Source organism: Carcharodon carcharias, chromosome 13 (genome assembly GCF_017639515.1).
Source record: "Carcharodon carcharias isolate sCarCar2 chromosome 13, sCarCar2.pri, whole genome shotgun sequence".
Lineage (NCBI taxonomy): Eukaryota > Metazoa > Chordata > Chondrichthyes > Lamniformes > Lamnidae > Carcharodon > Carcharodon carcharias.
The window spans coordinates 72278173-72422351 of NC_054479.1; the positions used below are offsets into that span (position 1 = coordinate 72278173).

Here is a 144179-nt window from a genome sequence, read left to right on the forward strand (position 1 = left end):
ATCCATAATGCCTCTATAATATCACCACTATCCTAAAGCAAATGTTAACCCTGGTGACTCCTCCCAGGCCTGGCCAGACAGCCCAACCCCCAACCCCACTCCCAGGCTCCCAGGCCTGGCCACACAGCCCAACCCCCAACCCCACTCCCAGGCCTGGCCACACAGCCCAACCCCCAACCCCACTCCCAGGCCTGGCCACACAGCCCAAACACAACTCCACTCCCAGGCCTGGCCACACAGCCCATCCCTCAACCCCACTCCCAGGCCTGGCCACACAGCTCACCCCCCAACCCCACTCCCAGGCTTGGCCACACAGCCCACCCCCCAACCCCACTCCCAGGCCTGGCCACATAGCCCACCTTCGAACCCCACTCCCAGGCCTGGCCACATAGCTCAACCTCTGAACCCCACTCCCAGGCCTGGCCAAACTGCCCAAACCCAACCCCACTGTCTGGCCTGGCCACAGAGCACCCCCCCCCCAACCTCCACTCCCAGGCCTGGCCACGGAGCCTACCCCTCAACCCCACTCCTAGGCCTGGCCACACAGCTCACCCCCTCCAAATCCACTCCCAGGCCTGGCCACACAGCACCACCCCCCCCCCACCCCCAACCCCCCCCAAGACCTAGTCACGGAGCCCACCACCACCCCCCCATCCCCCAGGCCTGGTCACGAAGCCCACTTCCCCACCCCCGACCTAGTCACATTGCCCACCCCCCACCCAGTCCATCCCCCTTCCCAGGCCTGGCCACATAGAAGAGGAAATCCCATTTTTGAATCTCAGCTAGTGCTGTGCTGTTCTCATCCAGGTCAACAATATTTGGCCTCAGTGCCCGAGAATTTCAGCCTGAACTTCTGATTTGTATAGCTCTTTCTTCACAAGCTATCATTGGAGCCAAACCCGCAGGATCTGGGAGCTTGCGTCCTGCACTGGGCTCCAGCAGAATTAGAACAAGGGAGGGGGAACTCTCAGAGATCTTCTCCTGAAATGGAGCAGGAGGTGTCTCGCATTGGCTCCCCGGGACTTGCTGCTCACCATCAGTGCTGAGTACTAATTAATTCCAAAAGGGGATGATTACTGAAATCAGAGTGATGGTGGTAATCAACCAATCCCACACCTTGAACCTGCTTCTGCCTTTGTTACTGAGAACTGTGCACATGAAGTTGATGCTGAGCCTCAAAGCTCATGGCTGACATACAATTTCCGTCCAGAATGGTTGACTTTTTCCCAATGAGAGTATTATTGGCCACGTAGGGAGGTGACCATCCCTCACAGATGGGCCTGAAAGAAGCTGACATGAACCGAGGGAGCAGGTACATCCCTGTGTACAGTCTGTGTTTCAACCTAGACCATGGACTATCCACATACACTGGGCCTGTGTAAACACCACACACAACTCTACACATAACAGCTCACAGACAGGAATATACAGCACAACAAGAATACACAGCGGGACTTCCACCAGGATTAGGGTAGTCTAACTCCGGTTCTCCAACCAACATGGGCAGATGAGAGGTAGCATTGCACAGGAAGGCAAACACTGGACATAGTAATTCAGGCAATGTAAGCTTTACACTGAGCTGCTGGCAAACCTTTCAGCCACTTGGAGTCAATCTGACCTCCACTGTTGTTCCTTTCATTCCATGGGCGTGCCATGCCCTTGTCTCTCTCCTCTCTGTCTTTCTCTTGCTGAAGTTGTATCATGCAACCCTTCACCTTGTCGTTATGCCAACAAGTTACAGCCTCACTGGGTTGCAGATCAGGAGACTTTGGCGCCAGTCAGGCAGGGAGTCTGTTGTGTAAAGGTAGTATTGAGGTGCGCGTCACAGCAGCTGCTGAGCTCTCTGCTTCCATCAAGGAGCCTTTCACTTGAATGGCCTCCTGGGATGCTGCCATTCGACTGGAGATCCAGAATGTGTCCATTCTGGTGAAAATCTTTATCTGCCATGTCAACTGTCATATTAGGACAAGTGTTTGCAAGATCTACAACATACCCATTCATATGTACATTAATACTCCCTCCATGAACGGAGTTCCTTGTATTCTGGTTTCTGAATGCCTGGTCTGTTTTCCTCAGGATGTGCCTTCTAAGAATCTTACGGAATGTTTGGCGGAACTCTCGAATCCTGTACGCATAAATTAAAGGGTTAACAACAGAGTTGGCATGTGACAGAATGATTGCAAAGTACATAATCCAGGCTGGTGGTCGACAGTTGTCGCAGAAAAGATTGACACAGTTTATAATATGCAATGGCAGCCAGCAAACTGCAAAGAGACCAACAATGATGGCCAGCGACTTGGCTGCTTGGACTTCCTTCTGCAGGGTGGACCTGCTCTTCTCTGTGTGGGTGACTTTAAACTCCATTTGCTTGAGCTGATGGCGGGCGGCCATGAAAATCCTCAAGTAAATCCCAAACATTATAAGCAAGGGCATCAAGACACAAGCAAAGAAATTATAATAGACCATATAGTCCATGGTAACCACCTCTTCAAACAGACAGGAGACCATACCGTCTCTGCATGGATCAGACTTGTTCAGTTTCATCTTGAGGTCACAGTTGGATTTATTCCAGCCGAGCATTGGGGTCAAGCCAATCATAAAGGACAGAATCCAGCAGATGCAGATAATTCCTCTTGCACGTTGACCAGTCACCAGGCTGTTGTATCTGCAACAACAGGAGGGCTTTATGTCAATTCTTGGCATAGTGAACATTGAAACTGTACATCTTAACAATAAAATCAACCAAAGTTTCAAAAATTCTGACATTTTTTATTTACTGTTAGTCAAAAGCTCCCTTTCACAATAGATTACAATCTCTCAGAAAGGTGCTGCCCCCTGTTGGGTGGAGTTTCACAGGAGCTAACACCCAGCAAGACCTACCTAACTCGCCATTCCTTGGGCTGGATTTTTCCTACCCTCTCAGTACAGCCTGGGAGGCAGGGGTCCAGGGAATGGTGAGGCAGGGTGGTGGGGCGGGGGGTGGGACTTGCCTGTCGTCTTGCTGCTGACACACTGCCTAGAGGGTATCCCACCTACCCAGAGGCCAATTATGCCACTTAAGTGATTGATTCATGGCCTCTTCCTGCCGGTGTGGTATTCTACCAGCGGTGGGTGCCCTCCACCATGTGAGGAGATCACCAGGTGAATCCTGGTGACCTCCCTGAGGTTTTGGCTGGAGAGGAGTGAACATCCTAATCAGGCACTCTATGACCACTCCACTCCAGCCCCCACTCCCTACAATCTCCACAGTGGCAGTAGCTGCCCTTGTGGCAATCCCCTACAAACTTCACCAACACCCACCCTTACCCGGACCTGCCTGACTGACCTCAGCGGCCCCAGACTTCACTAACCTGGCTGAGAGAGAAAGCAGGCATCCTCTCTGCTAGACGCAGTCATGGCAGTGGCCACTGCAATCTATGGTGCTGCTGAGCTGCCTGCCCTCTGATTGGTTGGCAGCACCTGGAGGCAGGCTCTCATCCTTTAACTGCATATCTTCTTTTGTTATGTCTTCAGAACATTGACACCCTCAATCCATGGTAGAACATACTTCCATCTGTTACCACTGCACCTCAATCCATGGTAGAACATACTTCCATCTGTTACCACTGCACTGCACCCATTGCTAAACAATGTTCAAACTTCTGGAGGGCAATCCATTACGTAGGACTGACTCTGCCCAGTCTGGCCTACATGACTCCAGGTTCACAGCAACATGGTTAACTCAACTGCCCTCTGAAATTGTCCAGCCAGCCATTCATTTCAAGGGCAATTACAGGTGGGCTTTGCCAGCAATGCCAACATCACTCAACACAACCCTCCATCTCCTCCACCATCCCCATCCTGAGTACAAAAATGTGATGGGAGCCCTGATAGCAACTAATTAGTCACCTTTCCATGGTAACACATGATGCAGTTAACCTTGGTGACAGAACCATGAAAAGATCCTTCTGGAAACTTCTGGAACTTGGATATTGGAATACAGAGCAACATTTCAAAATTTGCTGATGATACCAAACTTGGAGGAGTGGCAGACAGGATGGGCAGATGGGATGGGCAGACGGAATTTAATGGCTACAGGTGTGCTTGTAAGTGAGGTGAAGTGATGGAGGAGTGGACCAGGGAGGATGGCCCAAAAGGGATCCTCCAAAAGGACCATTTGTTATGTGTTCCATGTTGTTCTTTCACAGAGTGCTGCCCCTTGTTCTGCTGTCAATACATTCTGCTTTCTTACCTTTATGCCACTATCAGCACCTCCTTTAGCTCTTACCACTACCATTAACACCCCTTTGTCCTTGTGTGCGTGACATCTTTGTCAATTTTCCCTTTCCCCCACCTATCACTGGTCTTCTATCCAGCTCCACCTGCTCCACTGCCTTAAACAGTACAAAATACATCAATTTCTACTTCTCTTCAGTCCTGAAGAGTCATACAGGCTCGAAACATTAGCTCTGTTCCTCTCTCCACAGATTCTGTCAGACCTGCTGAGTTTTCCAGCATTTTCTGTTTTTTTATTTTAGATTTCCAGCATCCACAGTATTTTGCTTTTCTCTCAGGACACACTGAGAGAATGGTTAGCAAAGCATCTTGGGCTTCATAAATAGGGTGCCTGAGTGCAAAAGCAGGGAGGTTATGCTAAAACTTTATAAATTACCAAAATGGATCCAGGGATGAGGGATTTTAGTTACAAGGTTAGATTGGAGAAGCTGGGATTGTTCTCCTTGGAGTGAAGGAGACTGAGGAGAGATTTGATTGCGGTGTACAGGATTATGACAGGGTTAGATAAGGTAGACAGAGAAAAGCTGTTCCCAGTAGCTGATGGTACAAGGACTGGGGGACACAGATTTAAGGCTTTGAGCAAGAGATGCAGGTGGAATATGAGTGAGTGGTAATGACCTGGAACTCATTGCCCACAAGGGGGGTGGAAGCAGAAACAATCAATAATCTCCAAAGGAAATTGGATGGGCACTTGAGGGAAATAAAATTTCAGGATGACGGGAATCAAGCGAGGGAGTGGCATTGACTGGATTGCTCTGCAGTGAGCCAGCATAAACTTGATGGGCTGAATGGTCTCCTTCTGTGTTGTAAATGACTCTCTGACTAAGCCATACTGATATATAATGACACCAGTATTCAGATAGTGCACGAATTTAAAGTCACTGAAATTACAGGAGCCATTTTCTGTACAGCGAGAAGACATGAACAACATTGAGACCATATATTTAATTGTTTTAGTGGGATTTGCTGAGAAAGGTCTAGGAAAATCAGTAAATCATGACATGTCCATCTCCTCGATTGAGGCCTGAAGCTGCAAACCAGTCAGTCAGAGATGAGAGTTTGGGATATAAGGAAACTCTGAAAGGGACTCTGGAAGTGTCTCCCCACTGGATCCAGCAGGATCCCCCATCCCCCCAGATCCACCATTCCTAGATCCACCAGGGTCCCCCAACCCTCTTCTGTCCTGGATCTACCAGGATTCCGCCACCCCCTCCCCCCCCCCCCCCCCCCCCCCCCCCCCCCAACCCCACCCCTGTGGATCCAGCAGGGTCTCTCACACACACACACACACACACAGTATATTTATAGGCACACACTGTCCCATGGGTGTGGGAGCTCAGCGGCTGATTTCTTCTTCCATCTCTGGGACAGGGTGGGGGGTTGGGGTAAGGGAAGAATACAGTAATCAGTGTTAGATCCTCATGTGCTGCCTACAAGAGATTGTTCAGAGGTTGTGTCTAATCAGCAGTGACAGGCTGTTGTTCGCAGTCGATATTATCTTGTCCTAACAATTGTTAGATTGATGGGTTTGACCCCTAGCCTTCAGTTGTCCAGCACACACGCACCGATTGCTAATTCAGTCATATCAGAAATGTCTGGAGTTATCTGAAGCAGTCTAGAGAATGCTGAGGATAATCCTTCCTATAAGGCCTACAGGCTTCTACATATCCCCTCCTCACAACACCAAACAGTCATCATTGTTTAAAACAACCCACATTTTCATCAGGCAAACAGAGCAAGCTAATTCCTGTAACTTTTAACTATCCATTACTACACAGTTAATGCCACTGTTCACAAACTGTGAAGTTCAGTGGCTGTTCCCAGCAGAAACTGAAGCTTGTTAAGGTCGGATTAATCTTAAATCAGCCCAAAGATCAGTCAGCTAATACTCAAGAAGTGGTGAACAGAGTGAACAACAAGTGATAATAAAGGAGTTCACAATAGAGCTGAAAGACATTTTCACTTTTGGTACAACTCTATATCGAGAATTTATTTCTTGGTGGAAATCTGAGATGAAATCTTCAGTAATTCCCCTCACAAATAAAATTCATTCATATAAAACAGTCCAACATGTATACTGGGCGAATCATGTTGGCATCAATCCGCCCACAAAAGCGACATCTTCAAATGCTTCACAATAAGAATGAGGTATTTCCAAAACTCAGTGACGATTATGCCGACAATATTGGCAACCATGTTGTCCTGTCAGAAGAAGCGATTATTGCAGATTTTAGTGATGTTAGTTGAGGGGTGACACTGAGAATTTCCAGCTCTTTGTCAAAGAATGCCACGGGATTGTTAAGTGGACAGTTGGATGGTTGAATGTTCTCCAAGTGACAGAGCACCATTAACCGCACACACCATCATCCTAGTGGTGACTGCACTATCACAAGTCAACATACACTGATCCCATGACAGGATTCCAATTCCCACACAGTCAAACCTCGGAATGATCTCTGAGAAGAAAATGATGGAGAAACTGCTTGGTACCCAGGTGTCACACAGTGCCCAACTAAGACAGCTCTGGGCAATACCAGTAACCCAGCAGAGGGTACACAATGAGTGAACATGGGCAAGCCCTGGCTCAGCAAACACTTGTGGGGTTAAAGTCTCACTTTAGTTGGGCTGGGAGGGGTTGGGGGGACGGGGGGGTAGTGTTTAGATCCTGTCCCTGAGAAGGTGGGAAAACTTAAAACAACCCTCTGTACAACTCTGGCCTGGATTTGAATGAGGAGCAGCAGCTATAAGCACGAACCCCAATACCTCAATGCAGGATGCTCTTATCAAGCACTTCGCATGCTCTCCAATGGGGTTCAGTCGGAGCATAATCCACCTGCTGCAACCTGCTCAACATTCACTCAGAAATGAATATCTTTGTTTGTGGTTTTGTAAAGAAACTAGACAATCTACATTCTCCTTTGGGCAAAATCAAAGAAAGTTTGCCCTTAATAAATCTCACATGTTGTAGGATAGGTTAACAAATAATAAAACGTAACAAAAGAATTAATAAAACATAAAGGATCCTGGGCTTTATAAATAGAGGCACTGAGTACAAATCAAAGTTATGCTTAATGAATATAAAACGTTAGTTCAACCTCAGATAGGTTATTAGGTTCAATTCTGGGCACCACGCTTTGGGAAAGACTTGAGAGGGCGATTAAAATGGTTCTGCAATGAAGGATTTCAATGATGTGGGGAGACTGGAGAAATTGGGAGTGTTCTCCTCAGAGCAGAGGGTTAAGAGGATTTTTGATAGAGGTGTCCAAAATCAGAGGCGACATGAGGAATAACTTGTTTTTGTACATTGAGTTTGACAGGATGTGGATGGAAATTCAATAGCAGCTTTCAAAAGGGAACTGGAAAATTACTTGAAGGAGAAAAAGTTGCTGGGTGTAGGGGAAGAGCCGAGATGTGGGAGTAACCAGAGCCCTCATCAAAGAAATGATGCAGACCCAATGGATCGAATGGCCTCCTACTGTACGTATAATTCTAAGACAGACTGTGGTAAAAGATGCACTTTTTTTATGCTTAAGCAAGTGTGGTGCTTGTATCGAACACGGGATACCTTGGATCACCACCCTTCAGTCTTCACAACCTCCCACCTATCCTTGGACCCTACATCTACATGCTACTCCTCAGTGACATCATCCAAAAGCAGTTTGTTTTCCATGTACGCTGACAACACCCAGCTCTACCTCACCACCACCTCTTGCAAATCCTCCGTTGTTGTTGAATTATCAGGCTGCTTATACAACATTCTGTACAGGGTGATCAGAAATTTTCTCCAATTAAATATTGGGAAGACTGAGGCCATGGTTTTCAGCCCCCGTGACAAACTGGGGTCCCTAACCAACTCCATCTCTCCCCCTGGCAACAGCCTGGGATTAAAGCAGACTGTTTGCAATCTTGCTGTGACATTAAACTCAAAATTCCAATCTCATAATCACACCATCACTAAGACTGCCTATTTCAACCTCTGTAATGTTGCTGTCATGAAGCTATTAATGTATATAATATTACTGGAAAATATTTTTCTTTTAAAATAGAGGTTTAGTCTGTGGGTGTGTCTTAATTGGATTAGAGCCAGCTAGTCTGGATGCTGATGTGCACTAGTTTTGATATGGAAGATAGAGTGTATTTGCATTTTTTGAATAGAGCATTCAAGAAGTAGGGTGAAATGGACACCTATCTAGCAGCTACCAAGCTATATGTTTATATTACTAATAAAATTGGTACTATGAAAGGGGTTTTATTGTTAGAAGAAGTTGGTGAGACAATGAGAATTTACATTCAATGATCGGTGCTAGGGATAACTCTAGCAGTTTTTCGGTGTGCAGAGCAGAGGCAATGTGAGATCAAAAGGCAGCTGTAAGCCTCTGTCTCCACAGGAACCAAAGTGAAAAGAACTTCATTTTGAATTTGTATGGTGAAAATGCCTGGTGTCTGGTTAAGTCTATGGGAAGAATTTTCTCCCCATCAGGTGGGGCTGAGCAGGAGTGGGAGTGGGAGCGGGAGCGGAGCTGATTACCACCCGCGACCAGCTGCGCGCCACCATTTTACATGGGCAGGCTAATTAAGGTCCGCCTAGCATGATGCGCGCCCGGAAGCACTGAGCGCTCCTTGTGCAGGTGGAGGGAGGCACAGAGCTGCTTCAGGGAGATTACTTTGATAATGAAAAATTTAAATGAAGGGGGAAAAAAGTTTCAGACATCCTCTCATATGACAGTGTCACATGAGTTAGGACATGTCAGTGACTTTTAAGAAAAAAATTTATTTGATTTATAAATCCTTCATGAAACCTCATCCACGGGCGGGATGAGGTTTCATGATAAATGCGAAGGCCTCTAGGGTGCTTCACCTGCCCACCAATCTTAAGGTTGGACGGGCAGCTCCGTTAATTGTTTTAATTACTTCTTTAATGGCCTTAACAGGCCTTTAACAGTTTGGCGGGTGCGCAGCCAACTCCAGTACACACCCGCTGAACTCAAGATTGGAATGACATGCAGTGATGTCGGGACAAACGCCTGATGTCACCGCGTGTCACTTTATGCATCGGTGAGCAGGGCCCACCCCACACGCCGAACAAAAGATTCAGAGGCTTATGGTTTGCTGTTGCCTTAATGGAGATTAGTTTGGGAATTTGTTAAAAGTTATGAAAGTAGTAATTTGAAGCCACGTGTGCAAATTTATAAAATTTCATTTAGTTTAATGTAAAACCTCGAGAACAAGTGGTCTGATTCCTGAACTAACAGTCGCATCTCAAACATAAAAATTAAAATAATAGATTATGACAGCTGTTTAAAGTTTACGTCAGGAATCTTTAAATAACTATGCGTTACCAACTGCATCGGTCATAACAATAGCCCCGACTTCGACCCCTTCTCAGCTCATCTGCTTTTGAAACCCCCACCCAGGCCTTTGCTACCCCTAGACCCAACTATTCTATTGTTGTTGACATCTTTTGATGATCTGCTTCTATCACTGCTTGTTTGTCCCTACGACCACACCCCCCCTCCACTTCTCTTTCTCTCTCTCTCTCTCTCCGCCCCCCCCACACACACACCTTAAACCAGCTTATATTTCAACTCTTTCTTGGACTCGAACTCAAGTTCTGTCGAAGGGTCATGAGGACTCGAAACGTCAACTCTTTTCTTCTCCGCCGATGCTGCCAGACCTGCTGAGTTTTTCCAGGTAATTCTGTTTTTGTTTTTGTATTCTATTACACTCCTGGCTGCTCTCCCACATTCTACCCTCTGTAAACCTGAGACGATCCAAAACTCTGCAGCCCATGTCCTAACTCGCACCTAGTCCCTTTCCCCTATCACCCCTCTGTTCAGTGACCTACACCGGCTCTCATTCAAGCTACATCCTGATTTGAAAATTCTCACCCTTGTTTTCAAATCCCTCCATGGCCTCATCCCTCCCTATCTCTATAATCTCCTCCAGCCCCACAACCCTCAGAGATTCTGCATTTGTCTAATTCTGGCCTCTTCAACATCCCCAATTTTAATCGCTCCACCACTAGGCCTCAAGCTCTGGAATTCCTTCCCTAAACCTCTCATCTATCTACATCTCAATCTCCTCCTTTAAGAGACTCCATAAAACCTACCTCTTTGACCAAGCCTGCTATAATATCTCCATATGTGAGTCATAGTCAAAGTTTGTTTCATAGTGTTCCTGTGATGTTTACGACATTAAAGGTGCTGTATAAATGCAAGTTGTTGTTATAATGGCTGAATGGCCTGTTTTTGTGCTGTAGGATCTATGGAACTGTTTTAAAATCCATAATAGGATCACAAGCCTTTTTAAATAGTAATACAGTCACGAAGACAGGGAGCAGATATTCCTACAGTGCTTTTTCTATTCTGGTGATATCCCAAAGTACCTTACAACCAATTAGGTACTTTTGTAGTCACTGTTATGATGTAGGAAATGCAGTAGTCAATTTCTACATAGCAAGATCTCACAAAAGGCAGTGAGTTTAAGAACAGATAATCTGCTGCTGGTGTGTTAGTGGAGGGATAAATACTGGCCAGAATACCTGGATAACTCTCCTGCTCTTCTTTGAATAGTGCTATGGAATCTTTCACATCACAAGAACATGAGGGCATAAGAAATAAGAGTGGACCATAGGGCCTGCCCCAAGCCTGCACCACCATTCAATATGATTCTGGCTGATCTTGGATTTCGAATCCACTTTCCTTGCCCACACTTTATATTTCTTGATTCCCTGAGACAACAAAAATATATCCCAGTCTTAAATATATTCAATGATGGAGCATCCACAACCCTCTGAGATAGGGAATTCCAAAGATTCACAACCCACCAAGTGAAGAAATTTCTCCTCATCTCAGACCTAAATGATCACCCCTTATCCTGAGACTGTGCCCCTATGTTCTCGATTCCCTGACCCAGGGAAACCACGTCACAGTGTCCACCTGTCAAGCCCCTTCATAATCTTGTATATGTCAGTGAAATCACCTCTCACTCTCCTAAACTCCAAAGAATATAAGCTCAATTTACTCAACCTCTCATCACAGGACAGCCCTCTTATCCCAGGGACTAATCTAGTGAACCTCTGCTGTACTGCCTCCAATGCAAGTATATCCTTCTTTAAATATGGAGCCCAAAGCTGCACACAGTATTCCAGGTGTGGTCTCATCAAAGCCCTGTACAATTGTAGCAAGACTTCTTTATTTTGTACTCCAATCCCGTTGCAATAAAGGCCAACATGCCATTTACCTTTCTAAAATTCTGTAATACTTACTGCACCTGCATGCTAACTTTGTGTTCCTTGCACGAGCACACCCAAGTCTATGACCTAAGTGAATAACCTCACATTTCTCCACATTATACTGCATCTGCCACCCTGTTGTCCTCTCAACCTGCCTATATCCCTTTGCAGCCTCTGTGTCCTCCTCATAGCTTACATTCCCATAAGTTTGTGTCATCAGCAAACCTAGATACATTATTCACAGTCTCTTCATCCAAGTCGTTAATATAAATTGTGAATAACTGAGGAACCACCGCTGATCCTTGTGACACTCCACCGGTAACAGCCTGTTAACATGTAAATGCCCCATTTATCGCTACTCTCTGCTTCCTGTCTGTTCACCAATCCTCTGTCCATGCTAATATATCACCCCCAATTTCATGAATCCCTATCTTGTATATTAGCTTATTGTTTTTTAATTTTTAACAACTTCTATCTGGCCGTCCCATACTCAGGAGCTCTGCGAACACGGTCCCGTGCCCAGGAGCTTTGCGAACATGATCCCATGCCCAGGAGCTTTGCGAATGCAGTCCTGTACCCAGGAGCTCTGCGAACCCGGCCCAGTGCCCAGGAGTTCCGCGAACGCCATCCCGTGCCCAGGAGCTCCGCGAGCTCAATCCCGTACCCAGGAGCTCCCCGAGCACGGTCCCATACCCATGAGCTCCGCGAATGCGGTCCCGTACCCAGGAACTCTGCGATCGCCATCCGTACCCAGGAGCTCCCCGAGCACGGTCCCGTACCCACGAGCTCCGCGAATGCGGTCCCGTACCCAGGAACTCTGCGATCGCCATCCGTACCCAGGAGCTCCCCGAGCACGGTCCCGTACCCACGAGCTCCGCGAATGCGGTCCCGTACCCAGGAACTCCGCGAGCGCAGTCCCATGCCCACGAGCTCCGTGAACGCGGTCCCGTACCCAGGAACATCCCCAAACGAGGTCCCGTACCCAGGAGCTCCGCGAATGCGGTCCCGTACCCAGGAACTCTGCGATCGCCATCCATACCCAGGAGCTCCCCGAGCACGGTCCCGTACCCACGAGCTCCGTGAACGCGGTCCCGTACCCAGGAACATCCCCAAACGAGGTCCCATACCCAGGAGCTCCGCGAGCACGATCCCCTACCCAGGAACTCCGTGATCGCAGTCCCATGCCCACGAGATCCATGAACACGGTCCCGTACCCAGGAACATCCCCGAATGCGGTCCCGTATCCAGGAACATCCCCGAACGTGGTCCCGTGCCCAGGGGTTCCGCGAACACGGTCCCGTGCCCAAGAGCTCCGTGAACGCGGTCCCGTACCCAGGAGCTCCGTGAACCCTTTCCCGTACCCAAGATCTCCACGAGCACATTCTTGTGCCCAGGAGCTCCGCAAAAGCAGTCTCGTAACCAGGAGCTCCGCGAACCCTTTCCTGTACCCAGGATCTCCGCGAGCTCATTCTCATGCCCAGGAGCTCCACAAAAGCAGTCTCATAACCAGGAGTTCTGTGAATGCAGTCCCGTACCCAGGAACATCCCCGAACGCGGTCCTGTACCCAGGAGCTCCGCGAACACTTTCCCGTAACCAGGAGCTCCGCGAACACTTTCCCGTACCCAGGAGCTCCACGAGCACAGTCCCATACCCAGGAGCTCCGCGAACACTTTCCCGTACCCAGGAGCTCCATGAGCGCAGTCCCGTACCCAGGAGCTCCACAAGCGCAGTCTCGTAACCAGGAGCTCCACGAACACGGTCCCGTACCCAGGAGCTCCGCGAACCCTTTCCCGTACCCAGGATCTCCGCGAGTGCGTTCTCGTGCCCAGGATCTCCGCGAACGCAGTCCCATACCCAGGAGCTAACGTGAGCGCGGTCCTGTACCCAGGAGCTCTGCAAACACAGTCCCGTACCCAGGTACATCCCCGAACACGGTCCCGTACCCAGAAGCTCTGCGAACGCCATCCTGTACCCAGGAGCTCCGCAAACGTGGTCCCATGCCCAGGAGCTCCGTGAGTGCAGTCCCGTACCCAGGGACATCCCCGAATGCGGTCCTGTACCCAGGAGCTCTGCGAACGACGTCCCGTTGCCAGGAGCTCCATGAGCACGGTTCTGTACCCAGAAGTTCTGCGAACACGGTCCCGTGCCTAGGAGCTCTGCGAACGCAGTCCCATACCCAGGAGCTCCGCGAACGCGGTCCCATACCAGGAGCTCCGCGAATGCGGTCCCGTACCAGGAGCTCCGCAAATGCGGTCCCGTACCCTGGAACATCCCCGAACGCGGTCCTGTACCCAGGAGCTCTGCGAATGCCGTCCCGTTGCCAGGAGCTCCGTGAGCACGGTCCCATACCCAGGAGCTCCGCAAACGCAGTCCCTTGCCCAGGAGCTTAGTGATCACAATGTTACCATTACAAATCCATTTCCTTCCTATACTCTGCTTGAAATGTTTCCCCTGTTGCTATTTCCTCAGACTGTTGTTTGGACTGGGTTGTGCAGCTGCTAAAAAGTCCACAAAATGATTTAAAAAACAAAGAAATGAGCCATTGTGTAATCCTGTGCATGACATGCTCAGCCCATGTAAACTTTTGTCCAACATGCTTTACCCAATGTTTTCCTCTGTAACACACTCCAGCCCATGTTATCCTCTGTGTAACATGCTCCAGCCTGTGTTATCCTGTTTGTAATGTGCTCCAGTTCATGTTATCATGTGTGTAACATACTCCAACCTGTAATCATGTGTGTGACACACACCAGCCCGCGTTATCCTGTGTGTAATGCGCTTCAATCCGTATTATCCTGTCTGTAACATTTTCCAGTCCGTGCTATCCTGTGTGTTACAGATTCCAGCCTGTTTTCCTGTGCATAATGCGCTCCAACCCATGTTGTGTGACATGCTCCAGTACATGTAATCCTATGTGTAACATGCTCCAGCCCATGTTAACCTGCATGTAACATGCTCCAGCCCATGTTATCCTGTGTATAACATGCTCCAGCCCATGTCATCCTGTGTGTAACATGCTCCAGCCCATGTTATCCTGTGTGTAACATGTTCAAGCCCACATTATCCTGTGTATAACATGCTCCAGCCCATATTACCCTGTGTGTAACATTCTCTAGCCAGCAGCTTTTCTGTACCTGAGCTCAGCTAGTCCCTTTGTTTCAGGAGATATGAATTCAGACATTTCAGTGTGACCTCAATAGAGTGCTGGGAGTTTGGTGAGTTGAGGGAGTTTGGTGAGGAGGGGAGTTAGATACTCCTTTGCTTTTTCTAACTTCTTTGCCCTGTAGGAACTAGTTCCTGCTCTACTACAGGAGAAGAAGCTAGCTGTTTGGGGAGTATCTGTTAAGGATCTGGTGAGTGGTTAAGGTCTATTCTATTCCTAAGTTTTAAAATACCAAGGAATTTGTGGTAAGATTAATAGAATACATAAAATAAAATAAATAATTGAATAAAATAATTAAGTAATTACTTAAAACACATTAATGACAGCAAGATAGGTGATGTGACAGGAGCTCCAGGATAACATTGTGATCCAGGGAAAACAAGTCTGCAGTAAGTGTTTGTGGCTCAAGGAATTTCGGCTCAGAGTCATTGAGCTGGAGGCTGAGCTGCAGACACTGAGACACATCAGGAAGGGGGAAAATTACTTGGATGCTTTGTACCAGGAGGCGGTGACACCATTAGGACAGGGTCTTCTGATTTGGAAAGTGGTCAGGGACAGGAGGATGTGACTACAGCTGAGGTGGGTAAGGGGACCCAGAGGCAGGAGTGCAGGAGTGTCAGCCTATGCAACTGTCCACAGGTCTGAAGGTCCTTCAGCTTGTTTGGATAAGAGTGGGGGCTGCAGAAAGGATGAGCTGACTGACCATGGCACCGTGTACAGGAAGCCATTCAAGTAGGGGGAGCAAAAAGGAATGTGGTGGTGGTACGGAACAGTATAGCAATGAGGATTGACACTGTTCTCTATAACAGAGAGCAAGAGTCCAGGCGGCTATGTTGCCTGTCTGATGCCAGGGTTCAGGACACTGCTCAGGGCTGGAGAGGAACTTGCAGTGGGAGTAAGAGGATCCAGTGGTCATGGTCCATGTAGATACCAAAGACAGAGGCAGGATGAAGAAGGAGGTTCTACATAGTCAGTATGAGGAGCTAGGCACCAAATTAAGAAGCAGAATCTCAAAGGTAGTAACTTCTGGATTATTACCTGAGCCACGTGCAAATTGGCATAGGACAGATAAGATTAGAGAAATTAATGCATGGCTCAGAGACTGGTGTGGGAGAAGTGGGTTCCGGTTTGTGGGGCACTGGCATCAGTGGTGGGGAAAGTGGGGGCTGTACCATTGGGATTGTCTACACCTGAACCATGCTGTGACCAGTGTTCTAGCAAGCCACATACCAAGTGAAGTAGAGGGGGCTCTAAACTAAACAAGGGAGTTGAGGGATCAAGCTTGGGTAGATGTGGCAATTCAAGACAGGAGAGCAAAATAGTAATATGAGAAATGAGGGTCATAGAATAACAGGAAGAGGCAGGGAGATAAAACCTAAGAATACACCAACAGTCAGGACTAGATATTACAAAGATAACAAAAAGACAAAGCTAAAGGCATTCATAACAAAGTAAATGTATTGATAGTACACATTGAAGTAAATAAATATAAACTGATAGCCATTATGGACCCAAAAGGGAAAAGCAGTTCAGACCAGTACTCTTATTTCCCAGCTTTACTGGTGTTCCATTTTAAGGTATACAAGACCAATTCAGACCAGTATTCTTATTTCCCAGTTTTTACTGTTTTTGTTCCTTCTGGGGAGATGTGGTTGCAGGAGGACAAGGATTGGGTCCTGAATATTGAGGGGTACATGACATTCAAGACGAATAGGAAGCCAGGTAAAGGTGGAGGGGTAGCACTGTTAATCAGGACATTGTGTAATAGTTAGAGATGACCTTGGTTCAGGAGATCAGGTTGTAGAATCGGCTTAGGTGAAGATGAGGAATAGTAGGGGAAAGAAGTCACTGGTGTGTGTGGTCTACAGGCTCCCTAACAGTAGCCACAATGTAAGACAAAGTACATAGAAAGAAATATTGTGTGCTTGAGATAAAGGGACGGCGATAATCATGGCTGACTTTAATCTACATATAAACAGGAAAAATCAAATTGGTAGTAACAGCCTGGATGAGGAGCTCATAGAATGATTTGAGATAGTTTCTTACAGCAGCATGTTCTGGAACCAACCAGAGAGCAGGTTATATTAGATTTGGTATTATGTAACGTGACAGGATTAATTAATGACCTCAGAGTAAAGGCACCCCTAGGTAGCAGCAACCACAATATGATTCAAATTTGATGTAAAATTCAAAGAGAGAAGAGTGGGTCTATGACTAATGTTTTAAACATAATTAAAGGCAACTATGTGGGCATGAAAGCTGAGCTAGCTGAAGTGAACTGGGATACTAGGCTAGAGGATAAATCAATAGAGAAGCAGACATTTAAGGGCATATTTCAGATTACTGAGAATAAGTATATTCCTAGTATTAAAAAAACTAAAGAGAGGACCCACCATCCATAGTTAACTAAAGAAGTAGGGAAAGCATCAAACTTAAGGAAAAAGCATATAACTGTGCAAAGATGAGTGGCAGGTCAGATGATTGGTCAGAATATGAAGAACAGCAGAGGATGACTAAAAGGTTAATCAGGAGAAAGAAATTAGAGCATGAGAAGAAACTAGCTAGAAATAAGGGGAGGCGGATCCCATGAACAAATAAAAAAATGGATAGCAAGCGTTTCTACAGGCATTAAAAAGGAAAAGTAAAGTGAATGTTAATCCTCTAGAGAGTGACAATGGGGAGTTAATAATGAAATGAACAAATATTTTGCTTCTGTATTCAACAAAAACCATTCCAGTAATAGCTATAAATCAGGGGGTGGAAGGGAGAGGGAACTTGATGAAATTACAATCACTGAGCAAACTGATGGAGGGTCTGAAAAGAGGTGGCTAATGAGGCACTGTTTGAAAATTAGGGGTCACCCTTTTAGGACAGAGATAAGGAGAAATTCTTTCTCTCAGAGGATTGTGTGATTTTCGAATTCTCTGCCTCAGCAGGTGGTGGAGCTGGGGGATCATTATATATTTTTAAGGCAGAGGTAGATAGATTCTTATATATATAAAAACAAAAAACTGCAGATGCTGGAAATCCAAAACAAAAACAGAATTACCTGGAAAAACTCAGCAGGTCTGGCAGCATCAGCGGAGAAGAAAAGAGTTGATGTTTCGAGTCCTCATGACCCTTCAACAGAACTGGGTGAATCCAAGGAGAGGGGTGAAATATAAGCTGGTTTAAGGGGGAGGGGAATGGGGGTTGGGTGGGAGCAGAGAAGTGGAGGGGGTGGTGTGGTTGTAGGGACAAGCAAGCAGTCATAGGAGCAGATAATCAAAAGATGTCACAGACAAAAGAACACAGAGGTGTTGAAGTTGGTGATATTATCTAATCGAATGTGCTAATTAAGAATGGATGGTAGGGCACTCAAGGTATAGCTCTAGTGGGGGTGGTGGGGGGCATAAAAGATTTAAAAATAATGGAAATAGGTGGGAAAAGAAAAATCTATATAAATTATTGGAAAAAACAAAAGGAAGAAACAGAAAGGGGTGGGGATAGAGGAGGGAGTTCAAGATCTAAAGTTGTTGAATTCAATATTCAGTCCGGAAGGCTGTAAAGTGCCTAGCTGGAAGATGAGGTGCTGTCCTTCCAGTTTGCGTTGGGCTTCACTGGAACAATGCAGCAAGCCAAGGACAGACATGTGGGCAAGAGAGCAGGGAGGAGTGTTAAAATGGCAAGTGACAGGGAGGTTTGGGTCATTCTTGCAGACAGACCGCAGGTGTTCTGCAAAGCGGTCGCCCAGTTTACGTTTGGTCTCTCCAATGTAGAGGAGACCGCATTGGGAGCAACAAATGCAGTAGACTAAGTTGGGGGAAATGCAAATGAAATGCTGCTTCACTTGAAAGGAGTGTTTGGGCCCTTGGACAGTGAGGAGAGAGGAAGTGAAGGGGCAGGTGTTGCATCTTTTGCATGGGCATGGGGAGGTGCCATAGGTGGGGGTTGAGGAGTAGGGGGTGATGGAGGAGTGGACCAGGGTGTCCCGGAGTGAACGATCCCTATGGAATGCCGCTGGAGGGGTGAAGGGAAGATGTGTTTGTGATGGCATCATGCTGGAGTTGGCGGAAATGGCGGAGGATGATCCTTTGAATGCAGAGGCTGGTGGGGTGATAAGTGAGGACAAGGGGGACACTATCATGTTTCTGGGAGGGAGGAGAAGGCATGAGGGTGGATGCGCGGGAGATGGGCCGGACACGGTTGAGAGCCCTGTCAACGACCGTGGGTGGAAAACCTCGGTTAAGGAAGGAGGACATGTCAGAGGAACTGTTTTTGAAGGTAGCATCATCGGAACAGATGCAACGGAGGCGAAGGAACTGAGAGAATGGGATGGAGTCCTTACAGGAAGCGTGGTATGAGGAGCTGTAGTCGAGGTAGCTGTGGGAGTCGGTAGGCTTGTAATGGATATTGGTGGACAGTCTATCACCAGAGATTGAGACAGAGAGGTCAAGGAAGGGAAGGGAAGTGTCACAGATGGACCACGTGAAAATGATGGAGGGGTGGAAATTGGAAGCAAAATTAATAAATTTTTCCAAGTCCTGACAAGAGCATGAAGCAGCACCAAGCTAATGATCGATGTACTGGAGGAAGAGTTGTGGAAGGGGGCCGGAGTAGGACTGGAACAATGTTCCACATACCCGATAAAGAGATGGGCATAGCTGGGGCCCATGCAGGTATGGGTACGGGTATGGCTATGGGTACCCGCATGGGCCCCAGCTATGCCTGTCTCTTTATGGGGTATGTGGAACATTCCTTGCTCCAGTCCTACTCCGGCCCCCTTCCACAACTCTTTCTCCTGTACATTGATCATTAGCTCGGTGCTGCTTCATGCTCTCGTCGGGACTTGGAAAAATTTATTAAATTTGCTTCCAATTTCCACCCCTCCATCATTTTCACGTGGTCCATCTGTGACACTTCCCTTCCCTTCCTTGACCTCTCTGTCTCAATCTCTGGTGATAGACTGTCCACCAATATCCATTACAAGCCTACCGACTCCCACAGCTACCTCGACTACAGCTCCTCACACCCCGCTTCCTGTAAGGGCTCCATCCCATTCTCTCAGTTCCTTCGCCTCTGTGGCATCTGTTCTGATGATGCTACCTTCAAAAACAGTTCCTCTGACATGTCCTCCTTCTTCCTTAACCAAGGTTTTCCACCCACAGTCGTTGACAGGGCCCTCAACCGTGTCCGGCTCATCTCCCGTGCATCCGCCCTCACGCCTTCTCCTTCCTCCCAGAAACATGATAGGGTCCCCCTTGTCCTCACTTACCACCCCACCAGCCTCTGCATTCAAAGGATCATCCTCCGCCATGTCCGCCAACTCCAGCATGATGCCACCACCAAACACATCTTCCCTTCAACCCCCAGCGGCATTCCATAGGGATCGTTCCCTCCGGGACACCCTGGTCCACTCCTCCATCACCCCCTACTCCTCAACCCCCTCCTATGGCACCTTCCCATGCCCACGCAAAAGATGCAACACCTGCCCCTTCACTTCCTCTCTCCTCACCGTCCAAGGGCCCAAACACTCCTTTCAAGTGAAACAGCATTTCATTTGCATTTCCCCCAACTTAGTCTACTGCATTCGTTGGTTCCAATGCGGTCTCCTCTACATTGGAGAGACCAAACGTAAACTAGGCGACTGCTTTGCAGAAGACCTGCAGTCTGTCTGCAAGAATGACCCAAACCTCCCTGTCGCTTGCCACTTTAACACTCCACCCTGCTCTCTTGCCCACATGTCTGTCCTTGGCTTGCTGCATTGTTCCAGTGAAGCCCAACGCAAACTGGAAGGACAGCACCTCATCTTCCAACTAGGCACTTTACAGCCTTCCGGACTGAATATTGAATTTAACAACTTTAGATCTTGAACTCCCTCCTCCATCCCCATCTCCTTTCTGTTTCTTCCCCCTTCCTTTTGTTTTTTCCAATAATTTATATAGATTTTTCTTTTCCCACCTATTTCCATTATTTTTAAATCTTTTATGCCCCCCACCACCCCCACTAGAGCTATACCTTGAGTGCCCTACCATCCATTATTAATTAGCACATTCGTTTAGATAATATCACCAACTCCAACACCTCTGTGTTCTTTTGTCTGTGATATCTTTTGATTATCTGCTCCTATCACTGCTTGCTTGTCCCTACAACCACACCATCCCCTCCACTTCTCTCCCCCCACCCAAACCCCATCCCCCCCACCCTTAAACCAGCTTATATTTCACCCCTCACCCCTCTCCATGGATTCACCCAGTTCTGTTAAAGGGTCATGAGGACTCGAAACATCAACTCTTTTCTTCTCCGCCGATGCTGCCAGACCTACTGAGTTTTTCCAGATAATTCTGGTTTTGTTGTAGATAGATTCTTGTTAGGCAGGGGAATCAAAGGTTATCGGGGTTAGATGAGAATGTGGAAATCGAAACACAAGAAGATGAGCCATGATCTTAGTGAATGACGGAACAGGTTCGAGGGACCGAATGGTCTACTCCTGTTCCTATTTCTTATGTTCTTATGTTCTAGATGCATTGGTGTAAATTTTCCAAAATTCACTGGAAAGGTTCCATCAGATTGAAAAGTAGCAAATATTACCCCTCTATTCAAGAAGGGAGGGAGGCAGAAAACAGGAATCTATAGGGCAGTTAGCTTGATGTCTGTCGTGGGGAAGGTGTTAGAATCGATCATTAAGGGAGTTATAGGTGGGCACTTAGAAAAATTCAAAGTATTCGGGAAGAGTCAGCATGGTTTTATGAAAGAGAAATCTTGATTGCTTAATCAATTTGTTGGAGTTCTTGAAGTGGATGAAGGGGAGCCTGTGGACATGCTGTACTTGGATTTCCAGAAGGCATTTGAAGCCACATCAAAGGTTATTGTGGAAAATAAAAGCTCTTGGTGGAAGGGGTAACATATTAGCCTGGATAGAAGATTGGCTGGCTGGCAGGAAGCAGACAGTATGCACAAATGGGTCTTTTTCTGATTGACAGGGTGTGATGAGTGGAGTCCCACAGGGGCCTGTACTGGGGCCTCAACTTTTTACAATTTATATCAATGACTTAGATGAGGGGAGCGAAGACATGGAAGCTACATTTTCAGATGACACAAAGGTAGATAGGATAGTATGTTGTGAAGAAGTTGCAGATGGATATAGATAGGTTGAGTAAGTGGGTAAAAATCTGGCAGATGGAGTATAATGTGGGAAAATGTGAAGTTGTTCGCCCTGGCAGGAAGAATAAAAAAGCAGAGTATTACTTAAACTGAGAACAGCTGCAGAATTCCAGGCTGCAGAGGGGTCTGGGGCAAGATTTTCACCTGGGTAGGTGGGCACATGCCCAACCCATAAACGATGTCGAGCATGCATCCTGACATCAACATACAGTCACACGATAGTTCAGCCGGTGGGTGCATGCTGGATTCGGCAGCGCACCAACCAACAATTAAAAGGCCTATTAAGGCCATTAAAGTATTAATTAACGTCAAGTTTTCGCTGCCCGCCCAACCTTACGATTGTCGGGCAGACGAAAAGGCCAAGTGTTCTTTGCACATTTTAGAAAACCTCATCCACGGGCAGGATGAGGTTTCTAAAAGCAAATAAAAATAAAATAAAATATTTTACATCTCATTCATAACATGTCCCTGCTCATGTAACAGAGCCACATGAAGGGACATGTTTTTTAACATTTAAAAGTTCTTTGTTTTTGCTTTTCAGAACTCTTAATCTCCTTGAGGCAGCTCTGTGCATAAGGGAGCTTTTCCAGTGTGCATGCGTGCGGATGCGCAAAGTTCCCCACTCACCCTCCTCCCTTCCCCCAAACAGGCAGCAATTAGTGCTGCAACATGCATTTCACATTGGGTGGGCCGTTATCGGCCTGCCAGTGTGAAATCGCAGCCCGACCCAGATTGCGGGCAGCGGTCAGCTTTCAACCATTGCCGAGCCCGCCCGGCAAGGTCAAAATTCTGCCCCAGGTGTTCCAGTGGATGAGTCACAAAAAGTTAGTATGCAGGTTATGCAGGTACAGCCAGTAATTAAGAAGGCTAATGGAATGCTAGCCTTTAATAAGAGAAGGATTGAACATAAAAGTAAGGATGTTATGCTTCAGTTATACAGGGCATTGGTGAGACCACATCTCGAATATTGTGTGTGGTTTTGGTCTCCTTATTTAAGGAAGGATGTAAATGCATTGGAGGCGGTTCAAGGAGGTTCACTAGGTTGATATCTGGAATTAGTGAGTTGTCTTATGAGGAAGGGTTGAACTGGGCTTGTTTCCACTGGAGTTTGGAAGAGTGTGAGGTGATTTGATTGAAGTAAACAGGATCCTGAACGGCCTTGACAAGGTGGACATGGAAAGGATGTTTCCTCTTCTGGGTGAGTCTAGAACTAGGGAGAACTGTTTTAAAATTAGGGGAAGCCCATTTAGGACAGAGATGAGGAGAAATTCTTTCTCTCAGAGGGTTGTGCGACTTTGGAATTCTCTGCCTCAGAAGGTGGTGGAGGCAGGGTCATTGAATATTTTTAAGGCAGAGATAGATAGATTCTTGTTAGGCAAGGGAATCAAAGGTTATTGGGGTTAGATGGGAATGTGGAAATCGAAACACAAGAAGATCAGCCATGATCTTATTGAATGGCGGAGCAAGCTGGCCAACTCCTGTTCCTATTTTGTATGTTCATATATTTGTATGTTAACCTGCCTATAGCACACTCCAGCCTGTATTATCCCGTGTGTAACACGCTCCAGCCCATGTTATCCCGCATGTAATATGCTCCAGCCCGTGTTATCCCATGCGTAACACGCTCCAGCCCGTGTTATCATGTGTGTAACATGCACCAGCCCGTGTTATCCCATGTGTAACACACTCCAGCCCGTTATCTTGTCGACGTGGTGGGAAATAGAAATTTTCAGGATTGAGACGGACAGGTTTTTGTTGGTGTCACGGTATAGAAACATAGAAACTAGGAGCAGGAGCAGGCCATTCGGCCCTTCGAGCCTGCTCCTCCATTCATTATGATCATGGCTGATCATCCAACTTAATAGCCTGCTCCCGCTTTCTCCCCATACCCTTTGATCCCTTTTGCCCTAACAGCTATATCTAACTCCTTCTTGAAAACGTGCAATGTTTTGGCCTCAACTACTTTCCGTGGTAACGAATTCCACAGGCTCACCACTCTCTGGGAGAAGAAATTTCTCCTCATCTCAGTCCTAAATGGTCTACCCCATATCCTCAGACTGTGACCCCTGGTTCTGGACTCCCCGACCATTGGGAACATCCTTCCTGCATCTACCCTGTCTAGCCCTGTTAGAATTTTATAAGTTTCTATGAGATCCACCCTCATTCTTCCGAACTCCAGCAATATAATCCTAACTGACTCAATCCCTCCTCAAATGTCAGTCCCGCCATCCCAGGAATCAGTCTGGTAAACCTTCACTGCACTCCCTCTATAGCAAGAACATCCTTCCTAAGATAAGGAGAACAAAACTGCACACAATATTCTAGGTGTGGTCTCACCAAGGCCCTGTACAATTTCAGCAAGACATCCTCGCTCCTGCACTTGAACCCCTCGCTATGAAGGCCAACATACCATTTGTCTTCTTTACCACCTACTGGACCTGCATACTTACCTTCAGCGACTGGTGTACGAGGACACCCAGGTCTCATTGAACATTCCCCTCTCTCAATTTATAGCCATTCAGATAATATCTTCCTGTTTTTGCTACCAAAGTGGATAACCTCACATTTATCCACATTATACTGCATCTGCCGTGCATTTGCCCACTCACTCAACTTGTCCAAATCACCCTGAAGCATCTCTGCATCCTCCTCACAGCTCACCCTCCCACCGAGCTTTGTGTCATCTGCAAATTTGGAGATATTACATTTAGTTCCCTCATCTAAATCATTAATATATATTGTGAATTGCTGGGGTCCCAGCACCGATCCCTGCGGTACCCCACTAGTCACTGCCTGCCATTCAGAAAAAGACCCATTTATTCCTACTCTTTGTTTCCTGTCTGCCAACCAGTTTTCTATCCATCTCAATATACTACCCCCAATCCCATGCCTTTAATTTTACATGCTAATCTCTTATGTGGGACTTCTGAAAGTCTTCTGAAAGTCCAAATAAACCACATCCACTGGCTCCCCCTCATCAACTCTACTAGTTACATTCTCGAAAAATTCCAGTAGATTTGTCAAGCATGATTTCCCTTTCATAAATCCATGCTGACTCTGTCTGATTCTGTCACTGTTTTCCACGTGCTCAGCTATTAAATCTTTTATAATGGACCCTAGAGTTTCCCCCATTACCAACGTCAGACTGACTGGTCTATAATTCCATTTTCTTTCTACCTCCCTTTTTAACTGGTGGGATTACATTAGCTACCCTCCAATCTGTAGGAACAGTTCCAGAGTCTATAGAATCTCAAAAGATGACCACCAATGCAGCCATTATTTCTAGGGCCACTTCCTTAAGTACTCTGGGAAGTAGATTATCAGGCCCTGGGGATTTGTCGGCCTTCAATCCCATCAATTCCTCCAGCACCAGTTCCCTATTAGCACTAATTTCTTTCAGTTCCTCCCTCTCAATCAAGAAGGAGTTAGATATAGCTCTTAGGGCAAAAGGGATCAAAGGGTATGGGGAGAAAGCGGGAGCAGGCTATTGAGTTGGATGATCAGCCATGATCATAATGTTTCCCAACATTTCTGGTCTGTTATTTGTGTCCTCCTTTGTGAAGACAGAACCAAAGTATGCATTTAGTTGGTCAGCCATTTCTTTATTCCCCATTATAAATTCCCCTGTTTCTGACGGTAAGGGACCTACATTTGTCTTCACTAATCTTTTTCTCTTCACATACCTATAGAAACTTTTACAGTCAGTTTTTATGTTCCCTGCAAGCTTACTCTCATACTGTATTTTCCCCTTCTTAATCAATCCCTTGGTCCTCCTTTGCTGAATTCTAAACTGCTCCCAATCCTCAGGTCTGTTGTTTTTTTCTGGCCAATTTGTATGCCTCTTCCTTGGATCTAATACTATCTCTAATTTCCCTTGTAAGCCATGGTTTCGCCACCTTTCCTGTTTTAATTTTGCGCCAGACAGGAATAAACAATTGTTGCAGTTCACCCATGCACTCTTTGAATGTTTGCCATTGCCTATCCACTGTCATCCCTTTAAGTAACATTCCCAATCCATTGTAGCCAACTTGCGCCTCATACCATCGTAGTTTCCTTTAAGATTCAGGACCCTAGTCTCAGAATCAACTACATCACTCTTCATCTTGATGAAGAATTCTATCATATTATGGTCGCTCATCCCCAAGGGGTCTCGCACAACTAGATTGCCAATTATTCCTTTCTCATTACACAATACCCAGTCGAAGATGGCCTGTTCTCTCATTGGTTCCTCAATGTATTGGTCCAGAAAAATATCCCGTACACACTCCAGGAATTCCTCCACTATGGTATTGTAACTAATTTGATTTGCCCAATCTATATGCAGATTAAAGTCACCCATTATTACAGATGTTCCTTTATTACATGCGTCTCTAATTTCCTGTTTAATGCCATTCCCAACATCACCACTACAGTTTGGGGGTGTATATACAACTCCCACCAATGTTTTTTACCCCTTAGTGTTTCTCAGCTCTACCCATACAGATTCCACATCGTCGGAGCTAATATCATTCCTCACTATTGCGTTAATTTCCCCTTTAACTAGCAATGCAACTCCACTGCCTTTTCCTTTTTGTCTGTCCTTCCTAAATACTGAATACCCCTGGATGTTCAGTTCCCATCCCTGGTCACCCTGCAGTCATGTCTCCGTAATCCCGACTATATCATACCTGTTTACATCTTTTTGCGCTAATGGTGGGTAAAATGGATTTGATTGAGGTACCCATCATGCATGATCTAACTGGTGGAGCAGGCTCAAGGGGCTGAATCCTAGATTCCTATGAACTTCCATTGTCTTCGACCCTGGATGGGTTTGGGTCTGAGGCTCATTGTTGGGGCAGAGAGGAATTTGCTAATCTTAGACCTCAGACAGCTGAGTTTTGTTTTAAGTGGGAAACAGTTTCATATACAGCAGAGGCTGTGACTGTTCAGCCCCCACTCAATAGCTCCTGCCGAAGGAACCAACTTTAAATTCTTTGACATTGAGGGTAAACTCAGCACAGAAATAGAACCTCCCAACAAACAAACTGCAAATTTCCAACTGTCATTTGGGAGGGGAAAAGATTTGTTTAAACAGGCACCGCATCCATCCAAGGTGATCAACGCCTTTGTGTTTATTTACAAACATGAGCCATTCACATAAATCAGGTCACAAGCACCTCATCACGTTATTGATCCTGACATCACTGTGTCAAAACCAATCTCAATGTGGCCTTTCTCAGTTTAAGAGAAAGCAAAGAGCTGCAAGACATTAGCCCCAATATCCGTGCCTGTCTGAGAGGTTCATTCTGCCGCTTTTCTTCCTGGGGTGGGCCGGTGGGGGGGTTCAATATCGACCATTTTATGTTGCTATGGAAAAACATTACAAACTATAACACCGAAATATAAACAACACTGAATCAATCGGGCAGATTTTAGGAGGGTCTTCAAAAAGAGGAGGAGAAGATGGATAGGCAGAAGGGTTAGTGGGAAAATTCCACAGGCTCACCAATGGCTTTGAAGAAGGGAGAGCAGAGCTGGAGAAACGCAGAGTTCTCAGAAGGTTGTGTGGCTGGGCGAGGTTGCAGAGATAGGGGGAGGTCATGAAGAGATATAAACAGGCGGGAATCTAAAATAGGATGTATCATGGGCCCCAGAGTCACGTGGATCAGCAAGGACAGGGTTGACAGGAAAACCGGACCTGGTGTGAGTTAGGATATGGGCTGCAGTTCATGGAGGGAGGGAGGTCGGAGATGGAGGGAGGTCAGGGAGGGAGAGAGGTCAGGGAGGGAGAGAAGTCAGGGAGGGAGAGAGGTCAGGGAGGGAGAGAGGTCAGGGAGGGAGAGAGGTCAGGGAGGGAGAGAGGTCAGAGATGGAGAGAGGTCAGGGAGGGAGAGAGGTCAGAGACGGAGAGAGGTCAGGGAAGAAGGGAGGTCAGGGAGGGAGGGAGGTCAGAGACAGAGAGAGGTCAAGGAGGGAGGGAGGTCAGAGAGGGAGGGAGATCAGAGACAGAGAAGCAGGAAGGTGGGGGGAGGCCTCCAAACAGTTAGGGGGTGATAGAGGAGCAGATAAGTAGGTAAAACTCAGAGAAGTGTAAAAATTATAAGGTAATAATAGTAGGGGGTTTCAGATTCCTCAATAATAACTGGAATAGTCTTAGTGTGAAAGGCTTAGAGGAGGCGGAGTTCTTAAAGTGCATCCAGGAGGGCTTTTTGAGCCAACATGTAGGAAGTCCTACAAGAGAAGGGGCGGTACTGGACCTAATCTTAGGGAATGAAACTGGGCAAATGGTAGAAATGTCAGTGGGGGAGCATTTCGGGGATAGTGATCATAATAAGATTTAAGGTAGTTATTGATAAGGACAAAGATGGACTGGAAATAAAGGTCCTGAATTGGGGGAAGGCCGACTTCAATATGATAAGACAGGATCTGGCCAAAGTGGACTGGGAGCAGCTACTTGTAGGAAAGTCTACATCAGACCAGTGGGAGTCATTCAAAAAGGAAATAGCGAGAGTTCAGGGCCAACGTGTTCCCATAAAGGTGAACGGTGGGACCCTGGATGTCAAGGGATATAAAGAATTGAATAAGGAAAAAAGGAGACTTATGGAAGATACAGAGGGCTTAAAACAGCAGAAGCCCCAGAGTAGTGTAGAAAGTGTAGGGGGGGGGGGTGGTAGTATTTAAAAAAGTAATTAGGAGAACGAAGAAGGGGCATGAGAAAACACTGGCGGGCAAGATAAAGGAAAATCTGTAGGCAGTTTTTAAATATATTAAGGGCAATAGGATAACCAGGGAAAGGGTAGGGCACATTAGGGACCAAATTGGCAATCTGTGCATCGTGCCAGAGGATGTAGGTGAGGTTTTGATGATTACTTTTCATCTGTGTTCACTATAGAGAAGGATAATGTAGGTGTAGAACTCAGGGAGGGGGATTGCAATATACTTGAACAAATTAGCATTGAAAGGGAGGAAGTATTAGCGGTTTTAGCAGGTTTAAAAGTGGTAAACCCCCAGGCACAGATGAGATGTATCCCAGGCTGCTATGTGAGGCAAGGGAGGAGATCGCAGGGGCTCTGACACTAATTTTCAAATCCTCTCTGGCCACAGGAGAGGTGCCAGAGGACTGAAGGACAGCGAATGTGGTACCATTATTCAAGAAGGGTAGTAGGGATAAACCAGGTAATTACATGCCAGTGAGCCTAACATCAGAGGTAGGGAAATGATTGGAAAAAATTCTGACGGACAAGATTAACCTCCACTTGTAGAGGCAGGGATTAATTAGGGATAGTCAGCATGGCTTTGTCAGGGGGAGGTCATGTCTAACAAATTTGATTGAATTTTTCAAGGAGGTGACTAGTTGTGTAGATGAGGGTAGTGTAGTTGATGTAGTCTACATGGACTTCAGTAAGGCTTTTTACAAGGTCCCGCATGGGAGAATGGTCAAGAAGCTAAGAACCCATGGGATCCAGGGCAATTTGACAAATTGGATCCAAAATTGGCTCCGTGGCAGGAGGCAGAAGGTGATGGTTGTTTTTGTAGTTGGAAGCCTGTGACGAGTGCTCTACCGCAGGGATCAGTGTTGGGATCCTTGCTGTTTGTACTGTACATTAATGATTTAGATGTGAATATTGATCAGTAAGTTCGCAGATGACACAAAAATTGGTGGTGTTGAAAATAGTGAGGAGGAAGCCTTAGATGACAGGACATTATAGATGGGCTGGTAAGATGGGCAGAGCAGTGGCAAATGGGATTTAATCGTGAGAAGTGTGAGGTGATGCATTTTGGGAGGACTAACATGGCAAGGGAATACACAACAAATGGTCGGACCCTAAGAAGTACAGAGGATCAGAGGGACATTGGTGTACATGTCCATAGATCCCTGAAGGCAGCAGCACGGTTAGATAAGGTGATTAAGAAGGCATATGGGATACTTGCCTTTATTAGCCGAGACATAGAATATAAGAGCAGGCAGGTTATGTTGGAGCTGTATAAATGGCTAGTTAGGCCACAGCTGGAGCACTGTGTGCAGTTCTGGTAGCCACACTATCGGAAGGATGTGATTGCACTGGAAAGAGTGCAGAGGAGATTCACCAGGATGTTGCCTGGGCTGGAGTGTTTAAGTTATGAAGAGAGACTGGATAGGCTGGGGTTGTTTTCCTTAAAGCAGAGAAGGCTGAGGGGGTACCTGACAGAGGAATACAAAATTATGAGGAGCATAGATAGGGTAGATAGGAAGAAACTTTTCTCCTCATTGGAAGTGTCAATGACCCGGGGGCATAGATTTAAGGTAAGGGGCAGGAGGTTTAGAGGGGATGTGAGAAAACATTTTTTCACCAGAGGGTGGGTGGAATCTGGAACAAACTGCCTGATGGAGTGGTAGAGGCAGAACCCCTCACAACACTTAAGAAGTACATAGATGAGCACTTGAAATGCCATAGCATACAGGGTACGGGCCAAGTGCTGGAAAATGGGATTAGAATAGATAGGTGCTTGATGGCCAGCATGGACACGATGGGCTCCCTTCATAGCTGAAATTCTCCAGCCCTTGATGTCATTAGTCTCTAGAAATCTATCAATTTCTGTCTTGAACATGCTCGATGATTGAGCTTCCATAGTACTCTGGGGTGAGAATTCCAAAGATTCACCACCCTCTCAGTGAAGAAATTTCTCCTTATTTCAAACTTAAATGGCCTACCCCTTATCCTGGGATTTGGTCCCCTTGTTTTATTCTCACCAACCAAGGGCGGATGTTATCTACATCCACCCTGTCACGCACTGTAAGAATTTTCTAAGTTTCAATGAGGTTACCCCTCATTCTTTGAAATTCTTATGAATACAGACACAGTTTCCTCAATCTTTCCCCACAAGACAATACTGCTGTCCCAGGGATTAATCTGGTGAACCTCCGTTGCACTCCTTTTGTCTTGTCAAAACTGAAGTGCAGAGACCAATAGTCTTTCGCTTTCATAAAGAACCACATTCATCTGAAACCACTGAACTTCCAATCAAAGGGCTAAATGGACTCAAATGGTCCAAAATGGTTGACCCCTTAATCTGAGACTATGGCCAGAAATTTTCCGTCGGTGAGTTGGGGGCGGGGCCCATTCGCCGATGCGAAAATGACGCAGGATGACTTCAGGCGGAACCCTCAACGTCATCCCGCCACATTTAAATATTCAGGAATGCGGGTGGACAGCGAAATCAGCTGTCTGCCTGTTGACCTGTCAATGGCCAATTGAAGCCATTGACAGGGTCACATAAACAATTAAAGGCCCTGCCCATTCAACTTTAAGGCTGGCAGGCAGGTCAGGAGCCCCAGCGGGCTCCTGATAATACATGAAACCTCATCCACTGGCGGGATGAGGTTTCATGTCTGTTTTTAAAAGTTTAATAAAGTTTTAGTCATATTTATTAATATGTCACATGAGGGGGACATGTTAATAATTTTTTTATTTTTCTATTTTTGATGTTTATAAAGCTTTCATTGATTTCCCTGAGACAGGACTTTGTGTCAGGGAGCAATGCACTCTTTTGTGCACATGCGCAAAAGAGCGCACTTTGACAGTTGGGGATTCTCTCCTCCCCCGCACAGGAAATGCATAGCACTTCCCGTTGGGCAGGCCGCTGGGTGGGCCTTAATTGGCCTGCCCACTTAAAATGGCGATGGGGCCCGTTTCAGTGGCGGGGGTCGGCTGCCCGACCACCACTGAACCGGTGGGGCCCGCCCGCCATCTGAGGGCAAAATTCTGCCCTATGTTCCAACATCCTATCTTCCCCAGTCAGGGGAATCGGTTTCTCAGCATCTACCGTGTCAAGCCCCTTAAGAATTTTATATGTTTCAACGAGATCACCATTCATTCACCTAAACTCCAGGAAATATAGGCCTAGTCTATTCAATCTCTCTACACAGGACAATCCCTTCACCCCAGGAAGCAGTCCGGTGAACCTTCTTTGCACTCTGTCTACTGTTACTATGTGCTAAAGAAACTGAAACTGTACATGGTATACCTCAGATGTGACCTCACCAATGTCCGGTATATTGTACCAAGACACCTTTACTCTTATACTCTAATCCCTTTGTAACAAAAACTAACAAACCAATTGCCTTCCTAACTGCTTGCTGCACCTGCGTGTTAACTTTCTGTGATTCATGTACAAATACCCAGGTCCCCCTGAATGTGGACATTTTCCAATCTCTCACCATTTAAATAATGCTCAGCTTCTTTATTCTTCCTACCAGAGGGGATAACTTCCCATTCTCAATGTAACAGTCCACCTGCTTGTTCTTCCCCCCGCTTTTAACCTGTTTATATTCCTCTGCAGTCTCTTCGTGTCCTCCTCACCATTATTTTCCCAGTAACTTTGTATTGACAGCAAACCTGGTTATGTTATATTCAGTGCCCCAGCTAGATCCTTAATATAGATTGTAAATAGCTGAGGCTCAATCCTTGCGGTGTTCCATGAGTTACTGCCTGCCAACCCAAAAATGTCCCATTTCTTCCTACTCTGTTTTCTATCCATTAACCAGTTCTCAACAGATGCTAATATATTATCCCCAACGCCCACCAGTCCTAATGCAATAGCCTACCATGTGGCGGTGTATTGAATGCTTTCTGAAAATCCAAAAACACATCCACTGAACCCTTTATCTACCCTGCTAGTTAGAACTACAGCATGTTCTAACATTTTTAAGTATTGTTGAATAAACAGACATGCTGTCTAAGATTTTCACCTTGTACACATCAGGACAAATGCAAAAATACAAAATTTCAAAGAGAGCAACAATTTATACTGCATGAGAAAAGTGTGCTGATTGGCTGACAAGTCAACTTTGATTGGACAAGGCATTGGCATGGAGAATGCACCAGGGAACTATTGTCTCTCACACTTTTGTTTAATTCAAAACAGTACAATGCCTGGACATGTTCCTTTTGCCTACAGAGGGCAGGTCCCTGTAGTTGAATATATGTAGCTTCTAGCAAGTGAGCTCAACTGGTAATCTTAAATTGGTTGTTAGTGTAATTCTTAGCACACTCAGGATTGTTTGGCAAGTGCTGTCCAAACACAAAATCACACCTAACGTTAGATGTTATGTTCTGAGATTTGTAAGCATGCGTTGGTTGAGTTCAGTCAGTACACTGCAAATTGTAAATAGCTGAAGGGGCATGCTGTTTGATACAATCTGCCAGTTGTTGGGATTCTGCGATTGGAAGTTTATTGTAGTTTTTAGTTATTTCATGGGATGTGGGCATCGCTAGCAAGGCCAACATTTGTTGCCCATCCCTTGTTGCCCTTGAACTGAGTGGCTTGCTAGGCCATTTCAGAGGGAAATTAAGAGTCAACAACACTGCTGTGGGTCTGGAGTCACATGAAGGATACAGCAGATTTCCTTCCCTAAAGGGAAACCAGATGGGTTTTTCTGACAATCGATGATAGTTTCATGGTCACCATTACTGAGACTAGCTTTATATTCCAGATTTATTCATTGAATTTAAATTCCACCAGCTGCCATGGTGGGATTTGAACCCATATCCCCAGAGCATTAGCCTAGGGTCTAGATTACTAGTGGAATGACATTACCACTATGCCGCTGCCTTCCCCATTAGACTCTCTCTGGAGTAATTTTCCATGAAAAGTTAGATTATTAGTCAGCAAAAGCAAAACAGTGCAGATGCTGGAAACCTAAAAGGGAGTAAAGAGGTTACAAATGGATCTGGATGGGTTAAGTGGGTGAGTCAGAAAGTGCCAGATGGAGTATAAGGTGGGGCAGTGTGAGATCATTCATATTACAGGAAGAATAGAGAAATAGAATGACCAGGATTTTTAGGATACCAGGGTTTCCCTTCCCACCATCCGAAGAGTCCATGGAGAACCCGTTCCTGAAGATACTGCCCGGCCCACGCCATTTAACGCTCCAACAAGCATTCATTGGCTGGCGGTGGGACATCCCCCCCTCACTGAGGAGGACGTCCGGCCTCAGGTTGCTGCCGGCTAATCTCGCTAGTCCCTGCAGCACCAGAAGCTGCAGTGGGCAGAGTTGGTGCTGTATGCAATCACTGGAACCGAAGCCCTGGGAGTCTAGGACCAGATAAGTGTGGGGGTCTCAGAGCAGGGAGGGAAGTGAGGCCCAGGGAAGAGGAGGTGGGGTGGGGGTGGAGGTGTTGGCAGTGAGGCCAGGGGCCCCCACAGGAGTTAGACTTTTTGAGGGGGTGCCTGATGTTAAAATGGAGCTGTTGATGGAGGTGCCCTCCACCCTTTCCACTGGAGGCCTGAAGATGGCTGATTTCTGAGCTACCCCTGCCCCTTAACTCCTCCTGCCAGCCTGAAAATTGAGCTGGGCAGGGAACGGTTCTCAGTGGTAAATAATTGGACATTGAAGGGCATCAACTGATGCAAGGCTGGGTGGGTTGGCCTAGGCCTCGTCTGTCCCAGTGCAAAATTGGGAGAGGTCAGGGTGGACAAGAATCCAGCAGAAAGGCCATCCGAGAAATTTCACACTCACCACCCCACCCCCACCGATGGCAGGGGGAACATAAAATCCTGCCAATATTTTCTAAACGGATATGGATAGATTGAGTGAGTAAGCTAGAAAGTGGCAGATGGAGTATAAAATGGGGAAATGTTTTTACAGGAAGAATAAAAAATCAGAATTTTTTAGATGTTGAGAAACTATTAAATTTTGGTGTTCTGAGAATTTTGGGTGTCCTTGTTAACAAAATACAGGAAGTTAGCATGCAGGTACAGCAAGCAATCAGCAAGTTAAATGGTATGTTGGCATTTATTGCTAAGGATTGGAGTATAACAGCATGGAAATCGTGCTGCAATTGCACCAGGGCTTTGCTCATGCCACACCTGGAGTATGGTGTACAGTTTTGGAGTCTGTATCTAAGGAAGATACAGGTATGTAAAGGTTCTCCAGATTGACTCCTGGGATAAGAGGGCTATACTATGAGGAGAGATTGAGTAGCATGTACTCTTACTCTCTTCAGTTTAGAAGAATGAGAGGTAAACTGTCAGCATGTTAAAAGTGGAGGGGCTGAGGTGTTTGGTGGCGTTACAACCGGAGGTGGTGGAAATGGTGGAGGATGATGCACCGAGTGTGAAGGCTGGTAAAATGGAAGTTGAGGGCAAGGGGGTCCTAATGTGCTGGGACCACATGAACCATGACTCCATCACTGAACATCAAGACTATCAGTGATAAAAGCAAAATACTGCGGATGCTGGAAATCTGAAACAAAAACAGAAAATGCTGGAAAAACTCAGCAGGTCTAACAGCGTCTGTGGAGAGAGAAACAGAATTAATGTTTCGTGTCCATATGACCCTTCTTCAGAGGCTTATATGGACTCAAGAATATCAGTGACCTCATCTCCTTTGGAGATCTTCCCTCCATATTCACGAACAGGAAAGCCCTAGTAGATCCCTACTTTCAGCTCCTTCCTGACCCTCTGAAAGGGCTTCTTCCAATTTCCACTCTATTCTTCTTCCTACATGTGTGACTTTCCTTTGCCCTTTGCCACTTTAAGATTGAAGTTTCCAGCCACCACTATTTGCATCTCCACTCCCCTTTCAACTTTCCCAAGGGACTGTCCCCTCCCTCACACCCTGGTCTGTCCCAACCCCTGATTCACCCTTCCCATCCCACAGTACCATTCTATACAAGTGTAGGAGATGAACATCTGCCCTTTTACCTCCTCACTCCTCACCGTCCAAGACCCCAAACACTCCTTGCAGGTGAAACATCAATTTGCATGTACCTCTCTCAGTTTAGTATTCGCTGTATTCACTGCTCACAATGCAGTCTCCTTGACACGAGGGAAACCAAACACAGACTAAGCTACTGCTTTCTGAAACAGCTTTGTTCAGTCCACAAGAATGGCCCCGAGCAACAGTCACCTGATATCTTAATTCTCTGCTCCATACTCACTGAGTTCAGCTTGCTACATTGTTCCAATGAAGCTCAAAGCAAGTTTGAGGAACAGCACCTCATCTTTTGATTAGATAGTCACAGCTTTTGAAACTGCATGCTGAGTTCAAATTTAGATCATGACTTCTGCCCCTATTTTTTCAGACAGCAGCTGTTGGTGATGAGTCTGCTACTTCCACTTACAGCTCTCCCCCTAACTTTCCCCCTCCTGTAAGTTGTTTAAACTTCTTACATCACTAAGCTTTCCAGTCCAGATGAATGGTCATTGACCTGAAACGTTAACTCTGTTTCTCGCTCCACAGATGCTCCCTGACTCACTCAGTATTTCCAGAGTTTTCTCTTAACAGCGGGCAGACACGTGTCCCTTGCCTGTAGCAGACCCTTACACAATAGCCAGTCACAGCCTTTCCAATTCCCCTCTAGTTTCAAACATTGTGCCTCACAAAATTCATAGCTAGGTAGGGGGCGTGATGTGGTACCTAACCCAAGTTGCTATTCTTCATGTGTGAGCCTTGAGGCTGAGTGTCAGCCAACTATTCAACTTCAGCCTATGAGAGTCCAGCTTCCCACCATCCTGCACACTGAGCAGGAATTGCAGGAATGAGATTCCAAGCTGATTTCTTCCCCTCCCCCCGCCCTGCATCCCCCCGCCCTCCCCCCCCACATCTCTTGTCCTGGCATGCTCAGACCAAAGGTAATGCCTCCTACTGGGGCTAATGCTGAAATAGCTAACTTATTGTCAGTTGAAGTGAAGCCATCCTGGTCAAGGGCCAGTCTATTGGGCCACTCTGTTAGGCTGGTTAAACAAATCAAATTCCCTCCCAATTAACTAACCAAGGTCCTCCTGAGAGTGGCACAGCCCTGCACCCGCCTCAGTGTTCTAGAGTTAGTGGTGACTGTGCAGTCGGTACATACAAAAATCAATAAGGAACAGAACCAGCCCCAAGCAACAAAAAAATAGACCTTGACTTTGGAGGATGTCACTGCCAAGCTTCTGTAGAATCAATCGCTAACCACAGGCCAACCTGTGTTCACAGCTCAGCACACAAACCAACTGAAATGAAAACACAAAGCACAGTCCATTTTCTATCTGATCAATAACCAGTTGATCTAGTCCCAGTCAGTACCAAACCCTCTGGATGGAATCATCCCAGATTTGGAATAAGTGTGGTATCGGGCAGGTCAAACTACATTTTAGCCTCTGGCCGCAATGGCAGCTTCTCATGTTGTATCATCCCAATCCCGCCGTATTATTTATGCATTCCTAGGAAACACGCCGTTTCCATAGCGGGTGGGCTCTCAGTTTCTTGCTGTTCATCTCGCCACTTCACCACACCAGGCACCATATAAAGTGCAGCCGCGTGTACATCCCTCAGTGCTTCCAGACCATGACTGCTGCACAGAAGACGTGGCCCCGAAAGGCAAAAGGTCTGCAGTCCCCAGGTTCAATGATGTGTCCCACAAGTGTCTTTTGGACGCAGTGGAGGCTTACCATGATGTTCTCTACCCCTGCACTGGCCTCTGGCTACAGCACTAATCTGGTTTGGGAGTTGGTGGCAGCGGTGGTCAGTGCCAAAGCCCTTCAGAAGAGGACAGCCACCCAGTGCTGCAAGAGGATGGATGATCTGCTCCGTTCTGCCAGGGTAAGTCACTCTTCTCATCACTCTCAAATCACACACTCACAAACCCCCATTACATATCCACAGGACCCTCCCTCACTGTCAGTTCAAGGGACATCACCATTCACTCTCTCACACACACCTTCATTGTCCTCATCCCATCCATGGGACCACTCACCACCTACACATGCTAGGAATACTTATCATTTGGCCTGGCACGCATCCTGCTTACACTTTCTCCATCTCTATTCATGCAGGACAAGCTGGCACACAACAAAAGGGAGAGGTCGCAGACCGATGGTCAACTAGTGCCTGAAATCAAGGTCCTCACGGACTTTGAAAACAGAGTCATCCAGCTGGTCGGTGATGACCAGGACTGGTCCTGTGCTGACGGTGAGGTTGGCTCTGCTCAATCAAGTGAGGGTCCAGCAGTGCAAAATCCATCAGACAACCATGCTGTGAGTGGTGTCTTGTTTCACAGGCCACTGCCATGCACTAATTATCTCTCTGAAGAAGAGTCATACGGGCTTGAAACATTAACTCTGTCTTTCTCTCCACAGGTGCTGTCAGACCTGCTGAGATTTTCCAGCATTTTTTGTTTTTGTTCCAGGTTTCCAGCATCTGCAGTATTTTGCCTTTATATTAATTATCTCCCCTTGCTTTCACCGGCACATCTGTAAAGTAGCCAACCAAGCAACCCCCGGAGAAAACTCTGAAGAGGAATCTGGAGGCACCTTTCCTGAAGTCCCATATCAGCGCTCACCCACACCCTCCACCAGTGCAGAGACACACACCTCGGTGGGACCTAGCTTTAGAGTAACTCCAGGATCACAATCTGGTGAGCACGTTGCACTGTCTGATCCACAGCAGGCGGCGGCAGGGACTACCCAGGTCCCCGGCACTCGGAGGGCTGCTGGAGGCCAGAACGTTGCTGAGTCTGAGTCAGATGACAAGTCTCTGGACTCAGTCATGTCACAGTTGCTAGAGATGCAAAGACAAGCTCGGGAACATCAGGAAGGGATGTCTGCTGCACTCCTCAGATTGCAAGGCATGATGGAGTCTGTCCGTCTTCACTCTGAGGTGATAGCGCTGGCATTACAACACACTGAGGTCAACACTGGTAGGATGGTGGCCGCCATAGAGACCTTGGTCCAGGACGTTGCTCCTGCACTGCTGCGTGGGCTGAACTCTATCACTGACCCTATAGTTGGCCTCCAACACTGTGTATGCGAGAGGGGTGCCAGGCAGCTTGATCTCACCCCAGCTACCCCTTCTCCTCAAGGAGTCAGCCAGGGGCCCTCGGGCACCCATAGGGAGGAGGATCAGCAGCTGCACGCTCCAGGGCCATCCACCCAGGTGACTCTGGGAGTGACCGGCCCATCCGAATCCTCAGCAGCTCCAACTCCACAGGCTGAGGAGGGTGTCACTGCCACACAGCAGGACTCCGAAAGCAGGCTGGGGCCTTCCAGGCCTTGGCCCTCCAGAGGACGCCCACCAAGGTCATCTCAGACAGGGTGTCGTAGTCAGCAGGCTGCCTCTACCCCCGCTGTGGATGTCCAGGGAGCACCAAGACGTAGCGGAAGGGTTAGGAAAGTTAAGAAGCTGTAACTCTTTCAGGTCACAACCAATTAAACTAAACAAAATCAGGGCACAATCTAGAAGGCCCCTTAAAGGGAAACTGCAAAAACAAAAGACAATATTTATAAGAGACTTACAAACATTAAACCATAATGTGATTAACGGGTTCGATAAAACACCCCAGTTCCCATGGTGCCCACCAAGCACAGGAGGCCTTGACGATGCCGGCAGACACCGTGAGCTCCCTCTCCAAGGACACCTGGCTGCGAATGTGGCCGTGGAAAAGGGGCAGACAGTCAGGTGAGACAACCCCCTCGATTGCCCGCTGCCTGGGCCTCTTAATGGCCAACTTGGCCAGGCCCAGGAGCAGGTTCACGAGGAGGTCCTCCTCCTTCCCGGCCCCCCTCCATAGCGGGTGCCTGTAGATCAGGAGCGTGGGACTGAAATGTAAACAAAACAGTAATAAAATGTTCTTTAAATAACTGAAAAGGGGGTGCAGCCTACAACACCTATGTAAGCGTGGTCCACAGACTCCACAAGGCCGCAAATAACGCAGGTATCATGGGAGTTTGTGAACCGACACATCCTGCGGGACGGCTGCATGTAACACCCTCCACCCCAGGTCCCCGATGGAAAGTGGGAGGACACCTCCGCAGAGGGCCCCCCAGTGAGGACCTCCACTGCTGGACGGCAACAAGGCATGCCAGGGCATGTCAGGGCAAGGAAGTGAAAGGTGTGCAGCAGCAGCCTGCACAGGAAACCCCTCCGCGCCGTGCTAAAGGACACGGAGGGCTTTTCCGCAAGGCGGCTCAGATTGCAGGGCACTGGCTCCTGAGGGAGGGTTCAGGGCTTGGGGGCAATGTGGAAATCCGTCCAAACTGGGGTACACTCAGAGGGAAGACCACCGCGCACCTGTGCCACCTCGAGACCCAGAATGAAGTCAGGTCCAAGCACTGACCATCCTGAGGTCTTGAATCGTTTCAGTTCCACCAACTGCCATGGTGGGATTTGAACACATGGCCCCAGAGTACTCGCCTGGGTCCCTGGGTCACTGACATAACCACAATGCCACCGTCTCCCCAAGAAAATGCAGTTGCACAGCCTGGGCACGGGTGTTAATCACCTGTAGGAGGCGCACGATCCTTCTGTCCATATGTGGGAGTAAGGTTTATGAATTAATTCAAAATCCATTGGTGTCCAGTGCCCCAGGCTCCAAACGTTTGATGATTTAGTGAACCTCGTAAAGAATCATTACCAGCCCAAGCCATCGGTGACCATACAAAGGTTTAAATTCAACTTAAGAATTAGAGCTGCAGGGGAAACAGTTGCTTCCTATGTGGCAAGTCTGAAACAATTAACTGAATATTGTGAGTTCAGTATTTCAATCAATGATATGCTTAGAGATCAGCTGGAGAGCGTTATAAACGAAAATGTTATTCAGAGAGGAGATTGTTGGCTGAAACAAATCTAGATTTTCAGAAGGCATTGGAAATTGCTCTTGCAATGGAAGGTGCAGTGTGAGACTCAGAAGCCATTTGAGGAACAAAAAGAAGCACCGTCCTCCATGTTGGGTGGGGAGCTTCAACCAAAAAGAGCTCAAAAGTGCAGAGATTTGTTCCTAATTGGGAAGCAGCCACCGCTTGGAGACAAATTAAAAAGGAAAACTCAGCAGCAAAATCTTGACATCATAGTAAGAGAGATGGAAGTAGACAGCCCTGTAATGAAACACAATTTAAAAAGATTGAATGTTTCTTCTGCCATCGATATGGATACTTCATGAGAAATTGTAAAGATAGAATCAAGCAGACTGTCAGGCAAAGGCAAAAACCTAATGAGATAAACAGTATTGAAATGTCTGAAGTAACAGATGCTGATATCTATTCATTATATAATTTAAAGGTCGGAAGGACAGAGCCTATCTATGTAACCATAAGAGTGAATGAGAAGCCTATCAGAATAGAGGTGGATATTGGCGCAGCTACTATGGTGATTGGTAAGCACACTTTTCAATAACAACATAAAAGCAAAATACTGCAGATGCTGGAAATCTAGAACAAAAACAAAAATACCTGGAAAAACTCAGCAGGTCTGACAGCATCTGCAGAGAGGGATACAGTTGACATTTTGAATCCGTATGACCCTTCATCAGAACTAAGACATATAGAAATGAGATGAAATATAAGCTGGTAGAAGGGGGTGGGACAGGAGAGCTCGATAGGGGGCCAGTGATAGGTGGAGGCCAAGAAGAGATTGTCACTTTTCAATACTTGAATTATGGAGAAGGTAAGCTGAATTTAGAAGAAACTGATGAAAAATTAAAGACTTAGACAGGAGAAGACATACAAATCAAGGGCAAGTGACTTTTTACTGTAAAGTCACAGTAAACTACGAAGGTCAAACAGTGAGATTATCCTTGATGGTAGTAGCAGACGGGGGACCTAGTCTCCTCAGATGAAATTGGCTGAAAGAAATTGAATTGGAATGGAATGAAATCTTCCAACTAAGAACTAATGGACTTCCACAGCTACTACAAAAACATGCCTCAGTTTTTAAAAAGCTTGGAAAAATTGAAGGGCCACAGGCAAAAATTCATGTAGATCCAGAGGCAACACCAAGATTCATGAAGGCAACACCAGTACCTTATGCGCTGTGGGATAAGATAGAAGCAGAATTAAACAGATCAGAAAAGCTGTGAATGATACAACCAGTACAATTTTCAGAATGGGTAGCTCCAATTGTACCTGTTCTCAAACCTGACCAAAGCATTCGAATTTGTGGGGACTACAGATTAACAGTTAACTAAGTGGCAAAATTGGATAGGCACTCCATAGCTAGAATTGAAAATTTATACACTACATTGGCAGGTGGAAAGGCTTGCACAAAGTTAGATTTGAGTCATGCCTACCAGCAATTGGAATTAGAGCCTGAAATATTGTCACATACAAGTAAATATACATAAGAAATTGTATCAATATAACCATTTACCATTTGCCATATCTTCAGCTTGCGCCATATTCCAAAGAACTATGGAAAGTTTGTTACAGGGATTGGCCCATGTTGTAGTTTATCTGGATGACATTCTCGTGACTGGACTCGCAGAAAAGGAACATTTGATGAAGCTGGAGGAAGTTCTGAAATGTTTTTCACAGGTTGGAATGAAATTGAGAAAGGAAAAGTGCACATTCTAAGCAAAAGAGGTAATCACAAGGTTGATTCACAAGGCCTACATCCAATTGAGGAACAAGTGGAAGCCATTAAAGAACCAAAGATTACATATGAATTGAAATCATTCTTGGGGATGATCAATTACTATGGGCGCTTCTTGCCTAATTTATTGACAGAACTGACACTATTACATTGTTGCTTAAGAAAAATCAGTGATGGTCATGGCAAACACCACAAGGAGCAGCTTTCACAAAGTGAAAAAGTTGTTACAGTAATCTACACTTCTAGTATATTTTGAAGCAAAGAAAGAGTTGATATTAACGTGTGATGAAGTTGGAGCAGTGTTTTCTCATCGAATACATGATGGATCAAAACAACCTGTAGGAGATGTGTTGAAAATATTTAGTACTGCAGAGAAAAAATACTTACAAATTGAAAAAGACCTGGCGATCATTTTCAGTGTTAAAAAGTTTTGTCAATATGTACATGGTTGTCACTTTACTATCATAATGGACCACAAGCTGTTATTAAGAGTATTCGTTGAAAGCCAGGGTAAACCTCCAAAGCCTCAGCAAGAGTACAAAGATGGGTGTTGATCTTGGCAGTGTATGAGTATGCTTTTATTCATAGACCCGGAAGTCAAATTGCAAATGCAGATACAGTCGCTTATTCTTGCAGGTAAAAGGATGTTCCAATTCCTCAGGAATTTGTCTTGTTATTAAACTTCCTGGACTCATCACTGATTTGTGCCAAACAAATTAAAGACTGGACGAACCAAGACCCAGTCTTATCCAAAGTGAGAAATCACGTTCTTTCTGTTTGGTTAGAAACACAAGAATCCATTGAAATGAGACTCTATTTCAGAGAAGGTACAAGATAACCAGCCAGTGAAGTGTTTTATCGTGGGGAGCTCATGAAAGGACAAAAGCCATTGTTATCTGAGCTTCACAGTGCACAACCTGGAATTCCCAAAATGAAGGCAATAGCACTTAGCTATTTGTGGTGGCCGGGAATGGATGGAGAGAAAGAAAACCTAGTAAAAAGTTGTATTCAGTGTCAACAAGTAAAAACTTACCTGCAACAGCCGCATTGCAGCCCTGGGAATGGCCAGGAAGACCATGGGCATGTGTACATATCGATTAAGTGGGACCATTTATGAGAACAATGTTTCTCCTCATAATAGACGCGCATTCAAAATGGATGGATATATATGAAGTGAGGTCACCCACATCTTCAGCGACCATAGACAAGCTACGACAAGGTTTAGCTGTAAATGGATTACCTGAAGTGCTAGTATCAGATAATGGAACAGTATTCACAATACTGAATTTAACCAATTTGCAAGCCTCAATGGTATTGTTCATGTGAAAACATCTCCACACCATCCTTCTTCCCATGGGCTTGCTCAGGGAGCAGTTCAGATGTTTAAATCTGATATATAAGGAAATCCTCTGAAGATTCGATAGCGACTAAATTAGCACGATTTCTATTCCATTATCGAACCACCCCTCATTCAACAACAGGATGTCACACCTGCTGAACTGTTAATGAAGCACTGTCTCCAATCGAGACAGAGCCTAATTATACCAAACTTGGTGGGGGGGGGGGGGGGGGGGGGGGGGGGGGGGGTGGGGGGGAAGTTAGAAAGAAGGCAGGAAAATCAGAAAATGGGGCATGATTGTCACAGTTGGGACAGAACATTTAATATAGGAGAGAAAGTATTTGTGAAAAATTTTAAAGAAGGACCAGTATAGTTGTTCGGTGAAATAAATCTTTCCGACCGTGTGAAAGTTGAAGGTCGAATAAGAAGAAGACATGTGGATCGCATATGAAGTGGAGAAGCCAAATATCCAGAAGTGATTCCACCAGTGCTCGAGACTGAATCAACACCTCCTTGTGGAAAAAAATTCAGTCAAGTACAAATGTATTTGAAGGGCTGACTGTACCTGAAAGAGTTGAAGAAACAAATTTACAGGAACCTGCTGGAGATTAGATGATTAGAGTAAGGCAGACTCCAAAGCAAACTTCAGAAGCTGTGGAACTGAGACATTCTACACACATAAGGAAACCCCCAGAGAGACTGACTTTGTAAATAATTGATCTGTGTAAATAACTTGAAAACTGTGAAAAATAACTTTTATTGAAAAATCATAAAAATGTGTTTTTCAGTAAAGGGGGAGGGTGTAGTAATTTGATATGTAATATACCTTTAAGACAAGTATTATAATGTGAGGTCACATGATCTTATTGTCCAATAGCAGAGTAGCACGGGCTGTCTCTATGTGGGAGAGTCTTGGGTTAGTCAATGGTGAGTGAAGACAAGAGTTTTTATGTTGTGAGCACACAAGTGTAGTTGTAGAGATAGTTTGTAAATAAAACAGCATGTGTTTATTCTAACTACAAACTCCTGATGTTCTCTGTCTCTGTACCAACTCAGTCACCCCGAACAAAGCATGCAACCCGGATCCTTTAGCCCCAACAAACCAAGAGCACAGGATCTAACAAACCTGTTCTTGTAGCCACAATGTTTATATGGCTAGTCCAGTTCAGTTTCTGGTTAATGGTAACTCCCAGGACGTTAATAGTGGGGGATTCAATGATGGTAATGCCATTGAACATCAAGGGGTGAGGGTTGGATTCTCTCTTGTTGGAAATGGTCATTGCCTGACACTTGTGTGGTGCAAATGTTACTTGCCACTTGTTAGCCCAAGCCTGGATATTGTCCAGGTCTTGCTGCATTTGGGCATAGATTGCTTCAGTATCTGAGGAATCATGAATTGTGCTGAACATTGTCCAATCATCAGTGAATATCCCCACTCCTGACCTTATGATGGAGGGAAGGCCATTGATGAAGCAGATGAAGATGGTTGGGCCTAGGACACTACCCTGAGGGACTCCTGCAGTGATGTCTTGGAGCTGAGATGATCGGCCTCCAACAACCATAACCATCTTCCTTTGTGCTAGGTATGTCTTCAACCAGCGGAGAGTTTTCCCCATGATCCCCATTGACTCCAGTTTTGTCCCTGTTTGAACCACGGCTGTAATAAGGTCAGAAGCTGAGTGGCCCTGACAGAACCCAAACTGGGCATCAGTGAGCGGGTTATTGATAAGTAAGTGCCGCTTGATAGCACCGTTGATGATTCCTTCCATCACTTTGCTGATTATTGGGAGTAGACTGATGGAGCGGTAATTGGCTAATAAAAGCGGGTTGGATTTGTCCTGCTTTTTGTGTACAGGACATACCTGGGAAATTTTCCATATTGCCGGGCAGATACTGTGGCTAGGCATGTGGGCTAGTTCCGGAGCACAAGTCTTCAGTTGGAATATTGCCGTCAGCCATTTCTTGATATAACGTGGAGTGAATCAGATTGGCTGAAGATTGGAATCTGTGATGCTGGGGGCCTCTGCAGGAGGCCGAGAGGGATCATCTACTCGGCACTTCTGGCTGAAGATTGTTGCAAATGCTTCAGCCTTATCTTTTGCACTGACGTGCTGGGCTCCCCCATCATTGAGATGGGATATTTGTGGAGCCTCCTCCTCCAGTGAGTTGTTTAATTGTCCACCACCATTCATGATTGGATGTGGCAGGACTGCAGAGTTTAGATCTGATTCGTTAGTTGTGGGATCGCTTAGCTCTGTCTGTCACTTGCTGCTTATGCTGTTTGGCACACAAGTAGTCCTGTGTTGTAGCTTTACCAGGTTGACACCTCATTTGTAGGTATGGCTGGTGCTGCTCCTGGCATGCCCTCCTGCACTCTTCATTGAACCAGGGTTGATCCCCTGGCTTGATGGTAATGGTAGAGTGGGGGATATGCCAGGCCATAAGGTTACAGATTGTGGTTGAGTACAATGCTGCAGCTGATGATGGCCCACAGCAATGCATGGTTATCCAGTTTTTGAGCTGCGAGATCTGTTCGAAATCTATCCCATTTAGCACGGTGGTAGTGCCCCACAGCACGATGGAGAGTATTCTCAATGTGAAGGCAGGACTTAGTCTCCACAACGACTATGTGGTGGTCACTCCTACTGATACCGTCTTGGAGAGATGCATCTGCGGCAGGCAGGTTGGTGAGGATGAGGTCAAGTTCCCTCATCACCTGCTGCAGACCCAGTATAGCAGCTATGTCCTGGGAAGAGTGTCCTGCAGTCAGCATCATGGTGAAGCAGTCTGGGAAGAGTGTCCTGCAGTCAGCATCGCAGTGAAGCAGTCTGGGAAGAGTGTCCTGCGGTCAGCATCGCAGTGAAGCAGTCTGGGAAGAGTGTCCTGCGGTCAGCATCACGGTGAAGAAGTCTGGGAACAGTATCCTGCGGTCAGCATCGCTGTGAAGCAGTCTGGGAAGAGTGTCCTGTGGTCAGCATCGCAGTGAAGCAGTTTGGGAAGAGTGTCCTGTGGTCAGCATCGCAGTGAAGCAGTCTGGGAAGAGTGTCCTGCAGACAGCATCGCAGTGAAGCAGTCTGGGAAGAGTGTCCTGCGGTCAGCATCGTGGTGAAGCTGTCTGGGAAGAGTGTCCTGCGGTCTGCATCGCGGTGAAGCAGTCTGGGAAGAGTGTCCTGCGGTCAGCATCGCGGTGAAGCAGTCTGGGAAGAGTGTCCTGCGGTCAGCATCGCGGTGAAGCAGTCTGGGAAGAGTGCCCTGCGGTCAGCATCGCGGTGAAGCAGTCTGGGAAGAGTGTCCTGCGGTCAGCATCGCGGTGAAGCAGTCTGGGAAGAGTGTCCTGCTGTCAGTTCTTGTTGAAAATAACAAGAGTGACATCACAAGACAGAGCGAGAGAGCGGCGGAGGGATCAGAACCAGCGCGAGTGCAGGGAAGCTTCAAAAAGTGGCGTCAGCACAAAGGTGAGAGCTGATTGGTGAGTAGTGGATAAGTGTTTTTCTCCAGTATTTTCTCCAGTTTAAAATAGATTAAGCTAAGAAAAGGTAAGAGTTCTAGTTTTTTATTTAAAGCACATAAATAATTTAACTTTTGTTTACTGTATTTAACTTAAAGTAAGGGTTTTTTTTTCAACTAGACGCACGGCAAGGTAGCTCAGTCCCGTGTTATATACCGACTGCAACATGTGGGAACTCCTCGATGCTCCTTGCATTCTGACCGACCATGTGTGCAGGAAGTGCTACCAGCTGCAGCTACTTGAACTCTGAGTTTCAGAGCTTGAGTGGCAGCTGGAGGCACTGAGGTGCATCCATGAGGCTGAGAGTTTTGTGGATAGCACGTTTTTAGATGTGGTCACCCCACAGCTTACGGAAGTGCAGACAGAGAGGGCATGGGTAACCATCAGTCAGAAGAAAGCTGTCAGGCAGGTAGTCAGGAAATCCCCAGGGTGCATCTCGCTCGAGAGTCATTTTTCTCTGTTGGAAAAAGGTGAGAGTGACGGTTCCTCTGGGGAGTGCAACCATGCTCCCGGCACTGTGAGTGGCTCAGCTGCACAGGTGGGGGCGAAAAGAGGGGAAGAGCAATAGTGGTAAGAGACTTGATACTAAGGGGAACAGGCAGGCATCTCTGCGGCTGTAGACATGACTCCAGGATAGTACATTGCCTCCCTGGTGCCAGGATCAAGGATGTCACTGAACGGCTGCAGGGCATTCTAAAGGGGGGGTCAAACAGACAGAGATCATGGTACATATTGGTACTAATGACATAGGGATGAGTTCCTGCAAGCAGAATTTAGGGTGCTAGGAAGCAGATTAAAAAACATGACCTCAAAGGTAGTAATCTCTGGATTACTTCCAGTGCCACACGCTAGTGAGTATAGAAATAGGAGGTTAATCTAGGTGAATGCGTGGCTGGAGAGAAGGTGCAGGAGGGGGGGGCTTTATATTTCTGGGACATTTGGACCATTTCTGGGGGCGGTGGGACCTGTACAAGGAGAACGGGTTGCACCTGAACCAGAATGGGAACAACATCCTTGCGGGGAGGTTTGCTAGTGCTTTTGGGGAGGGTTTAAACTAACTTGGCAGGGGGATGGGATCCTGAGAGGAGGTTCAGCAGGGGGAGATGCACAGCCAAAATTAGAAGAGAGAGCAAGTGAGTCTGGAAGGCATAGAAATTATAGGCCAGTTAAGACATAAGGGAGTTTGGCAAGGTTGCATGGTATTTATTTTAATACAAGGAGTCTGATGAATAAGGCAGATGAGTTGAGGGCACAAGTTAACACATGGAAGAATGATGTCATTGCTGTCACAGAGACATAGTTGAGAGAGGGGCAGGACTGGCAGCCCAATATTCCAGGATGTAGGGTCTACAGGCAAGACAGGGGAGGTGGTAAAAGAGGATGGGGTATCATAGTATTGATCAAGGAATCAATTACAGCAGTAGGAGGGATGACATCTGAGAAGGTTCCTCAAATGAAGCCATATGAGTAGAACTTAAAAACAAAAAAAGGAGCAATCACATTGCTGGGAGTGTACTATAGGCCCCCAAACAGTCAGAGAGAAATAGAAGAGCAGGTATGAAGGCAAATTTCAGAGAAGTGTAAAAATAATAGGGTAGTAATAGTGGGGGATTTCAATTTCCCCAACATTAACTGGGTTAGTCATAGTGTGATTGGTTTAGGGGGAGTGGAATTCTTAAAATGCATCCAGGAGAGCTTTTTAAGCCAGTACATAGAAGGTCCTGGATTTAATTTTAGGGAATGAAGTCAGGCCATTGTTTAAGAAGGGTAGCAGGGATAATCCAGGAAATTACAGGCCGGTGAGCCTTATGTCAGTGGTAGGGAAATTATTGGAAAAGATTCTTCGTGACAGGATTTACTACCATTTGGAAGCAAGTGGGCGTATTAGTGAGAGGCAGCATGGTTTTGTGAAGGGGAGGTCGTGTCTCACTAACTTGATCGAGTGACAAAGATGATCGACGATGGAAGGGCAGTGAATGTTATATACATGGATTTCAGTAAGGTCTTTGACAAGGTCCCTCATGGCAGACTGGTACAGAAGGTAAAGTCGTACGGGATCAGAGGTGAGCTGGCAAGATGGATACAGAGATAAAAACAAAAAAACTGCGGATGTGGATTCAGTTCGGTCGAAGGGTCATGAGGACTCAAAACGTCAACTCTTTTCTTCTCTGCTGATGCTGCCAGACTTGCTGAGTTTTTCCAGGTAATTCTGTTTTAAGATAGATACAGAATTGGCTTGGGTATAGAAGACAGAGGGTAGCAGTGGAAGAGTGCTTTTCTGAATGGAGAGCTGTGACTAGTGGTGTTCCACAGGTATCAGTGCTGGGACCTTTGCTGTTTGTAGTCTACATAAATGATTTAGAGGAAAATGTAACTGGGCTAATTAGTAAGTTTGCAGACGACACTAAGGTTGGAGGAGTTGCAGATAGTGAAGAGGATTGTCAAAGGATACAACGGGATATAGATCGGTTGGAGACTTGGGCGGGGAAATAGCAAATGGAGTTTAATCCGGACAAATGCGAGGTAATGCAGTTGGAAGGTCTAATGCAGGTAGGAATTATATAGTAAATGGCAGAACTCTTAAGTGCATCGATGGGCAGAGGGATCTGGGTGTACAAGTCCACAGGTCACTGAAAGTGGCAACGCAGGTGGATAAGGTAGTCAGGAAGGCATATGGCATGCTCGCCTTATCGGCAGAGGTATTGAGTATAAAAGCTGGGAAGTCATGCTGCAGCTGTATAGAACCTTGGTTAGGCCACACTTGGAATATTGCGTGCAATTCTGGTCGCCACATTACCAGAAGGATATGGAGGCATTGGAGAGGGTGCAGAGGAGGTTTACCAGGATGCTGCATGGTCTGGAGGTTATTAGCTATGAGGAGAGGTTGGAGAAACTCGGATTGTTCTCACTAGAGCAACGGAGATTGAGGGGTGACTTGATAGAAGTTTACAAAATTATGAGTGGCATGGACAGAGTAGATAGTCAGAAGCTTTTTCCCAGGGTGGAAGAGTCCGTTACTAGGGGACACAGATTTAAGGTGATAGGAGAAAACTTTAGGGGAGATGTGCGGGACAAGTTTTTTTTTAGCAGAGGGTAGTGAGTGTCTGGAATTCGCTACCAGAGGAGATGGTGGAAGCAAGTACGGTAGTGGTGTTTAAGAGGCAGCTTGACAAATACATGAATAGGATGGGAATAGAGGGAATAGGACCCCGGAAGTACAAAATGTTTTAGTTTGACAGGCAATATGATCGGCGCAGGCTTAGAGGGCCGAAGGGCCTGTTCCTGTGCTGTACTTTTCTTTGTTCTTTGTTCTTTGTTCAGGCAAGTGGTAGAATCACAGAATCACAGAGTGCAGGAGAGTCCCTTTGGCCCATCAAGTCTGCAGCAACACATGAGAAACACCTGACCTACCTATCTAATCCCATTTACCAGCACTTGGCCCATTGCCTTGAATGTTATGATGTGCCAAGTGCTCATCCAGGTACTTTTTAAAGGATGTGAGGCAACCTGCCTCTACCACCCTCCCAGGCAGTGCACTCCAGACCGTCACCACCCCCTGGGTAAAAAGGTTTTTCCTCACATCCCCCCTAAGCCTCCTGCCCCTCACTTTGAACTTGTGTCCCCTCGTGATTGACCCTTCAACTAAGGGGAACAGCTGCTCCCTATCCACCCTGTCCATGCCGCTCATAATCTTCTACACCTCGATCAGATTGCCCCTCAGTCTTCTCTGCTCCAACGAAAACAACCCAAGTCTATCCAACTTCTCTTCATAACTTAAATGTTTCATCCCAGGCAGCGTCCTGGTGAATCTCCTCTGCACCCCCTCTAGTGCAATCACATCCTTCCTATAATGTGGCGACCAGAACTGCACATAGTACTCCAGCTGTGGCCTCACCAAGGTTCTATACAACTTGACCTCCCTATTTTTGTAGAGGTGTCAGTGGGGGACCATTTTGTAGATAGTGATCATAACGCCGTTAGATTCAAGATTGTTTTGGAAAAGGACAAAGAAGCGCCAGAAATCAGAGTTCTAAATTGGGGGAAGGCCAATTTTAATAAGATCAGATATGATTTGGCCAGACTGGACTGGGAGCAGCTACTTTTAGGTAAACCTGCATCAGAGCGGTGGGACTCATTCAAGAAGGAAATAGAGAGTGTACAGGGCCAACATATTCCAGTAAAGATAAAGGGTGGGGCCAACAAATCCAGGGAACCCTGGATGTCGAGGGATATGTAGGATTGGATAAAGAGAAAAAGGGAGGCTTATGGCAGATACCGAGGGCTCAAAACAGCGGAACCCTAGAGGAGTATAGAATGTGTAGGGGAGAATCTAAAAAGGAAATTAGGAGGACAAAAAAGGGGCATAAAAACACATTGGCAGGTAAAATAAAGCAAAATCCAAAGTTATTTTACAAATACTTTAAGAGTAAGAGGATAACTAGGGAAAGAGTAGGGCCCCATAAGGATCATAGCGGTAATTTGTGTGTGGAGCTGGAAGATGTAGGTAGGGTTCTAAATGAATACTTTGTGTCGGTGTTCACAAGTGAGAGGGACGACGTGGGTATGGAAATCAGGCAGAAGGACTGTGATATCATTAAAGAAATTAGCATAGAAAGGGAGGAGGTTCTAAGTGGTCTGGCAGGCTTAAAAGTAGATAAATCTCCAGGCCCGGATGAAATGTATCCCAGGCTGTTGAGTGAAGCAAGGGAGGAAATAGCAGGGGCACTGGCAATAATTTTCAATACCTCTCTGGCCACAGGAGAGGTGCCAGAGGACTGGAGGACAGCCAATGTGGAATGTTATTCAAGAAGGGAGGAAGGGATAAACCAGGGAACTACAGACCAGTCAGTCCAACCTCAGTGGTGGGGAAGCTATTGGAAGCAAGTCTGTGGGTCAGAATTAATCTACACTTGGAGAGGCAGGGATTAACCAAGGACAGTCTACATGGTTTTGTTAAAAGGAGGTCATGTCTGACCAATTTGATTGAATTTTTCAAAGAGGTGACCAGGTGTATAGATGAGGGCAATGCATTTGACGTAGTCTACTTGGACTTCAGCAAGGCTTTTGATAAGGTCCCGCATGGGAGACCGTTAACGAAGGTAAGAGCCCATGGGATCCAAGGCAATTTGGCAAATTGGATCTAGAATTGGCTGAGTGGCAGGAAGCAGAGGGTGATGGTCGAGAGATGTTTTTGTGACTGAATGTCTGTGTCCAGTGGGGTTCCACAGGGATCGGTGTTGGGTCCCTTGCTGTTTGTGGTCTACATAAATGATTTAGACTTGAATGTAGGAGGGTTGATCAGTAAGTTCGTGGATGACACGGAAATTGGTGGGGTGGTAAATAATGAGGAGGATAGCCTTTGATTACAGGAGGATATAGACAGGCTGGTCAGATGGGCTGATCAGTGGCAAATGGAATTTAATCCGGATAAGTGTGAGGTGATGCACTTGGGCAGGACAAACAAGGCACGGGAATACATGATGACTGGTAGGACCCTGGGAAGTACCAAGGATCAGATGGACCTTGGTGTACATGTCCACCGGCCCCTTAAGGTAGCAGAACAGGTAGATAAGGTGGTTAAGGAGGCATATGGGATAATTGCCTTTATTAGCCGAGGCATAGGATATAAGAGCAGGGAGGTTATGCTGGAACTGTGTAAAATGCTAGTTAGGCTATAGCTGGAGTACTGTGTGCAGTTCTGGCATCTGCATTATAGGAAGGATGTGATTGCACTAGAGAGAGTGCAGAGGAGATTTACCAGGATGTTGCCTGGGCTAGAGAGCTTTAGTTATGAGCAGATATTGGATAAACTGGGGTTATTTTCTCTGGAGCAGAGGAGATTGAGGGGGGATATGATTGAGGTGTTTAAAATTATGAGGGCGTAGATAGGGCAGACAGGAAGGAACCTTTCCCCTTAGTGGAGGGATCAAAAACCAGGGGGCATAGATTTAAGGTAAGGGGCAGGAGGTTTAGAGGGGATGTGAGGAAGAATTTTTTCACCCAGAGGGTGGGAATCTGGAACTCTGGCTGAAAGGGTGGTAGAGGCAGAAACCCTCATAACATTCAAGAAGTATTTGGATGTGCACTTGCGATGCCATGGCATACAAGGCTATGGACCTAGTGCTGGAAAATGGGTACTTGTTTAACCAGTGCAGACACAATGGGCCAAAGGGCCTTTTTCTGTGCTGTGGACCTCTATGACTCTACGACTCCTTTAGGACTCAGCCTGCTCCATCAGTAGTGGCATTACCGAGCCAGTCTTGGTGATGGACATTGAAGTCCCCCACCCAGAGTACATTCTGCACCCTTGCCACCCTCAGTGCTTCCTCCAAGTGATGTTCAACATGGAGGAGCACTGATTCATCAGTTGAGAGTGGAGGGGATGGGGTGGGTGCAGGGGCTGTGCGTGGTAATCAGCAGAAGATTTCCTTGCCCATGTTTGACCTGATGCCATGAGACTTCATGGGGCCTGGAGCTGACGTTGAAGACTCCCAGGGCAACTCCCTCCTGACTGTATACCACCGTGCCGCCACCTCTGCTGGGTCTGTCCTGCCGGTGGAACAGGACATACCCAAGAATGGTGACGGTGGAGTCTGGGACATCCGCTATAAGGTACGATTCAGTGAGTATGACTGTGTCAGGCTGTAGCTAGTCTGATCTTTGGGACAGTTCTCCCAGTTTTGACAAAAGTCCTTAAATGCTAATGAGGAGATCTGGGCAGGGCTGCCCTTGTTGTTTCCTATACCTCGGTTGATGCCAGGTGGTCTGTCCAGGTTTATTCTTCTTTGACTTTACTTTAGTGGTTTTTGAGGGACATTTAAGAGTCAACCACATTACTAGAAATACCACAGAATTAAAACACTTTATAGGTTTGTCCAGAAACTATTGCTAATTATGCAAATGCGAAGAGTTTTCTGGTGGTGGTGAATGTTTTACATATGGCCATGTTTCATTATTCTGTATTGTATACCTCTGGAAGGAGGATGAGGCAGGCAGTGCTGTATTGTGAAAAGCTCGGGAGCGATGGAGAGGCTTTAGGTAAGTGTGATATTGATTGAAGGAGAGAGACAGGCTTCCTCATGTACACAGACACCTCTATCGATCCAATTGTACAAATAGTGACAGTTAGAACATGAAGCTCCTGCTCAGACAGACATCTGCATAAATGGCCAAGGCTATCCATAGAATGCCAGGGGCAAGCGAAGCAGCAACTCTGCAGCACAGTTACTATGTTACGAGGACTCAGATGCCACACAGGTGTTTTACTCTTTACTCTGACATTCAGCACCTCTGATAAACTGCACTACAAAAGACAGGATTTGCTGTCTATCCTCACTGGGACTCTTTAATCAATTCATCACACAGAGGGAAAAATATTGTTTCACATAAAGTAACAGAGCTGCCTTGCTCTCACTCCAGCCTTTCCAAAATATATATTTTATCCTATCTTGCCCAGTCTATTTATTCACTCTTTCATTGTACATTTAATCTCTTCACACTCAATTTTATACTCGGCTTGTCTTTATATTTTAAGCTCAACCCCTCTGAGTATTTTACTCAAATTCTCTCATTCCTCTGTATTTCACTTTTTCTCTCTTTTTTTTCTATATGTCTATTTAACTCTCCCTCTCACAGAATGGTTGCACAGAAGGATCCGTGTCAGCACTGGTCTCTGAAGGAGCCATTTACCTAATTCTGTTGCCCCACCTTCTCCTTGTGGCCCTGCACATTCTTCCCTTTCAGCTAATAATCCAATTCCCTCTTCAGTGCCTCGATTGAGCCTGTCTCCACCACAATCTTAGGCAGCACAATCCAGATCCTAACCACTCGCTGTGAAAAAATTACTCCTCATGTCTCCATTGCTTCTTTTAAAGTAATTACTTCAAATGTGTGCCCTCATGTTCTCCATCATTCCAGCAATGGGAACAGTTTCTCCCTATCTACACAGCCCAGACCCCACATGGCTTTGAATACTTCAGCCTTTCCCTTCTCCAAGGAAAACAATCCCAAACTCTCTTGCCTGTACACTTAATGCAAGTTCCTCATCCCTGGAACCATTCCCATGAATCTTTCCTGCACCCTCTCTACTGCCGTCACGTTTTTCCCAGGACTGGACACCAACTCCAACAGAGGCTGAACCAGTGTTTTATACCAGCTCAACATTGCTTTAGTATTCCTTGCTCTTGTACTCTGTGCCTCCATTAATAAAGCCCAGGATACTGTATGCTTTATTAACTGCTCTCTCAATCTGTCCTGCCACCTTCAATAACTTATGCACAAATACACCCAGGTCCCTCCATTCCTGCACTCACTCTAGAATTGTATCCTTTATTTTAAATTGTGTCTCCACATTCTTTCTACCTCACATTTCTCTGCGTTAAATTTCTTCTGCCACTTGTCCGCCCATTCCATCAACTTGTCTATGTCCTTCTGAAGTTCTACATTATCCTCCTCACAGCTCACAATGCTTCTGAGTTTTGTATCATCTGCAAATTTTGAGATTGTGCCCTGTACACCAAGGTCATTAGTCATTAGTATATATGAGGAAGAGCAAGGGTCCTGGATTCAGGGACTCAGGGTGGAATTTTCCATTCTGGAGATGAAGTACAGTGGCAGGCGGGAAAGTGGACATGATACCCGCTGGCTGGTGGGTCAGATTAATCCTTGTGATTTCCTATTTCTCAGCTCATTAATTATGCATCATATAGGAGATCATCAAATCTTGTGGCGGGCAGGGATTGGCCAGCCTGCCGTTACCTCATGGGGCAGAAGGTCCTGACACCATATTTAAATGGCACCCACACAGACATTCACTGACTGCAGGCCAGGTGTGTTAAGTTCTGCTTCTCAATGGCGCACAAAAGAACAAAACCCTCCAATCTACAGTTCAGCAAAGCCTCCCTGGGGATTTTCCTCCAGTCCATCCAGGAATGACAGGAGGTCCTCTTTCCTCAGGAGGGAAGCAGGTGGTCCTCCCACCTGACCACAACGGTTTGGGATGAGGTCATCAGGGAGGTCAGCAGGAACTGGCCTGCAGTGCAGGAAAAGAATGAATGATCTGATCCCAAGTCTGTGTGGCGTGAGTTCCTCATGGAAAATGAGGCAAACATGAGCTCCACATCCCTAGACAAGCAAAGGCACTTGTGGCACTGTCTTTCGCGTGTTTCTATGTATGAGCTGCGTCTTCTATGGGCCCTTGATCACACTAAACGTCTTTGTCGATTTGGCCCCTCCTCATCAGCATCTGGGTCTTCCTGGGGCCCTGCTGGTTCTTGTTCCTCTGGGAGATGGTCTTACCTGGGCTATGCCAATCGGCGATGGGCCCTTCTTCTCCTCATTCTAATCAAAGCTATCAAGAAGGCAGTGTTGCCTGCTGCTTGCATTCTCTACTCTTGCTTGCATCTGCGAACGGATACAATTGAGCAATCAAAGCTAGCTCAAGGCAGGAACGCAGTCAGTCTGACTTGCACTCAGTCTGCACATGGCATACCAAGGCCACTCCTTGCACGATGAGATCATCCTGGAGGACAACAGGTGGCAGAGCTTTCCCCTCAGGTGTGACTGCACATTCACAAAGAACGTCTTAATTAGGGTCAAAAGACCCAAGTCCTAGGATCCACTGTCAGGCTTCTGTTGATTGACCTCCAGTGGCTTTGCCAATAACTACTGATACCCAAACCTTGCACTTCTGTCCTGACTGTAAGTATGGTGCCTTGAATGCTATGGCCAGTGCACTGGGAACATGGAGGTTTGTAGGGTCCATGCTGCCTCTGTACAGCAGATGTGGCCCTTAATTGATGGACCCTACATCCATTCTCGCATGCCAGCGTAAGGATCAAATGCCAATTAAGACCATAATGCACCACAACACCTAAATTTAATGGACTTTTTGAATGCGCTCCATTAGTAAAGGAGCCAAGCTCGTTCTTTGTGCATTAGACCCTTGAGTTCAGCACTCAGCTGAGCCGTGCTCTCCATGGTTTGAGCTAGACATTTATAGGTGCCCCTCCATTCGGCCAAGATTTGCTGTGCTGACTTGCTCCCCGAGCAATTCTTTTCTAACTTGTTTTTTGAACCGCATCATTCTTAGGTGAGATCAAAAATGCGCTGCTGACTTTTATCCATGACAGCAACTTCCAATCTCCCCCCATCACTCACCAAGTTCCTCCCAAGCTCCTCCATACTCACTGCTTCCTATTTCCCCTTCTTCCTGTCACTATCCAACCTCCCAGTTACCCTTGACCCCATCTTTGTCCATGAGGATATCCCTGTACCCCACTCCAACCCTTCAATGTTAATGCCCCATGCCCTTGGTTGACCTGACCCCTCACCTTGTTGAGGCAAATGCACTCTTACTTTTTGGGAGCCTCCCCACTGCCCATCCATGATTTCTCAGCTACCGACTTACAGGATCCAGATGACACACCTGAATGTTACTGTGCCCTTTTGCCTGACAATATCATGACTTAAACTCCCAGGACCAAATTCCTTAGGTGACTGACCACACCCAGCACACCATACTGTGCATGACTGTCACTATCCAGAGAAGCCATCCCCCACCCAACACCGGGACCAAAACATGCCATGCCTGCCATGCAAGCATTCTAACATGGCCCGTACAGCCCGAGGACAGTCCGTTCAATGTGCTCCCGACAACGCAGCCTCAGCACCAGCACAATCCCTTCAATATGGCCCTGACTGCGTGGCCTCAGCCCCAGGATATTCTCTTCAAATGCAACCGACATCACGGCCTAAGCCCCAGGGCAGTCCCTTCAATATACCCCCAGCAGCGTGGCATCAGCCCAGGACAGACTCTTCAATATACCCTCAACACCATGGCCTCAGCCCCAGGACTGTCTCTGTCTCCTCCTTGGATAGTCTTATAACTCTAACCCCAGGACAGTCTTTCACTACTTCACTCTGCTCCTTGACACCCCCTGCTAGTCCTGCATTTGTCTTCCCCCTCCCCACTGGCATTGCCTCCCGTGCCCAGCTTTGGCACAGATTCTGAAAGCTTGCAGCAATGCCCTGAAAGGTAGATTGAGGAGGCATCTACAAACCTCAACGCTGTTGATGAAGTGAAGCTCGGCCGGTGCACGCCACATATACAGCAGGAAACAGACCATTCTCATATCTACTAGCAGGGCATGTAATTTGGAGGGGGAACATGATTCCGGAAACATTCATGAGATGGAAATGTGACTCCGACACAGATCAGTGGGAAAGTTGAGCCACCTCCAACCCACCATCAAAGTCGGGAGAATAAAATTCCAAACAGATTTCCTGCTGGCGGGAAACTGACTTTTTCCATCACGTCAAATATATTTCCCCTGCCCGCCACGATTCCTGCTGCTGGTGGGAGCGGAAAACTACGCCCTTTATGTTTAATTCTGGCTTCCAACATGAGTCATGTTCAACATCCCAAGATTAGAAGAAAACAAATAAAACAGCACTGGCTCTGCGCTGACTTAGCTAATCGTGCACCCAATCTGGCAACTAGTGCAACTGATGTGATGTTAAACTTTATAAAAGTCCTCGGACTGCCCTCTCCATTCAGTGATATGAATATTAAACCAGCATCTTTAACTGGAAGACCAATCTTAGCATGCTACAGAAATCTCCGTTTGCCTATCTCAACTCTAACAGATCTACCTGAACTGGGATGTGTTTGAAATGTCAATATTTAACTGTTTTAATCTCTTGCCTGTACTTACAATACAAACTGCCAGAGCCACACACTCCATTTGCAGAGCTTGGAAGTGTTCAGCACATGAACCATGCCCACAGCACAACAGCTGCTCAGAACTGTGATTCTGCCCTGTCTGCCCAGCCTGGCTCTGTCCTCATTGCGAAGCTCGCTCGGTCACATTTACTGATCTAAGGTTTTCTAAGCACCGAATGAGGTGAATTATATTGTTTCAGATGATGTAGGGAAACATTCTTTCCCTGGCGACAGGTGTGAGGAGTGGTAAAAGTGACCCCTTTACCTTTTAGAATCTCCTGGATTGTTTTTAAAAGCCACCGCGGAATTGATGCCGATCCCAGGAGACTTCTGGCTGTTCTGGGAGGGTTGGTGACCGTACTATCTATTCTGAAATACTTTCAATCCTTGAATATTAAGCACCCAGTCCTCACAATTTTTAAACCACATTTCTGTTATTGCCACTACTTCATATTCCCACACGATTACTTGTGTTTGTAGCTCACCAACATTATTGACCACACTTGGTGTGTTCACATACATGCAGTCTAAACCTCTCTTTGCATTCCTTCTTAGACCTACCCTGCTCCCATCTAATGTGGTACTACTTCCTTCTCTGGTTCTGTCCAACACACTCACTCCTTTATGAAGACAGTAATGATACTAAAGAGTGACAAGTCCACAGGACCAAATGGTTTCCATCTCAGGGTGTTAAAGGTAAGAATATTACAGATACTCTAACCATAACCTTCCAAAGTTCTCTCAATTTGGGAATGTTCCTTTAGTTTGGAAAATTACACATGACACTCTGCTATTTAAAAAAAGTAAGGGATGGAAACCAGGAAATTATAGACCAGTTAACCTAACATCTATTGTTGGGAAATCTCTAGAGTGCAAACACCTTGATAGCTTTCAGCTGATCAGAGAGAACCAGCATGGATTTGTAAAGGGTAGGTCATGTCTGGGCAAACAGATTGAAATTTTTGTAAAGGTGGCTCAAGTTGTGAATGAGGCAATGTCTATAGATGTTATTTATATGGACTTCCAGAAGGCATTTGATAAAGGCCCTCATAAGATCCTGTTAGTTAAATTGAAGCTTGTGGAATGGAAGGTAAATTATTGACCTGGTTAGAAAATTGGCTGAGCGACAGGAGACAGGGAGTAGGGATAATGGACAGGTACTCTTATTGGCAGCATGTGCCTCATGGTGTTCCGTAAAGATCTGTGTTGGGGCCTTAACTATTTACCATATTTACTAATGACTTAGATAATGGGATAGAATACCACATAAACAAATTTGCCAATGACACACAGACAGCTTTGTAAGCAGTGTAAATGGTAGCAGAACATTACAAAGAGACTTTGATACATTATGTAAATGGGCTAAACTGTGGCAAATAAATTTCAATTTAAGCAAATATGAGGTCATCTACTTTGGACCTAAAAAGGATGGAGCAGAATATTTCGGGGGGGGGGACAGTGACATAGTGGTACTGCCACTTGACTGGTAAACTCTGGGGCTCAAATCTCACCATGGCAGCTGGTGGAATTTAAGCTCAGTTAATAAAATTTAATTAATTAAGAATTCTGGAATTGAAAAACTAGTCTCAGTAATAATCTATCATTGTGAATCCATCAGTTGCTGTAAAAGGGAAATCTGCTAATGTTATCTATGATCTACATGTGACTCCAGACCCACAGCAATGTGGTTGACTCTTAACTGCCCTCAGTTCAAGGGCAATTAGGGATGAACAATAAATACTGGCCTTGAGAGCCACGCCCACATCCCATGAAAGAATTAAAATAAAAAACTTTCTATACAGGGACAAGTTAGAAACAGTGGAGATCCAAAGGGGCTCAAGGGGTCCAGGTGCATAGATCATTAAAATATCATGAACCTGTACAGAAAATAATCAAAAGGCTAATGGAGTGCTGGTCTTTATATCCAGCAGGCTAGATTACAAGGGGGTAGATGTTATGGTACAGCCGTACAAAGCCCTGGTTAGACCACACCTGGAGGACTGTGAGCTGGTCTGGGCACCACACCCTTGGAAGGATGTACTGTCCTTGAAGGGAGTGTGGTGCAGTGCACATTTACCAGAATGACACCTGAGCCTGATTTTTTTTTAAGGCGGGGTCACGCTTCCCGCTGACTCCGCCTGTCCCGCTGACTCCGCCCGCCCCGCACTCGAGTGACCGTTAAGTGGCTGCAGGCAGGACTTCCACCCCTCATTCAGGAGGAATTCCTGCCTTAGAGAGCAGCCGGCCAATCTGATTGGCCAGCAGCTCTCTGGTCCCTGCAGTGGAATTACATGAGACCGCCTGAGGCTAAGAGCGGAATCGTCCCAGATTTGCACTATGCGGGCGGGAACAAAGTCGTTTTACCCTCCGGCCGCAATGGCAGCTTTGAGCGTTGTATTATCCCATTCCCGCCTCATTAATTATGCAGCCACAGGAAACACGCCGTCTCGCTGTTGGGCAGCCTCCAATTTGCCCGCCATGCTGTCACCGCGCTGCTTCCTCAAGCAGGGCACCACATTTAAACTGGAACCACGTGCACCCGTCTCAATGCTTGTAGCCCAGGGCTGCTCCAGTGAAGACATGGTCCCAAAAGCCAAGAAGAGTTCAGCCTCTCGATTCAGTGACACATCCCTGGGATGTCAACTGGATGCCATGGAGGCCCACCACGCTGTCCCCTACCCCCACTCTGGCCACAGGAGGCCCATCAGTCTCACCACTCTGGCTTGGGAGGCGATGGCAGTGCTGGTCAGTGCCAATGCTGTACACAAGACGTTGACCATCCAGTGCAGAAAGAGAATGAATGATTTCATGCATTCAGCCAGGGTAAGGCATCCATCTCATCACTCTAAACTCTCACACTCACAAGCCCATCACACATTCACTGGCATCTCACTCACTGCCAGCTCAAGGGACATACCACTCACTCTCTCACATACACTCTCACATCTCCATCTGGCCTCATCGCCTCTGGAGACTGCCTCCTCAGCTCTCACCATCTTGAGGCCACTTGCACAGGTCAACATGTGCCCCCACACACCTCCCTGGGATACCCCCCTTCCTCAGTACAGCCCTCACCCTGCAGCCTCTCCCCTTGCCTGAGGCCACTTCTCCCCCTCCCCCAAGCAAGCCCTAGCCCTGCAGCTGTTGAAAAGCCACCCCCACCTTATAGCTGATAGGTAGAGTCCTGCCTATGAGCCCCCCTAACAGTGATGTGGTGCTGCCTGCGAAGCCTGGCGCTGAGGACTGCGAGTGCTGCCCGAAGCAAAGTCGGCAAACAAACCTCGAAGTTCCAAGTGACGTGCGCATCACTTAGGTACAGTTGAGAAACATGCTGGAGTGCAATCACGTTGACGTGCTGAAATGGTCCAATCTGGGGGGGTGATTCTGGTTAGCAGGGCTTAAAATGAGAAGCAGATACATTGAAATCAGGTTCCCCACACTGGATGGTGGGTGGGAAAGGTGGCCCACCATTGACAGGTGAAGCAGACGATTGCAAACTGGTTTCACAATGGCATAAAATCAATTTCTGCCCACACGTCCGCTCATGCCCACCATGACGCCCAACACCAACAGGGATGGAAAGTTCCACCCCAAGTCTGGGCACCGGAGGCCCAGGTAAGTTTAAAGGGTGCCAGGGTGTGGAGGTTTGGGAAGGCCTGGAGAGAGGGGGAGGTGGAAAGGGGGTGATTGGGATCTCAGGGGAGAAGGCAGAGGAGGTGGAGGAAGGAGGTCCGGAACCTACTGGACCTTAAGTGGAGGGAGTGCCCGACTTCAGAAGGGGGCTTCTGAAGGAGGCAACCGCACCCCACAACCCCAGCCCCCATTCCTCCCCAGCCCCCCTCCCCTCCCCCTCCTTCCCCACCTCCCCAGCCCCTCCCCCTCCCCTCCCTTCCCCCCTCCCTCCCTCCCCCCTTCCCCCAGCCCCTCCCTACCCCCCTCCCTCCCTCCCCCCATCCCCCAGCCCCTCCCTACCCCCCTCCCTCCACCCCTCCCCCCTCCCCACTTCCCATCCAAAATCCAACTCTGTCGATTTTCCAGCTTCCCCCAAACTAGGTCAATCCACTCCCAAGCCTAAAAGTTGAGGCTGGGTGGGAAATGGCCTTAACGTGGCCAATAATTGGCTACTTAAGGGCCTCAATTGGGCAAGGGCAGGTGACCAGTCCCCGGCTTTGCCCCAGTGTAAAATTGCGGTGTGGCCGAGGGCAGGGGGCAGGCAGAAGCCCAGAGAGAATCCCGTCCCTTCAATTTCCAGCTCCCCCCAGCCCCACTGCCTAAAACCCACCAGCTGGGAAGTGTAAAATTCAGGCCCTGGATTCCAGGGGTTAAATTAGGAGGAGGGAATACACAAACTCGGGCTGTATTCCCTGGAATTTAGAAGATGATTTGATCAAGGTTTTCGAGATATTTAGTGAACAGCCGGGCAGATAGACACTATTTCAGCTGATTGGAGAGACTAGGCTACCCAGGGGAAAAGTCAGTGCGGACCAAGTTCTTATTTCCCAGTTTTTGCTGTTTTTCACTTCTGGGTGAGGGAGTCGAACACACGAAGGGTGACAGAAGTTTGGAACTCTCTTCCACAAATGGCAATTGATGATGAATCAATTGTTAAATTTAAATCTGAGACAGATAGATTTTTATTATCCATAGGTATTAACGAACACAGGATAAAGACGGCAATATGAAATTATGTATCAGTCATGATCCCATTCAATGGAGGAACAGGCTCAAGGGGCTGAATGGACTGCTTGTGTCCCAATATTGCTATTTTACCTCTCTGCATTTTACCCTCATTCTCTCTCTCTCTCTCTGCATTTGATTCTGTTTCTTCCCCTCGCAGCTGGTTTTGCTGTACAGTCCTGTTTGGTACTGAGGAGCTTAATTATACTACCAGTTCTTACTTTCGCTCGGAGTGTGGGCGTGCTTCCGACATGCTCAAGCGTAAAATAGCGTGCGATGATGTTGGGCGAGTGTCCCGACATCATCGCGCACTCACGCGATATTTCAGTCGGCGGGTGCGCGCTCAACCCTGAAGCATGCCGCCATTAATTAAGAGGACTATTAAGCCCATTAATGGCGCAACTAACAGGGATTTTTTTGCTGCCTGTCCAACATTATAGTTGACGGGCGGGTGAATCGGCCATGAGACCTTTGCATTTTTCAAGAAATCTCATCCAAGGACGGGATGAAGTTTCCGATATTAATTTATTTTTTAAATGTTTGGACAGAATTTTTATCATCCATATGTTTCAGTGACTGATTCTGATGCATGGGCATTTTTAAAATCTTTATTTTTTTGTATTTAAATTCTTCAGCTCCCTGAGGCAGCTCTCTGCCTTCAGGGAGCTGTGAGTGCTCCCCCACACCTATGCTGACTTCAGCGCTCGCCCGCCACCCACCCCCAACCCAGGCAGCGCTGATCATTTCAGCACGCACTTCACACTATCTGGCCATTAATTGGTCAGCTAGCGTGAAATTGCAGCTGGGGGCTGATCGCGGTTGGCAGTCTGTTTCCCGACTGTTCCTGGGCCCGCCGATCGGGCCCACCTAATTCAGGCCTGAGAGCCTCACCCAGAAACTACAGAGTAACACAGCAGGAGTCAGCGGATATCGGCTGGTGGGAAGCAGGCTGCCTGTTTGACTCAGTGCCAACATGAGAACGACTCATTGTCAATTACTCACAACCAAATCTCCATTCTCCACAACAAGGTGTCCAGCCCTGGCTGAAAACGGCCATTTTGTGCATGATTAGCAATGACATCACGGCATTCGGTTAAACAGGATTGTACCATGAGTCTCCCCCCTAAACACAATCTCATTCATCTGCTAAGGAAGTATTTTTTAAATGATTCATTTAACTCTACATGTTTTTGGAGAGAAAAATAGTTCTAACCCTCAGCATTATTGTAATGGATGGCTTTGGGTTCGATTTAACAGCTGGAGGATTCCGTCCTGCCTAGTTTTAGAATCAAACAGTCTGTAGTCAGGTCCAGCCTTCAGCTATTTTTTATTCATTCACGGGATGTGGGCGTCGCTGGCTGGGCCAGCATTTATTGCCCATCCCTAATTGCCCTTGAGAAGGGGGTGGTGAGCTGCCTTCTTGAACCGCTGCAGTCCATGTGGTGTAGGTACACCCACAGGGCTGTTAGAAAGGGAGTTCCAGGGTTTTGACCCAGTGACAGTGAAGGAACGGTGATATATTTCCAAGTCAGGATGGTGAGTGACTTGGAGGGGAACTTGCAGGTGGTGGTGTTCCCATGTGTCTGCTACCCTTGTCCTTCTAGATGGTAGCTGTACCTCAATCCCACAAAACCCAGTGCATTCTCTTCCCATTGGCTTAAACATAAACTTAAATTATACAGTCAGTCTGGGCTACTTTCAGCTCAGATTCTAGAAGTAAAGCCAATGTCTAAGTGACTGTGCCACTCCCCTACCCTAGCCACCCCCCTACCCCAGCCACTTCCCCCACCCCTAGCCGCCCCCACCAACCACCCTCACCCCAGAGATTCCTGGGGAGAAAAAATGGATGAGGCAATCTTCACATCCCCCCCTCCAGCAAGGAAGACATTCTTGACCAGTGTTCGTCATCAATCAAACACTAGACAGCAGTAGAATCTCCTTACCTGAGCGGGATTTTGATGCAAATGTAGCGGTCAATGGCAATAGCCAGCAGGCTGAAGATTGAACTCTGGGTCAACACTAACACAAAGCAGGCGATGAAGAGACAGCCATAGAAGACCGAGCAGAAACCAGTGCTGATGGTGATGGCGAAGGGGATGGCCAGCACCCCGACAGCAATATCCGCGACAGCCAAGGACACCACAAAGAAGTTGGTGACGTTCTGCAGGTTACTGTTCAGATAGACGGCCCAGCAAACCAGGACATTACCCAACACTGCCAGAACTGCAATCACCAGCTCAAAAACAATGTAGACCACAATTTCCAAACTTTGCCTCCCAGTTGTTAGCATGATGGAGTGAACAGGATCAAGGTGTTGAATCTGTTTGAATAAACACTGTCCATATCTGCAACTCAGGACCAGGGCAAGTCCCACCAATCAGAAACAGCTCCGATGCAGTCAAGGTCAGAGATCAAAGCTGGAGTACGACACCCTACCAATGCTCCTCCCAAAACGTACAGGCTTCTTTTCTGAGCTCCTCACAGCTTTATTATTTAGCCAGATTAAAAAGTTCAAGCCTCTGGTTTAAACACAGCAAGTGTTGTCTATCTCACCAGCGGCATCCCTCCATCATCTTCAGTTCAGGCTTCCTGTGATTGGATGGTAGCATCAGATGAAGGCCTTGCTCATTGGTTGCCGTCTCTCCAATGTATCTGACATTTCCGCCCAAGCTGAGCTTCCAGTCTCTTTGGCTCTCAGTACTCTGTCTTTCATGGCTGCCCGTCTCAGCAGCCCCACACTGCAATAGGTAGGAACACAAAAGATGAGGAGACAGTGACATTATCATGTGTGTAGAGGGATCCAGCAGGCATAGAGCATGGCCCCCCAGATACCTCATACTGGTAATGATCTGACAATGACTCAAGAGGCATTGAGGGGTCCAAGCACTCAAAGTGCCACAGCAGGTCAAATACTTAGATAAAAGCAAAATACTGCGGATGCTGGAAATCTGAAACAAAAACAGAAAATGACGGAAAAGCTCAGCAGCTCTGACAGTGTCTGTGGAGAGAGAAACAGAGTTAATGTTTTGAGTCTGTATGACTCGAACCGCCCCTGAAGAAGCTAACCAAAAGGTTGGACAGGCAGTGAAAGATCTCTCTTAATTAATAAAGTAATGGCCTTAATAGGCCTCTTATCTGTTGGCGGGTGTGCGCGAGTCAGAATATCACGCAAGGGTGCAATGACGTGGGGATGCTCGCCCAACATCATCACTCGCAATTTTAGGCCTAATCAGGTCGGGTGCGCACCCGCCCATGGGACGTGAAATCCTGCTCAACAGGTCTAAATTCTGATGATCATCATCAGCCTGAAACATTAACTCTCCACAGATGCTGTCAGATCTGCTGAGTTTTTCCAGCATTGTCTGTATTTACTTTAGTATTTGTATGCTATTCTTGCAGTGACCCCCCAACCCTACAGTGACCCCCAACCCTGCAGTGACTCCATCAATTCTGCAGTGACCCCCAAAATCCTGCAATGACCTTTCAAATCTGCAGTAACCTAACTCTTCAGTGACCCCATCAACCCTGCACTGAATCCCCAGCCCTGCAGTGACCCCCTCCAATCCTGCAGTGACCCCTAAACCCTGGAGTGACCCTCCCACCCTGCAGTGATACCCAAACCCAGTGACCCCAAACCTGCAATGAATTCAAAATCCTGCAGTAATTCCACCCCCCCCCACCCTCCCCGACCCTGCAGTGGCTCCCCTAACCCTGCAGTGAAAACCTCAACCCTGCAATGACTCTGTCAACCCTGCAGTGACCCTGTCAACCCTAGTGACCTCATCAGCCCTACAGTGACCTCCTGACCCTGAAGTGACCCCCTGACCCTGCCATGACCCCAACCCTGCAGTGACCCCCTGACCCTGCAGTGTCTCCATCAACCCTACAGTGACCTCCCACCCCTATAGTGACCCCCCCCAAACCCACAGCGACCCCTCATCCCTGCAGAGACCCTTCTGACCCTGCAGTGACCCCCTTCCCTCATCCCTGCAGATACCCTCTCCCTGTCCACTCTGACACTTTGGCAAATGTATCTTGTCCCTTTAATTCCCCTGCCCTGTCCCATTGGTATTCATTTAGTGTCTTCTATCTGCTGCCCTATACCCCAGCCCTGCCCCTCTAATGCCCCTCTCCTTCCAGTCCTGACCCTTTAACCAGAACCATGCCCAACATGGAAAATGGAGATTTTTTTACCTGCTGGGTTAGTCCCACAGTTTCCGGAAAATGTTAATTAATCCCGAGCACAAGAGTGAGATCAGAGGGAGAGGGAGAGAGATAGAGAGGAGAGAGAGAGAGAGAGAGAGATAGAAAGCGGGGGAGAGAGAGGGGAGGGGAGAGAGAAAGATAGAGAGAGAGGGAGAGCGATGGAGAGAGAGAGGGGAGAGAGAGAGATGGATAGAGAGAAAGAGACAGATGGAAAGAAACACAGATAGAGACATAGATAGAGATAGGCAGAGAGCTGGCGGAAGATAATGAGACAGAGAGCGTTATAGAGAGAAAGAGAGTCGGGGTGGGGGTAAGGGGGAGAGATAGAGAGACACAAAGAGACAGAAAGAGAGACACAGGGAGAGAGAGAAAGGGACAGAGAGGGATAGAGGGAGAGAGAGGGAAGGAGATAGAAATAGGGAGAGAGAGAGCGGTTGGGACGGAGCCTGGAGCCTCTCTCCGATGTTCCGGCGCTGACAGTCTCTCTCTCTCTCTATTTTCTCTTTCTGTACTTCTTTTTATTTACCTCTGTTTCTGATTCTTCCTGTATTTCTCGCACTTTCTCAATCCGTCTCCCTCTCTTTGTCTCTCCCTCTATTTCTCTTTCTCTACTTTCCGCTCTCTCTCTCTCAGCTTCGGTTGAATCTTCCACTTTCTGAATTTGACGCCAACAGCAGCAGCCGAGTTGGAGACTCTCTGACTCCAGCCTATCAGCCCCCGTCATAATTCTCCCTATTCATTCCCACAGCTCCGTGTGGGGGAGGCTGTTTGTGGGCGTGAGTGTCTGAGTGTGTGTGTGTGGAGGGGGGAGGTGTCTGAGTATGTGTGTGTGGGGGGGAGGGTGGTGTATGAGTGTGTGTGGGGTGGGAGGTGTCTGAGTGTGTGTGTGGGGTGGGAGGTGTCTGAGTGTGTGTGTGTGGGGTGGGAGGTGTCTGAGTGTGTGTGTGTGGGGTGGGAGGTGTCTGAGTGTGTGTGTGTGGGGTGGGAGGTGTCTGAGTGTGTGTGGGGTGGGAGGTGTCTGAGTGTGTGTGTGTGGGGTGGGAGGTGTCTGAGTGTGTGTGTGGGGGGGGTGACTGAGTGTGTGTGTGGGGGGGGTGTGTGTGGGGGGGGTCTGAGTGTGTGTGTGGGGAGATGTCTGAGTGTGTACGTGTGTGTGTTGGGGGGGTGGTATCTGAGTGTGTGTGTGGGGGGGGTGTGTGGGGGGGGGTGTGTGTGGGGGGGGTCTGAGTGTGTGTGTGGGGGGAAGTGTGTTGGGGGGGGTCTGAGTGTGTGTGGGGGGGGGGTGTGTGGGGGGGGTCTGAGTGTGTGTGTGGGGGGGGTGTGTGTGGGGGGGGTCTGAGTGTGTGTGTGGGGGGAGATGTCTGAGTGTGTACGTGTGTGTGTTGGGGGGGTGGTATCTGAGTGTGTGTGTGGGGGGGGTGTGTGTGGGGGGGGGTCTGAGTGTGTGTGTGGGGGGGGTGTGTGTGGGGGGGGTCTGAGTGTGTGTGTGGGGGGGGTGTTTGTGTGGGGGATGTCTGAGTGTGTGTGTGGGGGAGGTGTCTTAGTTTGTATGTGTGTGTGGGGGGGTCTGTGTGGGGGGGTGTCCGAGTGTGTGTGTTGGGGGGAGGTGCCTGAGTGAGTGAATGTGTGTGTGGGGGGGAGGTGCCAGTGTGTGTGTGTGGGGGAGGTGTCTGAGTGTGTATGTGTGTGTGGGGTGGTGGTGTTTGAGTGTGTGTGTGTGGGGGAGGTGTCTGAGTGTGTATGTGTGTGTGGGGGGGTGGTGTCTGAGTGTGTGTGGGGGGGTCTGTGTGGGGGGGTATCTGAGTGTGTGTGTTGGGGGGAGGTGCCTGAGTGAGTGAGTGTGTGTGTGGGGGGTGGTGTCTGAGTGTGTATGTGTGTGTGGGGTGGTGGTGTCTGAGTGTGTGTGTGTGTGTGTGGGGGGGTGTGTGTGTGAGGGATGTCTGAGTGTGTGTGTGGGGGGGAGGTGTCTGAGTGTGTATGTGTGTGTGGGGGGGTGGTGTCTGAGTGTGTGTGGGGGGGGGGGTCTGTGTGGGGGGGTGTCTGAGTGTGTGTGTTGGGGGGAGGTGCCTGAGTGAGTGTGTGTGTGTGGGGGGGGAGGTGCCTGTGTGTGTGTGTGTGGGGGGTGGTGTCTGAGTGTGTATGTGTGTGTGGGGTGGTGGTGTCTGAGTGTGTGTGTGTGTGTGTGGGGTGTGTGAGTGTGGAGGGGGTGTCTGAGTGTGTGTGTGGCTGGGGGGCGTGTGTGTGGGGGGTGGTGTCTGAGTATGTATGTGTGTGTGGGGGTGTGGTGTCTGAGTGTGTGTGTGTGGGGGGGTTGTGTGTGGGGGGGTTGTGTGTGGGGGGGTTGTGTGTGTGTGGGGGGGTGTCTGAGTGTGTGTGTGTGGGGGTGTCTGCGTGTGTGTGTGGGAGGGTGTCTGCGTGTGTGTGTGGGGGGAGTGACTGAGTGTGTGTGTGGGGGGAGGTGTCTGAGTGTGTACGTGTGTGTGTGGGGGGGTGGTATCTGAGTGCGTGTGGGGGGGAGGTGTCTGAGTGTGTGTGTGGGGGGGGTGGTGTCTGAGTGTGTGTGTGTGTGTGTGTGTGTGGAGGGGTGTCTGAGTGGGGGGTGGTGTCTGAGTGTGTATGTGTGTGTGGGGTGGTGGTGTCTGAGTGTGTGTGTGGGGTGTGTGAGTGTGGGGGGGTGTCTGAGTGTGTGTGTGGCTGGGGGGCGTGTGTGTGTGGGGGGGTGGTGTCTGAGTATGTATGTGTGTGTGGGGGTGTGGTGTCTGAGTGTGTGTGTGTGGGGGTGTTGTGTGTGGGGGGAGGTGTCTGCGTGTGTGTGGGGTGCTGTGTGTGTGGGGGGTGTCTGAGAGTGTGTGTGGGGGTGTGTGTGGGGGGGGAGGTGTCTGAGTGTGTGTGGGGGGTGTTGTGTATGGAGAGGGGTGTCTGAGTGTGTGTATGTGTGGGGGGTGTCTGAGTGTGTGTGTCTGTCTGTGTGTGTGTCTGTCTGATTATCTGTCTGACTGTACGTGCCTGCATGTGTTTGTGTGTCTGAATGTCTGACTGTTTGTGTGTGTGTCTGTCTGTCTGATTGTCTGACTGTATGTGTCTATGTGTGTGTTTGTCTGACTGTATGTGCCTGCGTGTGTGTCTGTCTGATTGTCTGTCTGTCTGACTGTATGTGACTGTGTGTCCATGGTTTGTTCACTCTGGGACCGAAGCTGCTGTTCTCTCTCAGACAGGTGGCAATCCCGATCTGCAATATTTCAGCAACAAGTTTGTGAATCTTTTGGGCTTTTTGTGTGTCCAGTGTATCTCAGGAAAGTTTCCATGAAGTTTCACTCTTTCAGTCTGCTGGGGAACTGGTGCTTGTCCACCCCTTGCTACCTTGGGCTCTTTGACCGAGTGTGGCAGCATAGCTCTGCCCTGATCCTGTTCTCACTTGACTTTCACTTTCCAGAGCAGGTCGCTGGATAAGCAGCAGGGCCAGGGAACCTTGGCTGAGAGGCTCCATCAGAAATCAAAGCCAGTTTGGTGCCCTGACTGAGATTTGGTGATTCAGCAGAGCAACAGGGGTAAAAACTGGAATCCCATTGTTCCAGGGCTCTTCAGCAGCATGAGTGCTACATTTATCCACAGCAACATTGGTTTTCAAATAGTATTTTTTACAGAAAGCAGGGGTTATCACACCTTCCCAGAAATGCTTCACATACATCAGTCATTTCAAATGCCAGTATGTGCACAGCAGGCTCCCACAAACAGCAAAGAGCAGTTCACCCAGCTTTGGCAACCTTGGTTGGAAAAAAATGCATTTATATAGCGCCTCTCACAGCCTTGGGCCATTCCAAAGAGCTTTGTAACGAATGAGGCACTTCTGAAATATAGTCACTGTTGTGTTGTAGGAAATGAGGCAACCAATTTGTGCACAAGATCCCATGAAGAGCAATGTGATAATGACCAGATAATCTGTTTTAGTGATGTTGATTGAGGAATTGTTTGGCCAGGGCACCAGGGAGAGCTCCTCTGCTCTTCTTCAAAATAGTGCCCTGGGATCTTGTATGTCTACCAGTGAGGGCAGGCAGCTAGGGTCTCGGGTTTATGGCTGACAGGCAGCATCCTCCAGCAATACAGCGTCCATCCTCATGTCTCTGAATATCAAGCTTGTAACTCTGACCTTCTGAGACAGAGCGAAGAGTTCGACCACTGAGCTAAGGTAGGAGGTACACAGTGTTCTTGGCACATATTTCCTGTCTTGTCTGGTACTGTGCTGCCTGTTGTGACCAGGGGAAGTTCAGTTCCCCTGCGTTCACTGCTAACACTCACAACCCCTAGTGGCCACCTTTGAACACAAGTGTAGTTGCTGAGAATAGGCTCCCTATCAAGAGCTTTCCTTTCATTCTAGGGAAGATCACTGAGATAGTGAAAGAATCCTTACAGTAAAGAGACACATGAGAAAAGAATTGAATGAATCTGATGGTGTAATGGTTATATAACGAAAAGGGTAATCCAGAGAATGAGTTCAAATCCCGCCATTCCAGTTTGGGAATTCTAATTCAGTTTGAAACAATTTGGAAATAAATAGCTGCTGTCAGCTATTCATTCGAAAGAGATTCACATCCATCCTGTTAGGACAGTGAACATGTTTCCAAGTCACAGTGATGTCCCTGCTGTATCTCGAGGTGATTCTGACTCTTCCATTCTGGAGTAGCAGTGAGTGACACTGCCACTCAGGGGAGGGACAGCTGGCCATGCGTGATCTCACGTGGGTCAACTCATTAGATATGCAAGTGGGAGGAGCACACAAAATCTTACAGATAAACATACAAATTAGGAGCAGGAGTAGACCACCCGGCCCCTCGAACCTGCTACATTGTTCAATAAGATCATGGCTGATCTGATTGTGGCCTCAACTCCACATTCCACCTACCCCCAATAGCCTTTGGCTCCCTTGTAGCCAAGAATTTATCTACATCTGCCTTAAAAATATTCAGTGACCCTGCCTCCACTGATCTCTGGGGAAGAGAGTTCCAAAGATTCACAACCCTCTGAAAGAAATCATTTCTTCTCAATTCTGTCTTAAAAGGGAGACCACTTATTTTTAAACTGTGTCCCTAATTCTAGTCTCTCTCACAAGGGGAAACATCTTTTCAGCATCCACCCTGTCAAGTCCCATCAGGATCTTATACATTTCAATAAGATCACCTCTCAGTCTTCTAATCTCCAGTGGATACAGGCCCAGTCTGTCCAGCCTTTCCTCATACGATAACCCCCTCATCCCTGGTATCAGCCAAGTAATCAGTAAGAGACAGAGACTGAGTGAGTAGCTAATTAGGTTCACGTGGGAATTTGGTGCATGGGGGAAAGAGGTGTGGCATACATAGGAGTTACTCTAAGTTAATTAAGTGAGTAATTGAATTATTGAACTAAATATCAGAAGTTAGGATGGCGGGACAGGTGTTATGTTGCAGCTGTGAGATGTGGGAGCTTTTGGATGCCAAGGTGATCCATGACAACACATCTGCAGGAAGTGTAAGCAGCTTGAGGCATTCCAGATCAGGATTATTGATCTGGAAGCCAAAATGCAGATATTGCGCAACCTAAGGGAGGGGGAGAAATACCTGGATATCTTGTTCCAGAGGACAGTCACACCTCTTAGAAGATGGTCTTCTGTTTTGGTCAGCAATGGGGGAGAGAAGGATGTGACTGTGAGTTAAGCAGGTAATGGGACAGAGCAGAGAGTAAGTGAGGAGCCTCAGATGTTGCAATTGTCAAACAGGTTTGAGGTGCTCACAACCTGTGTGGATGAAAGTGAAGCCTGCAAGGTGGATGAGCAGGCTGGCCATGGCACAGTGGGTACAGGAACCGGTCAAGTGGTGGGGGGGGGGGGGGGGTGGTGGGGGGGGGTTGCAAAAGGGAATGTAAGGTGGAATTTTTCCAGATTTGCACTAAGCACAATGTAGACAAGGAAAAGAATGTTTTACCCACAGGCCGCAATGGAGGGGATTTCGTGCCATATAGCCCTAGTCCCGCCTCATTAATCATAAATTCACGGGAAACACGCTGTATTGCTGGTGGCTGGTCTCCAATTCACGCGCCACAGCGTCACCTCGCCAGCCACACCATCACCTCACTCGTCACACCATCACCCGCCACATCATCACCTCGTCCGCCACAGCATCACCTCGTCTGCCACACCATCAACTCGCCAGCCACACCATCAACTCGCCCGCCACACCATCACCTCACTTGTCACACTATCACCCGCCACATCATCACCTCGCCTGCCACACCATCACCTCGCCAGCCACACCATCACCTTGCCCGCCACACCATCACCTCACCTGCCACACCAACACCTCACTGTCACACCATCATCCCCCACATCATCACCTGCCACACTATCACCTTGGAGGCCACACCATCACCTCGCCCGCCACACAAACATCATTCTGGCCACACCATTACCTCACCCACTACACGATTACCAGCCACACCATCACCTCGACCGCCATCACCATCACCTCGCCCGACATCACTATCACCATCACTTCGCCCGCCATCACCATCACCTCAACCATCACCATCATCTCACCCACCATCACCATCATCTTGCCTGCCATCACCATCACCCCACCCGCCACACCACCATCTGCCATCACCATCTACTCGCACACCACATCATCATCCGCCAATGCCATCACCTCGCCTGGCACACCATCACTATGCCCGCTATAGCATCACCCGCCACACCATCACCTCACCCACCACAGTATCAACTCACCTGCCACACCATCACCCGCCACACCATCAGCTCGTGTTCCACACCATCACCTCACCCGACACACCATCACCCACCACACAATCATCTCACCTGCCACACCATCACCTCACCCGCCATCACCATCACCTCGCCCGGCATCGCAATTAACCTTGCCCGCTACGCAATCAAATCGCCACACCATCACCTCGCCCGCCACATGATCACCTCGCCCAACACACCAGCACCTCGCCAGCCACACCATCACCTGCCATCACAATCACCTCACCAGCCACACCATCACCTTGCCCGCTACACCATCACCTTGCCCGCCATCACCATCACTTCGCCCGCTACACAATCACCTTGACACACTATCACCTCGCCTGCCATACCATCACTTCTTCAAACTATCACCTCACCAGCCACACCATCACCTTGCCAAACTATCACCTCACCAGCCACACCATCACCTCACCCAGCATCACCATCACCTCGCCCGCCACACCATCACCTCACCAGCCACACCCTCACCTCGCCCGCCACACCATCACCTCACCAGCTACACCATCACCTCCCTGCCACACCATCATCTGCCATCACAATCGCCTCGCCCACCACGCCGTCACCTTGCCCACCACACCATCACTTCACCTGCCACACCATCACCTCGCCAGCCCATCATCCCCAAACCTCGCCCACCAACACGATCACCTCGTCAAACCATCACAGCGCCCATCATCATCATCACCTCACCCACTACACTATCACCTCACCTGCCGTCACCATCACCTTGCACGCCACAGCTTCATCTCGCCCACCAGACCATCACCTGCCATCACTATCACCTCTCCCACTATGCCATCACTGTGCCCGCCACACCAACACCCGCCATCACCATCAACTCGACCGTGACACCATGACATCACCATCACCTCACCCATCACACTATCACCCACCACACCATCACATAGTCCACCACAACATCACCTCGCCCACCACACCATCACCTCACCTGCCACACCATCACCTCGCCAAACCATCACATTGCCGCCACAACATCACCTCGCCCAGCATCACATCACCTCGCCCGCTACACAATCACCTCGCCCGCCACACCATCACCTCTCCAGCCACATCATCCCCTGCCATCACCATCCCCTTGCCAGCCACATCATCACCTTACCCGCCACACCATCACCTCACCTGTCACACCATCACCCACCACACTAACAGCTCGCCGGCCACTCCATCACCTGCCACAGTTTCATCTGGCTGGCCACGCCATCACCTCGCCCGCCATCACCCTCATCATCACCTCGCCCGGAACACCCTCACCTTGCCCGCCATCACCATCACCTCGCCCGCCACACCATCACCCGCCATCACCATCAGCTTGCCCACACCATCACCTAGCCCGCGACACCATAACGTCACCATCACCTCACCCGTCACACTATCACCCGCCACACCATCACCTAGTCCACCACACCATCACCTCGCCCACCACACCATCATCCGCCATCACCATCACCTCGCCCGCCACACCATCACCTCACCTGCCAGACCATCACCTCGCCCGCCACACCATCACCTCGCCCGCCACACCATCACCTCGCCCGCCACACCATCACCTCGCCCGCCATCACCATCACCTCGCCCGGCATCGCAATTACCTTGCCCGCTACGCAATCAAATCGCCACACCATCACATCGCCTGCCACACGATCACCTCGCCCAACACACCAGCACCTCGCCAGCCACACCATCACCTTGCCAGCCACACCATCACCTCGCCAGCCACACCATCACCTTGCCAGCCACACCATCAGCTGCCATCACAAACACCTCACCCGCCACACCATCACCTCGCTTTCCACACCATCACCTCGCAAGCCACAACGTCACCCACCATCACCATTACCTCGCCTTCCACACCATCACCTCGCTTTCCACACCATCAACTCGCCCACCACACCGTCACCTCGCCAGCCACACCATCACCCGCCATCACCCTCATCATCACCTCGCTCGGAATCACCATCACCTCGCCTGCGACACCATCACTTCACCACACCATCACCTCGCCCGCCACACCATCAACTCACCAGCCACACCATCACCTCGCCACACCATCGCCTCACCAGCCACACCATCACCTCACCCGACATCAGCATCACCTCGACCACTACACAATCACCTCGCCACACCATCACCTGGCCCAATACACCAGCACCTCGCCAGCCACACCATCACCTTGCCAGCCACACCATCACCTGCCATCACAATCACCTCGCATGTCAAACTATCACCTCGCCAGCCACAACGTCACGCACCATCACCATCACCTCGCCCGCCACATCATCACTTGCCATCACAATCACCTGGCCCGCTACACTATCACCTCACCAGCCACACCATCACCTCGCTGGCTACTCCTTCACCTCACCCCCCACACCATCACTACACCAGCCAAACCATCACCTCGCCGGCCACACCATCGCCTCACCAGCCACATCATCACCTCACCAAACCATCACACAACCAGCCACAACTTCACCTCACCCAGCATCACCATCACTTCGCCCGCTACACCATCACCACTCCAGCCACACTATCACCTCACCAGACACACCATCACCTCACCAGCCATCACCATCACCTTGCCTGCCAACACAACCACCCCATCAAACCATCGCCTCACCAGCCACACCATCACCTGCCATCACAATCACCTCACCCACTATGCCATTACCTTGCCCGCCATCACCATCAGCTTGCCCATCACACCATTACCTCACCCGCGACACCATCACGTCACCATCACCTCACCTGTCACACTATCACCCGCCACACCATCACCTAGTCGTCCACACCATCACCTCGCCCGCCACAGCATCACCTCACCCATCACAGCATCACCCGCCACACCATCACCTCACTTTCCACACCATCACCTCGCAAGCCACAACGTCACCTCACCCATCACACCATCACCAACCATCACCATCACCTCGCTTCCCACACCATCACCTCGCCCGCCACACCATCACCTCGCCCGCCACACCATCACCTCGCCAGCCACAACGTCACCCGCCATCACCATCACCTCGCCCGCCACGCCATCACCTCACCCACCACACCATCACCTCGCCCGCCACACCATCACCTCGCCCAACACACCAGCATGTCGCTAGCCACACCATCACCTGCCATCTCAAACACCTCGCCTGCGACACCATCACCTCGCCAGCCACACCATCACCTCACCCGCCACAACATCACCATCACCTCACCAGCATCACCATCACATCGCCAATCCATCACCTTGCCAGCCACACCATCACCTCGCCATCACCTCACCCACCATCACCCTCACCATCACCTCGCTCGGAATCACCATCACCTCACCTGCGACACCATCACCTCACCGCACCATCACCTGGCCTGCCACACCATCAACTCACCCACCACACCATCACCTCGCCACACCATCACTTGGCCTGCCACAGCCCACCATCAGGATCACCTCACCCACCATCACGATCACCTCGTCAAACCATCGCCTCGCCAGCCACACCATCACCTTGCCCGTTACACCATTACCTCGCCAGCCACACCATCAACTCGCCTGCCACACCATCATCTCGCCAAACCATCGCCTCACCAGCCACACCATCACCTCGCCCGGCATCACCATCACCTCGCCCGCTACACAATCACCCTGCCACACCATCACCTCGCCCAACACACCAGCACCTTGACAGCCACACCATCACCTCGCCCGCCACATCATCACCTGCCATCACAATCACCTGGCCCACTACACTATCATCTCACCTACGCCAACACCTCGCCGCCAAACCATCACCTCACCCGTCACACCATCACCTCGCCGGCTACTCCATCACCTCACCCGTAACACCATCACCTCGCCAGCCAAACCATCACCTTGCTGGCCACACCATCACCTCCCCAGCCACACCATCACCTCACCGGCCACACCATTACATCACCCGCTACACCATTACCTCACCAGCCACATCATCACCTCGCCAGCCACAACGTCACCCACCATCACCATCTCCTCGCCCGCCATACCATCACCTTGCCAGCCACACCATCACCCTGCCAGCCACACCATCACCTGCCATCATAAACACCTCGCCTGCGACACCATCACCTCGCTAGCCACACCATTACCTCACCCGCCACAACATCACCATCACCCTGCCAGCCACACCATCATTACGCCCACCATCCCCAACACCTCGCCCGCCAACATGATCACCTCATCAAACCATGACCTCGCCAGCAACATCATCACCTCGTCTGCCAAACCATCACCTCTCCCAGCATCACCATCAGCTCACCAAATGATCACTTTGCCAGCCACACCATCACCTGCCATCACCATCACCTTGCCTGCCACACCGTCATATCGCCTGCCACAGCATCAACTCAACCGCCATCAGGATCACCTCGCCCACCATCACGATCACCTCGTCAAACCATCGCCTCACCAGCCACACCATCGCGTCGCCAGCCACACCATCACCTCGCCAAACCATCGCCTCACCAGCCACACAATCACCTCGCCCAGCATCACCATCACCTCGCCCGCTACAAAATCACCTCGCCAGCCACACCATCACCTTGCCCAACACACCATCATCTCGCCAGCCAAACCATCACCTTGCCAGTCACACCATCACCCCACCAGCCACACCATCATCTCACATGCCACACCATCACCATCACCTCCCCAGCCAGACCATCACCTGCCATCACAATCACCTTGCCCGCTACACTATCACCTCACCAGCCACACCATCACATCGCCAGCCACACCATCACCTCACCAGCCATCACCAACAACTCACCCAGCATCACCATCACCTCGCCCACTACACAATCACCTCGCCACACCATCACTTCTCCAGCCACACCATCACCTCACCTGCCATACCATCACCCACCACACTATCACCTCGCTGGCCACACCATCACCTCGCCCACTACACCATTAGCCACCATGCCAGCACCTCGCTCACCACAACATCACCTCGCCCGCCATCACCATCACCTCGCCCGACATCACCATCACCATCACCTCGCCCATCACCATCACCATCACCTCGCCCGCCATCACCTCGCCCGCCATCAACTTGCCCGTCATCACCGTCACCTCACCCACCACACCATCCCTCACCTGCAACACCACCACCTCACCCACCATCACGAACACCTCGCCGCCATCACGATCACCTCATCAAACCATCACCTCACCGGCCACACCTTGACCTCGCCAAATCATCACATAACCAGCAACAATTTCACCTCTCCCAGCATCACCATCACCTCGCCACACCATCACCTCTCCAGCCACACCATCCCCTGCCATCACAATCATCTTGTCCGCTACACCATCACCTTGCCACACCATCACCTTGCCAGCCACACCATCATCAGCCATCACCATCACCTCACCCGCCATCACCCTCAGCATCACCTTGCTCGGAATCACCATCACCTCGCCCGCCACACCATCACCTCGCCACACTATCACCTCGCCCGCCACACCATCACCTGCCACACCATCACCTCGCCACACCATCACCTCGCCTGCCACACCATCACCCGCCACACCATCACCTCACCACACCATCACCTCGCCCGCCACACCATCACTTCACCCGCCACACCATCACCCGCCACACCATCATCTGCCACACCATCACCTCACCCGCCACACCAACACCCGCCACACCATCACCTCACCCGCCACACTATCACCTCACCCGCCACACCATCACCCGCCACACCATCACTTCACCCGCCACACCATCACCCGCCACACCATCACCTCACCCGCCACACCAACACCCGCCACACCATCAACTCACCGGCCACACCTTCACCTCGCCCACTACACCATCACGTGCCACACCATCACCTCATCTACCACACCATCACCTCACCCGCCACACCATCACCGGCCATCACCATCACCTTGCGTGCCACACCATAATCTCGCTCGGAATCACCATCACCTCGCGTGCCACACAATCACCCGCCACACTATCACCTCGCCGGCCACACCATCACCTCGCCAGCCATCACCATCACCTCACCCGCCATCACCCTCAGCATCACCTCGCTCGGAATCACCATCACCTCGCCCGCTACACAATCACCTCGCCACATCATCACCTCGCTGGCCACACCATCACCTCGCCCGCCACACCATCACCTCGCCACACCATCACCTCGCTGGCCACACCATCACCTCGCCCGCCATCACCCTCAGCATCACCTCGTTCGGAATCACCATCACCTCGCGCGCCACACAATTACCCGGCACACTATCACCTCGCCGGACACACCATCACCTCACCCGCAACACCAACAACTTGCCAGCCACACCATCACCTCACCTGTTACACCATCACCTCACCCACCATCACGATCACCTCATCAAACCATCACCTGGCCAAATCATCACCTAACCAGCCACAGCTTCACCTCACCCAGCATCACCATCACCTCTCCCGCTACACAATCACCTCACCACACCATCACCTCACCGGACACACCATCACCACGCCCGCAACACCAACAACTTGCCAGCCACACCATTACCTCGCCAGCCATCACCATCACATCGCCCACCAGCACGATCACCTTATCAAACCATCGCCTTGCCAGCCACATCATCACCTGGCCAAACCATCACATAACCAGCCACAACTTCACCTCGCCCAGCATCACCATCACCTCGCCTGCTACACAATCACCTCGCCACACCATCACCTCGCCAGCCATAACATCACCTGCCATCACCATCACGTCACCCGCCATCACCCTCAGCATCACCTCGCTCGGAATCACCATCACCTCGCCCGCTACACAATCACCTCACCACACCATCACCTCACCCGCCACACCATCAACTCACCCGTCACACCATCACCCGCCACACCATCACCTCATCCGCCATACCATCACCCACCATCACCATCAACTTGCCTGCCATACCATTACTCAATATCACCATCACCTCACCCGCCACACCACCACCCACCATCACTGTCCCCTCGCCCGCCACACTATCACCCGCCATCACCATCAAATTTCCTACCACACCATCCAATCGCCATCACCATCACCCGCCATCACCATCACTCACCATCACCATCAACTTGCCTGCCACACCATCATCTCGCCATCACCATCACTCACCATCACCACCACCTCGCCCGCCATCACCATCACCCATCATCATCGTCATCTTGCCAGACACATCATCACCTGCCATCACCATCACCTCGCGCAACACAGCATCAACTCTCCACACCATCGCCCCGACAAATCCATCACCATCACCTAGGCCGCCACACCATCACCCACCACACCATCACCTTGCCATTACCATCACCCTGCCTTGACCATCACCTCGCCTGTCACACCATCACCTCGCCATCACCATCGCCCACCATCACCATCACCTCGCCCACCACAAAATCCTCTACCATCACCATCACCCACCATCACCATCAACTCATCCGCCATCACCATCACACGCCATCATCATCACCTCACCCACCATCACCATCACCTCACCCGCCATCACCATCACCCGCCATCACCAGCCTTCACCATCATTTTGCCTGCAATCACCATCACCTCACCAATACATCACCTCACCTGCCAAACGAACACCCACCATCACAATCACCTCGCCCGCCATAACATCACCCACCATCAGCATCACCTGGCCCGCCACACGATCACCCACCATCACCATCACTTTGCCCACCGTAACATCACCAGGTCAATACCATTGCCTCGCCATCACCATCACCTCACCAGCCAAACCATCATCTGCCATCAACATCACCTCACCCGCCACACCATCACCTGCCATCACCATCACCCAGCATCACCATCACCTCACCTGCCATCACCATCACCCGCCATCATTATCACCCAGCATCACCATCACCTCACCTGCCATCACTATCACCTCGCCCGCATCACAATCACCCGCCATCGCCAGCCATCACCATCATTTTACCCACCCTCACCTCGCCCATCATTACACCACCTGCCACACGAACACCCACCATCACCATCACCTCGCCCGCCATAACATCATCCACCATCGGCATCACCTCGCCCGCCACACGATCATCTGCCATCACCATCACCTCGCTATCACTCTCCACACCATCACCTCACCATCACCTTCACCCACCATCACCTTCACCTCGCCGCCATACCATCACCTCACCATCACCACACCAACCATCACCATCACCCGCCATCATCATCACTTCACCCGCCATCACTATCACCTCGCTTGCCACACCATCACCCACCATCACCATCACTTCACACGACACATAATCACCCACCATCCCATCACCTCGCCAGCCAAACCATCATCCGCCATCAATATCACCTCACCCACCACACCATCACCTGCCATTACCATCACCCGCCATCACCATCAGCTCGCCAACACACCATCACCTCGCCATCACCATCATCCGCCATCACCATCGTTACACCCGCCACACCATCACCCGCCATTACCATCACTCACCATCACCATCAACTCGCCCGCCACGCCATCACCTCGCCATCAGCATTGCCCGCCATCACCCTCACCTCAGCTGCCATCACCATCACCCAGCATCACCATCACCTCACCCGGCACACCATCACCCGCCATCACCATCACCTCATCCGCCATACCATCACCCACCATCACCATCAACTCGCCTGCCATACCATTACTCAACATCACTATCACCTCACCCGCCACACCACCACCCACAATCACTGTCCCCTCGCCTGCCACACTATCACCCACCATCACCATCAAATTGCCTGCCACACCATCCAATCGCCATCACCATCACCATCACCCGCCATCACCATCACTCGCCATCACCATCACCCACCATCACCATCAACTTGCCTGCCACACCATCATCTCGCCATCACCATCACCCGCCATCACCACCACCTCGCCCGCCATCACCATCACCTACCATCATCGTCATTTTGCCAGACACATCATCACCTGCCATCACCATCACCTTGCGCAACACAGCATCAACACTGCACACCATCGCCCCGACAAATCCATCACCATCACCTCGGCCGCCACACCCTCACCCACCACACCATCACCTCGCCATTACCATCACCCGGCCTTGACCATCACCTCGCCCGTCACACCATCACCTCGCCATCACCATCGCCCACTATCACCATCACTTCGCCCGCCACAAAATCCCCTGCCATCACCATCACCTCGTCCGCCATCACCATCACCCACCATCATCATCACCTCACCTGCCATCACCATCACCTCGCCCACCATCACCATCACCATCACCCGCCATCACCAGCCTTCACCATCATTTTGCCTGCCATCACCATCACCTCGCCAATACATCACCTCACCTGCCAAACGAACACCCACCATCACCATCAGCTTGCCCACCATAACATCACCCGCCATCAGCATCACCCGGCCCACCACACAATCCCCCACCATTACCATCACCTCACCTGCCATACCATCATCTGGCCAGTACCATCGCCTCACCATCACCATCACCTCGCCACCCAAACCATCATCCGCCATCAACATCACCTCACCCGCCACACCATCAACTCGCCATCACCACACCCGCCATCACCATCACCCAGCATCACCATCACCTCACCTGCCATCACCATCACCCGCCATTAACATCACCTCGCCCGCATCACATTCACTCGCCATCACCAGCCATCACCATCATTTTACCCACCCTCACCTCGCCCATCATCACACCACCTGCCACATGAACACCCACCATCACCATCACCTCGCCCGCCATAACATCATGTGCCATCAGCATCACCTCGCCCGCCACACGATCATCTGCCATCACCATCACCTCGCCTGCCATACCATCACCTGCCATCACCTCGCCATCACCTTCACCCACCATCACCATCACCTCGCTTGCCACACCTTCACCCACCATCACCTCGCTTGCCACACCATCACCCACCATCACCATCACTTCGCCCGACACACAATCACCCACCATCACCATCACCTCGCCAGCCAAACCATCATCCGCCATCAATATCACCTCGCCCACCACACCATCACCTGCCATCACCATCAGCTCGCAAACACACCATCACCTCGCCATCACCATCATCCACCATCACCATCGCTACACCCGCCACACCATCACCCGCCATTACCATCACTCACAATCACCATCGCGTTGCCCGCTATCACCATCACCCAGCATCACCATCACCTCATCATCACCATCACCATCGCCTCGCCCGCCATCACCTCACCATCACCATCATTTGCCATCAAAATCACCTCGCCCGCAACACCATCACCCGCCATTAACATCACCCGCCATCACCATCACTTTGCCCGCAACTCCATCACCTCGCCCACCATCACCTTCACACAGCATCACCATCACCTTGCCCACCACTCCATCACCCGCGATCACAATCAACTCGCCTGCCACACCTTCACCTGCCACACCATCCCATCACCATCACCATCACCTCGCCATCACCTTCCCCCACCATCACCTCGCCTGCCACACCATCACCTGCCATCACAATCACTTCGCCCGCCATCACCATCACCGCTCCCGCCACATGATCACCTCACCTTCACCTTCCCCCACCTTCACCTCGCCTGCCACACCATCACCCGTGATCACAATCTCCTCACCCACCACACCATCAGCTCGCCATCACCATCACCTCACCCCCACAATCCCACCTCTTCATCACCATCATCTTGCCCCCCATCAACTCTCCCAAACTATCACCTCACCAGCGACACCATCAGCTCGCCACACCATCGCCTCGACATCACCATCACCATCACCTCTCCCGCCACACCGTCATCTCTTCATCACCATCACCTCAACCCCCACACCATCACCAGCCATCACCTCGCCCGCCACACCATCACCCGCCATCACCATCACCTCACCCGCCATAACATCCCCCGCCATCGGCATCACCTCGCCCGATCAGCTCTCCATCACCTTCACCCAACATCACCATCACCTCGCCCGCCACACCATCACTCACAATCACCATCACCTCGGCCGACATAATCACCTGCCATCACCATCACCTCGCCTGCCACACCATCACCCGCCATCACCATCACCTCACCAGCCAAACCATCATCCGCCATCAATATCACCTCGCCCACCACACCATCACCCACCATTACTATCACCCGCAATCACCATCAGCTCGCCAACACACCATCACCTCACCATCACCATCATCCGCCATCACTACACCCGGCACACCATCACCTGCCATTACCATCACTCAAGATCACCATCGCGTCGCCCACCATCACCCAGCATCACCATCATTCGCCATCAACATCACCTCGCCCACCACACCATCACCTCGCCACCATCACCTCTCCTGCCATGCCATCACCTGCCATCAAAATCACTTTGCCCGCCTTCACCATCACCTCGCCCACCATCACCTCACCTGCCACACGAACACCCACCATCACCATCACCACGCCCGCCATGCCATCACCCGCCATCACAATCTCCTTGCCCGCCACACCATCACCTCGCCATCACCTTCCCCCACCAGCACCTCACCTGCCACACCATCACTTCGCCCGGCACACCATCACCCGCGATCACAATCAACTCGCCTGCCACACCATTACCATGACCCGACATCACCATCACCTTGCCTACCATTAAATCACCTGCCATCACCGTCACATCACCTGCCACTCCATCACCCGACATTGCCATTACCTGGCCATCACCAACTCCCCACCCGCCAAACCATCACCTCGCCCGCCACACCCTCACCTCTTCATCACCATCACCTTGCCCGCAATCATCTCTCCCAAACCATCACCTCTCCAGCCGCACCATCACCTTGCCACTCCATCACCTCACCGTCACCATCACCTTGCCCGCCATCACCATCCCCTTGCTCAACACACCATCACCTCGCCACACCATCACCTCGACATCACCATCATCTCACCCGCCACACCTTCACCTCTTCATCACCATCACCTTGCCCACAATCATCTCTCCCAAACCATCACCTCTCCAGCCGCACCATCACCTCGCCATTCCATCACCTCACTGTCACCATCACCTTGCCCGCCATCACCATCCCCTTGCTCAACACACCATCACCTCGCCACGCCATCACCTCTTCATCACCATCATGTCAACCCCCAGTCGATCACCAGCCATCACCTCACTTCGCCATCACCATCACCCCGGCCACCATCACCTCGCCAGCCACATCATCATTTGCCATCACATCACCTCACCCGCCACGCCATCACCTCACCATCACCATCACCCGCCATCACCATCAACTCGCCCGCCATACCACCACCCGCCATCACTGTCACCTCGCCCAGCACACCATCACCCTCCATCACCATCAAATTGCCTGCCACACCATCACCTGCCACACCGTCCCCTCGCCATCACCATCACCTCGCCAGCGATCCCCATCACCTCGCGCAACACAGCATCAATTCTCCACACCATCGCCTCGACAACACCATCACCATCACGTCGGCCGCCGCACAATCACCTCGCCATCGCCATCACCCGGCCATGACCATTGCCTCACCCACCAAACCATCACCCGCCATCGCCATCAGCTCGCCCGCCACACCATCACCTGCAATCACCATCACCTTGCCAGTGATCCCCATCACCTCGCGCAACACAGCATCAACTATCGACACCATCGCCTCAACAACATCATCACCATCACCTAGGCCGCCACTCAATCACCTCGCCATCACCATCGCCCACCATCACCTTCACACAGCATCACCATCACCTTGCCCACCACTCCATCACCCGCGATCACAATCAACTCACCTGCCACACCTTCACCCGCCACACCATCCCATCACCATCACCATCACCTCGCCATCACCTTCCCCCACCATCACCTCGCCTGCCACACCATCACCTGCCATCACAATCACTTCGCCCGCCATCACCATCACCTCGCCCGCCACATGATCACCTCGCCTTCACCTTCCCCCACCTTCACCTCGCCTGCCACACCATCACCCGTGATCACAATCTCCTCACCCACCACACCATCAGCTCGCCATCACCTTCCCCCACCATCACCTCACCTGTCACACCATCACCCGCAATCACAATCAACTCACCTGCCACACCATCACCCGCCACACCATCCCCTCACCATCACCATGACCCACCATCACCATCACCTCGCCTGCCACACCATCACCTGCCAAACCATCACCCGACATCGTCATCGCCTCACCACACCATCGCCTCGCCATCACCATCACCTCACCCCCACACTCCCACCTCTTCACCATCACCTTGCCCCCCATCAGTTCTCCCAAACCATCACCTCGCCCGCCACACCACCACCCCCCATCACTGTCACCTCATCTGCCACAGCATCACCCGCCATCACCATCAACTTGCCTGCCACACATTCACCTGCCATGCCATCCCCTCACCATCACCATCACCCACCATCACCATCACCTCGCCCGCCACACCATCACCTCGCCATTACCATCACCTTGCCTTCACCATCGCCTCGCCTGCCAAACCATCACCCACCATCACCATCACCTCACCCACCACACCATCACCTCACCATCACCAACATCCGCCATCACCATCGCCTCACCCACAATCACCATCACCCAGCATCACCATCACCTCGCCCGCCACACCATCACCTCACACGCCATCAACATCACCTCGCCCGCAACACCATCACCCGCCACTACCATCACCCACCATCACCATCACCTCGCCTGCCACTACCAACTCCCACCATCACCATCACTTTGCTCACCACACCATCCCACGCCATCACCATCACCCGCCACACCATCCCCTCGCCATCACTTTCACCCACCATCACCATCACCTCGCCGGCCACACCATCACCTCGCCTATCACACCATCACCCGCCATCACCATCACCTCGCCCGCCATCACCATCACCTCTCCCGCCATCACCATCACCTCGCCCGCCATCACCTCGCCAGCCATACCATCATCCTCCATCAACATCACCTCGTCTGCTACACCATCACCCACGTTACCATCACCCACCATCATCATCACCTCGCCTGCCACACCATCACCTCACCATCACCATCATCCTCCATCACCATCACCTCGCCATCACCATCACCTGGCCATCACCATCACCTCGCCTGCCACACCATCCCCTCGCCATCAACATTGCCCGCCACACCATCACCTCGCGCATCACAACATCACCCGCGATCACCATCACTCGCCATCACCATCACCTTGCCCACCATACCATCGCCCGCCATCACCATCCCCTCACCACCCATCACCATCACCTTGCCCGACATCATCACTTCGCCATCACCATCACCTGGCCATCACCTCGTCCGCCAAACCATCGCCTCGCCATCACCATCCCCTCACCACCCATCACCATCACCTCGCCCGACACATCATCATCTTGCCACACCATCGCCTCGACATCACCATCACCTCGCCTCCCACACCATTACCTCTTCATAGCCATCACCATTTCGGCACACCATGACCCGCCATCACCATCACCTCGCCCACCACACCATCGCCTCGCCATCACCATCATCTCGCCTGCCACACCATCACCCGCCATCACCATCACCTCACCCACCACACCATCACCCACCATCACCAGCACCTCACCAGCTGTCACCTTCCCCTTGCTCGACACACCATCACCTTGCCACACCATTGCCTCGACTTCACCATCACCATCACCTCGCCCGCCACACCATCACCTCTTCATCACCATCACCTTGCCCGCCATCACCGTTCCCTCACCATCACCTCAACCCTCAAACCATCACCCGCCATCACATCACCTCACCATCACATCACACTCCATTGCCTCACCATCACCATCACCTCACCAGCCACACCATCATCTGCCATCAACATCACCTTGCCCGCAACACCATCACCTGACATCACCATCACCCGGCCATCACCATCACCTCTCCCACCACACCATCACACACCATCACCAGCACCTCACATGCCATCACCATCACCTCGCCCACCATCACCTCACCAGCCACACCATCATCTGCCATCACCATCACCTCGACATCACCATTGCCCGCCATCACCATCGCCTTACCCGCCACCACCGTCAACCACCATCACCATCACATCAGCCTCCACACCATCACCCACCATTACCATCACCTCGCCCGCCATACCACAACCCACCATCACTGTCACCTCACCCGCCATACCATCGCCTGCCATCACCATCCCCTCGACCGTCTCACCATCACCTCGCCATCACCATCGCCTTGCCCACCATCACCATCAACAACCATCACCTCAGCCTCCACACCATCACCCACCATCTCCATCACCTCGCCCACCACACCACCACCTGCCATTACCGTCACCTCACCCGCCATCACCATCACCTCATCCAACACATCATCACCTTGCCACACCATCGCCTCGACATCACCATCATCTCAGCTCCCACACCATTACCTCTTCATAGCCATCAACTTTCCCGGCACACCATGACCCGCCATCACCATCACCTCGCCTGCCACACAATCACCTGCCATCACCATCACCTCACCTGCCACACCATCACCTGCTATCACCATCACTTCACTTGCCACACCATAACCTGCCACACCATCACCATCACCTGGCCATCGCCTCGCCCGCCAAACCATCACCCGCCATCGCCATCACCTCACCCGCCACACCATCGCCTCACCATCATTATCACCTTGCCTGAAGCACCATCACCTCGCCACTCCATCGCCTCGCCATCACCATCATCTGCCATCACCATCGCCTCGCCTGCCAAACAATCACCCTCCATCGCCATCAGCTTGCCAGCCACACCATGATCCACCATCAACATCACGTCGCCCTCCACACCATCACCCACCGTCACCATCACCTCACCCGCCACAACATCACCTCGCACGCCATCACCATCACCTTGCCAGCCACAGCAGCATCAGCCATCAACATCACCTCACCAGCAACACCATTACCCACCACTACCATTACCCACCATCACCATCACCTCGCCCGCCACACCATCCCCTCGCCATCACCATCGCCCGCCACACCATCAGCTCGCCATCACTGTCACCCACCATCACCATCACCTCGCCCATCACACCATCACCGCGATCACCATCACCTCAACTGCCATCACCATCACCTCGCCCGCCATCACCTCCCCCGCCATCACCTTGTCAGCCACATCATCATCCTCCATCAACATCACCTCGCCCACCGCACCATCACCTGCTATTACCATCACCCGCCATCATCATCACCTCATCCGCCACACCATCATCTCACCATCACCATCATCCTCCATCAACATCGCCTCACCTGCCATCTCCATCACCCAGCATCATCATCATATCAACCACCATACAATCACCTCGACATCACCATCACCCGGCCATCACCATCACTTCGCCCACCACACCATCACACACCATCAACATCACCTTGCAGGCCATCACCATCACCTCACCATCACCATCACCTGGCCGTCGCCTCTTCCGCCAAACCATCACCCGCCATCGCCATCACTTCGCCCGCCACACCATCGCCAGCCATCATCATCACATCACCTGAAGCACCAACACCTCACCACTCCATCGCTTCGCCATCACAATCACCTCACCCACCACACCATCACCCACCATCACCATCATCTCACCGGCTATCACCATCCCCTTGCTCGACACACCATCGCCTCGACATCACCATCACCATCACCTCGCCCGCCACACCATCACCTCTTCATCACCATCACCTTGCCCACCATCACCTCTCCCTCACCATCACCTCACCCCTCAAACCATCACCAGCCATCACATCGCCTCACCATCACCATCACCTCACCCGCCATCACCTCACCAGCCACACCATCACCTGCCACAACATCACCTCGCCTGCCATGCCATCACCTTGCCATCACCTTCGCCTCGCCCGCCATCACCATCACCCAGCATCACCATCACCCAGCATCACCATCACCTCACCTGCCACTCCATCACCCGCCATCACCATCACCTCACCCGCCACACCACCCCCCATCACTGTCACCTCATCTGCCACAGCATCACCTGCCATCACCTTCAACTTGCCTGCCACACCTTCACCTGCCACACCATCCCCTCACCATCACCATCACCCACCATCACCATCACCTCACCCGCCTCACCATCACCTCGCCTGCCACACCATCACCTGGCCTTCACCATCTCCTCGCCTGCCAAACCATCACCCACCATCACCATCACCTCACCCACCACACCATCACCTCGCCATGACCAACATCCGCCATCACCATCGCCTCACCCGCAATCACCATCACCCAGCATCACCGTCACCTCGCTTGCCTCACCATCACCAATGCCTCACCCACGATCACCATCACCCAGCATCACCATCACCTCGCACGCCATCAGCATCACCTCGCCCGCAACACCATCACCCGCCACTACCATCCCCTCGCCATCACCATCACCCGCCACACCATCCCCTCGCCATCACTTTCATCCAAAATCACCATCACCTCACCCGACCATCACCATCACCTCGTCCGCCACACCATCACACACCATCACCATCACCTCGCAAGCCATCACCAACACCTCGCCCGCCATCACCTCACCAGCCACACCATCATCCACCATCACCATCACCTCGCCCGCCTCACCATCACCTCGCCATCACCATCGCCTTGCCTGCCATCACCATCAACCACCATCACCATCACCTCAGCCTCCACACCATCACCCGCCATCACCATCCCCTCGCCCGCCATACCACCACCCACCAGCACTGTTACCTCACCCACCATACCATCGCCCGTCATCATCATCACCTCACCCGACACACCATCGCCAGCCATAGTTATCACCTCACCTGTAGCACCATCACCTTGCCACACTATCGCCTTGACATCACCATCACCTCGCCTCCCACACCATTACCTCTTCATAGCCATCACCTTTCCCGGCACACCATGACCCGCCATCACCATCACCTCACCTGCCACACCATCACCCGCCATCACCATCACCTCACCCGCCACACCATCGCCAGCCATCATTATCACATCGCCTGTAGCACCATCACCTTGGCACTCCATCGTCTTGCCATCACCATTGCCTCGCCCGCCACACCATGACCCGCCATCACCATCACTCACCAGCTATCACCATGCCCTTGCTCGACACACCATCACCTCTCCCTCACCATCACCTCACCCCTCAAACCATCACCAGCCATCACATAGCCTCACCATCACCATCACCTCGCCCGCCATCACCTCACCAGCCACACCATCATCTGCCATCAACATCACCTTGCCCGCAACACCATCACCCAACATTACCATCACCCTCCACACCATCACCTCGCCCGTCAAGCCATCACCTCGCCATCGCCATCACCCAGCATCACCATCACGTCACCTGCCACTCCATCACCTGCCTCACCCTTGCCCGCTATCACCATCACCCAGCATCACCATCACCTCGCACGCCATCACCTGCAACTCGCCAGCCACACCAGCATCAGCCATCAACATCACCTCGCCCGCAACACCAACACCTCACCACTACCATTACCCACCATCACCTCGCCCGCCACAGCATCCCTTCGCCATCACCATCGCCCGCCACACCATCACCTCACCCATCACCTTCACCCACCATCACCCGCAATCACCATCACCATCACCTCGCCCATCACACCATCACCCGCGATCCCATCACCTCAACTGCCATCACCATCACCTCGCCTGCCACACCATCACCTGCCATTACCATCATCTCACCCACGACACCATCACCCGCCATCACCATCACCTCAGCAGCTATCACCATCCCCTTGCTCGACACACCGTTACCTCGCCACACCATCGCTTCGACATCACCATAACCCTCACCTCGCCCGCCACACCATCACCTCTTCATCACCATCAACTTGCTCGCCAACTCCTCTCCCTCACCATCACCTTACCCCCCAAACCATCATCTGCCTTCACATCGCCTCGCTATCACCATCACCTCACCTGCCATCACCTCGCCTGCCACAACATCACCTCGCCATCAGCTTCGCCTCACCCGCCATCACAATCACACGCCATCACCATCACCTCGTCCGCCATACCATTACCCGCCATCACCATCACCTTGCCCACCAAACAATCACCTGCCATTGCCATCACCTCGAGTGCCACACCATCACCAGACATCATCATCACCTCGCCCGCCATACCATCACCCGCCACAACATCACCTCGCATGCCATCACCATCACCTTGCCAGCCACAGCAGCATCAGCCATCAACATCACCTCACCCGCAACACCATCACCCGTCACTACCATTACCCACCATCACCATCACCTTGCCCGCCACACCATCCCCTCGCCATCACCATCGCCCGCCACACCATCAGCTCGCCATCACTGTCACCCACCATCACCATCACCTCGCTCATCACACCATCACCGCGATCACCATCACCTCAACTGCCATCAGCATCACCTCGCCCGCCATCACCTCGCCCACCATCACCTCGTCAGCCACATCATCATCCTCCATCAACATCACCTCGCCCACCGCACCATCACCTGCTATTACCATCACCCGCCATCATCATCACCTCATCCGCCACACCATCATCTCACCATCACCATCATCCTCCATCAACATCGCCTCGCCTGCCATCTCCATCACCCAGCATCATCATCACATCAACCGCCATACAATCACCTCGACATCACCATCACCCGGCCATCACCATCACTTCGCCCACCACACCATCACACACCATCAACATCACCTCGCATGCCATCACCATCACCTCACCATCACCATCACCTGGCCATCGCCTCTTCCGCCAAACCATCACCCGCCATCGCCATCACTTCGCCCGCCACACCATCGCCAGCCATCATCATCACATCGCCTGAAGCACCATCACCTCACCACTCCATCGCTTCGCCATCACCATCACCTCACCCACCACACCATCACCCACCATCACCATCATTTCACCGGCTATCATCATCCCCTTGCTCGACACACCATCGCCTCGACATCACCATCACCATCACCTTGCCCACCACACCATCACCTCTTCATCACCATCGCCCGCCACACCATCCCCTCGCCATCACTTTCACCCAAAATCACCATCACCTCACCCGGCCATCACCATCACCTCGCCCGCCACACCATCACACACCATCACCATCACCTCGCAAGCCATCACCAACACCTCGCCCGCCACACCATCACCTCGCCATCACCATCACCTCGCCCACCACACCATCACCCGCCATCACCAGCACCTCACCAGCTATCACCTTCCCCTTGCTCGACACACCATCACCTCGCCACACCATCGCCTCGACATCACCATCACCATCACCTCGCCCGCCACACCATCACATCTTCATCACCATCACCTTGCCCGCCATCACCTCTCCCTCACCATCACCTCACCTCACCATCACCATCACCTCACCCGCCATCACCACACCAGCCACATCATCTGCCATCAACATCACCTTGCCCGCAACACCATCACCCGTCATTACCATCACCCGCCACAACATCACCTCACCCGCCACACCAACACCTCGCCATCACCATCATCTGTCATCACCATCGCCTCACTCGCAATTACCATCACCCATCATCACCGTCACCTCGCCTGCCAGACAATCACCTGCCATCACCATCACCTCGGCTGCTACATCATCACCTGCCATCACCATCACCTCGCCAGCTATCACCATCCCCTTGCTTGAGACACCATCACCTCGCCACACCATCGCCTCGACATCACCATCACCTCGCCCGCCACACCATCACCTCTTCATCACCATTACCTTGCCCGCCATCACCTCTCCCTCACCATCACCTCACCCCTCAAACCGTCATCAGCCATCACATTGCCTCACCATCACCATCACCTCGCCCGCCATCACCTCACCAGCCACACCATCATCTGCCATCAACATCACCTTGCCCGCAACACCATCACCCGACATTACCATCATCCGCCACAACATCACCTCGCCCGCCACGCCATCACCTGGCCATCACCTTCGCCTCGCCCGCCATCACCATCACCCGCCATCACCATCACCTCGTCCGCCACAGCATCACCCGCCATCCCCATCAACTCACCTGCCATACCATCACCCACCATCACCATCACCTCGCCCACCACACCATCAGCTTGCCTTCATCATCACCTGGCCTTCAGCATCACCTCGCCTGCCGAACCATCACCCGCCATCATCATCAGCTCACCAGCCACACCATGATCCGCCATCAACATCACCTCGCCCTCCACACCATCACCCGCCATCACCATCACCTTGCCCGCCACACCATCACCGCACCATCACCATCATCCGCCATCACCATCGCCTCACCCGCAATCACCATCACCAAGCATCACCATCACCTCGCCCGCCACACCATCACCTCGCACGCCATCACCATCATCTCGCCATCACCATGATCCTCCATCACCATCGCCTCGCCCGCCACTACCATCACCCACCATCACCATCCCCTCGCCATCAGCATCGCCCACCACACCATCAGCTCGCCATCTCCTTCACCCACCATCACCATCTCCTCACCCGCCACACCATCACCCACCATCACCATCACCTCGCCCATCACACCATCGCCCGTGATCACCATCACCTCAACTGCCATCGCCATCACCTCGCCTGCCAACACCATCACTTCGCCTGCCATCACCTCTCCAGCCACACCATCATCTGCCATCACCATCATCCTCCATCACCATCGCCTTGCCCGCCATCACCATCAACCACCGTCACCATCACCTCAGCCTCCACACCATCACCCACCATCACCATCACCTTGCCCGACACATCATCACCTTGCCACACCATCACCTCAACATCACCATCACCTCGCCTCCCACACCATTACCTCATCATAGCCATCACCTTTCCCGGAACACCATGACCCGCCATCGCCATCACCATCAACATCACCTCGCCTGCCACACAATCACCTGGCATCACCATCACCTCACCTGCCACACCAGCACCTCACCATCACCATCACCTGGCCATCGCCTTGCCCGCCAAACAATCACCCGCCATTGCCATCACCTCACCCGCCACACCATCACCAGCCATCATCATCACCTGGCCCGAAGCACCATCACCTTGCCACTCCATCGCTTCACCATCACCATCACCTCGCCCGCCAAACCATCACCTGCCATGACCATGACCTCGCCAGCCATCACCATCCCCTTGCTCGACACACAATCATCTCGCCACACCATCGCCTCGACATCACCATCACCATCACCTTGCCCGCCATCACCTCTCTCTCACCATCACCTTACCCCCCAAACCATCACCAGCCATCACATCGCCTCACCATCACCATCACCTCACCCGCCATCACCTCGTCTGCCACAACATCACCTCATCAACAGCTTCGCCTCGCCCACCATCACCATCACCCAGCATCACCGTCACCTCACCTGCCACTCCATTACCCGCCATCACCATCACCTCGTCCTCCAAACCATCACCCGCCATCGCCATCACTTCGAGTGCCACACCATCACCAGCCATCATCATCACATCGCCAGCCACAGCATCACCTCGCCACTCCATCGCCTCGCCATCACCATCACCTCGCCCGCCATACCGTCACCCACCATCACCATCAGCTCGCCCACCACACCATCACCCGCCATCACCATCACCTCGCTAGCCATCACCTCGCCCACCACAACATCACCTCACCATCAGCTTTGCCTCACCAACCATCACAATCACCCAGCATCACCATCACCTCGCCTGCCACTCCATCACCCGCCATCACCATCACCTCGTCCGCCATACCATTACCCGCCATCACCATCACCTCACCCGCCAAACCATCACCCGCCATCGCCATCACTTCGAGTGCCACACCATCACCAGCCATCATCATCACATCGCCAGCCACAGCATCACCTCACCACTCCATCACCCGCCATCACCATCACCACGAGTGCCACACCATCACCAGCCATCATCATCACATCGCCAGCCACAGCATCACCCGCCATCAGCATCACCTCGCCAGGCATCATCATCACCTTCCTCGACACACCATCATCTTGCCACGCCATCGCCTCAACATCACCATCACCATCACCTCGCCTGCCATACCATCACCTCTTCATCACCATCACCTTGACTGCCACACCATCACCCGCCATCACTGTCACCTCATCTGCCACACCAACACCCGCCATCACCATCAACTTGCCTGCCACACCTTCACCTGCCATGCCATCCCCTCACCATCACCATCACCTGCCCATCACCTCACCCGCCACATCATCACCGGCCATCAACATCACCTCGCCTGAAGCACCATCAACTCGCCACTCCATTGCCTCGCCATCACCATCACCTCGCCCGCCACACCATCACCCGCCATTACCATCACCTCGCCCACCACACCATCACCTGCTATTACCATCACCCGCCATCATCATCACCTCGCCTGCCACACCATCACCTCACCATCACCATCATCCTCCAGCAGCATTGCCTCACCTGCCATCACCATCACCCAGCCATCACCATCACCTCGCCCGCCACACCATCACGCAATATCACCATCACCCCGCCCGCCATCACCTCGCAACCCACACCATAATCCTCCATCACCATCACCTCACCCACCACACCATCACCTCACCAACACCATCACCCTCCATCACCATCATCTCGCCCGCCATCACCATCACCCAGCATCACCATCACCTCACCCACCACACCATCACCTCGCCATCACCATCATCCGGCTATCACCATCATCTCTGCCGCCAAACCATCACAAACCATCACCATCACCTTGCATGCCATCACCATCACCCCACCCGCCATCACCTCGCCAACCACAGCATTATCTGCCATCACCATCATCCTCCATCACCATCGCCTTGTCCGCCATCACCATCACCCGCCATCACCATCACCTCGCCCGCCATCACCATCACCTCGCCTGAAGCACCATCACCTGCCATCACCATCACCTCACCAGCTATCACCATCCCCTTGCCCACCACACCATCACCCGACATTACTATCACCCGCCACACCATCACCTCGCCCGCCACGCCATCACCTCGCCATCACCTTCGCCTTGTCTGCCACACCATCACCCAGCATCATCAGCACCTCACCTGCCACTCCATCACCCGCCATCACCATCACCTTGTCCGCCACACCATCACCCGCCATCACCATCAACTCGTGCCATACTATTACCCGCCATCACCATCACCTCGCCCGCCACACCACCACCAGCCATCACTGTCACCTCGTCTGCCACACCATCACCCACCATCACCATCACCTCGCCCTCCACACCATCACCCACCATCACCATCACCTCGCCCACCATACCACCACCCACCATCACTGTCACCTCACCTGCCATTCCATCACCTGCCATCACCATCCCCTCGCCAGCCATCACCATCACCTCGCCCGACACATCATCACCTTGCCACACCATCACCTCGACATCACCATCATCTCACCTCCCACACCATTACGTCTTCATAGCCATCACCTTTCCCGGCACACCATGAACCGCCATCACCATCACCTCACCAGCCACACAATCCCCAGGCATCACCATCACCTCGCCTGCCACACCATCACCTGCTACACCATCACCTCGCCATCACCATCGCCTCACACGCCACACCATCACCAGCCACCATTATCACATTGCCAGCCATACCGTTACCTCACCACTCCATCGCCTCACCATCACCATCACCTCGCCCGCCTCACCATCACCTCGCCATCACCATCGCCCGCCATCACCATCGCCTTGCCCGCCATCACCATCACCATCACTTCAGACTCCAAGCCATCACCCGGCGTCACCATCACCTCGCCCGCCAAACCATCATCCGTCATCAACATCACCTCGCCCTCCACACCATCTCCCGCCATCACCATTACCTCGCCCGCCACATCATCATCCGCCATCACCATCGCCTCGCCCGACATCACCATCACCTCGCCCGTAACACCATCACCCGCCACTACCATCACCCAGCATCACCATCACCTCACCCACCAGACCATCACTTTGCCCGCCATCACCGTCGCCTCGCCCACCATCACCTCACATGCCGCACGAACACCCGCCATCAACATCACCTCGCCTGCTACACCATCATCTTGCCCGCCACACCATCACATGGCCTGCATTCACCATCACCTCACATGCCATCACCATCACCTCGCCCGCCACCACCTCGCCAGCCACACCATCATCCTCCATCAACATGACCATGCCCACTACACCATCACCCGCAATTACTATCACCCGCCATCTTCATCACCTCGCCAGCCACACCATCACCTTGCCTGCATTTACCATCACCTCACATGCCATCACCATCACTTCGCCCACCACACCATCACCCACCATCACCATCACCTTGCCAGCTATCACCATCCCCTTGCTCGACACACCATCACCTCGCCACACCATCGCCTCGACATCACCATCACCATCACCTCGCCCGCCAAACCATCAACTCTTCATCACCATCACCTTGCCCGCCATCACCTCTCCCTCACCATCACCTCACCCCTCAAACCATCACCAGCCATCACATCACATCACCATCACCATCACCATCACCTCGCCCGCCATCACCTCACCAGCCACACCATCATCTGCCATCAACATCACCTTGCCCCCAACACCATCACCCGACATTATCATCACCATCCACACCATCATCTCACCCGCCACACCAACACCTCGCCATCACCTTCGCCTCGACTGCCATCACCATCACCCAGCATCACCATCACCTCGCCTGCCACTCCATCACCTGCCATCACTGTCACCTCGTCTGCCACACCATCACCCACCATCACCTTGTCCGCCACACCATCACCCGCCATCCCAATCAACTCGCCTGCCACACCACCACACGCCATCAGTGTCCCCTCCTCTGCCATGCCATCCCCTCACCATCACCATCACACACCATCACCATCACCTCACCATCACCATCACCATCACCTCGCCCTTCACACCATCACCCGCCATATCCATCGCCTCACCCGCCACACCATCACCCGCCATCACCATCACCTCGCCTGCCACACAATCCCCTCGCCATCACCATCGCCCGCCACACCTTCAGCTCGCCATCACCTTCATCCACCATCACCATCACCTCACCTGCCACACCATCACCCACCATCACCATCACCTCTCCAGCCACACCAGCATCAGACATCAACATCACCTCACCCGCAACACCATCACTTGCCACTACCATCACCATCACCTCGCCCGCCACACCATCCGCTCGCCATCACCTTCACCCACCATCAACATCACCTCGTCCGCCACACCATCACCTGCTATTACCATCACCTCACCATCACCATCATCCTCCATCACCATCGCCTCGCCTGCCATCTCCATCACCCAGCATCACCATCACCTCGCCTGCCACACCATCACGCACCATCACCATCACCTCGCATGCCATCTCCATCACCTCGCCCGCCATCACCTCGCCTGCCTCACCATCACCTTGCCATCGCCTTGCCCGCCATCACCATCAACCACCATCACTATCAACTCACCCGCCATACCACCATTCACCATCACTGTCACCTCACCCACCATACCATCGCCCACCATCACCATCACCTCGCTCGCCATCACCATCACCAACACCCGCCATCACTATCACCTCACCCGCCATCACCATCACCTCGCCCAACACATCATCACCTTGCCACACCATCGCCTCAACATCACCATCACCTCACCTCCCACACCATTACCTCTTCATAGCCATCACCTTTCCCGGCACACCATGACCCGCCATCACCATCACCTCGTCCGCCACACCATAACCCACCATCACCATCACCTTGCCTGCCACACCATCACCTTGCCATCACCATCACCTGGCCTTCACCATCGCTTCACCTGCCAAACCATCACTCGCCATCACCATCAGCTCACCAGCCACACCATGATCCGTCATCAACATCACCTCGCCCTCCACACCATCACCTCGCCATCACCATCATCCAACATCACCATCACCTCACCCGCCATACCATCACCTTGCCTGCATTCACCATCACCTCACACACCATCACCATCACCTTGGCCACCATCACCTCGCCCGCCACACCATCACCCGCTTTAACCATCACCTGCCATCATCATCACCTTGCCCGCCACTCCATCACCTCACCATCATCATCATCCTCCATCACCATCACCCCGACCGCCATCACCATCACCCAGCATCACCATCACCTCACCTGCCTCACCATCTCCATCGCCCACCATCACCATCGCCTTGCCTGCCATCACCATCAACTACCATCACCATCACCTCACCCGCCATACCATCACCTTGCCTGCATTCACCATCACCTCACACACCATCACCATCACCTCGGCCACCATCACCTCGCCCGCCACACCATCACCCACTTTAACCATCACCTGCCATCATCATCACCTTGCCCGCCACTCCATCACCTCACCATCATCATCCTCAATCACCATCACCTCACCCGCCATCACCATCACCCAGCATCACCATCACCTCGCCCGCCTCACCATCACCATCGCCCGCCATCACCAGCACCTTGCCTGCCATCACCATCAACCATCATCAACATCACCTCAGCCTACACAGCACCACCCGCCATCACCGTCACCTCGTCCACCATACCATCGCCCGCTATCACCATCCCCTCACCAGCCATTACCATCACCTCACCTGACACATCATCACCTTGCCACACCATCGCCTCGACATCACCATCACCTCACCTCCCACACCATTACCTCTTCATAGCCATCACCTTGCCTGCCACACCATCACCTGCCACACCATCATCTTGCCATCACCATCACCTGGCCATCGCCTCGCCTGCCAAACCATCACCTGCCATCGCCATCACCTCGCCAGCCGCATCATCACCTCGCCACTCCATTGCCTCGCCATCACCATCGCCTCGCCCATCACACCAGCACCCACCATCACCATCACCTCCCCAGCCACACCATCACCCACCATCACCATCACCTCGCCAGCCATCACCATCCCCTTGCTCGACATCACCATCACCATCACCTCGCCCATCACAGCATCACTTCTTCATCACCATCACCTTGCCCGCTAGCATCTCTCCCTCACCATCACCTCAGCCCCCAAACTATCACCAGCCATCATATCGCCTCGCCCTCACCATCACCTCACCTGCCATTACCATCGCCTCACCTCACCATCCCCATCACCATCACTTCGCCCGCCACACCATCACTTGCCCGCCATCACCATCACCCGCCATCACCATCACCTCGCCCGCCATCGCCATCGCCATCACCATCACCAGTTCCAAGTCCCAAGCGAAGTGCAGCTTGCCAGGTGCACATTGCTTATGTACAGTTGTGGAACATGTTGGTGTGCAATCACAGCAACATTCTGGGATGATCCAGTGTCGGGGATGATTCCGGTGAGCTGGGTTTATAACATTATGCAGATATATTGCAATGAAGTTCCAGCCGTGCGGCGGGGGGTTGGGGGTATATGGCCCCCAGTTGACAGGTTTGACTGGTTTGACGATGTTGCAAAACCAATTTTTGGCCTTCCCACCATATTGTCTGCTCACACCCATCACAACGCCCAACACCAGCGGGCATGGAAAATTCCCCCTGTGTGGGAGTAGGGGACAGTATAGTGTGGGGAATCACCACTGTTCTTTGTAGCAAAGAGCAAGAGTCCAGACGGCTGTCCAGAGTGCCCGGTGCCAGAGCTTGAGACATCTGCTCAGGACTGAGGAGGGGCCTGGAGTGGGAGGGGGAGGATCCTGTAACTGTGGTCCATGTTGGTACCAATGACATAGGCAGGACAAGGAAAGAAGTTCTGCATAGTCAATATGAGGAGCTAGGCACCAAATTAAGAAGCAGAACTGCAAAGGTATTATCTCTGATTTATTGCCTGAGCCACTTGCAAATTGGCATAGGGCAAATAAGATTAGAGAAATGAATGCATGGCTCATAGACCGATGTGGGAGAAATTGGTTCCTGTTTGTGGGGCACCGGCACCAGTACTGGGGAAAGCGGGGGCTGAGCTGTTGGGACGGTTTACAGCTGAACTGTGCTGGGACTGGTGTTCTTGCGAATTGCATAACTAGTGAAGTAGAGGGGGCTTTAAACTAAACAAAGGGGGGTGAGGGATCAAGCTTGGGTAGATGTGGCAAATCAAGGGGTAGAGTCAAGGCAAGAAAGCAAAATAGTAATATGAGAAATGAGGGTCACAGAATAACAGGAAGGGACAGAGATAAAACTGAAGAATACACTGATAGTCAAGACTAGATGTTACAAAGATAACAAAAGGACAAAACTAAAGGCTTTGCGGCTGAATGTGCGTAGCATTAACAACAAAGTATAGAATTGATAGTGCACATTAAAGTAAATAAATATGATCTGATAGCCATTACGGAGAATTGCTGTAGAGTGAGGAGGATTGGGTCCTGAATATTGAGGGGTATATGACCTTCAAAAAGAATAGGAAGCTAGATAAAGGTGGAGGGGTAGCACTGTTAATCAAAGAGGGCATTGGTGCAACAAAGATTACCTTGGTTCAGGAGATCAGGGTGTAGAATTGGTTTGGGTGGAGATGAGGAATAGTAGGGGAAAGAAATCACTTGTAGGAGTGGTCTACAGAGCTGACAGGTCTCTGGGCCCTGATGGACTTCATCCTAGGGCCTTAAAAGAGGTGGCTAATGAGGTAGTAGATGCGTTGGTGTTAATTTTCCAAAATTTTCTAGATTCTGGAAATGTTCCATCAGACTGGAAAGCAGCAAATATAACCCCTCTATTCAAGGAGGGAGGGAGGCAGAAAACAAGAATCTACAGGCCAGTTCGCTTGACGTCTGCCATGGGGAAGCTGTTAGAATTGATCATTCAGGAGGTTATAGCTGGGCACTTAGAGAAACTCAAGGTAATCGGAAAGAGTCAGCATGGTTTTGGTGAAAGTGAAATCTTGTTTAACCAATTTATTGGAGTTCTTTGAAGGAGTCACATGTGTTGTGGATAAAGAGGAGCCTGTAGACGTGCTGTACTTGGATTCCCAGAAGGCATTTGATAAGGTGCCACATCAAAGGTTATTGTAAAAAATAAAAGCTCATGGTGTAGGAGGTAACATATTAGCCTGGATAGGAAATTGGTTGGCTGGCAGAAAGCAGAGTATGCACAAATGGGTCTTTTTCTGGTTAATAGGATGTGACAAGTGGAGTCCCACAGGGGTCTGTGCGGGGGCCTCAATTTTTTATGATTTACACCAATGACTTAGATGATGGGAGTAAAGACATAGTAGCTAAATTTGCAGATGACACAAAGATAGGTAGGAAAATGTTGTGAAGAGGAAGTAAAGAGGTTGCAGGCAGATACAGATAGGTTGAGTGAGTGGGAAAAAATACGGCAGGTGGAGTATAATGTGGTAAAATGTGAAATTGTTCACTTTGGCAGGAAAAATAAAAAAGGAGAGTATTACTTAAATGAAGAATGGCTGCATATTTCTGAGGTGCAGAGGGATCTAGGTGTTCTAGTACATGAATCACAAAAAGTTAGCATACAGGTATAGCCAGTAATTAAGAAGGTTAATGGAATGCTATCCTTTATTATGAGAGAGATTGAACATAAAAGTAAGGATAAAATCAAAAATACCTGGAAAAGCTCAGCAGGTCTGACAGCATCTGCGGAGAGGGATACAATTATTGTTTCGAGTTTGTATGACTCTTTATCAGATTCTGATGAAGAGTCATTTGGACTCAAAACATTAACTGTATCCCTCTCCGCAGATGCTGTCAGATCTGCTGAGTTTTTCCAGGTATTTTTGTTTTTGTTCTAGATTTCCAGCATCCGCAGTATTTTGCTTTTATAAAAGTAAGGATGTTATGCTTCAATTTTACAGGGCATTGGTGAGACAGCACCTCAAATACTGTGTGCGGTTTTGGTCTCCTTATTTAAGGAAGGATGTAAAAGCATTGGAGATGGTTCAGAGGAGGTTTACTAGATTGATACCTGGAATGAGTGAGTTGTCTTATGAGGAAGGGTTGAACAGGCTGGGCTTGTTTCCACTGGAGTTTAGAAGAGTGAGAGGTGATTTGATTGAAGTAAACAAGATCCTGAACGGCCTTGACAAGGTGGACGTCAAAAGGACGTTTCCTCTTGTGGGTCAGTCCTGAACTAGGAGTCATTGTTTTAAAATTAGGACAGAGATGGGGAGAATTTTTTTTCTCTCAGAGGTTTGTGCGACTTTGGAATTCTCTGCCTCACTTAACCTGTCTATACCCCTCTGTATACTCTTTGTGTCATCCTCACCACTTGCCTTCCCACCTATTTTTGTGTCATCTGCAAACATGGCGATAGTACATTCACTTCCCTCATTCAAATCATTAATATATATTGTAAATAATTGTGGCCCCAGCACTGATCCCTGTGGCTCTCCACTAGTTACAGGTTGCCATCCTGAAAATGTCCCCCTTATCCCAACTCTCCATCTTCTATTAGTTAGCCAATCCTCTATCCATGCTAATATAATATCCCCAATACCATGGTCTCTTATCTTATTAAGTAGCCTTATGTGCGGTACCTTATCAAATGCCTTTCGGAAATTCAAATATATTACCTCTACCGGTTCCCCTTTATCTATCCTGCTTGTTACCTCCTCAAAGAATTCTAATAAATTTGTCAGGCATGATTTCCCCTTCATGAAGCTTTGCTGATTCTGCTTGATTAGATTATGTATTTCTAAATGCTCAGCTATTACATCCTTTATAATAGACTCTAATATTTTCCCAATGACAGATGTTAAGCTAACTGGCTTAGAGTTACCTGTTTTATTGTCTCCCTCCCTTTTTTAATAAGGGTTTTACATTGTCAGTTTTCCAATCCTCTGGGACTTTTCCAGTATCTAAGGATTCTTGGAAGATTACTACCAGTGCATCCACTATCTGTGTAGCTACTTCCTTTAATATCTGAGGATGCAATCCATCGGGTCTAGGGGCCTTATCAGCCTTTAGCCCCATTAGTTTCCCTAGTACTGTTTCTATAGTGATAGTTATTGTATTTATTCCCCCCCCCAACCTTTGCCCCTTGATTATTTAGTATTTTTTGAATGATATTAGTGTCTTCTACCATGAAGACTGATACAAAGTATTTATTCAACTCCTCTGCCATTTCCTGGTTCCCAATTATTATTGGAATTCGAAACACAAAAAGATCAGCCATGATCTTAATGAATGGCAGAGCAGGCTCGAGGAGCTGAATAGCTTACTTCTGCTCCTATTTTGTATGTTCCTATGAACCTTCTCTGAACTGCTTCTAATGTATTTATATCCTTCCTTAAATAAGGAGACCAAAACTGCACATGTTATTCTAGAGGTGTACTCAGCAACCCCCTTGTACAGCTATAGCAAAACATCCCTACTTTAATATTTCATTCTCATTGCAATAAACATCAACATTCCATTGGCCATCCTAATCACTTGTTGTACCTGCATACTAACTTTTCCTGATACACGTACCAGGACACCCAGATGCCTCTGTGCCTCAGAGTTCTGTAACCTCTCTCCATTTAAATAACATGCTGCTTTTCTATTCTTCTGGCTAAAGTGGACAAGTTCACATTTTCCCACATTATACTCCATCCGCCAAATTTTTGCCCACTCACTTAACTTATCTATATCCCTTTGCAGACTCCTCATGTCTTCTTCACAACTTACTCTCCTGCATTTGTATCATCAGAAAGTATAGCAACCTTCCATTTGGACTCTTCATCCAACTCATTTGTATAAATTGTGAACAGTTGAGGACCCAGCACTGACCCCTGTGGCACTCCACTCATCACATCTTGCCAACCTGAAAAAGACCCATTTACTCTACTCTCCGCTTCCTGTTAGCTAACCAATCCTCTAACCATTTTAATATTTATCTCCTACACCATGAGCTCTTACTTTGATTAGTGATCTTTGATATGGCACCTTGTCAAATGCCTTCTGGCAATCTACGTGCAGCACATCCACAGGTTCCCCTTTATCCACGTTGCTCATTACTTCTCAAAGAACTTCAATAAATTAGTCCAATATGATTCCCCTTTCACAAAACCATGCTGACTTTGCCTGATTGTATTAAGATTTTCTAAGTGCCCTGCTATAACCTCCTCAATAGTAGATTCCAGTATTTTCCATATGACAAATGTTAAGACAACTGGCCTGTAGTTTCCTGCTTTCTGTTTCCTTCCTTTAGAACCATAGAACACTACAGCACAGAAAACAGGTCATTCGGCCCTTCTAGTCTGTGCCAAAATATTATTCCGCTAGTCCCATTGAGCTGCACCTAGTCCATAACCCTCCAGACCTCTCCCATCCATGTATCTATCCAATTTATTCTTAAAACTTAAGAGTGAGCCCGCATTTACCACGTCAGATGGTAGCTTGTTCCACACTCTCACCATTCTCTGAGTGAAGAAGTTCCCCCTAATGTTCCCCCTAAACCTTTCCCCTTTCACCCTAAAGCCATGTCCTCTCGTGTTTATCTCTCCTAATCTAAGTGGAAAGAGCCTACTCGCATTTCCTCTGTCTATACCCCTCATAATTTTGTAAACTTCTATCGAATCTCCCCTCATTCTCCTCTGCTCAAGGAATTAAGTCCTAAACTATTTAATCTTTCCCTGTAACTCAACTCCTTAAGACCCGGCAACATCCTAGTAAATCTTCTCTGCACTCTCTCAATCTTACTGATATCCTTCCTGTAGTTAGGCGACCAGAACTACACACAATACTCCAAAGTTAGCCTCACCAATGTCCTATACAACCTCACCATAACATCCCAACTCCTATACTGAATACTTTGATTTATGAAGGCCACTATGCCAAAAGCTTTCTTTACAACCCTGTCTACTTGTGACGCCACTTTCAGGGAATTACGTATTTGGACTCCCAGATCCCTTTGTTCCTCCACACTCCTCAGTGCCCTACCGTTTACTGTGTATGTCCTACCTTGGTTTGTCCTTCCAAAATGCAACACCTCACACTTTTCCGCATTAAATTCCATCTGCCATTTTCTGGCCCACTTTTCCAATTGGTCCAGATCTCTCTGCAAGCTTTGAAAGCCTTCCTTGCTGTCCACAACGCCTCCAATCTTAGTGTCATCAGCAAACTTGCTGATCCATTTCACTTTCTTAAATAGAGGAGTCACATTCACTATTTTCCAATCTGATGGGACCTTTCCAGAATCTAGGGAATTTTGGAAAATTAAAACCAATGCATCTACTATCTCAGCAACTGCTTCTTTTAAGACCCTAGGATGAAGTCCATCAGGACCTGGGGATTGTCAGCTTTTAATTCTAATAATTTTCTTGGTACCTTTCCCCTGGTGATTGTAATTGTTTAAATTTCCTCCGTCCCTTTCACCTCCTGATTCACAACTATTTCAGGGATGTTATTAGCATCCTCTACAGTGAAGACAGATGCAAAATATCTGTTCAGTTCATCCACCATTTCCTTATTTTCCATTATTAATTCCCATTCTCACTCTACAGGGGACACTCACTTTACTAAATCATTCCCTTCTTAAACACCTGTAGAAACTCTTGCTATCTGTTTATGTATTTCTAGCTAGCTTTGTCTCATTCTCTAATTTCTCCCTCCTCATTAATCTTTTAGTCATTCTTTGCTGTTCTTTATATTCCATCCAATCTTCTGAACTGCTACTCATCTTTGTGGAATTATACACTGTTTCTTTCAATTTGATACTTTAACTTCTTTAGTTAGCCATGGATGACGTGTCATCCCTTAAATCTTTCTTTCTCACTGGAATGTATCTTTTCTGAATATTCTGAAACATCTCCTTAAATGACTGTTACTGCATCTCTATTGACCCATCCCTTAACCTAATTCCCCAGCTCACTTTAGCCAGCTCTGTCTTCATACCCTCATAATTGCCCTTGTTTAAGTTTAAGACACTAGTCTTAGATCCACTCCCCCCTCCCTCAATCGAAATGTGAAATTCAGTCAAAATATGATCACTGCTACCTAGGGGCACCTTCACTATGAGGTCATGAATTAGTCCTTTCTCATTGTACATTACTGGATCTAGTATAGCCTGCTCTCTGGTTGGTGCTAAAATGTGATGCTCTAAAAAACTGTCTGAAAAACACTCTATGAACTTATCGTCCAGGCCATCTTTGCCAATCTGATTTGTCCAATCTATATGTAGATTAAAATCACCCATGATTATTGCCGTACCTTTCTCATAAGCCTCCATTATTTCTTCCTATATACCCCATCCTGTAGCGTGGTTACTGTTTGGGGGCCTATAAACCACAACAAGTGACCTCTCACCTTTACTATTTCTCATCTCTAACCAAACTGATTCTGCGGGTGGAATTTTGGCGACGGGTGTGCTTAGTGGGGTGAGCAGACAATATGGCGAGAAGGCCAAAAATTAGTTTCACAATGGCATGAAACCAGTTTGCAATAGCCCACTCTGCCCATCAATGGCAGGCCGTATTGCCCACGTCAGATGTCAGGAACTTCATTGTAATACATCTGCAAATCATTAGAAGCCCAGTTTGCCAGAATCATCCCCCCACATTGGATCATCCGAGCACATTGGTGTGATTGCACACCAATGTGTTTCACAACTGCATATAAGTAACGTGCACCTAGCGAGCTGCACTTCACTCAGGACTTTGAGGTTTGTTTGCCTACCTCGCTTCAGGCAGGACTCGCAGTCCTCAGTGCCAGGCTTCGTAGGCAGCACCACATCACTTTTAGGGGCACTCACGGACAGGCCTCTACCAACCAGACCAGCCATAAGGCGTGGGTGGCTTTTCAATGACTGCAGGGCTGGGGCTTGCTTGGGGAAGGGGGAGAAGTGGCCTCAGGCAATGGGAGAGGCTGCAGGATGAGGGCTGTACTGGGGAAGAGAGCTTTATCACGGTTTGTGTATGGGGGGGACATGTTGATCTGTGCAAGTGGCCTCAAGATGGTGAGGGCCGAGGAGGCAGTCTCCAGAAGAGATGAGGCCAGAAGAACATGTGAGAGTGTGTGTGTGAGAGAGTGAGTGGTGATGTCCCTTGAGCTGGCAGTGAGTGAGATGCCAGTGAATGTGTGATGGGCTTGAGTATGAGAGTTTAGAGTAATGAGATGGCTGCTTTATCCTGGCAGCAAGGATGAGATCATTCATCCTCTACCTGCATTGTATGGTCAACCTCTTGTGTGCATCATTGGCACTGACCACCACTGCCATCACCTCCCAAGCCAGATCATAACGTTGCTGCCCTTCTGGCAGCCAGAGCTACGGTAGAGGTCATCACAGCAGGCCTCCATGGCGTCCAAAAGGCACCCGAGGGGCACCTCACTAAACCTGGGGGCTACAGTCTACTTGCTTTTCAGGGCCATGTCTTCTTTGCAGCAGTCCGAGGCTGGAAGAACTGGTGTGTACACGGCTGCACTTTAACCAGTGTGATGAATCAGCGAAGTGACGGCATGGCAGGTGAATAGGAGTCCGCCCACCAATGAAATGGCATGTTTCCTAGGAATGCATAATTAATGCAGTGAGATTGGGATGATACAGTGTGAGAAGCTGCCATTGCAGCCGGTAGGTAAAACGTTCTTTTTCCCATCCACAACTGCACTTAGTGCAAATCTGGGATGATTCCACCCTGCATCTTGATCTCCAGAACTAAAGTCATCTCTCTCTATTTTACCAGTGTCATCCTTAATTAACAGAGCTACCCTTCCACCTTTTCCTAGCTTCCTATCCTTCCTAAATGCCATGTAATCTTTAATATTCAGGTTCTAGTCTTTGTCATCCTGCAGCCATGTCTCTGCAATGGCCCATCAGATCATACATATTTATTTCTATTTGTACTGTCGATTCATCTGTTTTGTTATGAAACAGTGTGGGATTAAAGAGGTTTGGGTGAAGCTGTCTACAGGCCTGATGAGAGCTCATCTGGATTAACATGTGGCCTATTTTCTCCTTAACTAGGGAAGGATTAGACCTCGCTTAAAAGGTTAGCAACCAAGGTTCACCAGACTTACACCAGGGACTGGGGGTTACCCCATGAGGTGAGAGTGAGGAGAATGGGCCTGTGTGCTGGACAGTGCAGAGGATGGAGAGACCATCTCTATGGCACATGAAGACCTCTTACAGGGTTTTGCAGGGTGGATGTAAGAAAGATGTTTAACCTGGCTGGAGTGTCCAGAATCAGGGACACAGCCTCACAGTAATGGGTAGATCATCTGAGACTGAAATATGTAGGATTTTCTTCAGTTAGAAGGTGGTGAGTCTTTGGAATGAAACACCCCATAGGACAGTGGAGGCAACATCAGTGAATAAACTCATCTATTAGATCCATAGATTTCTAACAGGTAAAGATACCAAAGGATTTGGAGTTTTGAGGGAAATCAGTCTGTAGTTACAAGAACAGCCCTTGATCAAGGTGCTGGGGAGAGTAATCTGCAGGGCACCAATATCTACTCATGCTGTCTCAGAGCGTCCCTGAAAGCCTTCTCCATTTGTCAGGTTGTCAGGTTGATATGAATGCATAACTGCCAAAAGAAGATTGCATGTGGCTTTAAATGTGTCAGACAGATGGGCTTTGTGGATCTGAGGGGAAAATTCAGCTTTCCTCTTCTGCATACTCTTCTGACACTGCGTAGTCTTACAGCACTGCGTGTTCCTGTGACACTGCGTCTTCCAGTGACACTCTGTACTCCGGTGACTCTGCGTGTTCCTGTGTGACACTGCATATTCCTGTGGCTGAGGTCACAGGAATATGCAGTTTCACAGGAATATGCAGTGTCACAGGAATACATAGTTTCACAGGAATACGTAGTTTCACAGGAATATGTAGTGTCACAGGAATACGTAGTTTCACAGGAATACGCAGCATCAGAGGAATACGCAGCGTCACAGGAATATGCAGCGTCACAGAAATACGTAGCATCACAGGAATACGCAGTGTCACAGGGATACGCAGCGTCACAGGAATACGCAGTGTCACAGGAATACGCAGCATCACAGGAATACGCAGTGTCGCAGGGATACACAGTTTTGCAGCAATACATTGTGTTACAGGAATACACAGCGTCAAAGGAATACGCAGTGTCACAGGAGTATGCAGTGCACCAATAATACGCAGAGTCACACGAGTGCACAGTGTCACAGGAATGCACAGTCTCACAGGAATAGGCAGTGCTGTAAGAGTACACAGTGTCACAGGAGTATGCAGTCTCACAGGAATAAACTATGTCACAGGAATACGCATTGACCCAAGAATACACAGTGTTACAGGAACACATTGTCGCAGGAATATGCAGGCTTGCTGGAATATACTGAGTCACAGAAATTTGATGTGTCACAGGAATGCGCAGTGTCACAGGAATACACAATGTCACGGGAATGTGCAGTGTCACAGGAATACACAGTGTCACAGGAATATGCTGTGTCACAGGAGTATGCAGTGCACCAATAATACTCAGTTACACGAGTGCACAGCGTCACAGGAATACATAGTGTCACAAAAATGAACAATGTCACAGGAATACAGTGCCACAGGAATACACAGTGTCACAGGATTGTGCAGTGTCACAGCAATACACAGTGCCAAAGGAGTATGCAGTGTACTAAGAATACACAGAGTCACATGAGAGCACAGTGTCACATGAATGCACAGTCTCACAGGAATACGCAGTGCTGTAAGAGTATGCCGTGTCACAGGAGTGCGCACTGTCACAAGAACATGCAGTCTCACAGGAGTACAGAACATCACAGGAATACACAGTGAAAGGGGAATACTCAGTGACCCAGGGCCACACAGTGTCACAGGAATAAGCAGGCTCGCATGAGCACACAGTGACATAGGAGCACACAGTATCATAGGAATACATAGTGTCACAGGAATACACAGTGTCATAAGAACATTAGAACTAGGAGCAGGAGTAGGTAATTCAGTCCCTTGAGCCTGCCCCGCCATTCAATACAATCATGGCTGATCTCATTTCGGCCTCAAATCCAATTTTCCACCCTCTCCCCATAACTTTTCAACCCGTTACTAATTAAAAATCTGTCTATCTCCTCCTTAAATTTATTCAGCATCCCGGCATCCACTGCACTCTGAGGTAGTGAATTCCACAGATTCATGACCCTTTGAGAAAAATAATTCCTCCTCATCTCTGATTTAAACCTACCACCCCTTAGCCTAAAACTATGGCCTCTCGTTCTAGAATGCCCCACAATGGGAACCATCCACTCCACGTCTACTTTGTCTATCCCCTTTATCATCTTATACACCTCAATTAGATCTCCTCTCATCCTTCTATACTCTAGCGAGTATAGGCCTAAACTGCTCAATCTCTCCTCATAAGACAAGCCCCGCATCTCTGGAATCAATCTAGTGACCCTCCTCTGAGCTGCCTCCAACGCAATTATATCCTTCCTCAAGTAAGGGGACCAAAACTGTGCACAGTACTCCAGGTATGGTCTCACTCATGCCTTGTACAGTTGCAACAACACTTCCCTATTTTTATAGTCTATTCCTTTAGCTATAAATTCCAAAATTCCACTTGCCATCCTTATTACCTGCTATACCTGCATACTAGCTTTCAGCGATTCATGCACGAGGACACCCAGATCCCTCTGCACTGAAGCATTCTGAAATTTCTCTCCATTTAAATAATAAGTCATCTTTTCATTCTTCTGACCTCACATTTATCCACATTAAACTCCATCTGCCAAATTTTGGCCCATTCACCTAACCTGTCTATATCCATTTGTAAATTTCTTATTTCTTCATTGCAACTTACTTTCCCACTTATTTTGGTGTCATCTGCAAATTTGGCTGTAGTACCTTCTAACCCTGAAACCAAATCATTAATTTAGTTTGTAAATAGTTGGGGCCCAAGGACCGAACCCTGTGGCACCTCACTAGTTACAGCTTGCCATCCAGAAAAAGACCCATTTATCCTGATTCTCTGCATTCTGTTGGTTAGCCAATCCTCTATCCAAGCTAATATATTACCCCTAACTCTGTGTCATCTTATCTTGTATATTAATCTTTAGTACAGCAGCTTATTAAAGGCCTTCAGGAAGTCCAGATATACTACATTTACAGGACCCCCATTATCCACTTTGCTTGTCACACCTTTGAAGAACTCTAGCAAATTAGTCAAACACGATTTACTCTTCATAAAACTATGCTGACTCTGATGGATTGCGTTTTGACTTTCTAAATGCCCCATAACTACTTCCTTAATAATGGATTCCAACAATTTCCCAACAACAGATGTTAAACTAACTGGTCTATAGTTTCCTACTTTCTGCCTCCCCCCACCCCCCAACCTTTTGAATAAGGGTGTTATATTAGTGTTTTTCCAATCCACTGGAACCTTGCCAGAATCCAGGGAATTTTGGAATATTATAGCCAAAGCATCCACTATCTCCACTGCCACTTCCTTTAAGGCCCTGTGATGTAAGCCATCAGGCCCTGGGGACTTGTCACCCTTTAATCCCAATAGTTTGCTCAGTACTTTTTCTCTAGTGATGGTGATTGTTCTAAGTTCCTCTTTCTCTATATCCTCTGCACCACCTGTTACTATTGGGGTGGTACTAGTGTCCTCCACTGTGAAAACTGAGGCAAAATTTTGATTAAGTGTCTCTGCCATTTCTGTGTTCCCCACTATTAACTCCCCAGTCTCATCCTCCAAGGGACCACATTCACTTTAGCTATTCTCTTTCCGTTTATATACTTGTAGAAGCTTTTGCTATCAGTTTTTACATTTTGCACTAGTTTTCTTTCATAATTTACCTTTGCTCTTTTTATTATTTTTTTAGTAACCCTTTGTTGATCTTTAAAAGTTTCCCAATCTTCCAGCCTGCCACTGACCTTTGCAATTTGGTATGCCTTAGTTTTTTCCTTTGTGTTATCTTTAACTTCCTTGCTTAGCCATGGATGCTTTTTCCCCCTCTCACCATCTTTCTTCCTCTTTGGGATATATTTTACTTGGGAGGAATTGAATATCTCCTTAAATATCTGCCACTGCTCATCAACTGTCCTACCTTGTAGTCTTCCTGCCCAGTCCACTAGGATCAAATCTGCTCTCTTGCCTATATAGTTACCTTTGTTTAACTCCAGAACACTAGTGTGGGACTCAGGTTTCTCGCTTTCAAACTGAAATTGAAATTCTAGCATGCTATGATCACTCTTCCCTAGAGGATCCTTTACTATGAGATCATTCATTAATCCCATCTCATTACACAAAACCAAATCCTGCTCCCCGGTTGGTTCCACAACATATTGCTCCAACAAACAATTTCTAATACACTCTATGAACTCTCCCTCAAGGCTACTCTTGCCAATTTGATTAGTCCAGTCTATATGCATATTAAAATCACCCATGATTATTGCCATGCCTTTCTTACCTGCTCCCAGTTTTTCCTAGTTTATACTGTGTCCAATTGCTAAACTACTGTTTGGAGACCTATAGATTACTCCCACCAGGGACTTCTTTCCCTTGCTATTTCTTATTTCTACCCAGACTAACTCTACATCTTGCTGTCCAGTGCCTATGTCATTCCTCATTATAGCACTGATCTCTTCCTTTACTAACAAAGCTACAAAACCTCCTTTTCCTTCCTGCCTATCCTTCCGAGACACTGAGTACCCTTGGATATTCAACTCCCAAACCTGTTCTTCCTGTAGCCACGTCTCAGTAATCACCACCAAATCATACCTATTTATCTTTATTTGTGCTAGTTTTATTCCGAATGCTAAGCGCATTCAGATAAAAAGCCTTTAAGTTTGCCCTATTGTCAATTTTCCCTACTCTTCTTTGATTCTTTGGTGCAATATGACGTTCACACACTCTGTCCCTTCCTTTCACTTTTGGCTAGCAATCAGCCTCGTCACTAACCTGCACTCTTACCCTCTCCTTAAACTTTGATTTTTTATATTTCCATACAACTGAATCCGCCCCGCACCCCCCAACTATTTAGTTTCAAGCCCTATCTACAACCCTAGTTATGCGATTCACCAGGACACTAGTCCCAGCATCATTCAAGTGGAGCTCATCCAAACAGAATAGCTCCCTCTTTCCCCAGTGCTGGTGCCAATGTCCCATGAATTCGAACTCATTTCTCTCACACCAATCTTTGAGCCATGCATTTACCTCTTTAATCTTATTGACCCTGAGCCAATTAGCTCGTGGCTCAGGTAGTAATCCGGAGATTATTACCTTTTTGGTTCTGCTTTTTAATTTAGCCCCTAGCTGCTCGTATTCCCTCAGCAGGATCTCTTTCCTCGTTCTACCTGTATCATTGGTACCCACGTGGACCACGACAACTGGATCTTTCCCCTCCCACTCCAAGTTCCTCTGCAGCCCAGATGAGATATCCTAGACCCTGGCACCAGGTAGGCAACACAGCCTTCGGGACTCTTAATCTTGGCTACTGAGAACAGTATCTATTCCCCTAACTATACTATCACTGATTACAGCTATATTTCTCTTTTCTCCCCCCGCCCCCCTGACTTGAATGGCTCCCTGTACCATGGTGCTATGGTCAGTTTGCTCATCCTCCCTACAGTCCCTGCTCTCGTCCACATAGGGAGCAAGAATCTGAAACCTGTTGGATAAGGGCAAGGGCTGAGGCTCCTGCAGTGCTACTTCCTGGATCCCTCTACCTGCCTCCCTCATAGTCACAACCTCCAGTCCCTGACCACTGGCCAAATTTAAGGTAGTTAATCTAAAGGGTGTGACTGTCTCCTGAAACACAGTGTCCAGGTAACTCTCCCCCTCCCTGATGTGTCGCAGTGTCTGAAGCTGACTCCAGCTCATCAACTCTGAGCTGAGTTCTTCAGGCAGCCAACGTTTGCTACAGATGTGGTCACTAGGAACCACAATGGGGTCCACCAGCTCCCACATCATGCAGCTACAACACATCGCCTAGCCCTGCATCTCTATTTTATTTAATTAGATTTTCAATTTGTTTTTAAATTTCCTACTGGTCTTTAGTTTATCAATCTATAAAATATTTCTCCTTTTTACCTTTAATCTGAAAGCAAGTTAGAATGGAGATTCAAAATACACTTCTTAAAATCAACTGGAACTCGGTCTCTCTGTTGAGTTGAAGCTGAAGTGCTAGGCCTCTGATCCTGGGTCCCAGTAGTCACCTTTAATTTGAAATCAACTTAGAATAGGTAGTTCAAACTAGCATTACTTACCAACCAACAAACTTACGGTTTTCCTCTGATGTCACAATGTTTTTTTCACTCGGCGACAGTGACTGCAGAGGACACTCTCTTCCCAGACTGCTTCACGGCAACAGTGACTACAGAGGACACTCTTCCCAGACTGCTTCACGGCGATGGTGACTGCAGAGGACACTCTTCCCAGACTGCTTCATGGTGATGGTGACTGCAGGGGACACTCTTCCCAGACTGCCTCACGGCAACAGTGACTGCAGGGGACACTCTTCCCAGACTGCTTCACAGCGACGGTGACTGCAGGGGACACTATTCCCAGACTGCTTCACGGCAACAGTGACTGCAGAGGACACTCTTCCCAGACTGCTTCCTGGCGATGGTGACTGCAGAGGACACTCTTCCCAGACTGCTTCACAGCGACAGTGACTGCAGGGGATGTTCTTCCCAGAAGGTGTCACAGGAATACACAGTTTCACGGGAATACACAATATCATGGGAACACACAGTGTCATAGGAATATGTAGTGTCACGCGCATACTCAGTGTCATGGGGCTACACAGTGTCACAGCAGTACAGAGTGTCACAGGAATATCTAGTCTCACAGGAGTATGCAATGTCACAGGAGTGTGCAGTGTCATGGGAGTATGCAGTGTACCTAGAGTATGCAGAGTCACAGGAGTGCGCAGTGTCACGGAAATGCACAGTCTCACAGAAATAGGCAGCGCTGCAAGAGTACGCAGTGTCACAGGAATATGCACTGTCACAGGAATACGCAGTCCCACAGGAGTATGCAATGTCACAGGAGTACGCAGAGTCACACGACTGTGCAGTATCACAGTAGTACACAGTGTTGCAGCAATACGCATTGTCACAGGAATATACAGTGGTACAGGAGTACAGAACGTCATAGGAATACACAGTGTCACAGGAATACACATTGTCACAGGGATATACAGTGTCACAGGAACACATAGTGTCACAGTTGTACTCAGTGTCACAGGATTACACAGTGTCACAGGAGTAAATAGGAATACACAAAATCTTAGGAGTACATATTGTCACAGAAATCTGCACTGTCACAGGAATACGCAGTGTCAGAGGTGTATAGATCATCACAGGAATACAAAACGTCACAGGAAGAAGCAGTGTTGCAGGAACATGCAGTGACACAGGAATGAGCAGTATTACAGGAGTATACAGTATCACAGGAATATGCAATGTCACAGGAGTACACACTGTCACAGGAGTATATGCGAATACTCACTGTCATAGGAATAGGCATTGTCACAGGAACATGCACTGTTACAGAAATACACAGTGGTACAGGAGTACAGAATGTCACACGGTTACACAGTGGCACATGAGTACATGGGAATATGCAGTTTCACAGAAGTACATATTGTCACAGGTACATGCAGTGTCATAGGAAGACTCAGTGTTGCAGGATAACAAAGTATCACTGGACTATACAGTGTCACAGGAATACACGGTGTCACAGGATTATGCAGTGACACAAGAATACACAATGTGACAGGAACACGCATTGTCACAGGAATATTCAGGCTTGCAGAAATACACCAAGTCACAGGAATTCACATTGTCACAGGAATACACAGTGTCACAGGAATACGCATTATCACTGGGGTGCACAGTGCCACAGGAGTACATAGTGTTGCACGAACATGCAGTTTCACAGGAATATGCAACATCACAGGTGTACACAGTGTCACTGGAATACACAGTGCCACAGGAATAGACAGTGTTACAAGAACGCACGGTGTCACAGGAATACTGTGTCACAGGAATACGCAGTGTCACTGGGGCGCACAATGCCACAGGAATACACAGTATTGCAAGAACATGCAGTTCCACAGAAATACGCAACATCACAGGTGTATGCAGTGTCACTAGGATACACTGTGCAACAGGAATACACAGTGTCACAAGAACACACAGTGTCACAGGATTATGCAGTGTCACAGGAGCATACAGTGTTATAAGTGTACACAGTGTCACAGGAGTACACGGGAATACACAGTGTCATAGGAATATGCAGGTTCACAGGAATACCGACTGTCGCAGGAATATGCAGTGTCATAGGAGTACAGCACGTCAAAGGAATAGATAGCGTCACTGGAATATGCAGTGTAACAGGAATGTGCAGTGTCACAGGAATACGTAGTCTTACAGGAATATGCAGAGACATGGTAAAGCGCAGTGTGACAGGAATACACAGTGTTACTGAAGTACACAGTGTCACATCAATATGCACTGTCACAGGAGTACCCAGTATCACAGAAATGTGCAATACCACAGGAATCTATAGTTCCACAGGAATACACAGTGTTGCAGGAATAAACTGGGTCACAGGAAGATGCAGTGTCATGGGAGTACGCAGTGTCACAGGAATATTCAGTGTCGCAGATGTATGCAGTGTTACAGGCTTACACAGTGTCACAGGATTATGCAGTGACACAAGAACACACAATTTCACAGGAACACAAAATGTCACAGGAATATGCAGGCTTGCAGAAATACACCAAGTCACAGGAATTCACAGTGTCCCAGGAGTACGCAGTGTCACAGGAATACACAGTGTCACAGGAATACGCAGTGTCACGAGGGAACGCAATGCCACAATAATACACAGTTCTACAGGAAGATGCAGGGTCACTGAACACGCACTGACACAGGAATACGCAGTGTCACAGGAATAAGCAATGTCACAAGAATAAGCAGATTCGCATGAGCACACAGTGACATAGGAGTACGCAGTGTCACAGGACAATGCATTGTCGCAGGAAAACACGGTGTCACAGGAATACACAGTGAAAGGGGAGTACTCAGTGACCCAGGGCCACACAGTGTCACAGGAATAAACAGGTTCGCATGAGCACACAGTGACATAGGAGTACGCAGTATCACAGGACAATGCAGTGTCACAGGAATACACAGTGTCACAGAAATATGCAATGTTACAGGAATACGCAGTGTCACAGGAATTCACAGTGCCACAGGAATAAACAGTGTCGCAGGAATATGCAATGTCGCAGGAATACGCAGTGTCACAGGAGTTCGCGGTGTCACAGGAGTACACAGTGTTGCAGGAATGCGCAGTGCCACAGGAATAAACAGTATCACAGGAATATGCTGTGTCACAGCAGTGGGAAATGTCGCAGGAATATACATTGTCACAAGGGAACACAATGCCACAGGAATACACAGTGCTACAGGAAAATGCAGTGTCGCTGAACACGCAGTGTCACAGGAATACGCAGTGTCACAGTAATAAGCAGTGTCACAAGAATAAGCAGGATCACATGAGCACACAGTGACATAGGAGTACACAGTATCACAGGACAATGCATTGTTGTAGGAAAACACGGTGTCACAGGAATACGCAGTGTCACAAGAATAAGCAGGTTTGCATGATCATACAGTGACATAGGAGTACACAGTATCACAGGACAATGCATTGTCGCAGGAAAACATGGTGTCACAGGAATACACAGTGAAAGGGGAATACTCAGTGACCCAGGGCCAAACAGTGTCACAAGAATACATGGTGTCACAGGAATACACTGTCACAGAAATAAACAAAGTCACAGGAATACACAGGGTTGCAGGAATACACAGTGTCACTGGGATAAATAGAGTTGCGGGAATATGCTATGTCTCAGCAGTGGGCAATGTCACAAGATTAAGCAGTGTCACGAGGGAATGCAATGCCACAAGAATACACAGTACTACAGGAATATGCAGTGTCACGAGGGAACGCAATGCCACAAGAATACACAGTACTACAGGAAGATGCAGTGTCACGAGGGAACGCAATGCCACAAGAATACACAGTACTACAGGAAGATGCAGTGTCAAGAGGGAACGCAATGCCACAAGAATACACAGTACTACAGGAGGATGCAGTGTCACTGAACACGCAGTGACACAGGAATACGCAGTGTCACAGGAATGAGTACGTTCGCAAGAGCACACAGTGACATAGGAGTATGCAGTATCACAGGACAATGCATTGTCACAGGAATACACAGTGTCACAGGAATAAAGAGTGTCACAGGAATACACAGTGTTACAGGAATACACAGTGTCACAGGAATACACAGTGTCACAGGAAGAAAGAGTGTCACAGGAATACACAGTGTTACAGGAATAAACAACATCACAGGAATACACAGTGTCACAAAAAATACACAGTGTCACAGGAATACACAGTGTCACAGGAATACACAGTGTCACAGCAATAAATAGTGTCACAGGAATAAACAGTGTCACAGGAATGCGCAATGTCACAGAAGTTTGCAGAGTGGCAGGAGTTCGCAGTGTCAAAGGAATATGCATTGACACAGGAATACACAGTCACAGGAATAAGCAGAGTCGCAAGAATGCAGAGTGTCCAAAAAAATAGACGGCAGCACAGGAATATGCAGTGTCACAAGGGAATCCAATGCCACAGGAACACTGTGCTACAGGAAGATGCAGTGACGCTGAACACGCAGTGTCACAGGAATACTCAGTGTCACAGGAATAAGCAGGTTTGCATGAGCACACAGTGACATAGGAGTACACAGTATCACAGGACAATGCATTGTCGCAGGAAAACATGGTGTCACAGGAATACACAGTGAAAGGGGAATACTCAGTGACCCAGGGCCAAACAGTGTCACAAGAATAAGCAGGTTCGCATGAGCACACAGTGACATAGAGTACGCAGTATCACAGAACAATGCAGTGTCACAGGAATACACAGTGTCACAGGAATAAATAGTGTCACAGGAATACACAGTGTCACAGGAATAAATAGTGTCACAGGAATACACAGTGTCACAGGAATAAACAGTGTCACAGGAATACACGGTGTCACAGAAATATGCAATGCCACAGGAATACGCAGTGTCACAGGAATACACAGTGTCACAGGATTTAACAGTGCTGCAGGAATACGCAGTGTCACAGGAATACACGGTGTCACAGGAATACACAGTGTCCCTGAAACACACAGTTTCGCAGGAATTCACAGCGCCACAGGAATAAACAGTGTCGCAGGAATATGCAGTGTCACAAAGGAACACAATGCCACAAGAATACACCGTGCTACAGGAAAATGCAGTGTCACAGTAATAAGCAGTGTCACAAGAATAAGCAGGTTCACATGAGCACACAGTGACATAGGAGTACGCAGTATCACAGGACAACGCACTGTTGTAGGAAAACATGGAGTCACAGGAACATGCAGTGTCACAGGAATACACAGTGTGACAGGAATTCACAGTATTGCAGGAATACGCAGTGTCACAGGAATACACAGTGTCACACGAATAAACAGTGTCACAAGAATGCGCAGTGTCATAGGAATGCGCAGTGTCACAGGAATACGCAATGTCACAGGAGTACGCAGTGTGACAGGAGCATGCAGTGTCACAGGAATATGCATTGACACAGGAATACACAGTCACAGGAATAAGCAGAGTCGCAAGAATGCAGAGGGTCACAAAAATAGACGGCATCACATGAATATGCTGTGTCACAAGGGAACGCAATGCCACAGGAACACAGTGCTACAGGAAGATGCAGTGTCGTTGAACACGCAGTGTCACAGGAATACACAGTGTCACAGGAATAAGCAGGTTTGCATGAGCACACAGTGACATAGGAGTACACAGTATCACAGGACAATGCAATGTCACAGGAACACAAAATGTCACAGGAATACACAGTGTCACAGGAATACCCAGTGTCACAGGAATATGCAGTGTCACAGGAATACGTAGTCTTACGGGAATAAGCAGAGACATGGTAAAGCGCAGTGTGACAGGAATACGCAGTGTTACTGAAGTACACAGTGTCACATCAATATGCACTGTCACAGGAGTATCCAGTATCACAGAAATGCACAATACCACAGGAATACAAAGTGTCACAGGAATACACAATGTTGCAGGAATAAACTGTGTCACAGGAAGATGCAGTGTCATGGGAATACGCAGTGTCACAGGAGAATTCAGTGTCGCAGATGTACGCAGTGTCACAGGAGTACGAGGTGTCACAGGAATACGCAGTGTCGCAGGAGTACGCAGTTTCACATGCTTACGCAATGTCACAGGATTACGCAGTGACACAAGAACACACAATATCACAGGAACACACAATGTCACAGGAATAGGCAGGCTTGCAGAGATACACCGAGTCACAGGAATTCAGACTGTCACAGGAGTACGCAGTGTCACAGGAATACACAATGTCGCAGCAATACGCAGTGATCGCAGGTGTGTGCATTTTCACAGGAGTTCAGAGTGTCACAGGAGTATGCAGTGTCACAGGAATACGCAGTGAACAAAGGTGTGTGCATTTTCACAGGAGTTCAGAGTGTCACAGGAGGACACAATGACACAAGAATATGCCGTAGCACAGCAGTGGGCAATGTCACAAGGGAACACAATGCCACAGGAATACACAGTACTACAGGAAGATGCAGTGTCGCTGAAAATGCAGTGTCACAGGAATACGCAGTGACACAGGAATTAGCAGGTTCGCATAAGCACACAATGACATAGGAGTACACAATATCACAGGAATATGCAGTGTCACAGGAATACACAGTGTCACAGGAATACACAGTGTCGCAGGAATACACAGTGTCGCAGGAATATGCAGTGTCACAGGAATACACAGTGTCGCAGGAATACACAGTGTCACAGGAATACACAGTGTCGCAGGAATATGCAGTGTCACAGGAATATGCAGTGTCACAGGAATATGCAGTGTCTCAGGAATAAGCAGGTTTGGATGAGCACATAGTGACGCAGGAGTATGCAGTATCACAGGAAAATGCAATGTCACAGGAATACACAGTGTCACAGGAATACACTGTCACTGAAATAAACAAAGTCACAGGAATACACAGGGTTGCAGGAATACACAGTGTCACTGGGATAAATAGAGTTGCGGGAATATGCTATGTCTCAGCAGTGGGCAATGTCACAAGATTATGCAGTGTCACGAGGGAATGCAATGCCACAAGAATACACAGTACTACAGGAATATGCAGTGTCACGAGGGAACGCAATGCCACAAGAATACACAGTACTACAGGAAGATGCAGTGTCACGAGGGAACGCAATGCCACAAGAATACACAGTACTACAGGAAGATGCAGTGTCAAGAGGGAACGCAATGCCACAAGAATACACAGTACTACAGGAGGATGCAGTGTCACTGAACACGCAGTGACACAGGAATACGCAGTGTCACAGGAATGAGTACGTTCGCAAGAGCACACAGTGACATAGGAGTATGCAGTATCACAGGACAATGCATTGTCACAGGAATACACAGTGTCACAGGAATAAAGAGTGTCACAGGAATACACAGTGTTACAGGAATACACAGTGTCACAGGAATACACATTGTCACAGGAAGAAAGAGTGTCACAGGAATACACAGTGTTACAGGAATAAACAACATCACAGGAATACACAGTGTCACAAAAAATACACAGTGTCACAGGAATACACAGTGTCACAGGAATACACAGTGTCACAGCAATAAATAGTGTCACAGGAATAAACAGTGTCACAGGAATGCGCAATGTCACAGAAGTTTGCAGAGTGACGGGAGTTCGCAGTGTCAAAGGAATATGCATTGACACAGGAATACACAGTCACAGGAATAAGCAGAGTCGCAAGAATGCAGAGTGTCCAAAAAAATAGACGGCAGCACAGGAATATGCAGTGTCACAAGGGAATCCAATGCCACAGGAACACTGTGCTACAGGAAGATGCAGTGACGCTGAACACGCAGTGTCACAGGAATACTCAGTGTCACAGGAATAAGCAGGTTTGCATGAGCACACAGTGACATAGGAGTACACAGTATCACAGGGCAATGCAATGTCACAGGAATACAAAATGTCACAGGAATACATAGTCTTACAGGAATATCCAGAGACATGGTAAAGCGCAGTGTGACAGGAATACGCAGTGTTACTGAAGTCCACAGTGTCATGTCAATATGCACTGTCACAGGAGTATCCAGTATCACAGAAATGCGCAATGTCACAGGAATACAAAGTGTCACAGGAATACGCAGTGTTGCAGGAATAAACTGTCTCACAGGAAGATGCAGTGTCATGGGAATACGCAGTGTCACAGGAATGTTCAGTGTCACAGATGTATGCAGTGTCACAGGAATACGAGGTGTCACAGGAGTATGAGGTGTCACAGGAATACGCAGTGTCGCAGGAATACACAGTGTCACAAGATTACACAGTGACACAAGAACACACAATATCACAGGAACACATAATGTCACAGGAATATGCAGGCTTGTAGAAATACACCGAGTCACAGGAATTCACAGTGTTACAGGAGTACGCGATGTCACAGGAATACACAGTGTCACAGCAATACGCAGTGAACACAGGTGTGCGCATTTTCACAGGAGTTCAGGGTGCCACAGGAGTATGCAGTGTCACAGGAGTACGCAGTGTCACCGGAATAAGCAGTGTCACAAAAATAAACAGGTTTGCATGAGCACACAGTGACATAGGAGTATGCAGTATCACAGGACAATGCATTGTTGCGGGAAAACACGGTGTCACAGGAATATGCAGTGTCACAGGAGTAAACAGTGTCACAGGAATGCGCAGTGTCACTGGAATATGCAGTGTCACCGGAATACACAGTGTCACAGGAGTAAACAGTTTCACAGGAGTACGCAGTGACACAGGAATATGCTGTAGCACAGAAATATGCAATGACACAGAAATACACAGTCACAGGAATAAGCAGAGTTGCAAGAATGCAGAGTGTCACAAAAATAGACAGCATCATAGGAATATGCTGTGTCACTGGGCTGTTCAGTGCCATAGGCGTACGCAACCTCACAAATGTACACAGTGTCACAGGAATGCTCAGTTTCACAGCAATATGCAGTTTCACAGGAATACGCAATGACACAGGAGTACAGAATGTCAAAAGAATAGACAGTGACTCGGGATTATGCAGTGTCACAGGAATATAAAGTGAGACAGGAATATGCAGTGTAGCTGAAGTACACAGGGTGACGTCAATACGCATTGTCACAGGAGTATCCAGTGACACAGGAATGCGCCGTAACACAAGAATACACAATGTTACAGGAATATGCAGAGTTGCAAGAATATGCAGTGTCACAGGAAGCTGCAGTGTCACGGGAACACGCAATGTCGCATGAATTCAAACTGTCACAGTAATGCGCAATGTTGCAGTAATACACAGTGCCGCAGGAATATGCAGTGTCACAGGAATATGCAATGTCGCAGGAATACGCAGTGTCACAGGAGTTCGCGGTGTCACAGGAGTACACAGTGTTGCAGGAATGCGCAGTGCCACAGGAATAAACAGTATCACAGTAATATGCTGTGTCACAGCAGTGGGAAATGTTGCAGGAATATGCATTGTCACAAGGGAACACAATGCCACAGGAATACACAGTGCTACAGGAAAATGCAGTGTCGCTGAACACGCAGTGTCACAGGAATACGCAGTGTCACAGGAATAAGCAGTGTCACAAGAATAAGCAGGATCACATGAGCACACAGTGACACAGGAGTACGCAGTATCACAGGACAATGCATTGTTGTAGGAAAACATGGAGTCACAGGAATGTGCAGTCTCAAAGGAATACACAGTGTGACAGGAATTCACAGTATCGCAGGAATAAACAGTGTCACAAGAGTACACAGTTTCACAGGAATAAACAGTGTCACAGGAATACACAGTGTTACAGGAATGCGCAGTGTCACAGGAATACGTAATGTCACAGGAGTACGCAGTGTCACAGGTATATGGAGTGTCACAAAAATAGATGGCATCACAGGAATATGCTGTGTCACAAGGGAATGCAATGTCACAGGAACACAGTGCTACAGGAAGATGCAGTGTCGCTGAACACGCAGTGTCAAAGGAATACTTAGTGTCACAGGAATACTTAGTGTCACAGGAATAAGCAGGTTTGCATGAGCACACAGTGACATAGGAATACACAGTATCACAGGACAATGCAATGTCACAGGAATACAAAATGTCACAGGAATACACAATGTCATAGGAATACACAGTGTCATAGGAATACACTGTCGCAGGAGTACGCAGTGTCACAGGACTACGTAGTCTTACGAGAATATGCAGAGACATGGTAAAGTGCAGTGTGGCAGGAATACGTAGTGTTACTGAAGTACAGTGTCACGTCAATATGGACTGTCACAGGAGTATCCAGTATCATAATACCAGAGGAATACAAAGTGTCACAGGAATACACAGAGTTGCAGGAAAAAAGCTGTGTCACAGGAAGATGCAGTGTCATGGGAATGCGCAATGTCACAGGAATATTCAGAGTTGCAGATGTATGCAGTGTCACAGGAATACGCAGTGACGCAGGAGTACGCTGTGTCACAGGCTTACAAAGTGTCACAGGATTACGCAGTGACACAAGAACACACAATATCACAGGAACACATAATGTCACAGTAATAGGCAGGCTTGCAGAAATACACCGAGTCACAGGAATTCATAGTGTCATAGGAGTATGCAGTGTCACAGGAATACACAGTACTACAGGAAGATGCAGTATCGCTGAACACGCAGTGTCACAGGAATATGCAGTGTCACAGGAATAAGCAGGTTCACATAAGCACAGAGTGACATAGGAGTACACAATATCACAGGAATACGCAGTGTCACAGGAATTCACAGTATCGCAGGAATGGGCAGTGTCATGGGAATACACAGTGTCGCAAGAATACGCAGTGTCGCAGGAATACAGTGTCACAGGAATACATCATGTCACTGAAATTCATAGTGTCGCAGGAGTTCACAGTGCCACAGGAATAAACAGTGTCGCAGGAATATGCAGTGTCACAAGGGAATGCAACGCCACAGGAATACACAGTGCTACAGGAAGATGCTGTGTCGCTGAACACGCAGTGTCACAGGAATATGCAGTGTCACAGGAATAAGCAGGTTCGCTTAAGAACACAGTGACATAGGAGTACACAGTATCACAGGAATGCGCAGTGTCACAGGAATACGCAGTGTCACAGGAATACACAGTGTGACAGGAATATGCAGTGTCACAGGAGTACACAGTGTCACATGAATACACAATGTCACAGGAATACACAGTGTCACAGGAATATGCAGTGTCACAGGAATATGCATTGTCACAGGAATATGCAGTGTCTCAGGAATAAGCAGGTTAAGATGAGCACATAATGTCACAGGAATACTCAGTGTCAGAGGAATACACAGTGTCATAGGAATTCGCAGTATCGCAGGAATACGCAGTGTCACGGGAATACAAAGTGTCACAGGAATTCACAGTATCATAGCGATACGCAGTGTCATAGGAATACACAGTGTTGCAGGAATACATAGTGTCACAGGAATGCACAGTGTCACAGGAATAAACAGTGTCACACGAATACACAGTGTCACAGGAATATGAAGTGTCATGGGAATACACAGTGTCAGAGGAGTAAACAGTGTCACAGGAATACACAGTGTCACAGGAATTCCCAGTGTCACAGGAATACGCCGTGTCACAGGAATATGCAGTGTCACAGGAGTAAACAGTGTCACAGGAATGCGCAGTGTCCCCGGAATATGCAGTGTCACAGGAATACACAGTGTCACAGGAGTAAACAATGTCATAGGAGTACGCAGTGCCACAGGAATATGCTGTAGCACAGTAATATGCATTGACACAGGAATACACAGTCACAGGAATAGGCAGAGTCACAAGAATGCAGAGTGTCACAAAAATAGACGGCATCACAGGAATATGCTGTGTCACTGGGCTGTTCAGTGCCATAGGCATACGAAACCTCACAAGTGTACACAGTGTCACAGGAATGCTCAGTTTCACAGGAATATGCAGTTTCACAGCAATACACAACGTCACAGGAGTACAGAATGTCAAAGGAATAGACAGTGACTCGGGATAATGCAGTGACACATGAATACGCAGTGTAGCTGAAGTACACAGGGTCATGTCAATACGCACTGTCACAGGAGTATCCAGTGACATAGGAATGCACTGTACCACAAGAATACACAATGTTACAGGAATATGCATAGTTGCAAGAATATGCAGTGTCACAGAAAGTTGCAGTGTCACGGGAATACACAATGTCGCACGAATACGCACTGTCACAGTAATGCGCAATGTTGAAGTAATACACAGTGCCGCAGGAATATGCAGTGTCACAGGAATGCATGGTGTCACAAGCGTACACAGTGTCACAGGAATATGCAGTGTCACAGGAATATGCAATGTCGCAGGAATACGCAGTGTCACAGGAGTACAGTGTTGCAGGAATGCGCAGTGCCACAGGAATAAACAGTATCACAGGAATATGCTGTGTCACAGCAGTGGGAAATGTCGCAGGAATATGCATTGTCACAAGGGAACACAATGCCACAGCAATACACAGTGCTACAGGAAAATGCAGTGTCACTGAATACGCAGTGTCAAAGGAATACGCAGTGTCACAGGAATAAGCAGTGTCACAAGAATAAGCAGGTTCACATGAGCACAGAGTGACATAGGAGTACGCTTTATCACAGGACAAAGCATTGTTGTAGGAAAGCATGGTGTCACAGGAATACGCAGTGTCACAAGAATAAGCAGGTTCACATGAGCACACAGTGACATAGGAGTACACAGTATCACAGAGACAATGCATTGTTGTAGGAAAACATGGAGTCACAGGAATATGCAGTCTCAAAGGAATACACAGTGTGACAGGAATTCACAGTATCACAGGAATAAACAGTGTCACAGGAGTACACAGTTTCACAGGAATAAACAGTGTCACAGGAATACACAGTGTCACAGGAATGCGCAGTGTCATAGGAATACGTAATGTCACAGGAGTATGCAGTGTGACAGGAAGGAGCACGCAGTATCACAGGTATATGGAGTATCACAAAAATAGATGGCATCACAGGAATATGCTGTGTCACAAGGGAATGCAATGTCACAGGAACACAGTGCTACAGGAAGATGCAGTGACGTTGAACACACGGTGTCACAGGAATTCTCAGTGTCACAGGAATAAGCAGGTTTGCATGAGCACACAGTGACATATGAGTACACAGTATCACAGGACAATGCAATGTCACAGGAATACAAAATGTCACAGGAATAAACAATGTCATAGGAATACACAGTGTCATAGGAATACACAGTGTCGCAGGAGTACGCAGTGTCACAGGGATACGTAGTCTTACGGGAATATGCAGAGACATGGTAAAGTGCAGTGTGACAGGAATACGCAGTGTTACTGAAGTACAGTGTCATGTCAATATGCACTTTCACAGGAGTATCCAGTATCACAGGAATGCACAATACCACAGGAATACACACTGTCACAGGAATACACAGTGTTGCAGGATTAAACTGTGTCACAGAAAGATGCAGTGTCATGGGTATACGCAGTGTCACAGGAATATTCAGTGTCACAGATGTATGCAGTGTCACAGGAATACGAGGTGTCACAGGAGTATGAGGTGTCACAGGTATACGCAGTGTCGCAGGAGCATGCAGTGTCACAGGAATACACAGTACTACAGGAAGATGCAGTATCGCTGAACACGCAGTGTCACAGGAATATGCAGTGTCACAGGAATAAGCAGGCTCACATAAGCACAGAGTGACATAGGAATACACAATATCACAAGAATATGCAGTGTCACAGGAATACGCAGTGTCACAGGAATAGAGAGTGTCGCAGGAATACACCGTGTCACAGGAATACATCATGTCACTGAAATTCATAGTGTCACAGGAATTCACAGTGCCACAGGAATAAACAGTGTCGCAGGAATATGCAGTGTCACAAGGGAATGCAACGCCATAGGATTACACAGTGCTACACGAAGGTGCAGTGTCACTGAACACGCTGTGTCACCGGAATATGCAATGTCACAAGAATGTGCCGTACCACAGGAATACACAATGTCACAGGAATATGCAGAGTTGCAAGAATATGCAGTGTCACAGGAAGCTGCAGTGTCATGGAAATTCGCAATGTTGCATGAATACACACTGTCACAGTAATGCGCAATGTTGCAGTAATACACAGTGCCGCAGGAATATGCAGTGTCACAGGAATACGCGGTGTCACAACAGTACACAGTATCACAGGAATATGCAGTATCACTGAACACGCAGTGTCACAAAAATATGCAGTGTAACAGGAATAAACAGGTTTGCATAGGCACAGAGTGACATAGGAGTACATAATATCACAGGAATACGCAGTGTCACAGGAGTACGAGGTGTCACAGGAATACGCAGTGTCACAGGAGCACGCAGTGTCACAGGCTTACACAGTGTCACAGATTACGCAGTGACACAAGAACGCAAAATATCGCAGGAACACATAATGTCACAGGAATAGGCAGGCTTGCAGAAATACACCGAGTCACAAGAATTCACAGTGTCATAGGAGTTTGCAGTGTCACAGGAATACACAGTACTACAGGAAGATGCAGTATCACTAAACATGCAGTGTCACAGGAATATGCAGTGTCACAGGAATAAGCAGGTTCGCATAAGCACAGAGTAACATAGGAGTACACAATATTACAGGAATACGCAGTGTCACAGGAATACACAGTGTAGCAGGAATATGCAGTGTCACAGGAGTACACAGTGTCACATGAATACACAGTGTCGCAGGAATACTCAGTGACACAAAAACACACAATATCCCAGGAACACATAATGTCACAGGAACAGGCAGGCTTGCAGAAATACACCGAGTCACAGGAATTCACAGTGTCATAGGAGTATGCAGTGTCACAGGAATACACAGTACTACAGGAAGATGCAGTATCGCTGAACACGCAGTGTCACAGGAATATGCAGTGTCACAGGAATAAGCAGGTTCACATAAGCACAGAGTGACATAGGAATACACAATATCACAAGAATATGCAGTGTCACAGGAATACGCAGTGTCACAGGAATAGAGAGTGTCGCAGGAATACACCGTGTCACAGGAATATATCATGTCACTGAAATTCATAGTGTCACAGGAATTCACAGTGCCACAGGAATAAACAGTGTCGCAGGAATATGCAGTGTCACAAGGGAATGCAACGCCATAGGATTACACAGTGCTACACGAAGGTGCAGTGTCACTGAACACGCTGTGTCACAGGAATATGCAATGTCACAAGAATGTGCCGTACCACAGGAATACACAATGTCACAGGAATATGCAGAGTTGCAAGAATATGCAGTGTCACAGGAAGCTGCAATGTCATGGAAATTCGCAATGTTGCACGAATACACACTGTCACAGTAATGCGCAATGTTGCAGTAATACACAGTGCCGCAGGAATATGCAGTGTCACAGGAATACGCGGTGTCACAACAGTACACAGTATCACAGGAATATGCAGTATCACTGAACACGCAGTGTCACAAAAATATGCAGTGTAACAGGAATAAGCAGGTTTGCATAGGCACAGAGTGACATAGGAGTACAGAATATCACAGGAATACGCAGTGTCACAGGAGTACGAGGTGTCACAGGAATACGCAGTGTCGCAGGAGCACGCAGTGTCACAGGCTTACACAGTGTCACAGATTACGCAGTGACACAAGAACACAAAATATCGCAGGAACACATAATGTCACAGGAATAGGCAGGCTTGCAGAAATACACCGAGTCACAAGAATTCACAGTGTCATAGGAGTATGCAGTGTCACAGGAATACACAGTACTACAGGAAGATGCAGTATCACTAAACATGCAGTGTCACAGGAATATGCAGTGTCACAGGAATAAGCAGGTTCGCATAAGCACAGAGTAACATAGGAGTACACAATATTACAGGAATACGCAGTGTCACAGGAGTACACAGTGTCACATGAATACACAGTGTCGCAGGAATACTCAGTGACACAAAAACACACAATATCCCAGGAACACATAATGTCACAGGAACAGGCAGGCTTGCAGAAATACACCGAGTCACAGGAATTCACAGTGTCATAGGAGTATGCAGTGTCACAGGAATACACAGTACTACAGGAAGATGCAGTATCGCTGAACACGCAGTGTCACAGGAATATGCAGTGTCACAGGAATAAGCAGGTTCACATAAGCACAGAGTGACATAGGAATACACAATATCACAAGAATATGCAGTGTCACAGGAATACGCAGTGTCACAGGAATAGAGAGTGTCGCAGGAATACACCGTGTCACAGGAATATATCATGTCACTGAAATTCATAGTGTCACAGGAATTCACAGTGCCACAGGAATAAACAGTGTCGCAGGAATATGCAGTGTCACAAGGGAATGCAACGCCACAGGATTACACAGTGCTACACGAAGGTGCAGTGTCGCTGAACACGCTGTGTCACAGGAATATGCAATGTCACAAGAATGTGCCGTACCACAGGAATACACAATGTCACAGGAATATGCAGAGTTGCAAGAATATGAAGTGTCACAGGAAGCTGCAGTGTCATGGAAATTCGCAATGTTGCACGAATACACACTGTCACAGTAATGCGCATTGTTGCAGTAATACACAGTGCCGCAGGAATATGCAGTGTCACAGGAATACGCGGTGTCACAACAGTACACAGTGTCACAGGAATATGCAGTATCACTGAACACGCAGTGTCACAAGAATATGCAGTGTAACAGGAATAAGCAGGTTTGCATAGGCACAGAGTGACATAGGAGTACAGAATATCACAGGAATACGCAGTGTCACAGGAGTACGAGGTGTCACAGGAATACGCAGTGTCGCAGGAGCACGCAGTGTCACAGGCTTACACAGTGTCACAGATTACGCAGTGACACAAGAACACAAAATATCACAGGAACACATAATGTCACAGGAATAGGCAGGCTTGCAGAAATACACCGAGTCACAGGAATTCACAGTATCATACGAGTGTGCAGTGTCACAGGAATACACAGTACTACAGGAAGATGCAGTATCACTGAACACACAGTGTCACAGGAATATGCAGTGTCACAGGAATAAGCAGGTTCGCATAAGCACAGGGTGACATAGGAGTGCACAATATCACAGGAATACGCAGTGTCACAGGAATACACAATGTTGCAGGAATATGCAGTGTCACAGGAGTACACAGTGTCACATGATTACACAGTGTCACAGGAATACACAGTGTCGCAGGAATATGCAGTGTCACAGGAATATGCAGTGCCACAGGAATATGCAGTGTCTCAGGAATAAGCAGGTTCAGATGAGCACATTGTGACGCAGGACTACGCAGCATCACAGGAAAACGCAATTTCACAAGAATATACAGTGTCGCAGGAATACGCAGTGTCACAGGAATACACAGTGTCACAGGAATTCACAGTATCGCAGGAATGCGCAGTGTCACAGGAATTCCCAGTATCGCAGCAATACGCAGTGTCACAGGAATCCACACTGTTGCAGGAATTCACAGTATCACAGGAATACGCAGTGTCATGGGAATATGCAGTGTCACAGGAAGAAGCAGTGTCACATGAATAAGCAGGTTCACATGAGCACATAGTGACATAGGAGTATGCAATATCACAGGACAATGCATTGTCCCAAGAGTACAAAATGTCACAGGAATACACAATGTCATAGTGTCATAGGGATACACAGAGTCGCAGGAGTACGCAGTTTCACAGAAATACGTAGTCTTACGGGAATATGCAGAGACATGGTAAAGCGCAGTGTGACAGGAATACACAGTGTTACTGATGAACAGTGTCATGGCAATATGCACTGTCACAGGAGTATCCAGTATCACAGAAATGCACAATACCACAGGAATACAAAGTGTCACAGGAATTCACAGTATCGCAGGAATGCGCAGTGTCACAGGAATTCCCAGTATCGCAGCAATACGCAGTGTCACAGGAATCCACACTGTTGCAGGAATTCACAGTATCACAGGAATACGCAGTGTCATGGGAATATGCAGTGTCACAGGAAGAAGCAGTGTCACATGAATAAGCAGGTTCACATGAGCACATAGTGACATAGGAGTATGCAATATCACAGGACAATGCATTGTCCCAAGAGTACAAAATGTCACAGGAATACACAATGTCATAGTGTCATAGGGATACACAGAGTCGCAGGAGTACGCAGTTTCACAGAAATACGTAGTCTTACGGGAATATGCAGAGACATGGTAAAGCGCAGTGTGACAGGAATACACAGTGTTACTGATGAACAGTGTCATGGCAATATGCACTGTCACAGGAGTATCCAGTATCACAGAAATGCACAATACCACAGGAATACAAAGTGTCACAGGAAAATACAGTGTTGCAGGAATAAACTGTGTCACAGGAAGATGCAGTGTCATGGGAATACGCAGTGTCACAGGAATATTCAGTGTCGCAGATGTATGCAGTGTCACAGGAATACGAGGTGTCACAGGAGTATGAGGTGTCACAGGAATACGCAGTGTCGCAGGAGCATGCAGTGTCACAGGCTTACACTGTGTCACAGGATTACGCAGTGACACAAGAACACACCATATCACAGGAACACATAATGTCACAGGAATACGCAGGCTTGCAGAAATACACTGAGTCACAGGAATTCACAGTGTCATAGGAGTATGCAGTGTCACAGGAATACACAGTACTACAGGAAGATGCAGTATCGCTAAACACGCAGTGTCATAGGAATATGCAGTGTCACAGGAATAAGCAGGTTCACATAAGCACAGAGTGACATACGAGTACACAATATTACAGGAATACGCAGTGTCACAGGAATGCACAGTGTAGCAGGAATATGCAGTGTCGCAGGAGTACACAGTGTCACATGAATACACAGTGTCACAGGAATACGCAGTGTCACAGGAATTCACAGTATCGCAGGAATATGCAGTGTCACAGGAATACACACTGTCACAGGAATTCACAGTATCACAGGAATATGCAGTGTCACAGGAATACGCAGTGTCACAGTAATAGAGAGTGTCAAAGGAATTCACAGTATCGCAGGGATATGCAGTGTCACAGGAATAAACAGTGTCGCAGGAATACACAGTGTCACAGGAATACATCATGTCACTGAAATTCATAGTGTCACAGGAATTCACAGTGCCACAGGAATAAACAGTGTCGCAGGAATATGCAGTGTCACAAGGGAATGCAACGCCACAGGAATACACAGTGCTACACGAAGGTGCAGTGTCGCTGAACACGCTGTGTCACAGGAATACGCAGTGTCACAGGAATACGCATTGTCACAGGAATAAGCAGTGTCACAAGAATAAGCACGTTCACATGAGCACACAGTGACATAGGAGTACGCAGTAACACAGGACAGTTCATTGCTGTAGGAAAGCACAGTGTCACAGGAATATGCAGTGTAGCTGAAGTACAAAGGGTCACGTCAATACGCACTGTCACAGGCATATCCAGTGTCACAGGAATGTGCCGTACCACAGGAATACACAATGTTACAGGAATATGCAGAGTTGCAAGAATATGCAGTGTCACAGGAAGCTGCAGTGTCTCAGGAATAAGCAGGTTCAGATGAGCACATAATGACGCAGGACTACGCAGCATCACAGGAAAACGCAATGTCACAAGAATACACAGTGTCACAGGAATTTGCAGTGTCACAGGAATACTTAATGTCACAGGAGTACGCAGTGTGACAGGTGCACGCAGTATCACAGCTATATGGAGTAAGACAAAAATAGATGGCATCACAGGAATATGCTGTGTCACAAGGGATGCAATGTCACAGGAACGCAGTGCCACAGGAAGATGCAGTGTCGCTGAACACGCAGTGTCACAGGAATACTTAGTGTCACAGGAATAAGCAGGTTTGCATGAGCACACAGTGACATAGGAGTACACAGTAGCACAGGACAATGCATTGTCACAAGAATACAAAATGTCACAGGAATACACAATGTCATAGGAATACACAATGTCGCAGGAGTACGCAGTTTCACAGGAATACGTAGTCTTACGAGAATATGCAGAGACATGGTAAAGCGCAGTGTGACAGGAATACACAGTGTTTCTGAAGAACAGTGTCACATCAATATGCACTGTCACAGGAGTATCCAGTATCACAGAAATGCACAATACCACAGGAATACAAAGTGTCACAGGAATACACAGTGTTGCAGGAATAAACTGTGTCACAGGAAGATGCAGTGTCATGGGAATACGCAGTGTCACAGGAATATTCAGTGTCACAGATGTATGCAGTGTCACAGAAATACGAGGTGTCAGGAGTATGAGGTGTCACAGGAATACGGAGTGTCGCAGGACCATGCAGTGTCACAGGCTTACACTGTGTCACAGGATTACGCAGTGACACAAGAACACTCCATATCACAGCAACACATAATGTCACAGGAATAGTCAGGCTTGCAGAAATACACCGAGTCACAGGAATTCACAGTGTCATAGGAGTATGCAGTGTCACAGGAATACACAGTACTACAGGAAGATGCAGTATCACTGAACACGCAGTGTCACAGGAATATGCGTGTCACAGGCATAAGCAGGATCACATAAGCACAGAGTGACATAGGAGTACACAATATCACAGGAATATGCAGTGTCACAGGAATACGCAGTGTCACAGGAATAGACAGTGTCACAGGAATTCACAGTATCGCAGGGATATGCAGTGTCACAGGAATAAACAGTGTCGCAGGAATACACAGTATCACAGGAATATATCATGTCACTGAAATTCATAGTGTCACAGGAATTCACAGTGCCACAGGAATAAACAGTGTCGCAGGAATATGCAGTGTCACAAGGGAATGCAACGCCACAGGAATACACAGTGCTACACGAAGGTGCAGTGTCGCTGAACACGCTGTGTCACAGGAATACGCAGTGTCACAGGAATAAGCAGTGTCACAAGAATAAGCAGGTTCGCATGAGCACACAGTGACATAGGAGGACACAGTATCACAGGACAGTGCATTGCAGTAGGAAAGCACAGTGTCACAGGAATATGCAGTGTAGCTGAAGTACACAGGGTCACGTCAATACGCACTGTCACAGGCGTATCCAGTGTCACAGGAATACACAATGTTACATGAATATGCAGAGTTGCAAGAATATGCAGTGTCACAGGAATATGCAGAGTAATGGAAATTCGCAATGTTGCACAAATACACACTGTCACGGTAATGCGCAATGTTGCAGTAATATACAGTACCGCAGGAATATGCAGTGTCACAGGAATACGCGGTGTCACAGCAGTACACAGTGTCACAGGAATATGCAGTATCACTGAACACACAGTGTCACAGGAATATGCAGTTTAACAGGAATAAGCAGGTTCGGATAAGCACAGAGTGACATAGGAGTACACAATATCACAGGAATACGCAGTGTCACAGGAGTACGAGGTGTCACAGGAATACGCAGTGTCGCAGGAGCACGCAGTGTCACAGGCTTACACAGTGTCACAGATTACACAGTGACACAAGAACACAAAATATCACAGGAACACATAATGTCACAGGAATAGGCAGGCTTGCAGAAATACACCGAGTCACAGGAATTCAGTGTCATAGAAGTATGCAGTGTCACAGGAATACACAGTACTACAGGAAGATGCAGTATCACTGAACACGCAGTGTCACAGGAAAATGCAGTGTCACAGGAATAAGCAGGTTCGCATAAGCACAGAGTGACATAGGAGTACACAATATCACAGGAATATGCAGTGTCACAGGAATACACTGTGTCGCAGGAATATGCAGTGTCACAGGAGTACACAGTGTCACATGAATACACAGTGTCACAGGAATACACAGTGTTGCAGGAATAAACTGTGTCACAGGAAGATGCAGTGTCATGGGAATACGCAGTGTCACAGGAATATTCAGTGTCACAGATGTATGCAGTGTCACAGGAATACGAGGTGTCAGGAGTATGAGGTGTCACAGGAATACGCAGTGTCGCAGGACCATGCAGTGTCACAGGCTTACACTGTGTCACAGGTTTACGCAGTGACACAAGAACACTCCATATCACAGCAACACATAATGTCACAGGAATAGTCAGGCTTGCAGAAATACACCGAGTCACAGGAATTCACAGTGTCATAGGAGTATGCAGTGTCACAGGAATACACAGTACTACAGGAAGATGCAGTATCACTGAACACGCAGTGTCACAGGAAAATGCAGTGTCACAGGAATAAGCAGGTTCGCATAAGCACAGAGTGACATAGGAGTACACAATATCACAGGAATATGCAGTGTCACAGGAATACACTGTGTCGCAGGAATATGCAGTGTCACAGGAGTACACAGTGTCACATAAATACACAGTGTCACAGGAATATACAGTGTTGCAGGAATAAACTGTGTCACAGGAAGATGCAGTGTCATGGGAATACGCAGTGTCACAGGAATATTCAGTGTCACAGATGTATGCAGGGTCACAGGAATACGAGGTGTCAGGAGTATGAGGTGTCACAGGAATACGCAGTGTCGCAGGACCATGCAGTGTCACAGGCTTACACTGTGTCACAGGATTACGCAGTGACACAAGAACACTCCATATCACAGCAACACATAATGTCACAGGAATAGTCAGGCTTGCAGAAATACACCGAGTCACAGGAATTCACAGTGTCATAGGAGTATGCAGTGTCACAGGAATACACAGTACTACAGGAAGATGCAGTATCACTGAACACGCAGTGTCACAGGAATATGCAGTGTCACAGGCATAAGCAGGATCACATAAGCACAGAGTGACATAGGAGTACACAATATCACAGGAATATGCAGTGTCACAGGAATACGCAGTGTCACAGGAATAGACAGTGTCACAGGAATTCACAGTATCGCAGGGATATGCAGTGTCACAGGAATAAACAGTGTCGCAGGAATACACAGTATCACAGGAATATATCATGTCACTGAAATTCATAGTGTCACAGGAATTCACAGTGCCACAGGAATAAACAGTGTCGCAGGAATATGCAGTGTCACAAGGGAATGCAACGCCACAGGAATACACAGTGCTACACGAAGGTGCAGTGTCGCTGAACACGCTGTGTCACAGGAATACGCAGTGTCACAGGAATAAGCAGTGTCACAAGAATAAGCAGGTTCGCATGAGCACACAGTGACATAGGAGGACACAGTATCACAGGACAGTGCATTGCAGTAGGAAAGCACAGTGTCACAGGAATATGCAGTGTAGCTGAAGTACACAGGGTCACGTCAATACGCACTGTCACAGGCGTATCCAGTGTCACAGGAATACACAATGTTACATGAATATGCAGAGTTGCAAGAATATGCAGTGTCACAGGAATATGCAGAGTAATGGAAATTCGCAATGTTGCACAAATACACACTGTCACGGTAATGCGCAATGTTGCAGTAATACACAGTACCGCAGGAATATGCAGTGTCACAGGAATATGCGGTGTCACAGCAGTACACAGTGTCACAGGAATATGCAGTATCACTGAACACACAGTGTCACAGGAATATGCAGTTTAACAGGAATAAGCAGGTTCGGATAAGCACAGAGTGACATAGGAGTACACAATATCACAGGAATACGCAGTGTCACAGGAGTACGAGGTGTCACAGGAATACGCAGTGTCGCAGGAGCACGCAGTGTCACAGGCTTACACAGTGTCACAGATTACACAGTGACACAAGAACACAAAATATCACAGGAACACATAATGTCACAGGAATAGGCAGGCTTGCAGAAATACACCGAGTCACAGGAATTCAGTGTCATAGAAGTATGCAGTGTCACAGGAATACACAGTACTACAGGAAGATGCAGTATCACTGAACACGCAGTGTCACAGGAAAATGCAGTGTCACAGGAATAAGCAGGTTCGCATAAGCACAGAGTGACATAGGAGTACACAATATCACAGGAATATGCAGTGTCACAGGAATACACTGTGTCGCAGGAATATGCAGTGTCACAGGAGTACACAGTGTCACATGAATACACAGTGTCACAGGAATACACAGTGTCGCAGGAATATGCAGTGTCACAGGAATATGCAGTGTCACAGGAATATGCAGTGTCTCAGGAATAAGCAGGTTCAGATGAGCACATTATGACGCAGGACTACGCAGCATCACAGGAAAACGCAATGTCACAAGAATATACAGTGTCGCAGGAATACGCAGTGTCACAGGAATACACAGTGTCACAGGAATTCACAGTATCGCAGGAATACGCAGTGTCACAGGAATTCACAGTATCACAGGAATACGCAGTGTCACGGGAATATGCAGTGTCACAGGAATAAGCAGTGTCACATGAATAAGCAGGTTCACATGAGCACATAGTGACATAGGAGTACGCAATATCACAGGACAATGCATTGTTGTAGGAAAACATGGTGTCACAGTAATACGCAGTGTCATAAGAATAAGCAGGTTCACATGAGCACACAGTGACATAGAAGTACACAGTATCACAGGACAATGCATTGTTGTAGGAAAACATGGTGTCACAGGAATATGCAGTCTCAAAGGAATACACAGTGTGACAGGAAGTCACAGTATCGCAGGAATAAACAGTGTCACAGGAGTACACAGTTTCACAGGAATAAACAGTGTCACAGGAATACACAGTGTCACAGGAATGCGCAGTGTCGCAGGATTACATAATGTCACAGGTGTACGCAGTGTGACAGGAGCACGCAGTATCACAGCTATATGGAGTAAGACAAAAATAGATGGCATCACAGGAATATGCTGTGTCACAAGGGAATGCAATGTCACAGGAACACAGTGCTACAGGAAGATGCAATGTCGCTGAACACGCAGTGTCACAGGAATAATTAGTGTCACAGGAATAAGCAGGTTTGCATGAGCACACAGTGACATAGGGGTACACAATATCACAGGAATGCGCAGTGTCATAGGAATTCACAGTATCGCATGAATACGCAGTGTCACGGGAATACACAGTATCGCAGGAATATGCAGTGTCACAGGAATAAGCAGGTTGACATGAGCACATAGTGACATAGGAGTACGCAATATCACAGGACAATGCATTGTCACAAGAGTACAAAATGTCACAGGAATACACAATGTCATAGTGTCATAGGAATAACAGTGTCGCAGGAGTACGCGGTTTCACAGGAATACGTAGTCTTACGGGAATATGCAGAGACATGGTTAAGCGCAGTGTGACAGGAATACACAGTGTTTCTGAAGAATAGTGTCATGTCAATATGCACTGTCACAGTATCACAGAAATGCACAATACCACAGGAATACAAAGTGTCACAGGAATACACAGTGTTGCAGGAATAAACTGTGTCACAGGAAGATGCAGTGTCATGGGAATACGCAGTGTCACAGGAATATTCAGTGTCGAAGATGTATGCAGTGTCACAGGAATACGAGGTGTCAAGAGTATGAGGTGTCACAGGAATACGCAGTGTCGCAGGACCATGCAGTGTCACAGGCTTACACTGTGTCACAGGATTACGCAGTGACACAAGAACACACCATATCACAGGAACACATAATGTCACAGGAATAAGCAGGTTCACATAAGCACAGAGTGACGTAGGAGTACACAATATTACAGGAATACGCAGTGTCACAGGAATGCACAGTGTAGCAGGAATATGCAGTGTCACAGGAGTACACAGTGTCACATGAATACACAGTGTCACAGGAATACGCAGTGTCACAGGAATTCACAGTATCGCAGGAATATGCAGTGTCACAGGAATACACACTGTCACAGGAATTCACAGTATCACAGGAATACGCAGTGTCACAGGAATACACAGTGACACAGGAATACGCAGTGACACAAGAACACACAACATCCCAGGAACACATAATGTCACAGGAATTGGCAGGCTTGCAGAAATACACTGAGTCACAGGAATTCACAGTGTCATATGAGTATGCAGTGTCACAGGAATACACAGTACTACAGGAAGATGCAGTATCGCTGAACACGCAGTGTCACAGGAATATGCAGTGTCACAGGAATAAGCAGGTTCACATAAGCACTGAGTGACATAGGAATACACAATATCACAGGAATATGCAGTGTCACAGGAATATGCAGTGTAGCTGAAGTACACAGTGTCACATCAATACGCACTGTCACAGGCGTATCCAGTGTCACAGGAATGTGCCGTACCACAGGAATACACAATGTTACATGAATATGCAGAGTTGCAAGAATATGCAGTGACACATGAATAAGCAGGTTCACATGAGCACATAGTGACATAGGAGTACGCAATATCACAGGACAATGCATTGTTGTAGGAAAACACGGTGTCACGGGAATA

The 144179-nt window shown here is 48.7% G+C and overlaps 1 protein-coding gene across 1 annotated transcript; it reads right to left on the reverse strand.

The window, feature by feature from the left end:
- Nucleotides 1–1758: 1758 nt before the first annotated feature.
- On the reverse strand, nucleotides 1759–68223 carry LOC121286080 (adenosine receptor A2a-like). The gene is made up of 3 exons (XM_041203078.1): nucleotides 68100–68223; nucleotides 65311–66105; nucleotides 1759–2665 (listed from the first exon to the last, which is right to left on the reverse strand). Exons 2-3 carry the CDS (start codon nucleotides 65655–65657, stop codon nucleotides 1759–1761), a joined length of 1254 nt encoding a protein of 417 aa, XP_041059012.1. The 5' UTR covers nucleotides 65658–66105; nucleotides 68100–68223.
- Nucleotides 68224–144179: the final 75956 nt, after the last annotated feature.

What these genes read in the sequence shown, in the direction of transcription:
- LOC121286080 (XM_041203078.1), bottom strand. Translation starts at nt 65,657, where the DNA reads ATGCTAACAACTGGGAGGCAAAGTTTGGAAATTGTGGTCTACATTGTT. An exon ending in TGCATCAAAATCCCGCTCAG is followed by an intron (nt 2,666 to 65,310) that starts GTAAGGAGATTC and finishes CTGTTGTTGCAG; the next exon opens with ATACAACAGCCTGGTGACTG.